General features: G+C 40.2%; 1 protein-coding gene across 3 annotated transcripts; it reads right to left on the bottom strand.

Annotated features, from left to right (window-relative positions):
- Positions 1 to 28,070: 28,070 nt before the first annotated feature.
- Positions 28,071 to 136,056, bottom strand: LOC149837844 (magnesium transporter MRS2-F-like). 3 transcript variants are annotated; one of them, XR_016431921.1, is made up of 7 exons: positions 135,493 to 136,045; positions 130,999 to 131,223; positions 120,761 to 120,889; positions 97,023 to 97,168; positions 58,779 to 58,923; positions 56,541 to 56,622; positions 28,318 to 28,447 (listed from the first exon to the last, which is right to left on the bottom strand). XR_016431921.1 is itself a non-coding variant. In XM_090006219.1 (6 exons), exons 1-6 carry the CDS (start codon positions 135,877 to 135,879, stop codon positions 28,169 to 28,171), a joined length of 1,311 nt encoding a protein of 436 aa, XP_089862345.1. In that variant the 5' UTR covers positions 135,880 to 136,056; the 3' UTR covers positions 28,071 to 28,168. The 3 variants fall into 3 exon arrangements, 2 of the variants coding, with proteins under 2 accessions (XP_089862345.1, XP_089862346.1); XM_090006219.1 differs by lacking the exon at positions 56,541 to 56,622 and having other exon boundaries at positions 28,071 to 28,447; positions 135,493 to 136,056; XM_090006220.1 differs by lacking the exon at positions 56,541 to 56,622 and having other exon boundaries at positions 58,755 to 58,923.
- Between the last annotated feature and the right edge of the window lie 8,123 nt (positions 136,057 to 144,179).

The raw sequence follows: 144,179 nt of genomic DNA, 5'->3' as shown, positions 1-144,179 counted from the left end.
CACACAGAGAGAGAGAGAGAGAGAGAGAGAGAGAGAGAGACCTTGTCACAAGGGTTTTGTTACGCTGGCAGAGACTATCAAGCCCAGTGGCTTAGGTGAAAATCTTTTTGCAGCATCTGTGGTCGCAGAAAACAGAAGCTGCAGCCGCCCTTGCTAGTGTTTTTCACTCCCAGCTTATTTTTATTATCGGATCCATATCCATCACCAAATGCTCGATCTCTCAAGGATAAAGATAAACATGTTAACAATGTTTGACATGTGCATCAAATGCAGCCACAGCGTGAGTAATCTCTCAAGGATAAAGATAAACACGATAACCACATTTGCTAAGGAGATAAAACATATAAGAGAGAGATTAAAGATCTTGGTAAAAAAGAGAGGTTAGAAAAGATAAGAAGCATATCTTATCTTATAAAGAGCCTTTAGGGATCAAAATGTAACATATATAAAACCATGTAAAAACATTAAGGAAGAGTAATGAAGAATCATTTTGTCAGCCCGTGGACGTAGGCACAATTGCTGAACCACGTACATCTCGTGTATTCGTTCCTCTCTCTTCTTACTCTATCATATCCCGTTTCATTTTATCATTAGCCTTGAAATTCATTCATGGTATCAGAGCTAGAACCGTGAGTTTGTACGATTCATCTTAATAGTTGCTACTTTTTCCTCAATGAAATTCTCATATCCAACAACATTGAATGTTGCCAATTTCATGTCACTAAAATTGATACGCATTAACTATCTACTTTGGAAGACGCAATTATTGGGGTTGATAGAAAGTCAAGATCTTCAAAGATTCATTAGCCATGAATCTCACATCCCAAAGTAGTTTTTAATTGATGTCAATGAAACTTGCACTGAAAATCTAGATTTCATCGCGTGGAGGAAATCAGGTCTGCTACTACGTGGTTGGATAACTAGCACCTTATCCGAGAAAGTTTTTAGATTTATTGTTGGGCTTGACGCACAAGTGTGGTCGACCCTTGAAGAGGCATTTGCTATTGACTCTCAAGAGCGTGAATGTTGTATGCTGTAGAAGCTTTAGACATTTCAGAAAGGTAGTATTTCTCTCTCCTAATATATAGCTTCCTTCAAGAATACCTGTGATGAGCTTGCCATTATTGGTAAACCTGTCAATGATAGGAACAAGGTGTTCTTGCTTTTAAACGGTCTTAGACATGAATATGAAGTATTTATCATATCAATGATGAAGCCTCTAGTTCCTACATATAAAAAACTAAATTCCTTACTTCAGTCCCACGAGACTTTTAAAACTCTTCAAACGCCTGATTTGGAACATCGTCCTAATCAAAATGTGGCATTCATAAGTCAGCGTCAAGATAAAAATCAAAACAACAAGAGAGGAGTTTTTCAAAACTGATTTTCGTCTCAAGGCCGAGGTTTCTCTCAAATGAGAAATCAATCATCATACTAAATAAATCAACAATTCCATAATAATCAAAACTGACAAAATAAGCAAGACAATCAACAAAAGAATAAGCATGTAATCTGCCAAATTTGTTTAAAACCAAAACACACTGCCTTAAAGTGTTACCACAGGTTTAATCAAATATACCAAGTTGGCGACATTCCTCAGGCATTGGCAGCCATGTTAGTTTCAGATAATCAAGATCATGCTTTGTTCCCTGACACGGGTGCAAGCTCTCATGTCACAACCAACCCAAGTATGCTTCATAAACTTAATCCCTATTTCAGTCAAGAAAAATAATGGTGGAAAATAAAGAAAAACTCACTATCATGTTGGCTCGGTCGACCTTCAAATAGGTAAAAAAAACTTAGACTTGATAATGTTCTTAGTTGTTCTTGATATGAAGAAAAATTTGCTTTCTGTTAGCCAATTAACAAATGATCATCCCTTTTTTTTTTAGTTCTATAATGGTCAGTTTCTTATAAAGGACAAAGTGACCAAGAGAAAAATATCTTCAGAGCATAGAAGCGATGACCTCTACATCTTTGAACCTATAAAGAAAGAGACTTTCTTTTCAAATAGACAGTGAAATGTGAGCAAGGAAGATTGGCATCGCCGGTTGGGACACCTGAGTATGAAGATAGTTAATTTTTTATAATATAAAAAAATTGATTTTTTTTTTTGAAAATAAAAATAAAACCTTATGTGAAAGTTGCATCATGGCAAAATCAAGTCAACTCCCATTTAATAGTTATAAAGTATCTTGTAGTGAACTATTCGAAGAGATTCATTGCGATATTTAGGGACCAACTCTCAAAGTTTCTCATCAAGGTTTCAAATATTATGCAATTATGGTTGACGACTTCTCCAGATATGTTTGGATATACCCGTTAAAATTGAAATATGATTTCCTTAATCGATTTTATGAGTTTCATAAGTTGATTTCAAACATATTCAATGCCTCTATTAAAATCTTTCATTATGATGGTGGCAGATAATTCATGGGACATGAATTTCAATAATACTTGAGTGACAATGGAATTCATCATAATGTTTCCTGTCCCCACACGCCCAAAAAAAATGAACGTGCGAAAAGGAAACAATGTAGTATTGTTGAACTCGGTTTTGCCATGATGTTTTATACAACTTTACCTAGAAAACTTTGGGTGGAGGCATTTCTCACGACAGTTTGGTTAATTAACTGTTTACCTAACTTGGCATTGAAGATGACATCTTCGTGTGATAGGCTATTTCACAAGAAACCTAAATATGGATACCTTTGTGTTTTCTGGTCAAGGTGCTTTCCGCATTTGCGTGATTATGCTAAGAATAAATTCTTTCTGAGATATCTACCATGTGTGTTTTTAGGCTATAGCGATAACTATAAGGGATATCATTGTCTTCATGTTGATACCGGTCGAGTTTACATTAGTCGTCATGTGATTTTTTATGAAAGTTGCTTACCATTTAAAGATAGTTTATATAATGGTCATGATCTTTCTTGTTGGCAGTAAGTTAAATAAAGCACATCAGTGCCAATTGACAACTGAAATCAAAGCATTGTTCTTGACTCCCTAACAACTACAATGCAGCATATTGCCAATGCAGATCACTCAAAAAATAGTGCTACAGGTCTTAAGCTGGATGAGTCGTAACAGTCGCTGCCCATGGCATCCATCCACATCAATTCCTTTAATAACTCAGCCCCACCCGTCACTCCTCCTCCCTCATCAATCCCTTCTTTTGTTTCCTTTCATTCAGTCGTTCCCTTTAGTAATGTTCATCCTATGTTGACTCACGCCAAGGCCGGTGTTGTCAAACCCAACCCAAAATATTTTTTAGCTGAGTTAGACATCCCTCTTGAGCCCAAAACCGTTAAACTGGCTCTCTCTCACTGTAAAACCTGTGAATTTCTAAGAAACCATTGATGAATAAAAATGAGCATTTGTGTGAAATAATATGATTTTCTGTAATATCCAATGCGATTTCGATGCTTGCGGGTTAATAAAGTGAACCTGATAACGAATACTAGAAATGGGACTTGGATACAGACTTTAGAGAGATCCGAAGATCTGACCCGATTCGCAAAGTTATCTCGAGAAACTAGAATACTTCAAGACTCTGGTGTAAGATCCAAAGTACATTAGATGGAAGCTAATGCGAAGATAAGAAGATTCGAGAAAGCCCACGTGAAAATGAGAAGATCCGTCGAATAGTGAAACATCAAGTGTAAGCTTATATAAATTTATTTCGCTAAAACAAGCAACAAATGATGAAGTGGCATTGTGGTAGGATGCACGGTTGTGTGGAGCCACAACCCTAGTTCTCAACTCACGGTGCGCCTACGTAGAAAGGAAAAATGTTTTTTTTTATAAAATCCGGAACTGAACCAAAAGGGTTAAATGCAATAAAATCAACACACTTTGCAACAAAAATAAAGATAGCACAAGTGGTGGGGTTCGTTGCCCCTTTGGTGGAGGACCATGGTTCAAAATCCCCAGTTCACATGGCTTTTTGCACATGTTGACTTGAATTTCTTTTGAAAAAGGTGAAAATGTGGGGCTAAAAGCTCCTACATTTTTGTCAACCCAAAGAGCAAGAGGTAACGTGGAAAGTGGTAGTAAAGATGCTTTTCTCCTTTTTCCACACTTTTAGGAAAACCCTCACCACAAGTGGAGGAGGGGTACCACCAAAATGAGAAAAAAAGCAATTAAAAAGACAAATGCTTCAAGTAGGATAAAGGCATCAAGGGAAGTCAAAGGAAATAACAAAAAACGTGGGAGATGGGGACAATTTCATGGGTTTCAAAAAAATTTAAACTAACCTACTTTGAAGGAGATGAAGTAGGGGGTGGCTTTGAGGAAATCGTGAACTCAAGATTTTGGCTCCACCATTGGTTTTCTCTCTCTCTCTCTCTCTCCTGGGTGATCAGACCTCCATTGCTGGACGTGTGGACTCCATTGTTAAAGTGGGTGTGTCGCTCCAACGAAAGAATGAAGTTGCAGCCGTGCCATCGCGAGACTCCAAAGAGGTAAGGAGTGTTATCATTTACATGGGGTGTTCGATGACCTGTAGCCAAATACGCTGCAGTACTAATGATGTAATCTGGATGTATCCATCTACACCAGTGGGTGTCGGTCTTATAGTATACTAAGGTCGGCTTGGAACCTCCGATTTGTTTTGGACCATGACGAATGAAGGTTCAGCCACAACATCCATGTGAATCACGCAGAGAGCGCGTCTGCTGCTGCAAGTGCATGCAATCTGTTGCAAATTCATATATATATATATATATATATATATATATATATATATATATATATATATATATATATAAACCGTGTGAGCAGGAAACGGGGGATATTAAGATCGAATGTTCCTTTCACATATATGCATACTTTTGGGTTTTCTAATGTATTTTGATAAGGAACCTAAGAAAAACGATTAAGCAAGTACCTGTATAACAAATGTGTAGTTGAAATAACGTGCTGAAAGATCATGCTAGACATGTTATGTTGTACATGTTAGTATGTTTATATATATTTAGTTCCTCAAATAAGATCGTGAGGTGTAGATATGAGTCTCTTGTCTTTGATGCATGTTTTTGAAATGAATCTAAACATGTTGTTCTACTGTACACACTAGTATGTTTAAACTTGTTACAACATGTACCTTGATCATATAGTTAATGTTAGGGCTGTATAGGAAGCATGTTATTCCATTTCTGGTTATAAGGGAACACATTCATGTGTACTGAAGATGTCTATATGAACAAGCATGAAACATAATTTTTTTTATGAAGCTAGACACCATGCTTACTTGTTTGGGTGCTTATGTAGATGTCACACATACTGATTTGCATATGCCAAAGGACGTTCTTTACTACTTGCAAACATGCAATCGGGTGATGTTAGGAAAAACATAATTTTTTGGGTATGAAAGCAAGTGTACGAGAAATAGTGCAGTAAGACAACATTTGCTAACACCGTTCTTGCTTATTTCTTGAAAGGTTTAGGTAAAAAAAAATGTGTGTGTTGGCAGGGGGTCGATTGATCCCAACCTCACTTGGCTACACCAGGAATAATGGGTCAATGGAGGCCCCTTCCGGTCAGCCCTCCTTGTCCTGCGTCGGTATGGCCCATACAGGCTAGCTGTGATCATTGCAAATTTTTTTTTCCTCTCATGTTCTCTCTCTTTCCTTCTCTTTTCATTTCTAACATTTATTTCCCTTTTGAAGGGGAAATAAAAGATAGAAAAAGAAAAGAGAATGAGAAAAAGAAAGAAAATGACACTTTCTAACTATTTCCTGCAAAATTCAGGTTAGCACAAGATGAAGGATGATATGCAAGTGTAGTGCAGGTGCCTTTAGCGAGATGAAGATGGCAAAGTGTATCATTAACCCGAAAGCATGAAGTGTCTAATGACTAGCAAATGCAAATGCCAATGCATTGCTAATACTTAAACTGGGAAATATTCAGGGGTTAACATATGCAAATGCATTACTAATACACAAATGGTGAAATGTTCAATGGTTAACTACCGCAAATGTATTGCTAACATACAAGCTGGAGATATTCACTAACTTAGCAAATATAAATACATTGCTAATATAGACTGAGAAATATTTAGTTTAGCAAGTGCATCAGCTAACAACATGAATGTGCATCAATGGAGATGTGCTGACAGTATAGCTACAATGTGATGGGAATGCATTGTAGAGGTGTGAGGAAGATGGGATTGAAGATGTGTAACGCCCCAAAATTTCGACTTGTGATTTCGAAAACCTTATCGAAAAACCTTTCAAAGATTTAAAGTTTAATATTTAAAAACAACAGCGGAAGACATTTAGAAAGGGACACAAGTCAACAATCCTGGGTACGTTAGCTGAAAAACCATCATTCACATGTACAACATCTTAAAGGAATTTAAGAAATAAGGCAATCGATTAAAATCTGCAGTTTATTACAAAATGGGTCTTTTATTCCAAAGTTCAATAAATCTAAGAAAAACTCCAAAAAGTCCCAGAGCCGATCCGCCAGCAGAAAGGAAATGAATCTTGATCCACGTTGCACCACGCCATCGGCCGCCAGTGAAGTCCTACTCCTCACCTGCCCATGAAATGGGCCAGTTTCATAACAAACTAGTAGGTGCACGAACAGATAAGTAGAATGAAAATAAAACAGGACATTCATAAGATAGGCAATTATGATATTTAAGCAGTTAAAGCAGTTGTAGTCTATTCTAGCAAATGTAATAAGTGCAAAGAGAAGCAGTGTAAGTCTCAGTCATCTATATCTATTCATGAATATATTATTTAAGTTCTGATATTAACTGGCCTGTGGGTACGCACAGACGCGAAACGTAGAAACAGCCGAGACCAATCCGGGGGTTTATTATGTCAGGTATTTTCATTAACCCGGATGGCTGACTGAATCCGCTCCTAAGGGGACGGTCAGTGACCAAGAGAGTAAATCCCCAAAGGCATTCGTGGCCCAAGGATGCATCCAACTTCTGCAGAAGTGCTTGAGAATTACCACCTAGGATAATTTATGGTAATCCCAATTCCCCTAACTCCGATGACTGGGGAAACCGAGTCTTTTGCCCGTGGGGTGGTTGTTAACAACCTGTCCATCGGAGTCTTTGTACCATCCATCCTCTCCCTTGATGAACCGTGAAGATCGAATGGGTACGACGGGGGTTTCTTAACCGCCGCCCCATCCTACATGCTCTGGTCTATTAGACCCACTCGAGCATCTTGCCTGTGAAGGCGAAAGGTCACCATTTATGTGATCTCAGCATTGTGCCAATTGCACGCATCGAGGTTGCTACAACCTCATTCCCACCATCGTAACCCACATGGGACGTACTTGTCCAAAAGTACGATCGTACCTTCCTAGAGGTACAATTACGATGAGAGGCAACATAATGGTTTATGACTCTTTTGTTTCCTACATGACATGTTTTGTTTTTCTGAGCAATTTGGCCCGTGAAGGCCGATATTATCACATCAAAACCAATAAAGTGTAAATTTCATACTTCAATACACTCCATGATCTTACATAAAATTCATATCGTACCTGCCTTAAGGTTCGATTACAATAGCAATTGCAGTGCATTCTGATTCTATTCACAAAGTCTACCTTAAGTATGCAGTCTCAAAGGAGTAATCATGCAACATAGACAATTATCAGTTAAGTAATCCTACACGTAAACAGGCATGCCAATTAAACAACTTGATGAGTCTACCCAAAGAATTTACATTATGCAATTTCAAAAGAATCACAAAGAGTAAACTTTGACCAGTCAATATTTCTTCATATACACAAGTATGCAAAATAACTATTCTATCTCAGAAGTCTTATTTTATTTTGTTCATACATACTATTCGTGCGACTTTCCCCTACCTCGGGATGTCTTGCAGCTGCGTGCGTCTACGCGTGTAGATGATACGAGGCTCGGGCCGCGGAGCCAGAGCGAGGGTCCGATGCGAGGTCTGCAATAGTGCTATGTTAATAATAATGCGGAGCAAAAGAAGGACAATCCTGTCTATAGGAAAAAGAGAGGCAGCAGAGGTGTGCCCCTGCTGGCCGAAAACAGACAAGCGGCGGGGGAACAAGCCCCTGCCTAAACATAGCGCAGTGGCAGGGGGTCACCCCTGCCGACGGCCACCAAGTGGCAGGGGCTGAGCCCCTGCCAACGGCACACAGTGGCAGGGGCTGAGCCCCTGCCGACAGCAAAGGATGGCAGGGGGCCAGCCCCCTGCCGAAAGCACAGGTCGGCAGGGGCCAACCCCTGCCGTCAGCACGAAGTGGCAGGGGCTGAGCCCCCTGCCGACAACCCAGGTCGGCAAGGGCCAGCCCTGCCGACAGCACCAGACGGCAGGGGGCCCAGCCTCTGCCGAAGGCACAGGTCGGCAGGGGCCAACCCCTGCCGACAGCACGCAGTGGCAGCAAAAAGGGGTGCCGCAGGGGCCACCGGTCCCCTGCCGGCACTCCGGCGATTCGCAGAGGGAGACGGGGACGACAGGGGCCGCGTAGGCCACCTGTCGGGGCCATGGCGACACAGAGAGGCGGTGGGAGGCCGCGGCAGTGGCTGTGAGCCACCTGCCGGCCTCCCGGCAAGGTGACAGGGAGGGGGGTCGCAGGGGCCTCAGGTCCCCTGCCGACACCCCGGCGATCCCCAGCGAGAGAAGGGGACGACAGGGGCTGCGTAAGCCACCTATCGGGGCCCCGATGGTACAGGGAGGCAGTGGGAGGCCTGCGGCAGCGGCTGTGAGCCTGCCGGCCTCCCGGCGAGGTGACAAGGAGGGGGGGTGAGGAAGAAAAGAGGGAGGAGAAGAGAAGAACGGCGTACCTGGGGGTGGTTCCCGGCGTCGGCGGCAGGCGCAGCAGGGAAGGAGACCGGCGCGGGGGAGGAAGCTCGAGAGGGCTGCGAGAGGGAGGCGAGACTCCCCTCGCCCTCTGACCTCTCTCATAAAGGCGAAGGGGGGCACCGGAAGGGGAAACCCCTGGTGGGTTTCCCAAATCCTCCTGCAAGAGAAGGGGGAGAAAGGCGGGGGAGTGCGGCGCTCGGGACCCTGCGTCGGGTTACGCAAAACCCTAACAATAAAAAGGGGCCCGGGTCGGGTCCGGACCCGACCCGGCCCGGGTCCAAACAGTTTTTTTTTTTTTTTAAATGAGATTTTACATCCTACCCCTCTTAAAAGAATTTCGTCCGCGAAATATCTATTACCTTGAAGAATCAAAATACAGGTCAGGATATCTTTCCCTGATATCGTTCTCGGGTTCCCAAGTACATTCGTCAATCCCATGATGTTGCCACCGAACCTTTACAAATGAAATGGTCTTTGATCTAAGCACTTGGTCACGACGGTCGATGATCTCCACTGGTCTTTCTTCGAAAGTCAAGTCCCCTCTAATGTCCACATCATCATAATGAATGATATGCGATGGATCGTGAACATACTTCCTCAACATGGATACGTGAAAAACATTATGGATCTGAGCATACTGCGGAGGTAACGCCACGCGATAAGCTGCTTCTCCAATTCGCTCCAGGATTTTGAACGGTCCGACGTATCTAGGACTCAGCTTTCCCTTCTTCCCGAACCGAAATACGCTCTTCGTCGGAGATACCTTAACAAAAACCATCTCACCAATATCGAAGGTAAGCTCTCGTCGCCGTCTATCTGCATAGCTTTTCTGCCGACTCTGAGCGGTACGGAGTCGTTTTCGAATCATCTACACTTGTTGAGTATAGTGTTGCAAGACTATAGGTGCCTCCAATTTTCGCTCGCCAACCTCGTCCCAGTAAACAGGTGATCGACATGGCCTCCCATACAAAGCTTCGTATGGGGCCATCCCGATGCTCGCATGATAGCTGTTGTTATACGCGAACTCCGCCAAACTGATGTGGGAATCCCACTCTCCCTTCCAGTCCATCATACAGGCTCGAAGCATGTCTTCCAAGGTTTGAATCGTACGCTCCGACTGCCCGTCCGTCTGAGGGTGAAATGCAGTACTAAACTTTAACTTTGTGCCCAACGCCAACTGAAGTTGTCCCCAAAACCTTGAAGTGAATCTAGGATCACGATCGGAGATAATCGAGACTGGAACACCGTGCAATCTCACAATCTCTCTAACATAGAGATCAGCGAGACCATCTAACGATTGATTGAGACGGATAGGTAGAAAGTGAGCCGACTTGGTGAGTCTATCGACGATCACCCAAATCGTGTCATGCTTTCTCCGCGTCCTCGGAAGACCGACTATAAAGTCCATGGTAACATCTTCCCACTTCCATAGAGGGATCTCTATCTGCTGCATGACCCCACCGGGTCTCTGGTGCTCGATCTTGATTTGCTGACACGTTAAACACTTCGAGACATACTCAGCCACGTCTCGCTTCATACCGTTCCACCAATAACTGCGTTGCAGGTCCTTGAACATCTTCGTGCTACCCGAGTGAATTGTGTACCTAGACTTGTGGGCTTCCGCAAGAACTTCATCTCGAAGAACCGGGTCATCAGGAACCCAAAGGCGCTCCCTCAACCATATACTTCCATCCTCCTTCAGACGAAAAGGTGTATCTGCCAATATCGCTTGAGCCTTCAACTTCTCGTAGCGTGCATCCGTTTTCTGTCCATTGATGATCCTTGCAAGCAACTCAGGTTGAGCAACAAGGTGAGATAAGCCGATTGAACCTTGAGTGATTGCGAAAGGTTCCCATGAGGCTAGGTCTTCGACCAACCTCCATCTAGCAAATAAAGCATTAATCGAAACTTCCAGTGCTTTGCGGCTGAGGGCGTCAGCCACGACGTTCGCCTTTCCTAGGTGGTAGGAGAGGGTGAAGTCGTAATCCTTGAGGAATTCAAGCCAACGCCGTTGTCTCATATTCAATTCCTTCTGTGAAAATAGGTACTTAAGGCTCTTATGATCGGTGAATGCTTCAAACTGCTCCCCATACAAGTAATGTCGCCATATCTTCAGTGCGAACACCACCGCAGCTAACTCTAAATCGTGAGTTGGGTAGTTCTTCTTGTGAATTTTAAGTTGTCGAGAAGCGTAAGCGATCACCTTCCCATTCTGCATCAGCACGGCCCCTAGGCCTGACCCAGAGGCATCGGTATAAATCACGAATCCGCCCTTACCAGAAGGTAAGGTCAAAATAGGAGCACTGGTAAGTCGCTCCTTCAACAACTGGAAACTCGCCTCGCACTTCTCGTCCCATAAGAATTTAGTCTCTTTCTTCAGTAACTTTGTCAGGGGTAACGCAATTTTAGAAAAATCCTGAATGAATCTTCTGTAGTAACCCGCTAGTCCAAGGAAACTCCTGATATCACGCGCGTTCTTTGGTTGCTGCCAACCAAGTACAGCCTCCACCTTTGCAGGGTCCACGGACACTCCTTCCTTAGAAATAACGTGTCCCAAAAACATGACTTCCTCGAGCCAGAATTCACATTTAGAGAACTTGGCATACAAACGTTCCTTTCGCAAGGTCTCCAACACAACTGTTAGGTGCTCTCGATGTTGCTCTCGACTTTCTGAGTACACCAAGATGTCGTCGATGAACACGATCACGAAGGTGTCCAAAAATGGCTTGAACACCCTATTCATCAAGTCCATGAAAGCTGCGGGGGCATTGGTCAGTCCGAACGGCATGACTGTGAACTCGTAATGTCCGTATCTCGTCCGAAAGGCCGTCTTAGGAATATCCTCATTCCTAATTCTGAGTTGATGGTATCCGGACCTAAGATCGATTTTCGAGAAAACCTTGGCCTTCTGCAACTGATCGAACAAGTCTTCGATACGCGGCAATGGGTACTTGTTTTTTATTGTGGCCTGGTTGAGCATTCGATAGTCGATACACAACCGCAAGGTCCCGTCCTTCTTCTTCACGAAGAGCACAGGAGCTCCCCAAGGAGAAACGCTGGGGCGAATGAATCCCTGATCCAACAACTCCTGCAACTGCTTCTTCAGCTCCTCAAGCTCAGCTGGCGGCCATCCTGTAGGGTGCTTTGGAGATTGGTGTCGTACCTGGTAGCAATTCAATATTGAATTCTACCTCACGAGACGGTGGAAGTCCCGACAGCTCTTTAGGAAAAACGTCGGGGTAATCGCGAACAACATCTAGCTCACTGATGGGAATGGGCATTGGATCTGACTGGATAACACTAACCAAAAAGGCAGTGCATCCCTTCCGCAAAAAGTTCTGCGCCTTAAGCGCCGAGATCCTCCGGCTTTCTCGAACAGGTCTGGAAATTCTGAATTCCACTCTCGAAGAGCCTGGAGGTGATACAACGATCTTGCCATCACGGCAAAAGATCTTGGCATGATACTTGTGCAACCAATCCATGCCTAGGATGACGTCAAATTCAGTCATCTCCAGCAGGATAGCACAAGCAGGCAAGTGCCGCTCTGCCACAACTACGTCCAATTCAGGTATGAAAGTGGTGCAAACCGTGTTCTTCCCAACGGGGTTATACACGTCTAATGCATTATCAAACGTTTTTACCGCTATATGTTTTACGAATTTTTCTGACACAAACGAGTGCGTAGCACCACAATCAAAGAGTGCAAAAGCTGCTTGATCAGCAACAAGAATGGTACCTTGAACGAGATCCCCTTTGGTCAATTGATCGACTGTGGCTGCATAAACTCGACCCGGCTCTCTGCCGCTGCTTGGTTGTGCTCGCTGTTGTTGCTGATGAGGTGGTCGAGGAGGCTGAGATACGTTGCCGGTTCGCTTGAGGTCATCTGCTGCTTTCTTCCGGCAGTCGCGTATGAAATGGCCCATCTTGCCACAGTACAGGCATCCGCCAGTGTCCCGCGGACAAGATTGTCCCACATGAGGCCTCTTGCATCTGGGGCAGTTATCACTCGACGGTTGCCTGGGTGGTGGAGGGCCATGCTGTCGCTGGCGTTTTGCTAGGGGAAACTGTTTCTTCCCTGCTTCAGTCTTCTCTGGAAAAGGTGGTCGCTGCCCTGGGCCGCCGGGAAAGGTCTTCTTCTGCTCACCACCTGACGCGGTTGACTTCTTGGCTTGCACACTTTTTGAACGCTCCCAATCCTCGTTCAGTAGGGTGGCTGCCGCTACTGCCGCAGAAAAAGTTGCGGGCATACTGGTGAGAACCCTATGCCTGAGTCCTTCCTTCAGTCCGCGAATAAACTTTGGCCCGCTCATGATCATCCTCGAATAGGTGAGGACAATAGCGCTCCAACCGTTGAAATTTGGCGATATATTCGTTCAAACTTAAGCTTCCTTGGCACAGCTCCAGAAATTCCACCTTCTTTTCCCTAGCATGAGGAGGGAAATAGTTTCCGAGAAAAACCCTTCGGAAGGCCTCCCACGGAATCACCTCAGCACCCGAAAACTGCACCTCCCGCGTAGTGTCCCACCATTCGCGAGCATCGTCCTTCAAACGAAAGGACCCGAACATCGTCTTCTTATCATCAGGAACGGACAACACTTGGAACACCCGTTCCACCTCTTTAACCCAACTCTCCGCCAAGTCAGGATCAACCTTGCCCGAGAAAGTAGAAGGGTCCAGCTTTAGAAATTTTTCATATGTCGCCTGGTGCATTCCCAGCAAGGGAACCTGGATCCTGATGGGAGCGACCCTGATTACAAATCACCTCAGCTAAGGAGTTGAGGGTATCCATCATGAATCCCCTCTGTTCACGCAACTCATCGGCCATGCTGTGGCTTGAGTTTCCCGCCATCCTTAAGAAGCAACCAAGATAAAAATCAAAAATACTGAAGACGTACCAGTAGGCATAAGTATAGAAACAAAGGCAATAACATAAATCTTTATTCCGAGAGTCAAATATTTAGAATCCAGCTGTGCTGATACATAAGCAAAAGTTATATTCCGCAGTTATAAATGAGTTCACAGACTCCAACAAAACTGGGTGCGTGCTACCTCCCCTTAGGGACGACTAGAATACTTCCTAAGATATTCCCTTCTATTGCCTGTGCGCCTGAATCTGCGCTTAGGGGTGAAGGGAAGTGGCTCATCGTAGGAGGGCTCCTGCCCGTAAAGAGGCGTCGCCGAAGTATATTCCGGTGAGCCAAGACTATAATCTGAAGAATCCGTCGCAGGTGTATATGTGGGTGATACACCGCCCACTGGGTCTGCCGGAGGTGGCGGTTGCTCGCCGGCAGTCGAAATTGCGATCTTGTCGTCATGCTCAGCCTTGTGGAAGCAAGCATCCATGGTGTAGCCTGTTTCTCCGCAGAAACCACACTCCTCTGTTAACTCAGGGGGAACAAAATCTCCCGATGACTCCTGTGGTGTCTGATGGTGCACCCGAATGTGTGAAGGCACGAAACCACCTTCTCGAGCATGCACTTCAGCCCATGCTGCTGCTAAGGGTATCTGGTAGGCGATCGGTAGTGAGAAGCCTTGCTCATCCGTAAAAATGGGTAGAGGAGGGCGGTTAGCCCAGTAACCAGCCCCGAACATCTCACGTCCGCCCCTCCCCCTTACGGAACGACCACGTACACTACGCGTGCTCCTACCGCGAATACCATTAGAACCAGTAACTGGATTCATATATCCAACGATACTACGAATAAAACAAGAATATCATTTAGTCTAAACATGCTATAAAATATCAAAGATTTACTTACAGCGCGATGAGATGCTCAATAGTCAAGATTCACTTCTTTCTGATCTGGCTTTGATACCAAGTTGTAACGCCCCAAAATTTCGACTTGTGATTTCGAAAACCTTATCGAAAAACCTTTCAAAGATTTAAAGTTTAATATTTAAAAACAACAGGGGAAGACATTTAGAAAGGGACACAAGTCAACAATCTTGGGTACGTTAGCTGAAAAACCATCATTCACATGTACAACATCTTAAAGGAATTTAAGAAATAAGGCAATCGATTAAAATCTGCAGTTTATTACAAAATGGGTCTTTTATTCCAAAGTTCAATAAATCTAAGAAAAACTCCAAAAAGTCCCAGAGCCGATCCGCCAGCAGAAAGGAAATGAATCTTGATCCACGTTGCACCACGCCATCGGCCGCCAGTGAAGTCCTACTCCTCACCTGCCCATGAAATGGGCCAGTTTCATAACAAACTAGTAGGTGCACGAACAGATAAGTAGAATGAAAATAAAACAGGACATTCATAAGATAGGCAATTATGATATTTAAGCAGTTAAAGCAGTTGTAGTCTATTCTAGCAAATGTAATAAGTGCAAAGAGAAGCAGTGTAAGTCTCAGTCATCTTTATCTATTCATGAATATATTATTTAAGTTCTGATATTAACTGGCCTGTGGGTACGCACAGACGCGAAACGTAGAAACAGCCGAGACCAATCCGGGGGTTTATTATGTCAGGTATTTTCATTAACCCGGATGGCTGACTGAATCCGCTCCTAAGGGGACGGTCAGTGACCAAGAGAGTAAATCCCCAAAGGCATTCGTGGCCCAAGGATGCATCCAACTTCTGCAGAAGTGCCTGAGAATTACCACCTAGGATAATTTATGGTAATCCCAATTCCCCTAACTCCGATGACTGGGGAAACCGAGTCTTTTGCCCGTGGGGTGGTTGTTAACAACCTGTCCATCGGAGTCTTTGTACCATCCATCCTCTCCCTTGATGAACCGTGAAGATCGAATGGGTACGACGGGGGTTTCTTAACCGCCGCCCCATCCTACATGCTCTGGTCTATTAGACCCACTCGAGCATCTTGCCTGTGAAGGCGAAAGGTCACCATTTATGTGATCTCAGCATTGTGCCAATTGCACGCATCGAGGTTGCTACAACCTCATTCCCACCATCGTAACCCACATGGGACGTACTTGTCCAAAAGTACGATCGTACCTTCCTAGAGGTACAATTACGATGAAAGGCAACATAATGGTTTATGACTCTTTTGTTTCCTACATGACATGTTTTGCTTTTCTGAGCAATTTGGCCCGTGAAGGCCGATATTATCATATCAAAACCAATAAAGTGTAAATTTCATACTTCAATACACTCCATGATCTTACATAAAATTCATATCGTACCTGCCTTAAGGTTCGATTACAATAGCAATTGCAGTGCATTCTGATTCTATTCACAAAGTCTACCTTAAGTATGCAGTCTCAAAGGAGTAATCATGCAACATAGACAATTATCAGTTAAGTAATCCTACACGTAAACAGGCATGCCAATTAAACTACTTGATGAGTCTACCCAAAGAATTTACATTATGCAATTTCAAAAGAATCACAAAGAGTAAACTTTGACCAGTCAATATTTCTTCAGATACACAAGTATGCAAAATAACTATTCTATCTCAGAAGTCTTATTTTATTTTGTTCATACATACTATTCGTGCGACTTTCCCCTACCTCGGGATGTCTTGCAGCTGCGTGCGTCTACGCGTGTAGATGATACGAGGCTCGGGCCGCGGAGCCAGAGCGAGGGTCCGATGCGAGGTCTGCAATAGTGCTATGTTAATAATAATGCGGAGCAAAAGAAGGACAATCCTGTCTATAGGAAAAAGAGAGGCAGCAGAGGTGTGCCCCTGCTGGCCGAAAACAGACAAGCGGCGGGGGAACAAGCCCCTGCCTAAACATAGCGCAGTGGCAGGGGGTCACCCCTGCCGACGGCCACCAAGTGGCAGGGGCTGAGCCCCTGCCAACGGCACACAGTGGCAGGGGCTGAGCCCCTGCCGACAGCAAAGGTTGGCAGGGGGCCAGCCCCTGCCGGAAGCATAAGGATGGCAGGGGGCCAACCCCTGCCAGAAGCACATGGATGGCAGGGGGCCAGCCCCCTGCCGAAAGCACAGGTCGGCAGGGGCCAACCCCTGCCGTCAGCACGAAGTGGCAGGGGCTGAGCCCCCTGCCGACAACCCAGGTCGGCAAGGGCCAGCCCTGCCGACAGCACCAGACGGCAGGGGGCCCAGCCCCTGCCGAAGGCACAGGTCGGCAGGGGCCAACCCCTGCCGACAGCACGCAGTGGCAGCAAAAAGGGGTGCCGCAGGGGCCACCGGTCCCCTGCCGGCACTCCGGCGATTCGCAGAGGGAGACGGGGACGACAGGGGCCGCGTAGGCCACCTGTCGGGGCCATGGCGACACAGAGAGGCGGTGGGAGGCCGCGGCAGTGGCTGTGAGCCACCTGCCGGCCTCCCGGCAAGGTGACAGGGAGGGGGGTCGCAGGGGGCTCAGGTCCCCTGCCGACACCCCGGCGATCCCCAGCGAGAGAAGGGGACGACAGGGGCTGCGTAAGCCACCTATCGGGGCCCCGATGGTACAGGGAGGCAGTGGGAGGCCTGCGGCAGCGGCTGTGAGCCTGCCGGCCTCCCGGCGAGGTGACAAGGAGGGGGGGTGAGGAAGAAAAGAGGGAGGAGAAGAGAAGAACGGCGTACCTGGGGGTGGTTCCCGGCGTCAGCGGCAGGCGCAGCAGGGAAGGAGACCGGCGCGGGGGAGGAAGCTCGAGAGGGCTGCGAGAGGGAGGCGAGACTCCCCTCGCCCTCCGACCTCTCTCATAAAGGCGAAGGGGGGCACCGGAAGGGGAAACCCCTGGTGGGTTTCCCAAATCCTCCCGCAAGAGAAGGGGGAGAAAGGGGGGGGAGTGCGGCGCTCGGGACCCTACGTCGGGTTACGCAAAACCCTAACAATAAAAAGGGGCCCGGGTCGGGTCCGGACCCGACCCGGCCCGGCCCGGGTCCAAACAGTTTTTTTTTTTTTTTTAAAATGGGATTTTACAAGATGTGTTGTGGAAAGTAATACCGTGAACAACAGCAAGTGAAGCTATGTGGTGGCGCTAATGTAGAAGAAATGGTAATATGCTGGAGGTGTTACTGTGGGACTGTGAAGACATGCAATGGAGTGAGTAGCATGCTTGCTGTGCATTTATAAAGATGCAGGTGCTGAGGTGGATTGTGCTGCGGTAAGGGAGGATGTTGCTGTAAGAAGGTGACAACATTGCTATACTGTGAGGAACAATGCCATTTGCAGTAAAATGCAGGTGGATGGCATGTGCACAGTGAGTGGGAGTTAGGTGGAGGATTATGAAGGCATGGTGCTATAGATAGTGATAGCAGGAAGGGGCTGATACACAGGTGATGTGCAACAGGGGTTAGTGGAGATGCAAAATGTGGCTGGAAGGGGTGGTAACATGTACAGGTGCGGGAATAAAAAAAAAATGCTGGAAGTGGCTGGGGCTTGGGTTAGTAATGGAATATGCACACAGCATGTATGCACACTGCGGGAGATGCAGTGTTGTAGGTGTTTGTGAAAGAGATGCAGGAAGTGTTATAAAATGGCTACAGCAGGGGAAAAAAGGAAAATAGGATTTGGCTGCAGATAAATGAGGAGGGCGAATGCTGGAGACAATGAGTATAGGTGGTGCTGTGTGTATTGAAGTAATAGGAGATATGATTGGTGAAGTGGCAGGGAGAGATGCCTACAGTGGGTGCTATTTTGAAGGTGAGGTATGATACAAAAATGTCTTAACAGGGTACATATACTATTGCAAATGGCACTGTAGCAATGAGTTGATAGGTGATGTTCTAATGTTGTGGAATAGTGACAGAAGGTTAAGATGGGGTGATGTTACAACAGGGGAATGTGAACCATAAATTCAAATAATCAAATCCAAGTAGTAGAGATGTTAATGGTGTGCATAGTGACGGGTGGAAAGTAAGGTGCAATGGTGTAGGGATCATGGAGGCAATGAGAGTGCTGTTATGGCATAGCTACAGGGGTGTTGTGAGTGAGTGATATTTGCTACAGCAGGTGAGCTGTGTAATGGGTGAATGAAGAAGAGTGGTTGAAATGCTATTGTAGGATGAAAAATGCATGGGAAAGGTAGAATGGGTGCTGGAGATGGTAAGGGCCATAGGTGGCTGCGAGGTTGAATTGCAGCAGAGTGTTGTCAAGGGGTATAGTGGTGTGAACAGTGCGTTTTGCAGCAAATAGTGTAGTGAAATGTGCACATGTTGTTGACAAGTTGGGGAGTGTAAGTGTGCTAGGAGAAATAAGGTGTAGGTATATAAATACATGTGTTGTGAAGCACAGGGAGTGTAAATATGGTGGATAAGTGCAAGGGGAAGGTGAGTGGCTGTAAGCACAATTGCAGGTGGGCTGCAAGTGTTGCAGTAAGAGTGATGTGAAAGTGTTGTGGCAGAGACACAGTGAAGGTACTGGAGGTGTTAGTAGGTGGTGATATATGCAGAAAAATAGTGCAGAAAAGGGAAGAATGAAGTGATGAAGATAGACTTACAGGTGGAGATGGTGCTAGAGGTAATAGACAGTTATCCTCTTGTTGTTTGATTGTGGAGCAGGACATCTACTCGGTTTACTGCATACGAAAGTCTCCAGATTTCTGGTAGTCACTTGTTGGCAATCCTGTATTTGGCTCCCTTATCAATGAATTGGGAGGCACTACAGGCCAGGAAGCTCCCTGCGCCTGAAACTTGCCTCACTAGAGGATTATTTTCCTTACGTGGTTGATCAACAAATGACGCATCAAAGCCATGGATGTCATCAACAGGAGTCCAGAAACCAGACGACCGATCAGCGTAAGAAAGATTCAGGCCTGAACAGTGACAACAGGTTCTCAGGACATAATTTTCTGAACAAAGATGCAACAGCCATTTTCTCCTTATCGTGTAGATGTGACTGCATAACCTGCTTCTAGGCATTATTAGATTCATTATCAACAAAAATTCTCTGCAAGGCCATGATCTCTTGACCTTGCAAGATCATTGAAAGTCTATGAACCTGCAACCTCAGATGGGCCTTTTGAACCCAGAAATAGGGAATGGATCTAGAGCAACACGTATAGTGAAGGTGTATTTGGCCATGGTGGATGATGAACAAGTAAGGTGGGGAGTGAGTTAAGCTGTAGACCACGACAGATTATGATATAGATATAACCAAGCATTGCGAATGATTATAATGGGATGCCAAACCGTAATGAGAGGTTGGCAAAATCTTAAGATGAAGCAGGGAAATCAGACGTAACTAAAGATGAAGAACTGAATGAATTTCCTGGCAGGATGGGACTACGCATCTCATTATTCAGTTGTATAACAAGTTCTTTAAATGTAATCCCAGGTAGCTGCTTAAGGATACAACCATTATGATACTCATCACCACCCATAGATGACATGCCTGAATTAAGATTAGGAAGACTTGATTCTTTTTTCACCATCACCTCCAGACATGACCTTTTGTACTCCAACCAAATCTGCTGAACCGATACTTACCTGGCTTTGAGGAAAGCCTCCAACACTTGTGGATGCCTTGGCAGATTGTTCATGTTCATTAGGCAAGCTGGAGAATGTGTTCTGAGAGCTACGTGTGGGTGCAAATGCTAAATGTGCAGGGGATAGGAATAAAACTAGCAGACGCAGAGGTGGCATTGTGATCATACCCAGGCTAAAAAAAATACTGTTCCCGTGAGGTTGAAACCGGTGTAACGGACAAATCAACGATGGAACAAATCAGTGCGTGAAATAGAACCTCTAAATGACGGATTAAAAAAAAATGCAGATGAAAAAGAGGGGCGTCGGTAGATGGGACATTGCAGAGGGCATGAACAAAATGCAGATGCTAATGGATTTACCGATGGCGACATTGCATGATGTTGGGCTCATCAACATACGACGAACTTAAGAAAACATGAATCAGATAGGAGACTGATGATGTTGTGACATAAGTGAGCAAACAAAATCACGATGAAGGTATCTGCTAAACTATACAGGTAAATAGTAAAAGGACAGTATGTTGAATGAAGAGATGATCAAGAGAGTCTAAGATATAAAACATAACGAGAATGATTGCTACATAGTGAACGAGGCGCACCACATGATCAAAATCCAAGGACAAGATAATGCATCTCTGTTATAACAAAGTATAAACATGTATTTATGGTAAAATCGCAGGAATATCATCCCCGGGAACAAGGATTGCCCAGGTGGGCAATCTGCTTGAAACACCATTTCGCAGAAATACAAACCCAAAAGGTACCTATCGTAGAAGAGATTGATGACTTTGACTTGTAAATGAGGCAAATACATTCTCAGAGATCACAGAAATACGTTGCAGGAATATATATCACGAAATGCAGATACAACAGAGAGATGCAAGGCAAAAGAAGATAAGAAATCTAAAGAAGAGGAAAATTTGCAATTACAGAAATAAAATGTTGGAATGGTTCATTTCTTTTACTGTTGCATAAGGAGGTGTTGAAATTGCTACAGGCAACTCAACATCCTCCATGATGTGTCAATGGAGACTAGAGCCAGGAGAAACTGGAAGAGAAATCAGAAGAATCAAAGGGAAAATGTAAAATAAATGTAGAGATGGAATTAAAATTCAAAACTCAGATGAATCGGCGATGCCATTGCGAGGCATCGCCGATCCTCAATACAAAGGGAAAAGAAAAATGATCAAAACAGATTATCAGAGGGGAGTTTCTAAAATAAACAAAAGAAATTGCAATCGAAATGACAAAGAAAGAAAAAAAGAATACAAACCAACAATCGAAGAAAGTGAAGACGAAATGCGAAATAGAAAATGATGAAAGAAAAATTAAAAACAATTAAACAAAATAGAGGGGATTGGCTTGCAATGTATGGCGAAATTGTGGAAAATATAAACCAGCAAATATACAAAAGCGAATGCAGCCAACCGAAGGGCCAAAGTTTTATTGCAAAACGCAAGTTGATATTGCTTATGAGCAGTTCGACATCGCGTACATTGCTTCAACAGAAAAGGAATGGAAAATGAGAAAGAAGATCTAAGACAAGAAAAAGACAGAGGTAGACTCACAGAGAAAACATAACAGTAGAGGATAGTCTGTGGCTTACTGAAGTTCTGAAGGGTGGACAAGGGGCCTTCCCTTCATTCTGCAATGGAAACCTTCTATTGAGAAAGGAGAATCCGAAAGTCAGAAGGATGGAGGGGTGAAGCCCGGTGAGAGATCGGGAGCCTTCGGCCTCTGTTTTATAACAGAAGGCCGTTAGGCCCCTTTTCAAAGAAGATCCTGTAAATTTTGAGTATTTCCAAAATGGTGGTTTTTAAAAAAAAGGGTTTTTGAGAATGAGTCTTTATTTTAAGGAAAAGGTTTTTCAGAAAGAGAAGGCAGGCTACTTTTTTCGAAATTTTGAAGGAAAAACCCGAAAATATAAAAAAAATACAAGGATTTTTAACAAGCGGGACCCCAAATGAGGCTTTTGGAGTATTTTTGCTAAAACCTTTATTTTGAGATATAAGGATTTTTAAAATGAGGCTTTTGTGGAAAATACATAATTTATTTCAGAAAATGAACTAAAAAATGGATCTGAATCCAAGATTTTTAGAAAATATTGGGTTTGGATCTCAAATTATGATTGGATCTAGATAAAACATCCGATAAAATTTCAAAGAATTGATTTTTTTGTTTTTTTGAAGAATAAGAGATACGATATCAGAATTGGATCTGGATATCCGATTTGGATCAGAAATCGGGTCAGATAGAGAAATTGAATCTAGATTCCAGTGAATCTGAAAAATGAATGAAAATTTTGATTAAAGATTGACCCGATTATTCAGAAGATAGAGCCAGGGGCAAAAAGAGAATTTTTTGGATTTTTGGAAAATTTTGGGGTGTTCACACTAGCCAAGTCGACCGGTGTGGGAATTTGAAAAAGTAACTTGCACTCATCTGGAGGCTCGATTTGATTCCAGTCGAGACGGGGCTGTTGCAAACTGACAAAACCAGAACCGGGTGAGCTCGATATGTGTCACCACGACTGGTCAGGACTATACACCGTTTGGGTGGGTCCTGTGTGGGTGGGTGTCAGTGAAGTAGGCCAGAGCAATGACCAGTTTGTGACTGGTGCATCAGCCACTTGATGCCACTCCCAACTGGAGGCTGGTATTGAGGTGATAAACCGGTTTGGGTCATTTCATGGCCACAAAACCCGCTGATCAGTTGGTCAGTATATGCTGGGACGATGGCTATGTGAGTCATACCGATGCATGAATAGCAATTGAGTAAGCACATTGTCTTGAAAAGAATGAAATAGTCTTTGTGCCACGTAGAACGCCTAGTTTCGTGGACGCGTACGCATACTCCATAGCCGAAAATAAACGTTGGAAAATATGGGCTCCGAGTTGAGCCATGATCGGAGTAATGCTACTCAATCGGTGCTTATGACACCCTGACTCAAATGAATATAAAGTGTGTAAATCCTAAGACGGGTTTGGGGATTTGTTGGAAATCCTCTGTGGTGCGATGACTTGCACAAGAAAGTAAACAAAAAAGGAAATGAATACAAAATCATAAAATTTTGTGTGGTTCTGGGTATACCTGAAAGATGGTATATGCTACCGAACCCCTGGTGGTGCGATCAATCTCACATGATTATAAAGAAATGGATAAATAAATCATAAACATAGAACCTTCGAGATTCTAGGTACACCTGAAAGATGGTGTATGTTACCGGATTCTCCGAGCTCTGGGTACACCTGAAAGACAGTGTATGTTACTAGACCCATGGTCTACCTTGGAGAGGGTAGGTGGTACATGCTTCATGGACGTTCTTATTTTCGTGAGAGCTAGGCGTCTCACCAGGTTCTCAGTCCACCGAGTTAGGGAACCAGGACTACCAATGTGTCCTAGGTGGTAGATCCAAGTCTTCTGCAGAAGTGTCAAGGGTGCATCATAATTTTTGTTCTAGCCATTGGGGTGTTCTCTCTCGGTCACAGACTGTCCTCTTTGGATATCCGTACGGCTAGTCATACGGGTCATTAACTAATAGACCCCTGTATGGTCTCGGTCCACTACGAAATATATGCATGTGCGTACCCACAAGATAAGAGTAAGATAAACATTAAATAATTTAAGTTGACTGGAAACTTATTCCTGAAGAATTGTGAACTGTTGATATGATATTTGTAGAACTTATAGAACTACAATTTATGCCAGTATGAATAAATATACCTTTAGTCCAGTTATCTCTCGTACTGTATCATTAAGTAGAAAGCATGTTTATTTTCTTAGAATAATGCAAATTACCTACTAGCTATAACTTTAGATGTTTGCACATATTTGTACACAGAACACTGAGCACCACATATAAATATAATGCTTCTTACGCAGGCAGGGGAGTCTGACCCTTCTGTTTTAAATGTTTTTCAGGTAGCAACTAAATCGGAGCATCGGGGTGTCGTTATGGATAGCCAAGAGATCTCATTTATTTCAGTATTTTATGTTTGAACTCTGATTAGTAGATTTACATTTCTGTTATGAGATGTAATTAATAACATTAATGCTTTAATTAATGAATGGTATGCTTTTAGTACTTCTCTGTTTTATCCTGTAATTCGCCCGATGCTTGAACTTGTCACTTCCGCTAATTTAAAAAAAAATCCAAAATTTTCCGTCCAAATTGTTGGGGTGTTACACTCACCCTGGTTGGCTTCATGTCATGCATGAAGAAATGAATGTTTTTTCCCACACCAAAACTTGGGAACTTGTTCCTAAGAGCCTCGACATGAACATCGTAGGTTGCAAATGGGTTTTCAAGACTAAGCTTCATGCCAACGGCTCCTTATATTGACTTAAAGCTTGCTTAGTCGCCAAGGTCTTTATACAACTTCCTGAAGTCAATTTTATTGAGACCTCACTTGTTATCAAACTCACTACCATTCACATTGTCTTATCCGCTGCCTTAGCTTCTTTTTGGCTCATTCACCAACTTGACATAAAAAATGCCTCCCTTCATGTCTCTCTTGATGCACTAGTTTTCATGGACCAACCACCTGGTTTCCATGGCCCTTTCAAACCCACTCACGTGTGTAAACTTCACCGTGCGTTATATGGGTTGCGCCAATCCTCTCGCACATGGTTTGATCGATTCAATATTTTTTGTTGGGCATGGGTTTCTTTTACAGTGTTGCTGACTTGTCTCTTTTTATATGTTGACACGCTCGTGGGTGGATCTTTTTATTATTATATGTCGATGATATCATTATCACTGAGAGTAATACAACCTTCTTGATCGATGTTATTCAACAGTTGAGTAAAGAGTTTGCCATGACAAATGTTGGGGATCTTCACCATTTTTTGGGAGTTTAATTACAATGGTTTGATGCAGGTCTTTTCCTTGACCAAACTCGCTATGCCTATAAGATTCTCGACAAAGCTCAAATGAAAGATTGTCGCCCCATTTCCACCCCTATGGTCGGCAGACCATCACTGCCACCTGCTTCTCCAACCTATGCAGATGTTCGCTATTACTAGAGCTTAGTTGGGAGCCTCTAGTATCTTACTTTCACTTGGTTAGACATCTCTTACAGTGTTAATTAAGTTTGTCAATATATGCTCCTACTGAGTTCCATTTTCAGCTCGTCAAGCGCATTCTTCGGTACATCAAAGGCATCACCCACTTTGGTATCCGTCTCTCTATGGCTTTTGGGTTGAGAACAGGGACAAGGGGGGGGGTGCATATACCCCCTAACACCCCTCGTTTTGCTCCTGACCCTGACCTCTCCTATGATCCCTCTCTCTCTTCTTTTGGCACCAACAATCGTACATTATTTGCAAAAGTAGCACCATATTTGTGATCTTTGTATAAGAGTGCAAAGATTAGAGACATTCGCAAAAATTTTATGTGAATGTCGCCACATATTTGCAGACTTCCATGAGGATCATTTACGTAAAGAAGATTTGCACGATAGCATGTGAATGTCATACTATATATGCGAAGGTAGTGCCTTATTTTTGAAGATCGACTAGAGTGCGAAGGTCGAGGGCATTCACAAACATTAATATGTGAATATTGCCACACATTTGTGGACCTCTTTGAGGATCAATTACTTAAAAGAGATTCACACGGTAGCTCACGAATGTGGTCTATATGTGCAAATTTGGTACGGTATTTGCAAAGGTACATAAATTTCAGTTACAGGATTATCGCAAATTTGGTTATGTGAACTTGATGAGGTCCGCAATCATCATGTGAATGTACTTTTTAGTGAGAGGTTGTGAGATCAGGATAGATACGTCATGTAAACCTCAAGAGATTTGTGAATTTGGACATGGGGAATATTTTAGAAATTTTGGGGCATTTCGAGAAATATATCATTTTTGTCATACCATACAGTCATTTCCTAAAATACGATATGTAAAAAGTGGTGTTTTCTATTCCTTAGGATCTCTTTTAATTATCTCGTTAACACCCTTTGAAAATCATGGTTGTAGGGTTATTTTTCTTTATCTAAACCTGTAGATGAGTTGATCACAGTTTATTCAGTAAACATGTATTGGCTTAGGAATTTTTCTTGCTCAAATGTATTTTTTAGAGAGAAAAAGGACTGAACGGCTGATATCGCATTAAAACTTGAAGTTTAACAAGTTCAAAGTTTGTCTACTAAAGAACCGTAGTAACTTGGCTTGGAATTTGGCAAAGCTAGCTGTGTTGGGCCATGACAAAATCTGGAAAGATGAAGCTCTAGATTGGTTTCCTTTTGATATATATATATATATATATATATATATATATATATATATATATATATATATATATATATATATATATATATATATATATATATTGCAACTTTTAATGATTTAGTAAATGTCCGCCTAATCCTGCTTGCCTAATCAAGGAAAATGTCTTAATCACCTTTCCGATCATGTCCCACAAATGGGACAAAACTGACCCCAAATGGTTAGTTAACCAAAACAGCCAAACTTCTAACATCCATCATATCAAGCAAGGCAAGAACACCACGAGTTCTACATCTTGGGCCATTAAACATATGAGAGAGAGATATGGCTGGCTGCTGAAGTGATAGGAAATGTTAAAAAGTAACTACCCCTTCTGGAACACAACCTTGTTTGACGTCAGTTCACTGGTTTAGAGCTACTCGCTCATCATCATTTCTAACTTCTAAGTTGGTTGCTCTAAGAGATCTTCATTCCATAAAGTATAATAGCAATTAATCCAGATATGTGGTTAGGACTATTGGACTGAACCCCCATTTCAATTGAGAGAATCCATAGGAGCCATTAGGTATTAAAGCCCTGGAGTTCATTCTCATGTCAATTTTTTCTTAGCCCTGGCCAAAACGAAGAAAATTGATTGCGGTGTTCAAGTCTGTCTGTAGAAGGTTAAGATGAAATTGGCTTTTAAGTTGGACACCAGTTAATTGTTGGCCTATTCAACCTTGTTCCTGTTTCATACATAGCTAGAACTGTAGAAGGTTAAGATAAAATTGGATTTTAAGTCGGACACCAGTTAATTGTTGGCTTCTTCAACCTTGTTCCTGTTTTATATATAGCTAGACCGGACTGTGAAAGTTAAGTTTCCACGTTTTTTGCGGCCGCTCAGACCTAACCTCAAAGATGAGGAATTTTTTGGAAGGACGAATTGTGAATAGTTCAATACCGAGCTATCTTCAAGAGACGCTTCTAACTTGTGACAGAATTCAAGTGTAAAAAATTAGTAAAAGCTCACATTTTTTTGCCAGAAGTTTAGCTAAATTAGCTAAACGTGGGATATGAAGAATTTGGAAATACCACCCCCCGGACTGGCGACCTTTTGTAGAGAGCTAATTTGATCATTACATTAATGTAATCATCTTCAGTTTTGAATACTAGCTGGGTGGTCTAAGTTCAAATCCCATGGGTGTCACCCCCTGCGCAAGCTGAAGCTTGGTGACTCCCTTGGGGCAAGGGTAAGCCCTCAGAGTTTTATGCTGCCAAGACAGCGACCGTAAGTATGGCAGGCAGAGCCAGCACGACTAGGCGCCTATGATCTTGGGGCAGTTTCTCCAAGTAAAAAAAACTTCAGTTTTGAATAAACCAGTAGGGGTCCGCCAAACCCCAGTTTGCCTATCGAAAAAAAGTTTCCAAGTTTATCTGAACCCTTGGGCCCTCTTGAAAATTTTAAATCGTAATAGAGCTTTAGAACTAAATGACAGATGGTCACCCAAATGCTGAAATCATTTGTTTTCTCTGATTTCATGGGACATACAACATGAGCAGCACGCGTTATTCACTGATCTGACCAAGGTACATAATTGTAAATGAAGTATGGATCGAAATAAATGTAAGCAGAATAATGCTTTTTCAATTTTCTGCTACCATGTGCATGTTCCAAAACATTCTTGGAAGTTGACATTGTAAAACAGTAATGAAGGCAGAAATATTTGAAATTTTGAATTAACTGATAGATTTCATGGGTTTCAAAATCAAGTATCTTCTCTGATAGTTCAGCGAGCCACTAGATGAGCTATCCTAGCAGTCCTTTCTTTTTACCCCAGCCCACAGCCATGAAATATAAAACTACAATACCACCAATAGTACCGAGAGTGGTTTGCATGAACTGGGTCATACCAGTTTCAAAAAGGCTGATATGGATATTCATGCCAAATACACCTGCAACAACTACAGCTGCAGTTATTAATAAAGTTGCTGTACTGATCATCACCCCCATCTGCAATAGCTGGTTCTGTTTGTCATCCAACATAATGTTGATGTAGTCCTCGGTATCATCGCCATATTCTCTCAACTATACGTGAAAACATATAATTGGTTTCAGAAATTGTTAAATGTAAATATTTCCATGTGCTAGCAAAAAGAATATGTCAAATAAAATAGTTGCTAGAAAACAATCCAACATCTGCTTGGAAGTACAAATAAATGATTAAATACCAGATAACTTTCATGACAATAAAATAATAAGCTGGTTAGAAGCAGAATATCTCAGCCATGATATTGTTGATGTGTTCCAGACTTCCAGTATACTGCTGCCAAGCTTGCATGCCAAAGAAATCCTTAAAACTTGCCCCATAGATGGTAACACATTTATTAATGCCAATGGTGATGGTTATAGATACTTTACAACAGGATCTAGAAGTCTAAAATCCAGCATAGATGAGAATGACTTGCAGATGGGTGAAAATTCAAGATATTTTCGAAATATATGAAAAAATTTAAACATATCACAATGATACTGCTATGATAACATGATATTTCCAATTGTTTTTACTTTCTTATTCCCTTTTTATATTTAAAGATAATTGTTCTTTATTTTATTTTTTGTTATGTTAAAAGCTTATATATCTTTTATTTACACTTTTGTAAAAACGATACTTATCTAAACAGATTCTTTTGTTATATATTAAGTTATTTTCATTTTTTTTAACTTTAAAAAAAAAATTGTTATATATTTGAAGATAATTGTTCTTTATATATATATATATATATATATATATATATATATATAGGCCTCAACTTATATTGGTAGGAAAAATCTCAGGATATTAAAGGTTTTTTTACAACTTGGGAAAATCTTGGCACTTAAAAAGTTAAAAAATGAAAATAACTTAACATATAACAAAAGAATCTGTTTAGATAAGTACATATATATAAAGAGAGAGAGTAATGAAATATGCTAAATGGATTTTTCCAGTTTTTTGTTTTATTTTTAAATTTTGACTACACATGTAATATCCACCCTTGATTTTATAGGGGTCAGCTCTTGGAGCATCGATTCCAAGACATGGGTACCACCTTGATTAGCAGCTACCACTTAGAAAAGTGGTTAGCTAGAGAGAAGGTGGTAGCTGCTAACCACCGTGCTAACCGGGCTTTTGAAGGGTTTTTCCATGTTTTCCGTAAATCTGACCGTACAAATGCGTTCTACATGCTTGATTTTACAGGAATGGACCGATGAGCATGTAGGTTTTTATAAGGTTCAAAAGAAAAGGCTATCATGCTAGGCATGAATGAAAGGTTGGAGACAACTTTAACACAAGAAAATAGTAAATAAATCATGTAAGCATGATCTAATGATTAGTTCTTGCTTTTGGAGATTAAATCTATGTAAATCCAGAGTCTACCACCGTTAAGTTATGGTGGTTTGATATATATATATATATATATATATATATAGAGAGAGAGAGAGAGAGAGAGTATTGTAATGAAACAAGAGTGCACAATCACAATGCCAACAAAGGGCTACACAAGTGCATAAATATACTATGGTCTCTAATGGATCGATGACAATCTCATAAAAGAGATATACAAAAGCACCAATTTCACAAGAGCACAAAGGCACAAAATCCACAAGAGCACGATAAAGAAATAGATTTTGTATTAACACACAAAATGCTTTAGAAAAAGCATATCTTACATAGAGGGGTGAGGCTCTATTCACATGCATTGAAGGGAGGTTGTCCAACGGTCGTTGGACCGTCTTCCCAACAGTCCATTGAATTTACATAATAAAAAAACAAAAATAAAGAAAACCAAAAAGACTTTACAGTCCCTATCGGATTGTACTAAATTATATATTATTAAATAACCAAAATACCTCTGATATACATATATTGTATAAATATATGTATATTTGTTAGGTATGAATATATACACACTATTTTAACACTCTCCCTCAACCATACAGTAAAATCACCGAAAGTTTGTTAAGAAGATACAAAAATCTTGGTAGAGGAAGAGCTTTAGTGAAGAAGTCTGCAATCTGAAACTCAGACTGAACATATGGTAAAGTAATCGTCTCATTCAAGTATTTTTCTCCAACATAGTGGCAATCCATCTTAATATGTTTCGTTCGCTCATAAAATGTGTGATTGCTGGCTATATATATGAAACTTTTGTTATCACAACATAATTTTGAAGGTTTTGAAACATCAACACCCATATTTGAAAGTAATAATCTCATCCACACAACCTCGGTTGTTGTTGTAGCCATCGCCCTATACTCAGCTTCCGTGGAAGATAAAGACACTTTCTGTTGTTTTTTGTATCGCCAAGAAATGAGAAAATCACCTACAAACACACAAAAACTTGTAGTTGAATGATGGTTATTAGGATCTCCTTCTCAATTAGAATCAGTATAAGCAATGAGATTTAAAGATGATAAAGATGATAAGAATAGCCCTTTAGATATAGTTTTCTTGATGTATCAAACTATTCTTAATACGACACTCATGTGAACTAATGTGGGTGCTTGCTGAAACTAACCTATTGTATGTACTGCATACAAAATGTTTGGCCTGGTAATAGATAGGTACATTAATGATCTGATAAGTTGCTTATAAGAAGTTGGATCATCTAATAAAACTTTGTCTTCAGCTCTCATTTTAGCACTTATCACTTCACGAGTATCAACATATTTTGTGTCTGTGATTCCTGAACGCGCGACAATATCAACATCAAACTTTATTTGAGACAAAATGTACTCTCTTGGCGATTATGCTACTTCAATTCCTAAAAAATATCTTAAAAAACCAAGGTCAATCATATCAAAAGATTTCTTATGCATAATCTTAATTTCTTCAATTTCCTTCTGATCATTCCCAGTGATTCATATCATCAACATACAAAAGCAAAATGATAAGGGAGGTACCTGTAGATCTTACAAAAAGAGCAGTGTCAGTATAGCAGGATTTAAATTCAAGATTCAACACAGCTCCGCTAAACCGATCATACCATGCTTTAGAAGCTTGTGTAAGCCCATATAAAGCTTTTTGAAGACGAAGAACCATTCAATTTTCAATAGTTAGACCAGGGAGAGGATCCATATAACCTTCTTCATTTAAATTTTCATTTAAGAAAGCATTCTTAACATCTAACTGATATATAGGCTATTTTTTAATGGATGCTATTGTAACTAGAACCCTAACTATGGTCATGCAAGCTACTGGATTAAATGTTTTTTCATAATCTATTTCATATTCTTGAAAATATCTTTTTGAAACTAATCTTGCTTTATATCTTTCTAGGGACCCTTCACTCTTTGTTTTGACTTTAAATACCTATCTACATCCTATTGTCTTCTTTCCTTTAGGAAGTTGCTGTCAAGTATGAGTCTTGTGTAATGCATATAATTATATTTTCATAGCTTCTACCCATTTTTTTATGTTTTTAGCTTCTTTGTGGTTAGATGGTTCATGATATGAATGAATTTCTAGATGGCAAGCCCTATAGTTTAGAGAAAAGGATTCATAGGAGACAAACCTATTTGGAGGCCTATGTATCCGTTCAGATCTTTAAAAACTAGATTCTTAAACATTTATTGGTTGATTATACCTTTCAAAAACACATAGATGCTCCCCATTATCTCGTCTGGAGTATTGTAAGAGGTTATAAGTTGGTTTTCTTTATTCACTTGGTCCATTAATAGACTCAAAATTATCAATATCATTATTATCAATAATTTTATTATTTGATTTAGGTTGTAACGACCCCCAACTCATACCCCTTGAAAATGCAGTTTTTTCTTTTTTTACAAAACCATTGCGAAAATCTTCCTAGAAACCCGGGGCCTTTACAGTTCCACTCCCAATTGAATAAAACAACCAACCACAATAGAGCTTACAATTATCATCGATACTAAACCAAACCTTTATTGAACTAATGAGTGATAAGTCTCGAGACAATTGCATAAATGAAATTCAGAGTGCAATAACAACTAAATGAAACACAAAAGAACTAAAAGAAGACTGAGCCACGTTATCCATTTGTGATCTGTCTAGTAGGTGCGTGACACCCGTAACTCCCCCAGAAGCCAATCGCTTCACTGATCACCTGCGGCTGTGAAAAACTATAGAAGTAGGGTATCATAACCGAAATTCGGAACACATGTACTTCTAATTAAACAAGTGAGCTAAAGAACACAGATAAGATTTCATGCAATAGTTCAGAGAAATGCAATTATAACAATTACATAATCCAATTAAGCATTCATGCAACAAGAAACATTTATTAAGCATGAAGGAACATATAAGCAATAACAGAAATCACTATTTAAGCAATACGACCATATGACATATATTAGAGAACAATAATATGCATTCACCAACATTTAACAATTAAGGGAATAAGTAAGTATGCATGATCTAATGCATAGCAGGAATATGCATGATTTATGTGCAATGCATGAACACTTTATTATCTTTCCTTAAAGTTTTTTATTCCATATGCATGCCCTATTAAATACATAAATTTAAGTTCATTTTTTTAATTACCGTTGCCCGCGGATACACCAAACGGGTAAAATTTTTTGAGGTTAAGTAGGGTTCTCAGGATAACTTAGCACACAAGTTGTATTTTATTATTGAGTTCCAAACTTAGCCCTCGACCGAATCACCTTCGGAACATTAGACCTCTACATCTAATGTTAGGACACTAAGAACCTCCACATCTAATAATGTCACTTTCTTGGTATACCAAAACAACAGCTGTGTCGAACACACCACCCCCAAGTAAAGTGGCGGACTCTCCCTAAAACCGTGGCTATAAGAAAGAACCACAATATCAAGTTCAAGGGTAATAAGTAAAGCACACAGAGTTTTTGTATTCTGGGAGTCCTCCAAAACCGAATCTCTAAGATTTTCATTCTTTCGATGGAAGATCTCAGAACGTGTATTACAGTGTTCTTATCCATTATCTTTTTATTTAAAGTCAATTATTGAGTTCTGCAATTCAGCATCCAAAAGCAAAGGCAAAAGCTCGCATCTACCCCTGCAAGAACCATCACGGGACTCCCGCCCGTGAAAACACAAAGAACAGTGGCAATACAATGCAATAAAAACAAATGTAATTTTTGCAATGCATTTAAAATATGTAAAAGAGGAGCAAAACCAAAGCTCAAGGCTCACCAGGCCTACGGTGATTCATTTTGATAATCGATGCATCATATGCCAAAAATCATAGCAACAAGCAATATATGCAATGATGTTAACATGCCTCCAAATGCACATTCGTATATACCAATTTAGTTAATTAACCATGTGCATAAAATATAGCATTCATACGCATGTGCATGAGTCCACACCTTCATATGCATGTGTTCAGTATTCATGTGCACGTTGCTTTTATGTAATCATTCGGCACACATGCCTTCATTCATGATTCATAAGTACATATGGACATTAATGTTAGTTTGAATCATGGATCCGACCCGATCCACCTCGAAATCCAGCGGTGGCATGTTTGTAATTAGTTCTTATTACCTGTGTAAAGTGTATTGTAACACTTATAAATATTAAGTAAAAAGGGAAAACCCTATTGCGCCGACTATTCCTCTCTCTCTTCTCATTCTTTACCTCATCTCTAACATCTGCAGGCTGATATTTCTGATATTTCTGACATGGTATCAGAGCACAAGCACGGAAATCGATCATCTGGAAGGCCTATAAAGACCAGTGCGTGAAAGGACGTAGGCTTTCTCTATTTCTTTTCCTTAAATCTATTTCTGATCTTCTGATTTCACGCAGTTTCACGTATCCCTATTTCACGCAGTTTCACGCATCATCCCAGTTTCACGTATCCCTAATTCTCTGTCTGTTTTTCTCAATCTGATTTCACGCATCCCTATTTCACGCATCCTTATTCATATTTTGATTCCTTCTCTTTTCAAATTCTGTTTCTGGCTCACACGTTACACAACATTGCTGGTTTTCTGTGCACACAACATTGCTATTTCTCTGTGTACACAGCATTGCTATTCCTGGTTCACACGTTACACAACATTGAATTTTTTTTTGAATAACGTGTGTGTGTGAAAATTATTTTCTGGATTACACGTCATTATATTTCTGTGCAATGTGTTGCTGATATCATTTTCAGCACACACAATATTGTTGTTCTTCTTCTCTTAATACACTGTTAAATACAGTTTGTTCTCTCATTCTTCATAAAATCTATGGATTCCAAATTGAACCCTAGTTTTCTTACTTACCTCATGACCCACAAGTTATCACATGATAACTATTTGCTTTAGAAACGCCAAATTGTGCATTTTATTCGCAGTCATGGTCTTTATGGGCATCTAGATGGACGATCGCCCGCTCCACCTACACATATCATGCAGGAAATAACAGGTGAAGACGGGAAGGTGAGTCAACTTCGAAGCACCAATCCAGCTTATGACATATGGGTACAACGAGATCAGACATTAGTTGCTTATATAACCTCCACACTTTCTGATCGTGTTTTACAAACTATCTCTGATGACCAATCCGCTGCCGAGTTGTGGAATGGACTAGCTCATTCTTTTTCTCAGGTTTTCGAATCTCGGGTTTTGCAACTCAAGTGGAAATTCCAATCCATGCGAAAAGAAAACAAATCCATTACAGAGTTCATGGGGGATGTCAGAGTGATTACAGATCAGTTAGCTGCCATCGGAAGTCCTGTATCAGATAAGGATATGGTACAACAGGTATTAGGTAGTCTTGGACCTGAATATCGCATGTTCTGCACGGCACTCCAGGTTGTTTCAGTCCTTCCATGTTTTGATGATCTTCAATCTAAGCTTTTGCAATATGAGGTCAGTTTAAATCAGGAACACGTGTCAGAGGATGCTCATCCTGTGATGATGACACATACGCCTATTCAAACAGGAGTTTCATTTACTCTCCCTCGCCCCAATGAAACATCTATGAACAAAGGAGGATTACTGCCTACACTAGGTGGAGGAGGTATTGGTTCAAGCAGTGTACCACGAGGAGGACGTGTTCCTACTTGTTTTCTATGCAACAAACGGGGACATGTTAAAGCAAACTGCTGGTACAATCCTCAGAACCGGAACAAATCAGGGAGGCCAGATAGTAGGTCAGGGCAGAAGGCCATTCATCAGGTTGCCCGTACTCCTCAGGGACAGGTTCTTCCACAGGACGTACAAAATATCCTTATGACTACTTTCAATCAGATGAACTTGCGCCAAAATGAGGAAGGTATATGGTATATTGATTCAGGGGCAGCAGCACACGTTACTTCTGATGCAGGTAAATTTACTCACTTGACTCCTTACACTGGAAATGACACTATAGTCATAGGAGATGGATCTCACCACCCCATCTCTCACACTGGAAATGTCTCCCTTTCTTTGCCTGAATCTCAATTACCCTTGTCAAATGTCTTACTCACACCTGCTATTCAAAAGAATATTCTATCTGTGTCTAAATTAGTTGATGAAACAAATTCTTTCGTTGAATTTACTCCTTCTGTTTATCTTAAGGATCTTCACACCAAGAAGACGCTCGCTGAAGGTGAATGGCGTGGGAACATGTACGTCTTTGAAGAATCTCATGTGCCTTTGAAGACGTCGTCTTCCGTAGCCATGGCCTCTTCAGCCCCTTCCTTTCCAACATTTTTGAGTCGATCCACAGATCATAGTTCTTCATCTAGAGTCTTGAAACTTAATAAGCCAAACTTATGGCATCTTCGTTTGGGTCATTGTAGTCAAGTCTTTCTTGACAAGTTGTCTGCTAAAGGTCTAATACCCCCAGTCAGTTTAGAGTCAAAATGTCCAAGTTGTCATTTATGCAAAAGTCATGTACTTCCTTTTCATAGTATCAATAAAAGAGCAACAAAGCCTTTTGAAATTATATGCTCAGATGTTTGGGGTCCTGCGCCCACTGCTTCTCTTTCTGGATCTCGATACTATGTACTCTTTCTTGATTCTTACACTCGTTTTAGTTGGATTTACTTCATGAAAAACAAACATGAAGTTTTCAAGTTGTTCAAACAGTTTCATGCACTAGTCCAAAACCAATTCAATACCAATGTTGTATATTTCCAGTGTGATGGGGGAGGAGAATACATATCCTATGATTTTAGTGAATATTTGAAGGAACATGGCATTACACGTAACATTTCTTGCCCTCATACCCCTCAACAAATGGAGTTGCTGAGAGAAAGCACAGGCATATTGTTGAAACAGCCTTGAGCATGATGCATACTGTGGGCATTCCTTTTTCCCTTTGGACCGAGGCTTTCCACACAGCTGTTTACGTTATCAACAGGTTGCCCATGACCATCCTTGAAGATAATTCTCCGTATTTTGTTATTTATAATTGTCATCCATCATATGAAGAACTACATCCTTTTGGCTGTGTATGTTATGTTCATATTGATCATTCATTGAGAAATAAGTTTCAAGACAGAGCTATACAGTGCAAGTTCCTTGGGTATGCAGATAACTATAAGGGATACAGGTGTTATGATCCTCATACAGGCAAAATTCGGGTATCCAGAAATGTTTTTGATGATGAAAATTTTGACACTCTGGGTTTATCTTCCACAGATACACAGGACAATTATGATCCTTGGCTAAGTGACTCACTTTTATATGACTCGTTGCCTCATGAGGATTCATCTTTATTGACAAACAATGAACCCTATACTTTTGATGTGGAACCACATATGGAAGACATTCCTCCTACAACAACATCCTCACGTTTTTCTGGTCTTGTTTATTCTCGTAGAACTCACCCAGTCAATGCTGAGACTCCTCTACGACATTCCACTCGAGTTAGACATCCTATAGATCGCTGGGTAAGTTATAACAATTTCTCTTTGGATTTTCAAACATTTCTAACCAGAGTGTCCAAAGAAACAGAACCTTCCTCCTTTCATGATGCTGTAAATTCTCATGTCTGGGTAGAGGCGATGAATGAGGAAATGGAAGCATTGCATGAATGCAACACATGGAAAATTGTGCCAAGGTCAGATAACAAGAATGTTGTAGGATCCAAATGGGTGTACAAGATCAAGCACAAACCGGATGGCAGTGTTGAGCGCTATAAGGCTCGTCTGGTTGCACGAGGCTTCACACAGCAATATGGGCAGGACTACGATGAAACATTCAGCCCAGTAGTAAAACTGGGCACAGTCAGGATTGTCATTGCGTTGGCATTACAACATGGATGGTCACTCAGTCAACTTGATGTTAAAAATGCTTTTCTGCATGGTGAACTAAAGGAAGAAGTTTACATGGAGCAGCCACCTGGATATAGCATGCATGATTCATCAAATTGGGTATGTAAACTTCGACGCTCTCTTTATGGATTAAAACAAGCTTCTCGATCTTGGTTTGAAAGTTTTTCCACAGAGATCCAGCGTCATGGGTTCAATAAAAGTGTTCTAGACCATTCATTGTTCATCTTCAAAAGTGGTTCAACTATTGTTTGGGTGCTTATATATGTTGATGATATCATTATTACCGGGAGTGATGAGGATCACATATCTTGGGTTAAGTCTATGCTGATGGCTAAATTCAAGATGAAAGACTTGGGGTGCTTGCGATATTTTTTGGGTGTGGAAGTTGATAGTCGACATGAGACTATTACATTGAGCCAACATAAGTACACTATTGATATTCTCCTCGCTACAGGGATGGAGAATTGTAAACCAATTAGCACACCTTGTCTTCTAAATCATAAGTTAAGTGCTAAAGAAGGCACTACTTATCATGATCCTACTTTGTATCGCCGAGTTGTAGGGATGTTACAATACTTAACATTCACTAGGCCTGACATAGCATACTCTGTCAATCAGGTCTCTCAGTTTATGCATGCTCCTACAGATGCACATATGGAAGCGGTAAAAAGAATCCCTCGGTATTTAAAGGGTACGATTGGAGATGGTTTGATGTATAACAAAGACACAGCTTATACGTCAGGACATCGACTATTCACCTACACAGATGCGGACTGGGCTGGTGATCCTGATGAGCGCAGATCAGTCTCAGGGTATTGCATCCTTATCGGCAATAATGTTGTAACATGGAGTAGCAAGAAGCAAAAGGCAGTGGCGCGATCTAGTACTGAAGCCGAGTATCGTGCAATGGCAGCAGGAACAACTGATGTTACGTGGGTGAGACACCTACTGCAAGAATTACAAGAACCAATCTCGTCCTCTATGCTTCTTTGTGATAATCAGAGTGCTATTAATATTGCCTTCAATCCTATTCTTCATTGTCGCACGAAGCATATCGAAATCGATCAACACTTTGTTAGACAAAAGGTGGAAGAAAAAGAAATTGAACCCGCATATGTTAGGACAGATATGCAAGTTGCTGACATTTTTACAAAAGGATTATCCACTCATCAGTTTTGGGCACTCAAAGACAAGTTGAGCATGATCAAAGACCATACTCAACTTGAGGGAGGCTGTTAGTTTGGATCATGGATCCGACCCGATCCACCTCGAGATCCAGCGGTGGCATGTTTGTAATTAGTTCTTATTACCTGTGTAAAGTGTATTGTAACACTTATAAATATTAAGTAAAAAGGGAAAACCCTATTGCGCCGACTATTCCTCTCTCTCTTCTCGTTCTTTACCTCATCTCTAACATCTGCAGGCTGATATTTCTGATATTTCTGACAATTCATGCAGTATTCTACATGCTAAACGCGCATGGGTTCATGTATGTACATGCACTTAGACAGATTTTACAATAGCATAATGCTTAGGCAACGAAGTAGTGATGGGAGTAAAACTGAATATATGGAATGTCGGTTTAGTAAGCAACGAAGTAGTGATGGGAGTGTAGTGAAGCTTGGTGAGCAAGAAATACCGGTGAATGATTATTTCAAATATTTGGGATCCATCATTCAAAAGTATGGAGAAATTGATGGAGATGTAAATCATAGGATAAAGGTTGGGTGGATGAAATGGAAAAGTGCAACTGGAGTGCTGTGCGGTCGTAGAATGCCATTGCGGTTGAAGGGAAAGTTTTATAGGACGACTATTAGACCTGCTTTACTATATGGTACGGAATGTTGGGCTGCCAAAAGATATCATATTCAAAAAATGAGTGTAGCTGAGATGCGGATGCTTAGATGGATGTGTGGAAATACAATAAAAGATAAGATTCAGAACGAGGAGATACGTAAGAAGGTAGGTGTTGCACCCATTGAAAATAAGATGCGAGAGAATCGTTTACGATGGTTTGGACATATTCGGCGAAGGCCTAGTGATGCTCCAGTTAGAAGGTTGGAGAAATGGGAAAATATGTTAGTTAAAAGAGGTCGGGGTAGGCCTAGGAAGACTTGGATGGAGATGATAGGAAAGGATATGAATGCTTTGAACCTCACCGAGGACATGGCATTGGATAGAAATGATTGGAGGAAAAGGATTCATGTGGAAGACCCGAAATGAATTTCTTTTTTGGTTCATATCGCTGACCCCAATTGTTTTGGGATGAAGGCGTAGTTGTTGTTGTTGTTGTTGTTGTATAATGCTTAGGCATGTCACATCCAATCATAGCAATATGAATAGTTTCATTCATAACATTTATTAAAATTCCACATACATGTACATAACGAAATCTGGAAATATTAACATGCATAATAAATATCTAATTCCAGACTCAAATAACACTAAGGGGTTAAATGTACATAAATATTTTTATGTTATTTTTTTTTTCTTAAACAAACTGTTGTACCTGTGCTTCATGCCCAGCCGACTAAGACTCGGCTGGGTTTAAAACTAGGTTTGTACCCAGTTGACTGTCAGTTGGCTGGGGTACTAAAATAAAACAAAACCTTTTTTTTTTGCTTGCTGCCCAGCCTGACAGGCCGGGCCAGCTGAATGGGTTCAGTTGGGCCTGCCGTCTATCAAGAAGTGGCCACACCCGGTCACGCCTGGCCAGCCGAGCTGCACTCGGCTGGCCTGCTACTCCCGGCCTATTGAGCCATATTTTTTTTATTGTTTTGTTTGTAAATTGCACGCGTGTAATCCCGCATAAATTTCATGTATACCCATGCTCTATAAACAAGCCTTATACTTAAGCTAACACTCAGGCATGTCAATATACCATTAAGGCATGGAAAAAATATGTTCATAATCGGATCTAAAAATCTGTATACATGTTCAATTCAATCCCTCAAGTTTAAAAACACACATACTGTGTTAGCTCCATATATAGATAGATAGATATATAGATCCATTTTTTTTCTAAAGGGGGGGGGGGGTTTACACCCAGCCGACCTAGTCGTCTAGGGTTCCAAACAGGCCCAGCTGACCCTGGTGGGCTGGGTTTAGTTTGGGCAGACCCCAGGCCCCAATCCTGCCTAAGGGTTGGACGGTCTGGCCAGTCCCTGCCAGCCCGGGCTAGCCGAGCCAGCCGAACCCATCAGCTGGGCCTAGCAGCTCATGCATAGGCCCAGCCTGGGCCTGTGTATGTGCTGTCAAGGTTGGATAGCCTAAAATCGAGAATCAAACCATTTTTATCTCAGACTTAGCCAAATTTTTTAAAATGACTAAGTACGAAAATACGCAATATTACAACTACATACAGAAAGGATGCACTGCCTTCCTGGTTAGTGTCATCCAATCAAATCCGACGCCTATTCCCATCAGTGAGCTGGATGTGGTTCGCGACTATCCCGACGTATATCCCAAAGAGCTACCAGGACTTCTGCCACCTCGTGAGGTAGAATTCAATATTGAATTGCTACCGGGTACAATGTCATTCTCCAAAGCACCATACAAGATGGCATCAGCTGACCTCGAGGAGCTCAAAAAGTAGTTGCAGGAGCTGATGGATCAGGGGTTCATTCGCCCCAACTAGTATTGTGAAAAGCATTGAGGCGTAGCGAGACACTCCACCAAAAACCGAGGCGAGGAGTAAAGCGTAAGCCTCAAATAATTTTTTTGAAAACTTTAAAAAATTATCTAAAAATATAAATAAATAAAGAAATGCTTTATTAATGAAATAATAACCAATAAGAAATAGAAAATCTCAAATAAGTACTAAAAAATATGAGATTAACATATAAAAGTAATTAAAAACTGATTACATAACTGGAAAATATATGAGATTAACCAAAAAAAGTTAAAATATACTAAGAAACTGATTACATAACTGAAATAACTGGAAAATATATAAGATTAACCTACAAAAGTTAAAATATATGAGATTATTCTAAAAATATGAGATTAGCATATAAAAATAACTAAAAACATGATTACATAACTGGAAAATATATGAGATTAACCAACAAAAGTTAAAATATATGAGATTATTCTAAAAAAATATGAGATTAACATATAAAAGTAACTAAAAACTGATTACATAACTGGAAAATATATGAGATTAACCAACAAAAGTTAAAATATATGAGATTATTCTAAAAAAATATGAGATTAACATATAAAAGTAACTAAAAACTGATTACATAACTGGAAAATATATGAGATTAACCAACAAAAGTTAAAATGTACTAAGAAACTGATTACATAATTGAAATAACTGAAAAATATATGAGATTAACCTACAAAAGTTAAAATATATGAGATTAACATATAAAAGTAACTAAAAAAATGATTACATAACTGGAAAATATATGAGATTAACCAAAAAAAGTTAAAATATACTAAGAAACTGATTACATAACTGAAATAACTAGAAAACATATGAGATTAACCAACAAAAGTTAAAATATATAAGATTATTCTAAAAAATATGAGATTAACATATAAAAGTAACCAAAAACTGATTACATAACTGGAAAATATATGAGATTAACCAACAAAAGTTAAAATATACTAAGAAACTAATTACATAACTTAAATAGCTGGAAAATGTATGAGATTAACCTTAAAAAGTTAAAATATATGAGATTATTCTAAAAAATATGAGATTAACGTATAAAAGTAACTAAAAACTTATTACATAACTGAAAAATATATGAGATTAACCAACAAAAGTTAAAATATATTAAGAAACTAATTACATAACTGAAATAACAGAAAAATATATGAGATTAACCAACAAAAGTTAAAATATAGTAATATACTAAGAAACTGATTACATAACTGAAATAACTGGAAAATATATGAGATTAACCTACAAAAATCTTGTTAATCATGTCTTAGAAATCTTGTTGTAAAAACAAAAAATTGCGCCTCAGGCTTGCGCCTTGAGGCACAGAGGGCCGCGCCTCAAGGCGAGGCGCGCCTTTTGCACCTCAAGGTGCATTTTTGATAACATTGGCCCCAACGTATCTCCCTAGGGAGCTCCAATACTATTCGTGAAGAAGAAGGACAGGTCCATACGGTTGTGCATCGGCTATCGAATGCTCAACCAGACCACGATAAAGAACAAGTACTCGTTGTCGCGCATCGAGGATCTGTTCGATCAGTTACAGAAGGCCAAAGTTTTCTCGAAGATCAACCTTAGGTCTGAGTACTATCAACTCAGAATTAGGGGAAGAGATATTTCTAAGATGGCCTTTCGAACCAGATACGGGCATTATGAGTTCACGGTCATGCCCTTCGGACTTACCAATGCCCCCGCAGCTTTCATGGACTTAATGAATAGGGTGTTCAAGCCATTTTTGGACACCTTCGTGATCATGTTCATCGACGACATCCTGGTGTACTCAAAAAGCCGGGAGCAGCATCGAGAACACCTAATCATCGTGTTGGAGACCCTGCGAAAGGAACGCTTGTATACCAAGCTCTCTAAATATGAATTCTGGTTCAAAAAAGTTATGTTTTTTGAACACGTTATTTCTAAGGAAGGAGTGTTCGTGGACCCAACAAAGGTGGAGGCCGTGCTCAGTTAGCAACAACCGAAGAATGCACGTGATATCAAGAGTTTTCTCGAATTAGCTGGATACTACAAAAGATTTATCCAGGATTTTTCTAAGATTACACTACCACTGAAGAAGTTGTTGAAGAAAGAGGCAAAATTCATTTGGGATGAGAAGTGCGAGGCTAGTTTCCAGTTGCTGAAGGAGCGACTTACCAGTGTTTCGATTTTAGCCTTACCTTCAGGTAAAGGCAGATTCGTGATCTATACCGACGCTTCTGGGTCAGGCTTAGGAGTCGTGCTGATGCAGAATGAGAAAGTGATTGCTTACGCCTCGCAGCAACTCAAAATACATGAGAAGAGCTACCTGACTCATGATTTAGGGTTAGTTGCAGTTGTGTTTGCATTGAAGATATGACGACACTACCCGAAATGTCTGATGTGCCAGCAGATCAAGATTGAGCATCAGAGACTTGATGGGGTCATGCAGTAGATGGAGATCCTACTATGGAAGTGAAAGGATATTACCATGGACTTCATAGTCAGCCTACCGAGGACGCGGAGGAAGCATGACACGATTTGGGTGATCGTCGATAGATTCACCAAATCTGCTCACTTTCTACCTATCCGTCTCAGCCAGTCGCTAGAAAGTCTTGCAGATCTCTATGTTAGAGAGATTATGAGACTACATGGTATTCCAGTCTCGATTATCTTCGATCGTGATCCGAGATTCACTTTGAGGTTTTGGGGGCAGCTTCAGCTAGCATTGGGCACAAAGCTGAAGTTCAGTACTTCATTTCACCCTCAGACTGCATGTATAATGGACTGGAAGGGAGAATGGGATTCTCACATCAGCCTGACGGAGTTCGCATATTACAACAGTTACCACGCTAGCATCGGGATGGCTCCCTACGAAGCTTTGTACGGAAGGCCATGCCGATCACCTGTCTTCTGGGACGAGGTCGGCGAACGAAGGCTGGAGGCACCTATAGTTTTGCAATACTATTCTCAGCAGGTGCAAATGATTCGGGAACGACTTCATACCACTCAGAGTCGGCAGAAGAGCTACGCCGATAGAAGTCGATGAGAGCTTACATTCACGATTAGTGAGATGGTTTTCGTTAAGGTATCCTCGACGAAGAGCGTATTCTGATTCGAGAAAAAGGGGAAGCTAAGTCCTAGATATATCAGACCGTTCGAGATCTTGGAACGAATTGGAGAAGCAGCTTATTGTGTGGCATTACCTCAGTACGCTCAGATCCATGATGTTTTCCACGTGTTCATACTGAGGAAGTACGTGTTAAAATGTATCATTCAACATTTGTAATATTATATATATTTCATATATATAAAGGATAATACATATTCATATATGGTATATATGCATATGTATTATCCTAATTATATATATAAAATATATATTTCTCTATTTATAGGCATATGGGTAGTTTAGACATTTCACAGTTTTACGCATATTCCATTTGGAATATGTTTGTAATTTTATTTTTATTTTTTTTATTTTTCTCTTTTTTGTGGTTTGCGCCACCTAAGGAGGCTCCCCAAAGAGTCGTTGGGGAGCCCCCAACGGTCACAAATGTGACCGTTGGGGGCTCCCAACGACTCATTTGGGAGCCCCCTATGTGGCTCCTCTCTTGTGTTATAAATAGGGGTCTCTCCCTTGTAATTCCTTCACTCCTTGGAGGAGCTTATGCTCCATTGTATAGGGTTTTTACCCTCATCTTCCTTTTTCTTCAATAATATTCAACTTATGACTTTATGTCATATTTACCCCTTTTATGGGTTTATGTATTAGCACATGATGTGCTTGTGTTGTTCCCTTGAGTGGGTATATTCGCACTTAATGTGCATGTGTATGGGTTCATTATCGAACCTAAAGTATTCAAAGTCACTTTCTAACATGGTATCAGAGCCCGATTACGATGGGGTTGTCTCTTGGCGCAACGGAAAGCGTGGTGCTCAAGAAATGGTGAAGTATTCATTGTCCTTCTCTTTTTTCTTAAGTTTTCGGTATGTATCTCTTTTCATTACATATTATGCATTATGAAACTATTTTTTGCATATGTAGTGTTTATAATAGTTGAATCACCTCTTTTCACATTTCGCATGTTCAATTTTTTTAAAAAATATCTCCTTTTAAATTTAGTAAACTTGTTTTTCAAATATATAATTCTTGTTTATATGTTTATCAATTACTCATCACATATAAATAGTAATTTATGTTCTTTCTTAAAATTGTCTTCAATTATGTGGGATTTATGATGATTACATAAGTATTTCATAAATTAACTTTTAAAGATTATATATGATCTCTTGATTAATGATCTTTGTTTAAAAAAAATCTTTTCTCTCATATAAAGTCTAATTGGTTTTGAGTTCCTCTCTTGTTTATGGATTTTAGTGCATTTTTTTGAAAAATCTTGATATAATTCTTGTATAAGAATCTCTCACATCTAAATCTTTGTTATGAATCCTAAGTAGTTATTGTTAATGATAACTATTTATGAGAACTACTAAAGATGTTTCAATGGTTTTGGTTTAGTTAAAGGATTTTGAAAAATTATTTGTGATAAATATGTTGTATGAACCATTGTGTTCATTAGGAAAGATCTTTTAAAAACTTCTCACACTATATAAAATGCATAATGTATCTATTGCATCCTTTGGTATAAAAGATTTCATTAATTTTTTAGTTTTCTTCTAATGATAGAACTTTACAAACATGTTTGTTTGTATTTTTCATATAAAGTTTCAAAACCTCTTGATTGTATCTCTAAGGATGCCTACATTGGCCATAATATGGTCTTCTTTGTCTTAAATTGCATTTATCAAGCATATAATTACATAATTAAAAGCTTGAGAGTCTCAAGCATTTGCTTCCATTTTATGAAATACATGCATTATCGCATGTTTATTATTTATACATTTTTTTGTATTTTGTTCAAGTGTTGTGTGAGTGCTTTTGTGCACTTCTTCTATAAAGTATTTATGCTTGTATGTGTATTGTCTCTTCGTAGACATTTTCACATGGTACTCTTTTCAATAAAGAGATGTTTTTATTGCCTCATTTAGGGCTTGTGTTTATTTTTTATGAACTTATAAGATTGTTTCTTTTATCATTATAAATGCTTCCGCAATATCTTGGTACATGTCCTAAATTTTCACATTTAAGATTATTGCCATTTTACATCTTGGTATACATATAATTGCAAATTATAAAGACTTGATTTGTTTCTTGGAATATTTCAATTCCTTTCTCACACATGACATAGCTTAAATATTTCATGTTGTGTTTATTGAGTCTTTTGATAATGATCATGATTGAACATAATTTTCGTATTTATTATAAGGCATATTGTTGTGATTAATTATGTTCGACCTTTGAATCGGCCCTCTTTTTAAAATCACATATTTGGAAAATGATTTCCCTAAGTGTTCATTGCCTTTTTATGACATTTATTTATATTCATCACATGTTATATGATGCATCGATCTTTTTTGTATGGCCTTATTGTTATATTAGAGATAATTGTTAAGGTGAGTTAAGGGCACCTTGTGTTATGTCATTCTAGATTGTCCACTTGCCATATTATAGATGGTGATTGAGGTGAGTTATGGGCACCTTAGGACTCTAGAATGATTTGGTATATGATCTCTAATTATGAGTGTGCCACTCATTGTTATGTCATTTTAGTTTGTCCACTTACCATATTATAGATGGTGGTTGAGGTGAGTTATGGGCACCTTGGGACTCTAGAATGATTTGGTATATGAGTGTGTCACTCGTTTGATGTTGGCCATTGATCTTTTGGATGCTCTTATTTAAATATAAATGTGATGGATATATGATGTTTGAAACCTTAAAATGTTTTAAGGTATATTAAAATCAAGGTTTTGGGGATTATTGCCCAACCTTTTATTGTTTATGAATCATATGAGTGCATTTGCACATTTATGTTTTGTGCTTTTGTGCACAAGTGTTCTTGGTGTGTGTATATTCACACATTTATTCCAAAATGATATTGTTATGGGTATTCTTTTTGAAGAATATTGTTTCAAGGTTTTATTTATATGTTTGTCATTACAAGTTTTATTGTCTCAAAAGTCTTCTCCTTTTATGCCCCTTATCTAAGTGTCATCATATGTAGACAAGAATTTTATTACACCTTCGTGTGTTGGTAGCCCTTTGTTGGCTTTTGCTCTCTTGGTCTAGTAGCTGAACACACTTGTCTTGAGTGTTATTTTATGTAGACAAGGCACGTTGATTCACACCATGGTGTGTGATTTTAGTCCATGTTGGCGTTTGTGTCCTTGTTCTAGTCGCTGAGATGTATGCTCATGATTGACTTATTTCACTCATTTCAAGTGTCATCTTATGTAGACAAGAGATGTATTGTGTTTTAGCCCATGGTTGACTTGTTACTTTTGTTCTAGTAGCTGAACATACTTGGTTTTGAGTGTATTTTTACGTAGACAAGAGATGCTTTTGGTCCATGTTGGCATGTATTCTCTTGTTCTTGTCGTAGATGCACTCATTTCAAGTATTATTATATGTAGACAAGAGGTTCTTTTGCACACCTTTGTGTGTGTCTTTGGCCTTTAATGACATTATATTTATATTCTTGATCTAGTAGCTTATACACTTGATTTATGGGTTTTGGAGGACTAATGAGGTAGTTGTTTGTAATGGATGAACTATTGTTGAAATTTGCAAAATTTCATTCATGACTTGTGTTTTAAGATATTCAAGTGAATCATATTTTTAATATGCATATTTTAAAATCAAGTGGATTTTTTGGCATTTAATCTATATATTAAGTGCTTATGGTTTTTTGGCCACTTTTGTATGCAAAATGTGTTTTTTGTCAATTGAGTGAGATTTTCCTGAATGGGTAAGATTCTCTAATCAAATAACACTCTTGTGTTTATTTTGTCTAAAGTATGCTTGGAGACTTCGTTTCTCTTGTTTGGCACTTCATTACATGTTTGAAGCATGTTCATTAATGATTCTTTTAAGTATTAATTCAATTCATGATAATATATGCATATGCTCTTTATGGCCTTTTAGGATCTCATTCAATAAAGCATATGTAACTTATGCCTCTTCGTAGGTTTACTGAGGTGTCCCTTAGGGGACCATTGTGTTATTCCCCATTATGGGGTTATGTTTGTCCAATGTTGGACTTTATGAATGCATTATGCATTCTTGCAATTCATTTCCGCATAATTTGCTTCCGCTCACTCTTTAACATGATATTTGATTTTTTGAAACTTTGGTTTTCTAAATTTTATTTTCATGCTAAAGTAATTATCCTATTATGCATAAATTTTGCACATTGTTAGGAATGTTCCATTTTGAGTAAAGTGCAAAAATATTTTTTACATGTTCTTTGTTGTTGTTCATCAGGATCTTGAAGATAAGAGGAAAAGAAGTACCTTGGATAGATCATGGAAGGTGCTCATCGTTAAAGACGTTGGAGGAAGACATTTGCAATGACATTCGTACTGAAGGCTCTTGAAGCCTTAAGATTCTTCCTCTTGCTTTCTTCAATCTTTTCGTTCCCCCACGCAAAGCTTGAGGGGTGTTAAAATGTATCATTCAACATTTGTAATATTATATATATTTTATATATATATAAAGGATAATACATATTCATATATGGTATATATGCATATGTATTATCCTAATTATATATATAAAATATATATTTCTCTATTTATAGGCATAAGGGTAGTTTAGACATTTCACAGTTTTACGCATATTCCATTTGGAATATGTTTGTAATTTTATTTTTATTTTTTTTATTTTTATTTTTTTTGTGGTTTGCACCACCTAGGGAGGCTCCCCAAAGAGTCGTTGGGGAGCCCCCAACAGTCACAAATGTGACCGTTGAGGGCTCCCAACGGCTCCTTTGGGAGCCCCCTATGTGGCTCCTCTCTTGTGTTATAAATAGGGGTCTCCCCCTTGTAATTCCTTCACTCCTTGGAGGAGCTTATGCTCCATTGTATAGGGTTTTTACCCTCTTCTTCCTTTTTCTTCAATAATATTCAACTTATGACTTTATGTCATATTTACCCCTTTTATGGGTTTATGTATTAGCACATGATCTGCTTGTGTTGTTCCCTTGAGTAGGTATATTCGCACTTAATGTGCATGTGTATGGGTTCATTATCGAACCTAAAGTATTCAAAGTCACTTTCTAACAGTACGTTCACGATCCATCACACATCATTCACTACGATGATGTGGACATTCACGGAGACTTGACATTCCAAGAAAGACCGGTAGAGATCATTGGTCGTCGTAACCAAGTGCTGAGATCAAAGACTATTTCTTTTGTGAAGGTTCGGTGGCAGCATCATGAGATTGACAAATGCACTTGGGAACCTGAGAATGATATCAGGAAAAAAAATCTTGACTTATACTTTAAGTCTTGAATGCAATAAAATTGCGTGGACAAAATTCTTTTAAGAGAGGTAGGATGTAAAACCTACGATATATATGTATATATATAACATCCGGACCTGGGTCAGATCCGGAATCGACCCGGACCTGAACCGAGTCCAGGGAAAACCCTAAGGGTTTTCGCTTTAATTTTTTTTTAACGCCTGTGTCCCTCTCCTCGTGTAACCACGGGCCTTCGCTCTTTTCCCCTCTGCTAAAAAGGGAAACCCCTTTGGGGTTTCCCAATTTGCGCCCTCTTGTGCCTTTGAGATCAAGCAAGGGAGAGGAGGAAGCCCTCACCCCTGCGCTCCTCCTCCTCTCCCTCTCGAGTGTGCTCTCTCTCTCTCACTCCCAGCGTGCGACCAAACAACGGCACAGACGACCTCATATCCAACGCCTCTCAGGGGAACCTGACGCCGACGCTCGCCGGTTCTCAGGTAACCCCCTTACCTTCTCTCTCTATTCCACCCTCTCGATTTGTGTTGCCGGAAGGTCGACAGCCCTTGTCGTGCCCTCCTTCTCCCCCTGTCTTCTTTTCCCCCTCTGAATTTTTCTCTGTTGCCAAAGGGCCGGCAGGAGACTAACAACCAATGTTGTGCCCTCCCGCTCTCTTTGTGCCTACGGAAGGTCGGTCGTGCCTTCCCCTCTTTTTTTCGGCGTTGTTGGAAGCCCTGCCCCTTCCCCATCCGACAAGGGCCTCAACCCCTGCCGATTGAACCTTTAGGGCAGGCAGGGCGAGGGCCTGCCTCTATCGATTTTTCGGCAAGGGGCTTCACCCCTGCCGCTTGAGTCATCCATCTAGCAAGGGTTTCACCCTTGCCGCCTGAGATTCTCTGTAGGTAGGGCGAAGCCCTGCCTCACCTTGGTTGGGCAAGGGCTTTTGCCCTGCCACTCGTCTTCTGGCAAGGTCGGCAAGGGCCAAGCCCCTACCGCCTGTGCTTGTCTCAATGGGTTAGCAGGACCAAGGCCTACCGTCCCCTATTCATTTGACAAACCGGCAGGGGCTGAGTCCCCTGTCGTATTCCTTGATCGCAGCAGGCTAGTAGGGGCCAAGCCCCTGCGCCTGTGGTGTCCTGGCGAACCGACAGGGGCAATGCCCCTGCCGCCAATGACTGCTCGCAAGGCAGGGGTTCGACTCTTGCCCCTTGCGTGCTATCCATCAAGGGAGGGTACAACACCCTCCCATTTTGTTTTCCGTGTTAACGGAGGGGTGTTGCCTCCAGCGTGCAGGGAAGGGTCCCTGCCCCTTCCTTGCTGTTTTCACTTTACTAACTTTTTGTCCCTCGTAGATTATGCAACGGATCCCACTTGCGCCTCGTGGCTCGAGCACGTCATCACCTACACTCGTAGGCACTCGCAACGACGCAACCTCCCGAGGTAAGAGAAAGTTGCACGATGACTTTTGATGAATGAAATAAAGTATTAGGATTATGAGATAAAATAATTGATTTTTCATGTATGCGTACATGTAGATATATATGACTTGTGACTGTTTGTCTTTATTTTCCTGAAGTTTACATGTTTTCCTATATTCTAAATGCACAGTCTTGCTCTATAGTAAATTCCTGTTACTGCTTTCTTGTACTTGCTTTCTGTTGACATCGCACCGTAGATACTTAGTTTTGCTAGTACATGGTTGTTCTTTTGTCACCCTCAGGCAAGCCTCACAGGGTGTGAAGGTGCGCGTACGACATTTCACACCTTTTAAAAGGGGTGCAAAATTGAGTACATGCACTGTAGTGTCGAGAAGAGGGCTTTCTTGGTGCAAGGCTCAACTTCTCGAGCACGAAAGCCTACTTTTAAAAGCTAGTGTTCTCTTTGTGAGTTGCTAGATGCAACTATTTGCACCCTGAGTCGGTTACTTGGGAGAGATACTCAGATCCACGACGATCCTGAGACTTGTGTTCTTGTTTTATAGAAACTACGCTTGCTAACTGAAATAACGTATATTATATCTTATGAAACACAGTGTTGGGTTATCTTTCGAGAAACCCATGATCTACCATCATAGCCGGACTCTTAAGACAGGTACGGTATGTACACTACGATGAGTAGTATGAGAGGTCGTTGAGCACCTCGAATTGTGCAATGATCACTCCGTTGAAATAAATAAAGATAATGATGTTCGCCTCCATAGGCCAAACACCCAAAGAGAAATGCATGTCAAGTTGAAACCAAATGAATTGCAATATATAAAAATGTTACCCTCTCATCGTAATCGTACCTTTAGATAGGTACGATCGTACTTTTGGACAAGTACGTCACGCTGGTGTTACGATGTTTGGATGATAAAGTTGTGACAACCTCGAAGCGTGCATATAAAACAATGCTGAGATCACATAAATGGTGACAACTCGCCTTCACAGGAAAAATGCTTGAGTGGGTCTAGCCGACCTGAGCATGTAAAATGAGGCGACGATTAAGAAACCCCCGTCGTGCCCATTCGACTCTCACAGTTCATCAAGAGAGAGGATGGATAGTACAAAAACTACGATGAACAGGTTGTTAACAACCACCCCACGGGCAAAAGACTCGGCTTTCCTAGTCATCGGAGTTAGGGAAAATGGGACTACCATAAATTATCCTAGATGGTAGCTTCCAGGTACTTTTACAGAAGTTGGATGCATCTATGGGCCATGAATGCCTTTGGAGATTTACTCTCTTAGTCACTGACCGTCCCCTTAGGTGCGGACTCAGTCAATCACCCGGGTTAATGAAAAATACTTGACATAATAAACCCCCGGATCGGTCTCGGTTGTTTCTACGTTTCGCGTCTGTCGGTACCCACAAGCCAACTAATATCAGAACTTAAAGAATATTCTGTTCATAATAGTTATAGACTAATGAGATTCATACTGCTTACAATATTACTTATATCTTGGGATGAATATCTATTTCAGTACAGTAGTTCTTTGCATATGTTGCTCATGCTAGAATAGATTTACTTTCTCACATTTCAATTACGCATTTTAATTACTGCTTTTAATAGAATAAATTGTTTATCTTACGAATGTCTTACTTTATTTATTCTTTATTGTTTGTTCATGCACCTACCAGTTTATTATTAAACTGACCCATTTCATAGGTAGGTGACGAGTAAGACCTTACAGACGGCCGATGATGCAATGCAACTTGGCTCGAGATTTTCTTCTTTTTGCTGACATCTTAGCTCTGTGTTTTGAGTTTTCTATAGATTTTTGGATTGTGGAAGAAATGTTCATTTTTGTAATAAACTGCAAGTTCTATTAATAATTTATGGTTTTGTTCCTCGCTTCCCTTGAGTAATTGTTTTATGGGTGATGATGATTTGAAAGCTAGCGTACCCAAAATTTGTCAACTTGTGCTCCTTTCTAAATTGCTTATGCTGTCGATTTTAAAAGTCAAAATCCTAAACTTTGAAAGGTTTTTCATTGATGTTTTTTGAAATCTTTTGGAGCGTTACAATATTAACATATAAAATGCTTTAGAAAAAGCATATCTTACAAAGGGGTGAGGCTTTATTTATAGAGCCTCACATGCATTGAAGGCGTTGGACTGTCTCCTCAACAGTCCATTGAATTTACATAATAAAAAAACAAAAATAAAGAAAACCAAAAAGACGTTACAATCCCTAGTGGACTGTATTAAATTACATATTATTAAATGACCAAAATACCCCTAATATATGTATATTGTATAAATATTCGTATATCAGTTAGGTATGAATATATACACACTATTTTAACAAGTATATCACAATAGTCTGATCACCTAAACCATTCTAAGTTGCTTAGAAAACATATCCACAGGTGTTGGTCTAATCCAGATTATAGATGTATTCTATATAACTTGGTAAAAAACAGGCTTTAGTTAAGATACTTTTTATGTTTAAATATGTTTTTAGAGCAATAAAAGGTCAACAGCTCATATTGTACTAAAACTTAATAATGGAAAAAAATCAAACTTTTTGGTTACATTGATTTGACCCAATGCGTGACTTTTTAGTTAATAAACAATGATAAACGCATTTACAGGTTTGGATTCTGTAATTGTGTTTTTTTGGTGTGTGTGTATATATATATATATATATATATATATATATATATATATATATATATATATATATATAGAGAGAGAGAGAGAGAGAGAGAGAGAGAGAGGAGGTAGCTGCTAACCATATTTCTGGCTAACCAGGCTTTCGAAAGGTTTTTCCATGTTTTCTTAAATCTGACCTTACACGTGTTCTACATATTTGATTTTATAGGAATCAACTCTTGGATCATCCGATTCCGATGATACTCAGGTATGTTTTATAAGGTTAAAAAAATCGAAGGTCTAAGATTTTCATATATATTCAAGGCTTAAAAAATCATGTTTTTAATCGAAAAAACATGATTCAAGTGTTGCTTCCTAGTAAATCGACCGTGCCGAACACATCTGTACAGTCAGATTTAAGTAAAACATGAAAAAATCCTTCAAAACCCCGGTTAGCTAGAAAATTGGTCAGTAGCTACCACCTCTCTCTCTCTCTCTCTCTCTCTATATATATATATATATATATATATATGAAGCAGATTTGCTAAAGTCATTTGTAGGTATAAATGCATCATTTTTATTTTTTTCAGTGTTTTGGTTATTTTTCATGAAATTAACCTTACATATGTGATCTGCATGCTTTTCGTAGTGGGAATCAGATCTAAGATTGTCTTGTTATGACAGGTTTTAATAAGGCTTCAAAAATCAACGACCTACAATGTGCAATACCTTCTTGATCATAAAATTGTTTTTTCATCGAAATAACATTATTCAAAAGTTGATCCCTACTGTTTTGAACATGCTGAATCCATCTATGAGGTCCAATTGAATCAAAACAACATGTGCCATGGTGACCTAGAGGCATTTCTACATACAAATGTTTGTAGCAAACATTTTCCCAAATATATATGTACTATGAAATACAGGATCGAGAGTGGCTTCACTTCTATATATAGGTGAGAGAGAGAGATAATGGAAACATGTGCCTAGAGAATGGCTACTTCATGTAAAAGGGAGAAGGTTAAGACTGCCTCCAATCCACCCCTCCCCAACACCCCAAGAATAGAGAATCACAATTGTTGCACATGTGCATACCATGTCTGTATGGAATTTAACCTATTCATGCATTTTCAAATATAGGGACACATAGATGGTTTATGCATGGCGTATTTAATCTAGGTCATGTTTCCATCTAGCAATTTGGATGTGAAAAGCCTTTTCTTTTTAATATTTTAATATGTAAAGTTCCAAAGGATGTTCGAGAATAAATGAACCATGATAAATCCATCAGACACAAATACACAATATTTTACTCATTGATACCAATTTTCTTGTGTGTGTGTGTGTAAGCCCTGCAGTTAAAGCGTACATGAAGAAATTTCTAGCCTATTAGAACCAAGATAACCCCTGTAAAAAGCATAGCATGAAACAACATAGACTGCAAAATTTGCTAATTCCAAATTGTCAGCTAATAGAGGGAATTGCTTGGCTTTAACATGTACATGCCACTCAACCTAATAAATCGAAGGCCAAGATGGAATAATATGTTTGGACTTCGGAGCTAAATGGTATTTTTCTATATAAAATTGACATCTAGACCACAACATTTGATCTACAAGGACACTTCTTGGAAACACCCATAAGGAAGAGCATGGCTTCTGGAAGTTGGACTTCCTCAAGTATAATGATGTGGGAAAAGGATAATACGTAGGTCATCAGACCAGGGACACCTAATAGTAGGGCTTCTTTGACCTGTGGTCCTATTTATTGAAAAAATCACATTCAAAATCAAGTAATTGGAAAAAGAGGGCAAATTAATTGATAATTTGACACAAAGAAATATTAAAGTAGAGAAGAGATCACAATAACCAGAAATTATTTGAACACAGAAAGCACTGTTAGCAATTATAATATACCAAATGAAGTACCAGAACCAAGCTATCAAGAGAGCTTGCCAAACGTTGAAATAATAAAAAACAAGGATAATGTAGCAAATCTGATAGACCATGTCAGCTGCTATGGTACTCAGATGATACCACTTAAGAGAAAAAAAGGGAGGCTTACAGGAAAAAATCATTCCTTCTTCAAAAGCAATCATGATACAACTAAATTCAATAGAATAATGCAAAAATTAATATGCAACACCATACAGAAACGAACTGATCTAAAACCACCAAGTAGAATATAACCTAACAATATGAACAAATACAGCCTATGTCATATGGGTACGGGTGCAGGTGCGGGGGTGCGGCAAAAATATAAAAAATTATATATATATATATATATATATATATATATATATATATATATATATATATATATATATATATATATATATATATATAGTCCAAAAGTTGAACATAAATGACCCTGGTGCGTTGACTGCACCTAGGGTCAGGTTGACCGCATCGGGTGCGGGTGCGGCACCTAGTTGGAGAATCCCTGTGACATATAGGGCAAAACAAATTTCTTGGCGATTTTTTTTTAAGTCCGAAAATTGGACCAAAATGACCCTGGGTGCATTGACCGCACCCAGGGTCGGGTTGACCGCACCCGATGCCACACCCGCACCCGCGTCGCGTCAACGCGGGTGCGGCACCCTGCTAGCCGAATCCCTGTGACATAGAATACAGCTAACTAGCATTTGCACTTATCGCTAATCAAACAGCAACCACCAAAACTTCTGTAAATTTCCAGCCAAAATCCAAGCCACACCACAAGGTATTAGAACAGAGTTCAAAAACAGTCAGAAAAACAAATAGGAGATATTAAAGCAACAGTAAAATGCAAAACTAAATATCAAGATTTTGCAAAATCCTGCACAAGGTCTCTACTCACCTAGATCATGAATACAAAGTACAGAGAACATCCAAAAAGTTCCTCAGATAATTCATTCCAGTGAGCACGCGCACGTGTGTGTCTGCATGTGTTTAAGTGAGTGAAAAACATGCTGTAGAAAGTGACTGAAAAAGTGGAATTTTCTGGATGATCGGCATAAAACCCATGGTATTTGCACATTTCAAGCACCCTTTCCAGAAATTTGGCCAAAAAGAAAAAAGATCAAATTTCTCAGCAAGGAAACTATAGATCACAATTGAAGTGTCAAAATAGAACAATCAAAGTTGCAAAGTTGATGTTCAAAAGCAAATCATATCAATTCCTTTTCATATTTTCTTTTGGCAAATTCTGAAGTTTGCTTAAATGAGGATGTCAGCAGTTAACATTGATATAGATATAAGCAGATGGAGGCACAAACTCCATGCTCAAACAATCATATACCTTGAGGTCTCATATCATACAAAAAGCATAAGAATGGACATGCAACAGAGAAGCAGCAATTAGGTTAAAGTGTGTATCAACTGGGTCCCTAGTACAGTCTGGATTTGTGTAACACACATACTCGTGTATATGTAAAGTACATATCATAGTCACCTATATCGTTCAAGGTATTTTCTCAGTGAGGGTATTTCTCATAGATTTTCAAAAGATGGAAAATCTTGGGAGTTTAAAAATATTGAATATATATACATAAGAAAAAAGATAAGAAAATAAGTCTTTCATTATTTTTCTTGCAAAAATATAAAGAAATAAGTTTTAGAAGGTTTTAAAATATAAAAGAAACAAAAAATAGAAAATGTATGCTTAAAATACTAAAAAATGAGTTTTTCCCAAAAATATCATGATAATATCACAATATTTTAAGTATTGGTAATATTTTGAAAATATCGTGATAAATTGCAGACGATATCGCTGATACTATCGCGATATTTTCAAAATATCGGCGACATAGGTGGCACTGTTACATACATAGTCACATACATACATTATGTATGTACACACACGCATGCATATACATATGTGTATGCATGCTACTACATGCATATACATACATATACATATGCATATTTATAATTATATATATAATCATTTATTTATTCCTATTCATTTTCTCTCATGCAGATGTGCACACCATATCAATGATTGTGATCTCATTCATTCATGCATTTTCAAGTAAATTGGACTATATAGATAGTTTTAGCATGGATCATTGAATATGAATCAGGTTTTTCATCTAACAATTTGGATATAGTTACATTTTAGCAGCCCGGCCTTTCATATTTATCCCAATCCAAAAGTATGCTAATATTTAAACTTATTGCTTCAAAATCTGATCCAAAGAAATGAACCATGATAAATCCATCTACGTGGTCAGGTTTACATAAGCCTGGTGTGGATGCACAAATACACCTGTGCACTACTTGTTCCCAATTTTCTTAAAATTGTCACTTTTACAGTCCATGACTCCATGTCCATCTTGTATTCTGTTCCCACATCTGTATCCATGTAAAATAGATTTTGCTAAAGGAAAAGGAAAACAAGGTGCCTATTCATAATAAACTACACACTAAAAAATTGCAAATGATATAAATGTACCCAAAGTAAAATATAATAAGACAAAGAAGAGCAACAAAAAGAAAATTGCTCACCTATGAATAGACAAGTGTAGAACTACATACACCAACAAATAACATTCATTTTCCTCATGGAATTCTTACTGATATATATTTTAATCATTGACAAAAGGATTTCATACATTACTAGGATATTCTCTTGTTTCTTGGACTGAAAAACCCCCAAAAAAGTGTGCTTCTTTTCTATTGAAGCATACCATAAATCATGGCATTTCCCAATGTTGCAGTTCATAAAGTCACCTAAAAACGTTTTTCTCTACCTGCATCTATTAGTCTCATTATGTTTCAACAGTAATATTTTGAGAGCACCATATCTTTGCAATTGATGCACTCAGATCTTCACTTGGATGAACTTTTCATGGGGCCTTCCTTTTTCTAGATTTTTAGCTGTTCCTCCATAAACTATTCATGATCCAACACAAATTTGTCAGGAATGTAAAAACAATGTACTTTTATGTTTCATACACTGATTACAGTTTAGATATTTATGTCTTTGATCATATATTGTATTAGTTGATTATAGAATAGCTAAGAAACATTCAGGAAACAAATAGATAGACCAGTTAAAAAAATCAGTCACCATTAGTAACTAGACAGTCTCTACCGTTGACAATTTGTTTAAGATGCCATCTATTTGCACGAAGTAGGCTTCCAAGAGCATCTCTAAATCTTCAAAGTGAAGTTTAGTAACACTTGAGATTTCATTGATATTTTTCATCCTCTTGTTGATGGTGTTAAGATCTTCATCCCTGCAGTCACAAAGATAATAATGCAAAGCAGGTCATTCAACAAGTGAAAGACTAATTTTTAGTGGATCTACTGAAACCATGTGTAATGCTTTACCATCATTGTTTCAAAAGTTCCCAGGAAATGGAACGCTGTTTACAAGTTTTTTTCTGGTTAACATTCATTCTCAGCACTTTTGATTAAGAATGGATGCAATTATTCACTTTAATACATTTATGAATGACCCATTGAAACTATGGTGATTAAATGATGTGCTCATTTTCTCATATAGCTAATCACACATAATGAAACATATAACATGGGGGAGAATAAATTATCATTCGTTTCTTGATGAACCTTAGTGTAAATACAAGTATAATGACATTCAGTTCAGGTAATAATTTCTTGCACACTTTGAGAACATAAACCGCACATGGCTGATTCTAAAGGCATTTGAAACCGGTTCAGGGCCTCAAGCCTAGCAGCGAACAAAACTAAACACAAACTGGTTATGTTCAACTCCCAGGTAGAAGTAGAGTTGGCAGCTGTCGTTTTGAGATGCAAAAAGGAGAATTGCCTATTAAATACCAGGGCATGCAGCTATTTAGAGGGCTTCCAGGCAAATCCCTTTGGAGGGACATGGAAACAAAGTGCAATGGAAAGCCCAATCATACGCAATGTATTATTCATTGTTAGCAGAATGAGCTACCCTTATCAAACAGGTTTTAGGGAGCTTACAATCATTCCTAATGATTCTTTTTAAGATGCCAGCAAGGACGGAAAAGAGATTCTCAAAGATGCTAAAGGACTTCCTACGGAAGAATGTCCCAAACAGCAAAGGTCTCATGGTGTGGAAGAATGTTACCCAACCAAAGTAGAGAGCAAAGCTGGGTATCCCAAACCTCAAGCAGATGAACAAAGCTTTATTGGGCAAGTGGTGGTGGAGACTTAATACTAAAGATGGACCTTAGAGGAAGCTTTTAGCGACAAAATACAGACTCATTGATCAGGTGTGGAGATGGGCCTCATAACAAATGGAGAGGGTCAAGGTGTATAAACTGTAGAGGTCTCATCTCAGTTTTTGAGGATTTCAAGGCTAATTCAGGTATTCATGTGGGATACCTATTAATTTGTATATCAATACATATATAATGTATATAATATATACATTATATATGTATACTATGTCACAGGAATTCGGCCAACCAGGTGTCGTGCCCGCGTCGACGCGACACGATGTGGGTGCGGCACCCGGTGCGATCAACCCGACCCTGAGTGTGGTCAACGCACCCAGTGTCATAAATGTCCAAATTTTTTACTTAAAAAAAAGAGCCCGATGAAAAGGGGATGAGAGGAGGATTAGGGCAAAAAAACTTTGCCCTCTCCTCCAGACTCCGATATTGCGACCCGTCTCCCAACCCCGACGCTGACGACAATTACAAGCTACCACCATCCAACGACGCCTCCTCTCCATTTCCAACCTAGGTACACATTCTATCTCTCTCTCTCTCTCTCTCTCTCTCTCTCTCTCTCTCTCTCTCTCTCTCTTCTCAGCTACCTCTCTGTCTCTCTCAATCTCTTTCCAATTTCCCTTTTTCCTTTGTTACTGTGTACCTTTCTCTCTCTCTCAACTTAATCTCTTTCCCCACCTCTCTCTCTCCCAGTCTCATTCTCACGAATATTTTAGAAAATATCAGTATATTAACATATATAAACATATCGTATAAACAATAAGCAAAAGTATTTTTATTGTGTTAATACCAGGTTAAAGATGTGATATTTAAAAATAGATAATATTTTAAAAATAATCAATAGCATTTTTTGTTATAATATTGTCATTTGAAAATATCACTAGTTTATCACAATATTTTCAAATTGTGGGTGATATTTTCATTAGTGTTACGGTTGTTACCTGTTAAAACTTAAAAATTATATATATATATATATATATACCCTCCCGCACCCAAGTTTTTTTAAAGTGCCGCATCGTCGCACCTGCACCCACACCCATGTGACATAGTATCTATATGTGTATTGATATACATATATATATACTTATATTTATAGATTTATATAAGATATTTATGCATTTTTTTCTTTTTATTTTGTATTTGTAATAGGTCATGCCCATTAGGGGCATTTTTGTCTTTTTATTTTTTAATTTTATATTTGTAATATGTCATGCCCATTAGGGGCATTTTTTGTATGTTTTTTTTTTTGAATTCTTCTAGCCAATGGACTAGCCCTCTGGATTCTCCTCTCTTCTATATATATGGGAGCTCTCCCATATATCTAGTATGCTTTCCTTAAGCTTTTTATTCATAAAAATTGTGGAAACTTGAATGAGGTGCACCAGAACCGAGGCAGAAAAAAGGAGAGAGAGAGAGAGGTCGGCTGAGAGAGAGAACTCGTTAATTCACCTTAGGGCTAATCTGTAATAACCCGAGTAAAAAAAAATTGTTTGGATCCGGGCCGGATCCGGACCCGGATCCGGACCCGGATCCGGACCCGGATCCGACCCGGGTGATAAGTCGGCTGCGTGCTTTTAAAAGCACGCAGCGACGAAGGGGGGAGGTTCTCGAAACCTCCTTCCCCCTCTCGTCTCTCGGTCTCTCTCCCCCGACCGACTCCCATCTCTCTGCTCTTTCCCCTCGACCCTCTCTCGTTGGAACTCACCGCCAGAGCCGACCACCTTCGGCATCCACGACCGTCGCCGGAGACCCCCTCCGCCGCCGCCGTCGACTGCCTTTGTTCCCTCCGACGTTGCCATCGTTGACGCCGACGACTTCCAGGTACGCTCCTTCTCATGTTTTCTCTCCTCTCCTCCTTTTCTTCTCCTTTTCAGTCGGCAGGCCGGCAAGGGCGACACCCCCCCTACCGCCTGTGTCTGACTGGTTGGCGGGGGCTTTTGCCCCTGCCTCTCGCCTTTTGAAGAGCCAGCAGGGGGCGCCCCCCCCCTCCCCCCCCCCACTGCCGCTTGTTTTTACTCGGTGAGCAGGGGTTTCCAACCCCTGCCCCTCTCTCCCTCTTTCTCTAAGTTCACTGGAAGGCCGACAGGAGGCCAGTGGGCCCTGCCATGCCTTCCCCTACCTCTCTCTTTCTCGTTCTGGGTCTAACAAGAGGGTGGTGTCGAGCACCCCTCCTGGTCTGTCTCCTCTTCGGAGGGACGACAGGGGCGAGGCCCTGTCATCAGCCGCTCCAACAGGCCGGCAGGAACCAAGTCCCTGCCGCCCCCGCTCACTTTTTCGGCAGGCGGCAGGGCTGCCGCCTGCGTCGCTTCCTCTCAGATAGAGGGCTCCCGAGGGAGGGCTCTCGGGTGTCCCTTGTGCTATGGTTGGCAAGGTGGCAGGGCCCCCTGCCTGCCTCTTGTTCAGGCAGGTCGGCAGGGGCCGAACCCCTGCCACCTCCTTTCTTAGGGTTCTGGGTAGGTTGGCAAGGGTCGAGCCCTTGCCACCTCCCTGAGTTCGGGAACGATGGCAGGGGCTTAGCCCTTCCGTCGTCTCCCTCTCTTTTTCTTGATTGGGTGGGTAGGGGTCGAGCCCCTGCCACCTCCCTATGTCCGAATAGGTCGGTAGGGGCCAACCCCTGTCGTTTCCCTGCGTTTTGGTTGGCGGGGAGTGGTCGAGCCCCTCCCTACTTGTTTATTGCGTAGGGAAGGGGTCGGCTCCCTCCCTATTTCCGTGTTTCGCTGGGAAGGGGCTGAGACCCCCCCTTCCTCTCTCTATTGTTCAGGGGAGGGCCGAGCCCTCCCTGTGTTCTGTTTCTGCTTGGTAAACAGGGGCTCATCCCCTGTCTTTGTTTCTCTTTGCAGGACAGAACAGGGTCGTCGCCGCTGTCCTTTTGCAGAGATGGCAGAGGACTGAGTCCCCTAGCCCTCTTTGCATATTCGGCAGGCAGGGGCGAAGCCGCCCCCTGCCTCCCCCTTAGTGGCTTGCAGGGAAGGGCCTCGCCTGCTTGCTCTCTAGGCAGGCAGGGCGAAGCCTCCCTCGTTGTCTTCTTCAGGCAGGGGTGCAACCCCCTGCCTCCCTGCTTCTTGCACTTATGGCAGGTGCACAAAGGCACGATGCCCCTGCCTCTGCTTCCCTTACGTCAGGACGGCGACAGTGCCCCTGACCTTCTATTTTTGGTATTAGCTTGCTAAGATCGTTACTTTTGCAGCTCGTGCGACGGATCCTGCTCGCGCTCCGCGACCCGAGCCATCCATCGCTTATACTCGCAGGCGCCAGCAAGCTTCCAACTCTCAAAGGTAGGGGAAGATTGCACGGAAGACTTGGATAATTGAATTAAGTTCAATTAACTAAAAAAAGACCATTAAATGAATATATATATATATAGAAATATATATATTTATACGAGTACGCATTTAACTCAAGGACACGGTTTCGCGATCCTTGTCCTTTACTTTGCTGTTGCGCATCGCACAAAGGTTTTGCGTTGCACTCCTGCTTAGTCTTTACTTTGCCGTTACGCATCGCGCAAAGGTTTTGCGTTGCACTCCGGCTTAGTCTTTACTTTGTCGTTGCGCATCGCGCAAAGGTTTTGCGTTGCACTCCTGCTTAGTCTTTACTTTGTCGTTGCACATCGCGCAAGGGTTCTGCATTGCACTCCTGCTTAGTCTTTACTTTGCCGTTGCGTATCGCGCAAAGGTTTTGCGTTGCACTCCTGCTTACAGTCTTTACTTGCCGTCGCGCGTTGTGCCGAGGTTTTGCGTTGCACTTCTGCTTACCGTCTTTACCTTGTCATTGCGTTTTGCGTCTAGGCTCTTGCTTTTGCATGTGTTGTTACTACCTTGCTATTGCAGATGACGCTCAGGTTCTCGCTCATTGCATACGCGTTTGAGGAATCCTCATGGAGGATGCAAGAGACATTTATCACTCCCTCTTGCGACAAGAGTTCAGTTGGGAGCTGACGATACACCTTCGTCTAAGGAGAGGGATACCTCGCAAGGATCCTAGCTCTTCGTGTGCGTAGTCCTGCAGAGTCAACTTGAGATTTTAGGGAGCTGCGCAAAAGCATCAATGACTGCCCCAAATCGAAGCATTTGGAAGGATGTGATTGGCTGGTTTTGTTCGCCATTTTGGCATATCTCGGGTGATCCCGAATTGGGGTTCGAGCGAACTTCTTAGCGGGTGTTCTGTTGAGAAACCCGTATCCCGTCTATCGAGGTCAGTATCGAGTCATGCGAGACATGTAGATACCCCGATAGCGGATGAGATTCGAGATAATCATATGCATAATGTTGGCACAAGGTAATGCTGTTTCAAAAGATAAAATAAAGTTGATAAACATTACATTTTTGTGAAACACTCCTGTTGGGGCTTCTATTGAGGAGCTATACCGCTTCATCCTAGAGTACTTGTAGTCGTGCACGACACGTCTAGTACTGCGATGATCGGATGAGACGGTCGTGCGACCTCGAACAGTGCTAAATGCACAATGTTGTAATCACATAAATGGCCTCGCTTTCGCCTTCACAGGCAAGATGCTCGAGTGATTTAAAGACCACAACATAGGATGGGTCGTTAGTTAAGCAACCCCTAACGCACCCATTCACTTCTGGTTGTTCTGTCAAGGGAGAGGACAGAGCGGTACAAAAGTCCAATGGACAGGTTGTTAACAACCACCCCACGGGCAGATGATCTGGCCTCCCCAATCATTGGAGTTAGGGGAAAGGGGCTACAATAGTTAGCTCAACACTTCTGCAGAAGTTGGATGCATCCGTGGCACTACTTTTCAGCCTCTGGGGAATCCTCTCTCGGCTAAAGCCGTCCCCTTTGGAGCGAACTCAACTAGCTATTCGGGTTATTGAAAATACATAGAATAACAGATGCCCGAACTAGTCTCAGTTGTTTCTATGTTTTGTCTGCGCGTACCCGCAGGCCAGTAATATCGAAATATAAAGTTTGTTCACACTGGTCGATTGTTTGCTTGCTTGCTTACTCGGTAGTTTAGTATGCTACTCGTTGAGTTGTACCCGCTTGTCGAGGCGTTACTCTAGTTGTTAAACTGCTTACGCAGTTCTTTGCTAAGTAACATCTAGCTTCTCATACTAGTTAAATGCTTATAATAATAGCATTATGCCACTTGCTACATATTAGCATGTGACTTGCTTTATCCCTTGGTCGAACGGTTTGGTGCTTATTGTAGCGTAGCACTTGTTGGCTTGCATCTCTTATGATTGATGTGATTGCATATAGCGCGTAATCTACGAACTGGTGGTAACTAGGATTGATGTGGCCGCTTGTCTTATAAGCTGCTTACATATTGTGATATAATTGCTGTCGTATGATTGCTTATGAATGGCTTGTGATGTAATGGTTGATGCCTTACGATTAATTTAATTACTTGCTGATGGACTGAGCCATTTGATGGTAATTGTATGTCTTACGAGCATTGTTATGAGTGCTTGTCTTATTCAGTTGTTTTGTTTGGCTGTCGGATAGAGTTAGTTACTCTTCGCCTATAGAATCAGCTGGATTGCCATATCTGCATGTTTTCGTGTGTTTTGTTTTACTATGTGAAGTGATACAATGTATATTGCTAATATACATGCTTGTGCCCATATTGTGGCTACTGACCCCAAAAACGGTCAATCGTTCAGAGCAATCGATTGTATAGATGCATGTATCACTGAGTATGGTGTCTGTTGATGACCTGATCTCCAAAGGATTATCTGCGAGGGCGGAATTCCTTGCGAGGTTATACATTTCCCAGACCAGGTGATCCAGCGTTGATCTTGTTGATTGTAATAGTGGCTATCGACCCTGAGAGCGGTCATTTCTGTTGATGCGTGTATCGCAATGATTTTCATTGGATATGACATTTGTTGGGAACCGGCTTCCCAAAGGTTTCCTTGTGAGGTTGTACATTTCCCAGATCGGGTAATCCGGCTAGAGCGGTAGAATCTCTGTGAGGATGTACACTGTCCACGAACGGGTAGCCGTAAAGACGGTGAACTCCTGTGAGGAAGTGTATGGTCCAAGACCAGGTATACCCTCTAGAGAGGTAATTCCTTGTTAGGTCGTATATCTCCCGGACCCAGCGATCCGACGTGGATCTTGTGTTTTTGCTTACCATAAAAAGTTATGGTGAGCTGTGATGCTCTTCTGAGATTGTTTGAGATAGCCAGTTATAAATTTATAGCTTTGGTTTCCTGTTTTAGCATGATTACATGCAGGACTCAGATGTGAGAATCAGATCATTAGCGATTTGAGTTAGTGATAATGTTTTGGACCTTCTACGGAAGGGTGGGCTTTTCTGAGAAAGTATGACGCCTTAGTGAGTCATAACCAGCGACAGTTGGCTGCGTAAGGCTTTGAGAGATGAAAATACATTAAGGTTGTTCAGGACAAAGCGTTTGTTAGAAGTCGTGAGAGCGACAAACGATGTCTTGATACTGATTCAATGCAGAGACCTCCTTCTAGGAACGAGAACAAGCTAGTTGCGTGGTGGTTCACAGCCTACGATCAATTGAATCATATGCTGCGTTTGTCAGTTGCACTGCTTACTTGCTTTGAACTGCTTACGCGCTTGCACTGCTGACTCGCTTGCACTACTGACTCGCTTGCACTACTTATTCGCTTGTACTACTTACGCGTTTGCACTATTCACCTGCTTGCATTGCTTACCTGTTTAATTGCATATCTGCCGCGTAACCTACTGAATTAAAGGTACATAATTCAGTTTCATGTAGTCTCTCTTGTGCACCTACTAGTTTTTCACGAAATTAACTCATTTTATGAGTACAGGTGATGATTAGGTACACTACGGGCGATGGCGCGATTGCAAGATGGCTTCAAGACTTCTTTTTCTTGCTCTTAGCTCGCGTCCTGGACGTTTTGGGTTTGTAACAGATTTTCCTTGGGATATCCGAATCTTATGAGTTTTGGTTCTTTTAGCTAACGTGCCCAAAGTTGTCAACTGGACTTATGATTTAACAAAGAATAGTCTTCCGTTGATTTCATAAACAAACTCTGAAGGAAAGAGAATTTTCTTAGTCTCTTGCCTGTTTTATGAAAGGTTCGCAAGTTTGAAATTTTGGGGCGTTACATAATCTCCTCTAAGTTAAATAGAGAGAAGCCAATAAAAGAAATTACATACAAGTCCCTCCTTAATTATGAAATATCAAATAACCTACTTTTTAATAAAGCTTAAGCTTAAAAACTCAATAGGACAATTAGTCTCAACACTCCCCCTCAAGCTGGAGCATAGATATCAATCATGCTCAGCTTGTCACAACATTTTGAGAAATTTGGTCTAGCAAAAGGCTTTGTAAACATATCTGCAACTTGGTCCTCCAACTTTAGATATTTGGTAGCGATATGACCAGCTTGAACCATATCTCTTACGTAGTGACAATCAACCTCAATATGTTTTGTCCTCTCATGAAAGACAGGATTGTTCGCTATATATGTGGCTGCCTTGTTATCACACATCATTGTCATGGGAGAGGAAATCTTCACCTGAAGATCATTTAGTACAGTACAAACCCACATTAATTCAGCAGCAGTTTGGGCCATAGCCCTATATTCTGATTCTGCACTTGACCTAGCAACCACATTTTGCTTCTTACTTCTCCATGAAATTAGGTTATCTCCGATAAACACACAGAATCCTGTGGTAGATTTTCTATCCACTACAGATATTGCATAGTCAGCATCAGAGTAAGCCACTATTTCCAGGGTTCCACCTTTCTTGAATAATAACCCTTTTCCAGAAAAAGATTTTAAGTACCTGAGAATCATTATTGTTGCATTCCAGTGTACTTCAGTTGGTTTGTCCATAAATTGGCTAACTTTGCTTATTGCTAAAGCAATATCAGGTCTAGTCTAGGTAACATATAGTAGCTTCCCTACCAGTGAGCGATAGCTTTTGCTATCAACAGGTTTCGACCCTTCTTCAAACAACTGAACTTTATAGTCCATGGGAATATTTGTTGGTTTAGCTCCCAACATTCCAATTTCTTTTAATAGGTCAAGAACATACTTTCGTTGAGACAGAACCATCCCTTCACGGCGCCTGGCAACTTCTATTCCCAAAAAATATCTAAGTGAACCAAGGTCTTTTATAATAAAATGTTTTTGAAGATAAGCCTTTGTAGCTTCAATATCTTTCATATCATCTCCTGTAAGAATGATGTCATCCACATATACCACCATAACAACTATACCTGAATTAGTTTTCTTAATAAATAATGTATGGTCTGCCGCCGGCCTATTAAAGCCAAAACTTGACATCACTTCAAACAACTTTTGAAACCATGCACACGGACTTTGTTTCAAACCATATATCGCCTTTCTTAATCTACACACCTTCTAACACTCCCCCTCAACCTCGAATCCAGGAGGTTGTTCCATGTATACTGTCTCAATCAGATCCCCATATAGAAATGCATTTTTCACATCTAATTGACACAAACTCTATCCATGGTGAACAACTACTGAGATAACAAGGCGAATGGTACCCATCCGTGCAACAGGAGAAAAAGTTTCAAAGAAGTCAATACCATAAGTCTGAGTATACCCTTTGGCTACTAATCTGGCCTTGTACCTTTCAATAGAACCATCTGATTTATATTTTATTGTATATACCCATTTGCATCCAACAATGTCAACATCCACTGGGCAATCAACTAGATCCCATGTATGTTGAGACAATAAGGCATCCATTTCTTCTTGCATGGCCAGCTTCCACCTGTTATTGAGCTCTGCCTGTTGATAGTTCAGAGGAATAGTTTCAGCAGATAAGGCTGAAACAAAAACTTTCATCTGATTTCCAATTCTGGCATCGAACACAAAATGAGATATGGGATATAAGGTACATTGTCGTGTCCCCTTCCGTAGAGCGATTGGCCTGTTATTATCATCATAAAGATCACTGTTGTCAGTAGTACTTACCTCAAGAGAAGAAGAAGATGAAGGCATGGGAGGGGTTGGAGCTCTATGCACATATACCAATAGAGGATTATGAAATCGTGGAGATAAAGGTTGGTTTGGTAATGGGGGCGCAAATTCCAAAGGAAAAGGAGGTACAGGAAGTAGAAATAACTTAGTTGGATCAACTTGCATATGAGTACAGGTACTAGAGTAATATGGAATGAATTCCAAGAAAGATACATCCGCACTGACATACTCTCGCCGAGAAATTGGATCATAACATCGATATCCCTTTTGATTTTTGGGATAACCTATAAACATGCATTTTGTAGCATGAGCAATTAATTTATCATGGTCAGGTCCAAGTTTGTGCACAAAACAAACGCATCCAAATATTTTAGGTGAGAAAGAGAAGAGTGGGGCATTTGGATTTAGGATATGTAGTGGAATTTGATCTCCCACGGAAGATGAAGGCATGCGGTTGATCAGATAACAAGCAGTGACAACAGCATCACCCCAATATGACGCAGGAACATTTGATTGAATCATAAGGGTACGTGCGACATCAAGAAGGTGCCTGTGTTTTCGTTCAGCCACACCATTTTGTCGAGAGAAATAGGCACAAGTAGTTTGGGGTAGAATGCCATAGTCTTGATAAAATTGCAACAAGACTTGTTTTGAACTCAAGAGCATTATCAGTGCGAACTGCGAACAATCTTGACAACAGATTCAAACTGAGTTTTTATTTCAAGAATTAAGGATTTGATAATACTTGGAACTTCAAATCTTTCTTTTATTAAAAACACCCATGACAGCTTCGAGAAATCATCAACAATAACAAGATAATAACGACACTGAGTCCTATTAGGAATCTTACTAAGACCCCATACATCTGCATGAAGAAGTTCAAAAACCTTATGACTAGACTGACTCTGACTAGAAGAGAACGAACTACGATGATGCTTGCCCATCTGACATGCTTCACACTGAAATGATGTAGTAGAAGGAATTTGAGGGAAGACATAACGAAGCTTTGACAATGAAGGATGACCAAGATGACGATGCCACTGAACAGGGCTGGATGAGTGTTCTACTGCAGCATAAACATTGCCCACTGGATGATGTAGGTAGTAGACTCCATTTTCTTCATAGCATCCACCAATCTTCTTCCCCGTCAGCAAATCCTGAAAATGACAACCCATCGGGTCAAATATAACTCTACAGTTTAGTTCTTTGGTAAGACAGCTAACAGAGAGTAAACTTTGAGGAAATGAGGGAGCATGAAGAACATTTTTCAATTGAAAGGAGGAGGATATAAAAATATTTCCCTGACCAACAACTGGTGAGGAACTCCCATCTGCTAATGAGACTCCTCGATGAACAGTAATATCCTTTAGATTTGAAAAGAAAAGCGAATTCCCACACAAATGTCTGGATGCACCAAAGTCAATAATCCACCTACTATCATTCAGATGAAGATGATTCCCTATTGAGTAGGCCACACCAGCTACAGGAGAAGAGGAGCTTGAGGGACGAAGTGCTATCAGCTCATCATATTCTGATCGACTAAGGGCGATATTATCACTTGCAGAAGTATTGTCATTTGCATTTGCTACCTCTAGTGTAGTAACATTAGCTTTTGGAACATTATGCCTTGACGAAGAAGGAATTGGATGGCCATGCTTATCCCAACAACGATCTTCTAAATATCCAGATTTTGCACAGAAGGTACATTGAAGTTTTCCTCTGCCTCCAATACCTCTTGCACGACCTCGTCTAGGGGTGGCAATCGTGTCGGGTTGGCGGGTCGACCCGACGGGTTGGCGGGTCAGCATACCTCAACCCGAACCCGACCCGTTTATTAAACGGGTCGGCTGTGGCAAACACGAACCCGACCTGTTTAATAAACGGGTAACCCGACACGACTCCCCAACCCATTTAATAAATGGGTTGGGTCGGGTAAACGGGTTCTCAGGTTGGCGGGTCGGGTTGGTGGGTCGACGGGTCAGGTTGGCGGGCCGGGTTGGCGGGTTGGCAGACGGGTTGGCAGGTCGGGTTGGCGGGTTGACCCACCCGCCTAACCCGTTTATTAAACGGGTCAGCCGGGTTGGCGGGTTGGCATACCCCCAACCCGAACCCGACCTGTTTAATAAACGGGTTACGCGGGTCGACCCGTTTATTAAACGGGTTGGCTTAAGCCCAACCCGAACCCGCCTAAGAGTCGGGTTGGCGGGTCGTGTCAGGTTTTTCCACCCCTAACCTCGTCCTGTAATATTCTGAATATTTCCACGTCCATAACCAGATGAGACAGCTAGAGCAGATGACTGAGACACAGGGTGAGATTGTGGAAGAGAAATCACAAGTCTACTCAGACAATTGTATGCATCTGCAAGAGTAGGAATATCGGATCCAGTCAGCATTTGTACTTTTGCAACAGAGAATTCTGAAGACAAACCTGTGAGAAATCGAGCTACCATAGTCTGTTCTTGATGATCCTTTAGCTGCGAGCAGCACAGAGGCCTGTGGGCATTGAGTCTTTCAAACGCTGCTTTGACAGAGGCATAATACTGAGCCAAGGTCTGATCTCCTTGATGCAAATTATATATCTCCTGTTCGACTTGCAGGATACGACTCACATTAGTTTCTTGAGAGTATGTATCTCGAAGATTGTCCCACATCTGTTTTGTTGTATTATAGTAAATTAGACCATCTGCAATATGAGGTTCGACACTATTCATGATCCATGACATAACGATGTCATTATCTTCGCTCCAAGTAGCGTATTTTTTCACCTTTTCATTCGGTTCATTTTCCAACAAAATATGTTTTCTACGATGTCCAGATACCGACATCATAAAAGTTCTGGACCACCTGGCATAGTTAGTTTCATTCAATCTCACAAAAGAACCATACGAGAAGGGATTTGCAAAAGCCTTATACTCCCCAATATACTCATTTTTGGAATCAAATTTCGAAGTTTCACCCATACTGAATAGTACTAACAGGGTATGGGAGATATTTGATGCTATTGCAGCTGCCAAAAAAAAATCAGATTCACTCTCTTGAACAACGTGTTTTATGATCACACGTCAGCCAAGTCCACGACTACACAAGGCTGCCACACCAGAAATAAATTCACGACAGGCTACAACTGACACAGAAAACAGTGTGTTTCACGATCACGCGTCAGCCAATTCCACGACCACACCTGACTATTCAACCCATGGGAAAAACAACTCAGAAGCATAGATCTGAGAAAGCCAGAATAGCATCAAACACGACAACTTGTTCATGGTCTGATTTTAGCAGTTGCACTCAACACATAAATCCCACGACAGCCAAAAAAAACTTTCCACGAAACAAGAAATCACGTCTGCTGCTTTCACGTCACAGAAATAAAAAAAATATTAACATGCTGCTTCCACGGCACAAAAGTTACGCCTGTTGAAAAAAAAACTACTTCCACGAAATAGGAATCACGATTGCTGCTTCCACGACACAAAAATTTAAAAAAAACTTAACATGCTGCTTCCACGGCACAGAAATCACGCCTGTAAAAAAACTCCTTCCATGAAACAGAAAATCACGCCTGCTCTGCCGTAACACCCAACTTGGTTGCATTCGATCTGTAGATCTGATTACAGATCTGTGTCATGACCTTAGTCAGACATCAGATCTATGATCAGATCTATGCAATTAGATAAATAAAAATAACCACACCTGTTTACGATTTGGTGTAGGTCGATCACGTTTTCAGGCTCCCAAGATCCATTGCTCTGATACCATGTGGAAACTTGAATGAGGTGCACTAGAACCGAGGCAGAAGAAAGGAGAGAGAGAGGGAGAGAGAGAGAGAGAGGTCGGCTGAGAGAGAGAACTCGTTAATTCACCTTAGGGCTAATCTCCTCTAAGTTAAATAGAGAGAAGCCAATAAAAGAAATTACATACAAGTCCCTCCTTAATTATGAAATATCAAATAACCTACTTTTTAATAAAGCTTAAGCTTAAAAACTCAATAGGACAATTAGTCTCAACAAAAATTATTTATTTTTTATTTGCTTCTTAGCCCTTTAGTGGCTTGTGTTGGTGTATTTCTTGTGCTGTTTGTATTTGTCCTTTTTATGGCTCTTGCGTATTGCCCATTGTGGCATTCTATTTACGCACATCTTTCTTTGTTTTGCACTCTTATGTGTTGTGCACGTACCTATTGTGTTTCATTACAATACAGTAATCTAATTTTTCTGGGAAGATATATGGCTCAATGAGGAAGCATTGTGTGACAGATTTTCAATGCTTTCCAAAATTGCAGATCTTCAGATTGCACACTGACATAGTGCTGTCTCAGAAGGAAGGGTGGCCTGTAACATTTTTTTAAAGGCCTCAAGGGTTCGAAGTTGAGAGCTAGTTGCATCTCATGAAGGCGCTGCTTTTGTCGTGCCTAATGGATCAGAAGGATCGCCACTGCTGAACAATTGCCAGAGATAGAATCTTCTCTCCTTTCTATTTGGCAAGTTTGAGTGCAAGTATGGATATTCTTCCAAAATATGCCATTTGGGCTTACGGACCATCACCTACAGCAAAGGTGTTCACGTGGGTTCTCCTATCATGGAGAATTCATATGCTCGACATATTAAAGAAATTTGGTATCCATTTGGCAAATCTATGTGAGATATGTGTCTGAGCAGAGGAAACTGTAACGCCCCAAAATTTCAACTTGTAAATTTTGAAAACATTTAGAGACAAGCTTTCATATTTCAGGGTTTGGTTTTAAAGACTTCAGCGAAAACAAATTTTTTTTAGAAAGGAAAACAAGTTGACAATTCTGGGCACGTTAGCTTACAAACCAACCTTATCCACAAAGAATAGCCAGGACGCTAGCAGAAAGAGGGTGATCTCGAGTCATGTTGCATCGCGTCATCGACTGTCTGTAAAGTCATATTTTTCACATGCCCATGAAATTGGTCAATTTCATAACAAACTGGTAGGTGCACAAATAGACAATGTAGAATAAATACATAAGGACATCACAAGATAAACAATTTATTTCATTAAAAACAGTAATAGCATTTGTAATTGCGAGAAATTAAATCTGAGCAACATATGCAAAGAACATCTAAACTAAATGAAATAGACAACACAAGATAAAAGCAACATTACGTGCAGTTAATTAGCACAGTTAGCTAATTAATATAAGTAAAGAACTACATAAGTAATTTAACTAACAAGTTTAACTAACAAGTGTAATGCCACAACAGGCATGAACAATTCAACTAGCAATGACAACGAGTTACTTCATGTTTCGATATTAGCTGGCCTTGCGGGTACGCAAAAGGCACGAATCGTAGAAACAACGGAGACTAGTTTGAGGGTCTATTATGCCATGTATTTTTAATACCCCGAATAACTAATTGAGTCCGCTCCTAAAGGGATGGTCGGTGACCAAGAGAGAATTCCCCAAAGGCCACTCGTTCCAATAGATGCATCCAACTTCTGCAGAAGTGCCTGAAAGCTAGCTTTTGTAGCTCTTTTTCCCTAACTCTGATGACTAGGGAAGCCGAGTCTTTTGCCCGAAATAGCCATTAATGGCCTATCTATTAGAGTTTTTGTACTTTCTCATCCTCTCTTTTGACGGGAGTCAGCGGTTCGAATGGATGCATCAGGTGTTAGTTAACTAAAGACCCATTCTTCATGCTCTGGTCTTTCAACCAACTCGAGCATCTTGCATGTGAAGGCGAATCATCACCATTTATGTGATCTTAATATTGTGTTATTTGCATGTTTCGAGGTTGCCATAACCCCATCATCCAATCATCGTAACACAAATCAGACATACCTGTCCAAAGATACGGTCGTAACGATCCAAAGGTACAACTACGATGAAATGGTAACATTTACTATATTGCAATTCATTTAATTCAAACTTGACATGCATTGTTTATTTATTTCAATAAAGTGCCTATTGCATAGCTCGAGGTGCTCAATGACCTCTCATACTGCTTATTGTAGTGAATATATCGTACCTGTAAAAAAAAAGGTTCAACGATGTGTTTCTCGAAGGATAACCGCACACAATATTCCGTATGACTTAAAAGCAGTAATATACTTGGCATGCTCAATCACTACGAAACAGAAAATCTCAGATCGTCGTGGATCCAATCATTCCTTCCGAGTAACCGACTCAAGGTATAATTAGTTGCATCTAGCAACACAGAGATGGAACATAAGCTTTATAAACAAGATTTTGTGCTCGAGAAGTCGAAGCTTGCACAAGGAAGATCCTCTTCTCGAATTTGTAGCGCCGGTACACAATTTTGCACCTTTCCAAAGAGCGTGAAATGTGGTCCGCGTACCTGCACGCACTGCGAGGCTTGACTGAGGGCGACAACTAGTTTAGAAATGTAATAGCCAATCTAATCACATGCAGTGTAGCAACAACAAGAAGCAAGTGAAGGAAATTAACGACAGGAACTAACTGCAGAACTAAATAAGCATGCAAAATATGTCGGCTACATGAAGCATATGATTTCAGGGATATAAAGACAAGCAAGGAACAGTAAATCATTTGTCATAATCTCAATTTTCAAAATCTTTATTTAATTCATCCAAAGTCCTAGTGCGACTTTCCCCTACCTCGGGAGGTTGCGACGTTGCGTGCGCCTACGAGTGTAGGTGATGCGAAGCTCGGGCCGTAGAGCACGAGTGGGATCCATCGTGCAAACTGCAAACAATTAAAAGTGCTTATTAAAATACAGGAAACATTGATCGAGTTGGGGTCGACCCCGCGTAGTGGAAGCAAGGGGCAGCATGCATGGGCTCAGCAATCCTGGCCGAGCCCAGTCCTGTCCGGTTAACCCAAAGGTCGGGGTTAAGCTGACAACAACCCAAAATATAACATACCTTAGGGTTTTAAACTTGCAACGTCCCAACACATGGTGACGTTCACTAACAGCTCCTACCAACAAGCGAAGACCCATTTGGTCCTACCGAAAAGGGAAATCGCCCCTGTCTGCCGGCCGGAAAAGGGAGGCGACAGGAGTGTGCCCTTGCCTGCTGAAATTAGAGCCCCTGCCTGCCGAAAATAGAGGGGCGGCAGGGGGCGAGCCCCTGCTTGCCCAGAACTGAGAGGCAGCAGGGGCATCCCCTACCTGCCCAGAATTGAGAGGCGACAGAGGGCAAGCCCCTACCTGCCGAAACTCCACGAGGCGGCAGGCGGCGATCCCCTGCCTGCCAGCAACAGAAAGAGAGAGAGAAAGATGGAAGGCGCAGCAAGGGGCCGCCGGCCTCCTGCCGGCGAACAAAAAGAGAGAGGGGAGACGCGGCAGGGGGTCGTTGGCCATCTGCTGGCCTCCCGACGAACGTAGAGAGAGAGGGGAGGCGTGACAGGGGGCCGTCGGCCTCCTACCGTCCTCCCGACGATTGCAGAGATGGAGGGGAGGCACAGTAGGGGGCCGCCAACCTCCTGTCGGCCTCCCGACGTACACAAAGAGAAGAGGGGAGGCACGACAGGGGGCCGTCGGCCTCCTACCGGCCATCCGGCAACCCAAAAAAGAGGAAGACGAAGAAAAAGAAGTCAAATTAAAGGAGAAGAAGAATACCTCGGGAGAGGCGAGGGAGCGGCGTCGACCGACATCATCGGTGTCGCCGCACGCAGAGAGCACGAGAAGAAGTAGAAAGAAGAAGACAAAGGGCTTACCTGTGAGGGGGCCGACGGTCATCGCATCGGGCTCGTTCGCACGCCGAGAGTGAGGGGGGAAGGATGAGAGAGAGGAGACTCGAGAGGGAGGGGAGGAGGAGCGCAGGGAGGTGAGGGCATCCCCTCCCCTTGCGTGCTCTTAAAGGCATGGGGGGCGTCGAATCGGGAAACCCCAAAGGGGTTTCCCTTTTTACCAGAGGGGGGGGGGGGCAATGCGGAGGCCCGCGGATGCGAGTGGGGAGAAAAGAAAAGGCTTTAAAATTCTAGCCCCTTGCGCTGCGGGTATTAACCCCAGTGGGTCCGGGTCGGATCCAAATCCGACCCGAGTCTGAATATATATATATATATATATATATATATATATAAGGCGGGTTTTACATCCTACCCCTCTTAAAAGAATTTCATCCGCGAAATATCCTTCAAGGGTAAACCTGTAGGGATTATAGTCTAAGTTAATCGGTGTTAACGAGGATACACAACCTGCGAGTGTGATTCTTAAGCTCATTAAAACGATCAAGACATAATGAGTTTCTGAGAAAGGTCTTGGGCTAATGATTCGATTGAACAAAATTCATGCGTGATTTTATTGATAACTTTTGCCTAACAAAATTCGCATTGAATCACAAAAAGTCTTAGCCTAAGACTATCAGAGTTTCTAATCGCTATCCTCTATTTGTTCGGTCATGATGACATAGACATGGCCAAACCCTTCATTTTGTAGTTGCTACTGCTGACCTTCAACTGTGATTCGTTGTTGCCAATTTGTTGCCTTCTTGCAACAATTTCGAGCATAATGCCCTATCTTACCGCAATATAGACAACCTCCAGTGATGTAAGTGGCACTTTTATTGTCACAGCACATCTTTGAAGGTGTAGAGAGGATTATGCCCATATCACTGAGGAGACTTATAAGCCACACAAGCTCTATGGTTGTAGTGGTCATTGCACGATATTCCACTTTTGTTGAGGACAACGATAGTTTATGTTGCTTCTTGCATCTCCAGAAAATCATAGTCACCTAAGAATACACAGAAACCAGTAGTTGAGACTCTATCATTGGGATTTCCTCCCCAATCAGCATCAGTATAAGCAATTAAATCAAGTGATGAAGAAGAGGAAAGAAAAACTCCCTTTGTTATAGTATTTTTAATGTATCTGATGATTCTTAAGACTGCACTCATGTGCAGGGTTGTAGGTGCATGTTGAAACTGACTGACTGAGTGAACTGCATGAGCTATGTTTGGCCGAGTGATGGATAAGTATGTCAGCGACCCAACGAGTTGGCGGTAGGGAGTGGGATCTTTGAGAAGAGTTTCATCTTCCAACCTCAACTTTGCATTGATAACTTCAGGGGTTTCTATTTTCTTGTCATCTGAAATGCCAGACTTTGAACAAATGTCAGCAGCAAGTTTCATCTGAGAGAGAATATACCCTCGTGGAGAGTATGCTATTTCAATACCTAAAAAATATCTTAAGAAGCCAAGATCAGACATGTCAAAATTTTCTTTTAAAACTTTCTTAATATCATTAATTCCTTGCTCATCACTTCTAGTGATGATCATATCAACATAAAGCAGTAGAATAACTACTGAGGACCCTGCATTTTTCACAAACAAAGCAGTGTCAGTATAACATGAACGAAAGTTTAAACTTGTCATTACATTGCTAAAACTATCATGCCAAGTCTTTGGAGTTTGTTTCAATCCATATAATGCTTTGTTAAGTTTGAGAATTTTATATTTACCAATACATACTCATGATGGAGGTTCCATGTAGACCTCTTCATGTAATTCACCATTTAGGAATGTATTCTTAACATCTAATTGATAAATAGGCCATTTTTTAACTTAAGCAACCGCAATAAGAGTCCTAAAACTAGTCATTCTAGCTACGAGAGCGAAAGTTCTTTTATAGTCAATGTTGTATTCTTGGGTGTATCCTTAAGCTACCAACCGAGCTTTATAGCGTTATAATGACCCATTACTTTTAGTTTTGATTTTGAAGACCCATCTACATCCAATAGATTTCTTTCTAGTAGGTAATGAGGTTAATTTTCAAGTTTTTGCCTTTCTAAGGGCACTAAGTTATAAGTTCATGGCTTCAATGTAAAACCCGAAAATTTTGATTATAAAATTTTCCAAATTATGCAATTTGGGCCTAGATCCACATTACGGATCTAGGACCCATAAAGGGGGGTAATTAGGATTTATTTATTTGAAACCTCGATTTAATGATAATAATAGATAAATAAAAATTTTAAATTTTAAAAATTTAATTTAATTCGAGGATCCACAGTTGGATCCATTCGGATCCAACTTGTGGATCCATTCTGACTTGGGGCTGGGTTGCGGGTCTCAGGTTCGGACCCGAGCCCCACCCCATATGTTCTGCCCTGTTAAATGAAAAGGGAAACCCGATAAGGGTTGCCCGATAAAACCCTAACACAAAAACAGAAAGGGGGGGGCGCAGGGGGGTTACGCAGAGCGTAACGACCCCGCGCCCATCTCGGCAAAGAAGGGGGGGCCTGAGGCCGATAAAGGAAGGTAGTGGAGAGGGGATCTCGCCCTCTTCACTCAGCCTCGTCTCTCTCCCATCTCTCTCTCTCTCTCTCTCTCTCTCTCTCTCTCTCTCTCTCTCTCTCTCTCTCTCTCTCTCTCTCTCTCTCTCTCTCTCTCTCTCGGTCTGTGTGCGTGCACCGGAGGCAGGGAGGTCGCCGGCAAAACTTCGGCCACCAACAATCACGGCAGCAGTGAGGAGCGCCAGCCACGACTGTCTTTGATCGTCGGGAAATCCATCAGATACAGGTACGAGTTGGGGTTCTCGGCTGCCGGAAAACCTCAGATGGTAAGGTATTGTGTTGGTTGCGACCCAGATTTGGGGGTTTTTAGTGTATAACCCTAACCGAAGGGGGGTGGCTGTTATGGCTTCAAAAACCCCCAAATCAGGCCGATAGGGGAGGGGAAAAGAGGGATCGGCTGAGGTAGAGGATGGCCCCAACCGTGCAGGTCACTGAGTTGACTCAGCGAGTCTTAAAACCCTGCTCTAGATCACCCACATGGTTGATGCCCGACGGTTGGCTCATGTAGAATAAATTGATAGGTATAATTGAATGAACTGATGTCCTTAAGGATGGATCCATAGTTAGATATATTTTGTGTTGTCATCTCTTGCATATGAAGACCAATCACATGTGTTGTACTCTACATCATTGGTGTTTACAGTTTTTTTTTATATACAATGTAAGTTTAGGATTTAGTTTATGATCTCTGTTTTTCAACATATTGGATAAAAATCAAATCCTGTTACATATATTCCAGGTTACAGTGATGTCCTGTTAAGTATATAACAGAAAATAAAATTCTGTTTTGAAATAGTCTGGGTTTATTTATCAAAGGAAACTGTTTAGCTAAGTCTTGGTGAAGGTAGTTGCTTTTGATTCTTGTAATTTGAACTAAGTTCCTATATTACCTTTGTTTCAGATTTAATATGTGAGACTTACTTGTTCCCGTATATGAACTAGCAAAATAATTGATTTCAGTTCTGTGTTAGTTGATTAGTTGTGATGACAGAAACTTATTGGTGTCAAGTTCAAGCCCAACATTTGTTGAGTTTAAGTTACTTATGATTTTAGTAAAATAGGTTCTTATTCGAGCTTGCGGTTCAGGTGAACCATGGTGGTGCCATGTAAATACGAGTTATATTCTTATTAGAGAAATGTGTCGTAATGGAGCAATATATATATATCTATATATATATAAGTACATTTCCTTTCCATTTGTACAAGATATGTACATATGCTGTTTTAAAATTTTTGTCACAGGTTCTCTTAACTTATATACTTAACACTTCCTTTTGGGTAGGCATGTATTGGCACTCATAATGGTTGGTTCTTTGTTAATCATACTCATCATGATAGGTTGATAGAAATGCTCATGCATGAAAAATTTTGCATGATATTGAAATTTGGGTGGTACCCTGCCCAGCCCAGCCGAATGGTGTTGGACTATATTTTTACAAAGGAAAGTATGATAAATGTCATTTCCTTAATTGTCTATGCTTGTGGACAAATGACAAGTCGATGGAATCCTTGTTCATGTATAGGGTAGCTCATATGGAAGCTTAGCCTAGCACTTTAATTTTTCAGAATACTAGCTAATCATGTTAGACCTGGCTCTTTGCATACATGGGAATGAAAATGCTAATAGGCTTAGACTTGATTTGATATGCTTGACATGATATCGTTGTCTAGTTGTTTTCATGGGCATGAGCAATCATGAAACTAATGCTTTATTTCTTGAATTTACATGCATGGGTGTTCACATGATATAATAAAATTAATCAAGGAATGACAACGTACATTTTCAATATGTGATGTAGATAACACACACATATTGAAAATGCATATGAATGCATTATGACATGCGTATGTTTGGGTTTATGATTTACATAAGTGCACATGTTTTTAGCACTTTGGCTTAGTGTTATAAATAAAACACTACTTTTGTTTTGTGATGTGATGCCTCGATGGCCTAAATGGACCATCATCGGCCTAGAGAGCCGTGGGTTGGGTTTTCTTTTATATATGTTTTTTTGCTACATCACTTAAACCACATAAGATGGTTTGGCACTTTACTACACTGTTCTAGTGGTGTATACGGGCTGGAGTCCCGAATGGGTCCCTGCAAGGGAGGATGCGGGGTTTTCACTTTACTTTTGCATATGTGTGGCAAACTTAAAGAAATGGACTTAATTAAAAATATAATGAATAAGAACAGTGTAATATACATTTTGGGATATCTCATCTGGAGTATGAGAATCTTAGATATCCAATCTTGGGGAGACTGTGAGGATACAAAAACTCTGTGTGCGTTGTTGCCCATGAACCCGATATTGAGGTTTTTCTCCTGGCCACAGTTTTAGGGAGAGCCCGCCACTTTACCCGGGAGTGGTGTGTTAGTCACAGCTGTCAGTTTATGGTACCAAGGAAGTGGCACTTGTGAGCGTGAGGTGTCCCTTGTGTCCCCGACATTAGATGTGGAGGTCTAATGTTCTGATGGATGGTGTTGTTTCCTGATATCGGTCGAGGGCTAAGTTGGAACTCAGTATTAAAATACAAATTGTGTGTTAAGCTACCCTGGGAACCTACTTGACCTCGGGGGTTGTACCCGTTTGGTGTATCCGCGGGCCACGGTAATTAAAAAGTGGAACTGTGAGGACCCCGGATCTCTGGGAAGGTTTCCGCAACTCTTAGAAAAAAAAAATCATTCCGCATTTTTAAAGGGTATGGATTGGGGTCGTTACATTCAACCCACTGGGGAATATTTTTTGCTTCATTATAATGAGATGGTTCATGAAAAGAGTGTAACGCAATTAGACACGCCGTATATTTTTGTGTTAAAGACTCATAGGAAACAAACCTATTAGGAGGATTAGAGATTCAACCGGATCTTCTTAAAGAGGTTTCTACTATGTTGGAACCTTGAGAGAATTTTTCTAAGGCACTTATGGGAGCTTGTTGACCACACCTAACATAGGTTTGAATTTGTCTACTTTCAATGACATCACTTTCATTTTCAACATTGTTAAGAGGAATATCCTCTTGGTCATTCAACAAAGCATTAAAAATTACCTCTTCTTGAGGAGTCACATCTTCTTGAGGAAGAAGATCAAACAAGAAAGCATATTCGCTTTCATCAATATCTTTTGTTTTCTCAAAACCATTTTCATTTTCTAGGAAGGTTACATCTTTAGAAACATATAGTTTGTTGCTTTTGAGGTCAAAGCATCTAAAACCTTTTTTATTTTCTCCATATTCTAAGAAAACACATTCAATAGCTTTAAAAGATAATTTATCTCTTTTATGTGAAAAAACAAAGCATTTGCACCCAAAAATTCTTAATCTATTAAAATTGGGTGTTCTTTCAAATAGTTTTTCATATGAAGATGTATTTTGTAAGGATGAAGATATCATTCTATTTATCAAGTTGATGTTAAAGCGGCTTCGGCCCCAATAGCTTTTTGGAATTTTTTTGAAAATAAGAAGTGTCCTAGTGGTTTCCAAAATGTGTCTATGTTTTCTGTCGGCTAGACCATTTTGTTGAGGAGTTCTAGGACAAGATTTTTTATGACAAAATCCATTTGATTCTAAATAATTTTGAAATTCATTCGATAGGTACTCTCCACCCGAATTGGATCTAAGAGTAGAGATATTACTTAAAAATTGATTTTTGACTATCATATGAAATTTCTTAAAAAAGGCAAAGAGATCGGATTTTAGGTTGAGAAAATAAATCCATACATATCTAGTGTAGTCATCAATGAATGTAACATAATAAAAGTATCTTCCTTTCGATATGATCGGAGAAGGGCCCCATACGTCCGAATGAACTAACTCAAATGGCCTCTTGGACACAAAGGTTCTATTTGAAAAATGAGTAGATTTCATTTTCCCAAAAATGCAACTCTTGCAAACAAATTGTTTCTCATTACAAAAAAAAAAAAATCAAAGGGAAAGGAGTACATTTTTTAGAAACTTGGATGTCCAAGTCTTTAGTGCCAAGTTTCAATATTTTTATCTTCGACATGGTTACAAAAAGAGTTTGGTAAAATTTTCAAGTTGCTCATGTAATAGAGATTTCCCCTCCTATGGTCCTGCCCAATCTGCTTCCCGGACCAGAGATCCTGTATAGAGCAACCCTTAGTTGAGAAGAAGATTTCACATCCATGATCACATAATAGAGAAACAGAGAGAAGGTTTAAATTAAGTTGAGGTATCACCCTCACATTTGGCACAAAGAAATCTTTGGAAAAAACTTAACGTTCCAAACTTTTGACTTGTAAAGATGTACCATTAGCGGTTGAAACGTAAGAGGTTTTTGAGTTATTATATAAGTCGGATAGCCCATTATCAAGAGGTGTCATATGAAAGGATGCTCTAGAATCACGGATCCAAAAGGACATACCTAGAGGAGAAGAGGAAGCGATGGCGGCACCCAAAGTTGATGGTGATTTGAGTAGAATTTGAAGTGCCTCCGATAGTTGAGCAAGAGAGAAGGAATCCTTCCCTTTGATGGGCCCCTCCTTCTTTTGAGTAGTTCTTCAACGGAAGCAACTTTACTTTTAGGAGCTTCATTTAGCTTACGACAATTAGGTCTTATGTGACCCGGTTCTTGGCAATGATGGCAAATAGCTTTTCTATAGTTGTCATTATAGTTATTTTGCCTTCCAAAGTGTAGAGGCTTGTAAGCTTTCACATGATTGTCGGGTTTAGACACGGCCAAAACTTTATCTCCTCCTTTAATCATGTCAAGACGAGTTTTTTCTTGGCATATCTCGGCTATGGCCTCTTCTAACGGAAGAGGCTTAGATCTATGAAGTAGAGAAGATCTAACTTGTTCATATTCAGGCCTAAACCCATGTAAAAATTGAAAAAAGTGTTCTTTTTCTATTTGTTCTCTCCATAGTTCAACATCTTCACTAGAAACCCATTTTAGTTCTAGTAGAGATAGCTCATCCCATAAGGGTCCAAGGGTGCTAAAGTAATCTCTTACACCCATTTCCCCTTGCTTAATGGTACGAATTTTCTCTTGGAAGAAGAATTGTCTAGCAAGGTCCTTTTGAGTATACATACCTTTCATAAAGAACCATGCTTCGTTTGCCATTCGAAATTTTCCAATGTTGGCGCAAATTTTGAGCTCCACATTGTTCATGAACCATGCAAGAATCTTTGCATGTTTGCTTTCCCAATCTTCAACTTTAGATTGGTGATCTTCAATGACCTTCATGCGAGCATTTCCTTCAAGTGTTTTTTCTTGATCATCGTCCATCTTTGTGAGTTGGAGTTGTGGTTTCGGAATAGTGCCCATAACATATCCCCAAAGCTTTTTATCCTTAGGTTGTTCTCCATGGCAGTGGCCCACATCATGTAGTTGGTACCATTAAGTTTGAAGGAGAGATCGATCTTTTGTTCTCCTTCCATTACAACTCAAGAAAGGATGACAAACCAAGAAAGAGAAATACAATATGCAAACTATAACTAATCAACTAGCTATAGCAAGAATCAAGAGCATAAACCTGGCTCTTATACCATGTAATAAAATACGCGAAAATAAACACAATGTCCTATAATGGACATTCACACATAGAATGCAAAGATCAAGTCCACAATGGACATACACAAAAGCCAACAATGGCTTGCAAACATAAAAATGTTATAAAAGCAAGAAAAAAAAGCCTTACAATGCAAAGGGGTCGACCCTTTTATTTATAGGCAAGAGAGTGAAAGAGAGCGGGAGAAAAAGGGAGGAGTGGGCATTGGAGGGCCCAACAAGGAGTCGTTGGGGGTCCAACGACTCTTGATTGGGACCCCCAATGCAACATGCATTTAATGCATATACAATGAAAATAAAAAAAATAAAAATAAAAATAATAAAGGGAAAATAAAAAGAAGAAAATAGTGAAAAGACTAAAATGCCCCTATTGGGCAGAATTACAGAAATACCCTTGGTCGGGTGTGTATATATATATATATATATATATATATATATATATATATATATATATATTTTAACAATTGCATATGCACGCCCATGTCTTCCAATAATCTTCTCAACCACATAATTTCAGATGTTGTGGTGGCCATGACACGACACTCAGCTTTGGTCAACGACAACAACACCTACTGGTTGCATTTCCAGGACACCAATGAGTTATCTACAAACACACATAAACCTATAGTTGAGCATCTATCATTAGGATCTCCTCCTCAGTCAAAGTCAATATAATCAATTAATTCGAGTGAAGAGGAGGAAGACAAAACAATCCCCTTAGAAACAGAACTTTGCAAATATCGAATGATATATATAATAGACTCATGTGCATAATAGTAGGGGAATGCTGGAATTGACTGGTTGTATGGACTGCATGTGAGATATCAGGTTTGCTAATTGTCAAGTATATGAGGGCTTCAATCATTTGGCGGTAAGGAGTAGGATTATCCACAGGTGTGCCATCATCTATCTTCATTTATGCATTTATCACTTCAAGAGTGTCCATCATTTTCTCATCTGTAATTCAAAACATGTTTATAATGTGAGAAGTAAACTTGGATTGAGTTAGAAAATAGCCACGAGCGGAATATACAACCTCAATCCCTAAAAAAGTATCTAAGAAAGTCTAAATCAGTCATTTCAAAGTTTTGTTTTAAAATATTCTTAATAAAATTAACTCCATGTTTGCCTCTTTTAGTGATGATCATGTCATCAACATAAAGAAGAAGGATAACAATACTTGCATCAGATCTCTTAATAAGCATAGCAGTGTTAGTATAGCAGGAAGTAAAACCTAGTTTAACAATAAAATAACTAAAATGATTGTACCAAGCTTTAGGCGCCTGTTTCAAACTATAAAATATTTTTCTTAAGTGAAGCAACTTTCCAACAAGAACCTCATATCCAGGTGGTGGGTCCATATAAACTTCTTCCTTCAATTCACCATTGATGAAGGGCATTCTTAACATCCAACATCTAATGGTAGCTATAACTATAAGTGTTCTGGTAGAAGTCATCCTAGCTACTAGAGCAAAGGTTTCATCATAATCTATACCATATTCCTGAGAGTATCCCTTAGCCACTAGTCTAGCCTTATGTCTATATAAAGTTTCATCACTCTTGGTTTTAATTTTAAACACCCATCTACAACCTATTATCTTCTTTCCATGAGAAAGACTTCTTCTATCTCAGATTTTTTATTTTTCTAAGGCTTATATTTCATCATTCATAGCACTCATCCATTCAGGACAATTTTTTGCCTGGTCGTATGAAGAAGGTTCAAAGTAAGAAAATATCTTAGCTAGATAAGCTCTATATTAAGGAACAAAGTTTTTATAGGATACAAATCTATCTGAAGGCCTATGTATTCTAGCGGATTTCCTAAGAGTGCTTGGTTCTTTGTTAGAATACTGTTATAAGGCATTCGAATGTCTATCACCGGTTCTTCTTTCATATTGGATAACTAGAGGTCCACCATTAGTGTCATTAGACTCACTATACCGAATGTTGGATCGAGGTTCATCATTAACAACATCATTGTTTAATATATCATCATTACATTTGAGAAATAATTCAAGAAAAGAGTAATCAATATTTTCTTTAATAGGCATATTTAAATCTGTAATATTGCGTATTTTCACACTTAGCCATTTCGGGATTTTTTCAAAAATTTGGCTAAGTCTGGGAGAAAAATCATTTGAACCTCAATTTTGAATCGATGTTTTTGAGTTTGGGTTTGACCCAGGTCTCATCAACTAGGTCTAAACGAGCCAATTGAAACGTGAGAAAAAGTTTTATTTTTGACCTTTAAATTCAAGCAAAATTCAGGTTATTTTCGGGCAAAATTCGGAATTTGATATTCGTGTTATATGTCGTTGGATGCATCTCAAAATTTTGAGCGCAACGATATTTATTTTTCTTGATTCGGGCTACAGTTGAGCCAAAAATCGTGTTATTTTAAAAATTGAGCAGTTTGTCGGGTTGAATTCGGACTTGGATCGGACCGAACCTGATGGATTTGATCCAAATTAATATGAATTTGGACCCTATCCAAGACCCATATTAATCTGGGTTTGATCCAGTTCAAAACCCATTTGGATTTTGGAGATGGATTTGGATCTTGGATCCGGATCCAGACCCAAATCCATGCCTAACGATTTTTCCAACTTTAAATTCATCTAACACCTTTACATTGGAGTTTAATTATGTTAAGAAGCCTCCCACATTATTTTGGTAATTTTTTAAAACTTTCAAAAATTTATTTGTAATTTAATATTAAATAAATAAATAATTTAATGTAATTCCAAAATTTGTATTTTTATGTTTGTTTAGGACTCTTGCAAGAGACCTTAACCATCTCTAGAAACATCTAGGAAGGTTGAGGGACTTAAGAGTCCCTTTTTAAACCAAGTTTTGAAAAGTCAAACTTGAAGAGTTTTAAAAAAATTGGAAACAAAAGAGAGAAAGAGTCATAATAAAGGAGAGATAAAGTGAGGAAAATAGAGGAAAAAGGAAGAGGAGGAGTTTGGGCCATCTCCAACCATTTACCCACGTTTTTCAATATCTACCATCGTTTTCTTTATCTCAGATTCATGGTACAGGTTCTTCTCTTGTTTACGATGAGAAAAAGACCATGAATTTGTATTTCATGCAATATTTTCGATAAAAATCCATGAGAGAGAGTAAACTTACTATTTACTCCAAGATCCATGGTTAAAATTAATGTATTGGCATTGTTTGTGTGTGTGTGTGCTGATATATATATATATATATATATATATATATATATATATATATATATATATATATATATATATATATATATATATATATATATATAAGGTGTCAATGCTCCAAAACAAAATTTCTGTACTAGTGGATGCACATGTTAAAAACAGATATTTTGTTTTGGTTCTTGCTCATGAAGGACCCACTTATATCATTACATGATCCATGTCAAATTTGTTATTATGGATGCACACGAAATCTTGAACGCAGGAATCCATATATGTATGTTTTTCTTTTATTGTAATGCAAATCTGTTAGTGCATGCATGATCAAGTGTATTTGAGCATACACATAAGCACTTAAAGCTTTAAACCCTGTTTACGTATAGGCACATATGACAGCAACTTTATCAAAAAAAAAAATCTGGGTTGAGTGGTTCGGCAGGAACCGACCTGGGTCCTGCTCAGCTTAGCCGAGTGGCTAGGCTGGTGCAGGCCTAGCAGACCTGCCAGGCCAGCCACTCGACCTGGGCTGGTGGTTTCCCGAACAAAAAAAAAAACAGGTTTTAAAACAGTGGGGCACATCTGACCTACAGTGGGCTGAGCCATGGGCGTCAGCCCCCAGCCGACTGGGTCGGCTGGGCAGAGTAACTGACCCAGCCGACTGAGTCGGCTGGGTGGGGTTTGGCTGCGTGCCAGACCCAGCCGACCAGTCGGCTGGGTCATGTGTTCTAAAAAAAAATATGTGACGAAACATGTGTTGTGGATTTTGAATTTTTAAAAGTTTTGCAAGGGTAGGTATTCTAAACACATGTTAAGGATACATACAGGTTTCATAATCGACTGTATGCTAAATGTGTGCATAAGTGAGAGTTGAATTAGCTCATGAAACTTGCAGTTATACTTGAAATTTTTTCCAGATTTACTATCCATAATATATTCAGCCTTTGCATATAAAGAATAATATGTTTTACTTTCCGGTATTAGATACGCTATGTTGAATCAAAGCATTATTGCAAGACCCCATCCTATGCATGTGTATACCTTAATTTGATGTGTTTGGCAATTGCGCCATTACTTGAATATTTACATGTTTAATTAAAATGCGTATTTCATGAAAGCTTGCATGCAACATGAAACATTTGAATTAAGGCATGCATTGGTTATGAATGTGTGTATTGAATGGAAACATGCATTGAACTTGAATACAACACTCATGCACATCTCAAAAAGGGTTTTGCATACATGAGTGTGTGTTGGAAAGCCTGTGGAATGAATGCATATTGGCATGTGAATAATGATTTTTGCTTATGAATGGGTCATATGGGTTGTGTGAGCCTTGAGCATGTGTTACTCTTTGTTTTAGTTGTTAAATGCATTGGAAAAATCAAATGTGATATTATTGTTCTTATTGCACTATTCCATGATGTCACGGGCTGTAGTCCCGTAAAGAGCTTGGCATGTTGATTTGCAAGCTTATGTTATTAATTCTGCATGTTGATTTGCAAATGTAAAAAAGATGAATTAATAACAAGATAAAAGAAAGCAAAGAACAATGAAATTTATGTTTCCTTGATGTCCCTTCTTTAGTGTGGGTGTAAAACCCGAAATTTTTTGCTACCAAATTTTTTGTTTATATTACAAAATATTTTAAAATATGCAAATTGGGCCTAGATCCACATTTCGGATCTAGGACCCATAAAGGGGTAATTAGGAATACATGATATCAACCATGATTTAATAACATTAATAATAATAAATAGATAAAATTTTAATTATAAAATTAATTTGAGGATCCACAGTTGGATCCATTTGGATCCAACTTGTGGGTCCATATCATTTAGGGTCGGGTTACGGGTCTCGGGTCCAGACCCGAGCCGCACCCTCTGTAAAAAAAAAACTTTTTAAAGAAAAGGGGCAACCCGATAAGGGTTGCCCGATAAAGTTGTAACAGAAAAAGAAAGGGGGGCAGGGGGGGGGGGGTTACGCAAGGCGTAACCAACCCCGCGCCTCTCGGCAGAGGAGGGGGTCTGGGCCGATAAAAGGAGGAGTGGAGAGAGGGCTTTGCCCTCTTCTCTTGAGCTCTCCCTCTTCCCCCGTCTCTCTCTCTCTCTCTCTCTCTCTCAGTGTGCGCACGCCGGAGGGAGGTCTTGTCGCCGGCGAGCTTTGGCCACCAGCAACCACCAAAGGTCACGGCAGCAGTGAGGAGCGTCAGCCGCGGTCCTGCTTTCGCGTCCCCAGCCTCCGATCGCAGGAAAATTCTTCAAAAAAGGTACGGGTCTTCGTTGAATCTTGGTGAGGGATCGAACAGGGGTTCGATTTCGAGTAAGGGTTTGAGATGAGAAGCCACGGAAGTCTGTTAGATGGCTACCTTCTGGGTTTTCAAGAATCGATGGGGTTATTTTGGTCTAACCCTAACCCATAAAATACCTAAATCAGGCCGATAAGGGGGGGAAAAGAGGGGTCGGCTGAGGTAGTGGATGGCCCAGCCATGGAGGTCCCGAGTTCCTTATAGGGATACCCCAGATTTGGGGGTTTCTCAGTTAGGAAACGAGAAACCCCATGGTACCTATTGAATTCATGCGAAGAACCCCAAATCTTCAATTAGAGGGATTTCAGTTTTAGGTTAACAGGTAAGGGAATGTAGAGGCTTTTTAGGTTTTAGATTTCTTTACTGAAAAAGGGGATTTCCTCCTGGTCTCAGCTTCCTGACAGGGGGGGTTTCGTTTGACTTAACACCTGCCAGGTTAAACAACCTTTTAAGTTAATAGGATGTTAGAAAAAAAAAAAAAGGGAAATGGTGGATTTCGGATTTTCCCTAACAGAAGGGTTTTGTTCATGTGATGAACCTATACATACATATATATATATATATATATATATGAAGGGGGTATCTCAATTGGGTCGAATTTGTAGTTCTTGTGAAAGCAGTCACTATTTATTTACTTATGTATTTATGGCATACTGTCTCTTTACGTTTGATCTGATAAAGGACTGAATTTGTCCCTTTCCTTGCGGATATGCTTCTCAGTGTAAAATTTAAGTAGCTATGTTATGATCTGACATGCTTTGCATTGACTGATGTTCAAAAAATCAAGATTTTTCCTTCTGTTAATCGAATTTCAGAATGTAGGAATAAATAACAAGTAAATACAATACATAATATAGTTAGACAATGAAATTAAACCAGAATGTTCTACCTGTCATACATAGTTGTGGACCTGTCCATCTGAAATCAACATTTGTGGCTGTTGAACCACGTTTTAAATGGATATTTCATTGTATTCTATATAATTCTAGTGAAAACTCTCGTTATTTAATGTTAGATGCATGATTTGACTAAGGTATATTCATTTAGTTATCATGTGAATAGCTTATGGGGTTATATGCTTTTTAATATGTTGTTCAATATGTGGTGGCATCGAGAGTATTACTGGCATTATAAAAACTGTATTTTTCTCTCCTGAAAATCTATGGCATTTCAGTATGATGGGTTGATATGCAGTCGGTTGGACTGAATGGACTGAATAAATTGAATGGACTGAATGAACTGAATGGACACATAAAACTGAATTTAATACATACTGTGACTTGCCTCGTTGTCTCTAGCTGAACATTATATTCTTGTTCAGAATTCTACGAGTGATTTAAAGGTTGGTATATTGGTTGCCATGGATGTTTATGATTTCAATTGACTGATATGAATCAGGTTTAATGAAAATATGTTCCAGAATTTATAAATATTGTGTATGTTTTAAATTCTGATATGAATAAAGGAAAGTCTTGAAACCTACACACACCTATCTATGGGTTAAGAATATGCTGGAATGTTAGTTAGAAGAAGGTCATGTAACTGTTATTGTTATGGTACTCATGAGTGTGAGCATGATTCGGTTATTGATGTTTCTTCTTGAGCATGTATGCTTGATGGATATGTGAAAGTTTACATGTACACTCACGCACTCAAAAGAAATGTGCATTGGTTAATACACGTATATGATGTAGTTACCACACATAATGAAAATGCATATGATTGAGTAATTACATGCATATGGTTGGGTTATGTTTGCATGAGTACACATGCTTTTGGCACTTTGGCCTAGTGTTATGAATGAAACACTATTTTGGTTTTGTTATGGGATGCATCGATGGCCTAAATGGACCATCATCGGCCTGGAGAGCCGTGGGTTTGGTTTTCTTTCACATATGTTTTTAACTGCATCACTTAAACCACATAAGATGGTTTGGCACATTACTACACTGTTCTAGTTGATTTTACGGGCTAGAGTTCCGTAAGGGTCCCCGCAAGGGAGGATGCGGGTTTTCATTTTACTTTTTCATATGGTGTTACAAACTTAAAAAGTTAACTGTAATAAAAAAATAAAATAAATAAGAACAGTGTAATATACATTCTGGGATATCTCATCTGGAGTATGAGAATCTTAGAGATCCGGTCTTGGGGAGACTGTGAGGATACAAAAACTCTGTGTGCTGTAATTTTGTCCCCTGAACCCGATATTGAGGTTCTTTCTCCTGGCCACGGTTTTAGGGAGAGTCCGCCACTTTACCCGGGAGTGGTGTGTTTGACACAGCTGTTGTTTATGGTACCAAGGAAGTGGCACTTGTGGGCGTGGGGTGTCCCTTGTGTCCCCGACATTAGACGTGGAGGTCTAATGTTCCGAAGGTGATTCGGTTGAGGGCTAAGTTGGAACCCAGTAATAAAATACAAATTGTGTGTTAAGCTACCCTGATAACCTACTTGACCTCGAGGATTGTACCCGTTTGGTGTATCCGCGGGCAACGGTAATTAAAAAGAGGAACTTAAAGTTGTGTGCATTTAATATGGCATGCATATGGAAAGATGGAACTTAAATGAAAGATAACAGAAGAAATCATGCATTGCACATAATCATGCATTTTCCTGTTATGCATTAGATCATGCATGTTTGAATCATTCTCTATATCATGACATGATTTGGTGGTAGTATATGATTTACTTCTTGAAATCATGCTGCAAGGTTTGGTTATTTAGTTCTTGATATATGGTACTGTTTTACTGTTCTTGACTGGTGAGCATATGTAATTGTTGGTAGGTATGGAAATTTGAATGCTGCAAATTTTATAACTGCATTCACTCAAATTATTGCATGAAATCTTATCCATGTTCTTTGTCTCACCTGGTTTCTTTAGAAGTAGTTGTGCACAGAATTTCGGTTCTGACACCCTACTTTGTTGGTTTTTCACAGAAAATGGTGAACAGTGAAGTTGGACATGCATCTGGCGATGGATGAGAGTCATACTTGAGCTTGACTGCTTCAGCAGGGGACATAGTGGCTCTTTCTTCAATCCTTCTTGTTTTTTTTCAGTTGTTACTTTACTTTCAGTTGCATAAAACATTGTCTCTACAATTTACTCTTATTCATAAATAAATGAAATTGCTTTGGTTCTTATAGATGATGGTTGCAACTTCGTTTGTGGTGTTTGGGCTATCCAGTTGGAATTGGAACTGTGAGGACCCAGGTCTCTGAGAAGTTTTCCGCATTGAAAAAATAAAATTATTCCGCATTTTTAAAGGGTATGGATTGGGGTCGTTACAGTGGAAATCTTGGATATTGCGATTTTGGGAAAACCGTGAGGATACTAAAACTCTGTGTGCATTGTTGTTGCCCCTGAACCCGATATTGAGATCCTTCTCTTAGCCACGGTTTTATAGAGAGTCTGTCACTTTGCCTGAGAGTGGTGTGTAGACAAAGTTGTTGTTTTGGTATATCAAGAAAAGTGGCACTTGTAAATGATGATGTTCCTGGTGTCCTCGACATTAGATGTTAATTTCTAATGTTCCGATAGATGGTGCTATTTTCTGATATCGATCGAGAACTAACTTTGAAATCCAGTAATAAAATACAAATTGTGTGCTAAGTTACCTTGGAAAGATAATAAATTATGCATGCATTGCATTGAAATCATGCATATTCCTGCTATGCATTAGATCATGTATATTTACTTGTTCCCTTAACTGTGATATATTGATGAATGCATGATGTTGTTCCTTAATGCATGTTAAATGTCTTTAATGCTTAGATTATGATCTTTGTTGTTATTAAATGTTTTCTCATGCTTAATCAATATTCTCTATTGCATAAATGATTATTTGAATTATGAATGTGATATATTTATGTCCCTCTAAAATATTGCATGAATCTTATTTATGTTTTTTTTACTTATTTGAATCATTAGAGGGACCTGTACGCAGGATTCTTTGGATTCTGACACCTTACTTTTTGTGTTTTTCGCAGCCTCAGATGCCTAGTGGGGTGACCTGCTTCTGAGAAGAGTCACGAGGGGACCACACGACTACATGGCAGATTCTTTGAACGACGGCTCTTTCATTTTGCTTTTTTTACTTTTAATTAATTATGTCCCAAACTCTTTACATTTGAATAAATGAAGTTTGGTTTGATCATGGTTTAGTATGAAAGATGAGTATAAGATCCCTTGTAGTGGTGGTTGTGTTTTACATTTGAATACTCTTTACATTTGAATAAATGAAGTCTCTGAGATTGTTTATGCACTTGCTTTAAAAAAAATCGCATTTTTTAAGGGGTATGAGTTGAGGTCGTTACAAAATAAAAGAAATTTTATTGTTTTATAAAGGTAACATTCCTTGATATATAGAGTTTATCATGTTTAAAATCATATCTAAATTTTTTTTTGGGTATTCTCATAACCAAGAAAAATACAAGGAATGGCTCTTGGTGAAAGTTTGTCATTTTTATTTGTAAAGACACAACATTTACACCCCAATGTCCTTAGTCTGAAATAGTCAGGGTTAGTTGTATAAAGTTTTTCATAGGGAGAAATATTTTAAAGTTTAATTAAAGGAAGTCTGTTTATGAGATAAACAGAAGTAAGCCCAAAAGTATTTTGGAACATGTTTAGATATAAGCAAGGTTCTAATGGTTTCCACTTGTCTAGGCCTTCGTTGGCATTGTAATTATGTGCTCTTGTTTCATTATAGATTCTTCACACATGCTTTCCATAAATAGGGATAACACTTTTGCATGTCTCATTTTTCATGCCTTAATGGCCCCTTTTGTAATCCAAGAGAGCCTTCTCCCTCACATTTCCCTTAAGGAGTTCTTTCTTTGGCAACACCATCTTCTCCACAAATAGATTTAGTGAGAATAGGTTGAGGTTTCTATAGGGAACCATCAACATATTCTTATAAATCTTTGCCAATCAAGATCCTCTTAATAGCGGTAGCCCATATATTATAGTTTTTTTCATCAAATTTGACGAAAACAACCGTAACCACTTCATTTTCAGCCATTGCACCAAGAAATGATAGAAAATAAGATGTAGAGAGAGAAGAGAAAGAGAAGGGACAATGAAGGTGGAGGCATGCTTCCCGAGGCAATGAAGTTCATGATCTCTCGTTCCTCCTTCACGTATTCTTGAGTGGATTCTCCTTAACTTCAAATGTACCTCTCGCTCTGATACCATGTAATGAAATGAGCAAGGTAATACAAGAGTCTCTTATGGGCTAAAAAAAACACAATAGCAATTATCAGATACCTCTTATGGGTCAATACAAGATAACAATCATATAAGCTACATAGGGGCCAAACAACAAACATAAAAATATAGGATCTTATAGAGAGAGAAGGGCTTGAAAAAGCATTACATACAAGAGGGGATTCATCCCTTATTTATACACAAAAGAGAGGAACTAGAGCCATTGAGAATGCTCCCAACGGCTAGAAATATAACAGTTGGGAGCACTACCAACAGCTCTATTTCAAGGGCATTATAAGGTTTATAATGCCCTTGATAAAAAGAATAAAATCCAAAAATAAGAAAGAAATATAGTTGTTGGAAGCACTCCCAACAGTTCTATTTCAAGGGCATTATAAGATCTATAATGCCCTTGATAAAAAGAATAAAATCCAAAAATAAGATAACCCTAAAGTGCCCCTAATGAACACAACTATTTACATTAGGTGAAACGACTAAAATACCCCTAATGGGTTTTACTTATTAAATCAAGAAATATATACATATATTAATATGTGTATATATATGTGCATACAGAACACTATAAGCACACACACACACACACACACACACACACACACACATATATATATATATATATATATATATATATATATATATATATATATATATATATATATATATATACTTTAACAATTACAAGGTTCCACTATAAGAAGAAAAAAATGAAAATATTCGGCCATGCTCAACCTTCTACATGTGGATACATACCCTGAGTCAGTCAAGGCTAGATGACCAGGACCACCAGGTGTTCTTCCTTCTTGCTTCAACCACACTAGAAAAGTATAGGGATGATGGACAAACATATAATAGCACAACTGATCAAGAACCTAAGGTTAGGGGCAAACTTGAGCTGAGTTCCATGTCTAAAAGGTTGACATCCCCCATCAAAGCCTATTGATTGCAATATAAAAAAATGACAATACAACTATTTTTTTGGTAAAACAGACACATGCCAGCACCACACACAATGAGAGAAATATGCATTGCACCTTAGTCCAATCTTTTGTGTACTTACGTTTCTTATGAGGGACATTTTAGTTTTTTATTGCTCCCAACATGTTCTCATTGCAGAATTTGGAGTACTTGCACTTATACAGTTTAAGAATTAATGTTCCAATCTATTACTCATGACATGGAATCGGAATGTAGGGTTTCTCCATGACCACATAGCAGGAAGCATAACATGGCACCACTATACGAACACATGTTCCCATGTAAAGTTCTATAATATAAACACTTTATTTAATAATACTTTCTTTAATGAGCCTAAGCTAGTCAAACTAGTCAAATCCATTGTATGCTTAAACTCAGTTCGTTTACCAAACAAGATGCAAATCACACTCACAATCAACATTTTTATTAAATAAACAAGTATGAGCTACACCCTTATGGAGCCCAAGCCACTCTTGATTTAGCCAAACATCAAAATGTAGATCTAGACGAATGAAATCCATAAAGATCGCCAACCAAAGAACAAAACTTCCAGTGAAAAATAACTCCAATTTAAAGGAAATATTGACAAATAAAGATAAAAAAATCAACGTGCTCCAAAATAGTGTTTTTCCATGTCATCTCTGAATTATAGCCTAAAGATAGATATTTATTCAATTCAAATATGAGAACCTTCGAAAAAATTCATTAATATGAAAAGATTTTGTCAACTGCACACGTCACATAGAAGTGATTGCAATAGACACTTGCCTTTCATCATCTAGAGAATGTTCATCATTTTCAAAATCAACATTTGAGGAGGTCTCACCCACTTCTTGATGAAGAAGCTTATCAGTCAGATACATCTCAGCCATATGTGTATCATCATCCAGTAAATGCTCAAGCTCGTCCCTAACCTAATTAAACATGAAAAGCAATTTCCACACATGCAAATAGTTGTCTCGTAGAGCAAAAAAGAGATGTCTTTTTGCATAAAGAAGAAAACTGTATGCCATAAATTCATCAAGTCAACAGTATTTTTTGGAGAATGAATGTCAGTACCATCTGAATAATTTACTATAAGAAAATGCACTTCATTAGTCTCATTACAATCCAAAATTATGTAAAAGAGGTTGCACGTGTTACATAGTGAAAATGACTTTATTATTTACATATGCTTTTCAGACATTATCAAAGATGCATCAACCTAAAATAACTAAGGTTGCTTCTGCATCCATACTACTTGAACCAAAGAACCAACTTTTGAGTTTAAGCACCTATCCACTTAATATCTCCAAAATAGCAGCGAAAAGGATTATGAACCCTATGACAGTGCCTAATTATCACAGACTCTGCATAATTTTAAAGAATGCATTACCTACTAAATATAAAGTATAAACCAATAACATAACTTGGTTTACTTTTCTCCATCTAAATAAACATCATGCAGAGGCTAGTGTTGGATCAGCAGCCACGCATGTAAAACCTTGTCAAATCCAATGGAAGACCATGTAGATCGGAGAAGTTTTGATGATGATGATGAAATTAGTGTCTTTCGTGCTTGTGATTGCTGCATATACAAATATATCCATAAAAAAGTTAATTTCAAGTTGACCTCTAGCTTCAGTGGAATTTTTTATCTTTCATGCTGCTCAAGTGTAATACCTGTGGATTTTATCATATAAATAAACTTGAAATTTATCTCCATAAGCTAGTACAAGGATAATTCTATCATTTTATTTGTATCTCTGATTTGGATCCTCCATTTCATAGTCATATTTGATATTGGATCCAGGACGAATGGTGTGGATCCGCGAAGTTTGAATTGAAATTTTAATGTGAAATTTTCTATATCGGGCCTACAACACTTTAGTGGGATTTGTATAGCTTATGCAATGTTTGGATCCACATTATTTCATTTGGATCCTGGACATCGGAGGTTTAAATATTGTAGGGATCCAATTAAAATTCTTACGTTTGGATTCATCATGAATTGTTTGGATCCATGCATATTAATTTGGATCCATGATTCAAAATCATAGTAAGAAGAAAACTTTGGATCATTGGACCCAGATTTCTTAAAGGGTTTTATGAGCACGACGGATCTTGGGCCATAATAAGTTAGTTGAGATCCATGATAATGTACTTGGGTCCAAAGAAATCGAGTTTGGGTTTATATTCAAAAATTTAAATATTAATACTTTAAAACTTTTAAAAGAAGATCCAAATCTGTGGATGGATTTGGATAAGCCCAAAATTTTGGAACCCAAAAAGATAAATGGGTCGCGGGTCACGGTTGATCCAAATTCGCACGTACATGTGTGTTAAATGAAAGGTTAAAAAAAATGGTTCACGTTAAAAACGATACTGTTAAGGTTAAGAGGTGAAGTATGTTAAAAAAAATCGTGAGAAAAGGGGGAGGCTTCAATAGGGAACCCTAATCAAAACTTTTAAGGGGGAGTGGCGTTAAACCCTTGTCACGCAGAACGTGGAGAGGAGGGGGAAACCGACCCCCATGACCCCTCTACTTCCCCATTCTCTCCAACCGACACTCTCCCTCTTCTTAATGTGCATCCTCCCTCCCACTCGTTACTTCTTCTCTTCCGTTTCCACTCATTAACTCTCTATTTGGCGCATGATTTGGGGAAAGGCGCACTGCACCAAATCCACTGTAGCAAGGGGTGGAATCAGGGAAAAAGCTTAAAAAGAGGTAGGTTTTTCCTATGGTTTCTGCAGAGTGCTTGTCTCAAGCCTGATATAAGGTACTCCTCAGCCCATTCGAGTAGGTTTAACCTATACAAGGGCAGAATCTTGGTTCTGCAAGCGTGCTCTACACAATTTTTTTTCTGGTTTAGCACGTATTGATTTTTAAGAAAGCCGGTATTGAAGCTTTATTTTTGTCTAAATGCAAATCTGTGCACATGTGAACCGACACTCAGAGAGGTTTTTAATTAGATTTTGTTGTTCGTTGAGACGACCTAGGGTGTTGTCTATCAGATGGCTTGACGAATTCAGTCTTATTAGAGTAATTCGTTTGCTGGAAAAAAATGTTTCATATATGCTGAATGTTGTACTGTAACGCCCCAAATTTCAAACTTGCGAACCTTTTCAGAAAATAGGCAAGAGACTAGAAATATCTCTTTCCTTCAGAGTTTGTTTATAAAATCAGCGGAAGACTATTCTTTTGTTAAATTCAGAAAGGCAAGTTGTCAACTTTGGGCGCGTTAGCTAAAAGAACCAAAACGCACAAACCATGCTACTTGCAAGACACTTGGAAAAGCCACTTCCATTAAAAGAAGTTTTCAAATAGTACAAAATTCGGATATCCGAAGGAAAAACCGTTACAAAACACAAACGTCCAGGACGCGAGCTAAGAGTAGGAAGAAGAAAGTCTTGAAGCCATCTTGCCATCGCGCCATCGTCCGTGGTGTACCTAATCATCACCTATACCCATAGAATGGGTTAGTTTCGCGAAAAACTAGTAGGTGCACAAGAGAGACTACAGGAAACTGAATTATGTACATTTAATTCAGTTTGCTAAGCAGTTTAAAGCAGATATGCAGTTAAACAGGTAAGCAGTGCAAACGGGTAAGTAGTGCAAGCGAGTAAGCAGTGCAAACGCGTAAGTAGTGCAAGCGAGTAAGTAGTGCAAGCGCGTAAGTAGCGCAACTGTCAAAATATAGCAAGACGATTCATTTGATCGTACGCTGTGAACTACCACGCAACACACAAGTCTCACGACCCAACAACCAGTGTGAACAAACTTTATGTTTCGATATTACTGGCATGCGGGTACGCGCAGGCAAAACGTAGAAACAACTGAGACTAGTGTGGGCGTCTGTTATTCTATGTATTTTCAATAACCCGAATAGATAGTTGAGTTCGCTCCTAAAGAGACGAATTTAGCCGAGAGAGCATTCCCCAAAGGCAGATAAGCAGTGTCACGGATGCATCCAACTTCTGCAGAAGTGTTGAGCTAACTATTGTAGCCCCTTTCCCCTAACTCCAATGACTGGGGAGGCCGGATCATTGCCCGTGGGGTGGTTGTTAACAACCTGTCCATTGAAGTTTTGTACCGCTCTATCATCTCCCTTTACAGACAACAAGAAGCGAATGGGTGCATTAGGGGTTGCTTAACTAACGACTCATTTTATGCTGTGGTCTTTAAACCACTCGAGCATCTTGCCTGTGAAGGTGAATCAATCACCATTTAAGTGATTACAGCATTGTGCATTTAGCACTATTCGAAGTCGCACGACCGTCTCATCCGATTATCGCAGTACTAGCGTGTAGTGCACAACTACAAGTACTCTAGGATGAAAGGGGTATAGCTCATCAATAGGAGCCTCAACAGGAGTTTTTCACAAAGATGTAATGTTTATCAAACTTTACTTTTGACATTCTTTATCTTTTGAAATAGCTAGCAGCTTGTGCCAACATTTGGCATGCGATTTTCCAGAACTCATCCGCTATCGGGGTATCTACATGCCTCACATGACTCGATACCGGCCTCGATAGACGGGATACGGGTTTCTCAACAGAACTCCCGCTAAGAAGTTCGCTCGAACCCCAAATCGTCTACAGGACTGCGTACTCGAAGAACCTGAATCCCTGCTAGGGATCCCTCTCTTTCGACGATGATGAATCGCTAAGCTCCTGACTCAACTCTTGTTGTAAGAGGGAGAGCAGTAAATATCTCTTGCATCCTCCACGAGGATGCCTCAAAAGCGTATACAATGAGCGAAAACCTAAGTGTCATCTGCAATAGCAAGGCAGTAACAACACATATGCAAAAGCAAGAGCCTGGGCGCAAAGCGCGACGGCAAAGTAAAGACTGTAAACAGAAGTGCAACGAAAGGCCTTGACGCAATGCGCGACGGCAAGTAAAGACTGTAAGTAGGAGTGCAACGAAAGGCCTCGACACAATGCGCGACAGCAAGTAAAAACATGACAGAAAGTAAAGGACAAGGATTGCGAAACTGCGTCCTTGAGTTAAGTGCATACTCGTATAAATATATATATTTGTATATATATATTTATTTAATGGTCACTTTTAGTTTAATTGAACTTAATTCAATTATCCAAGTCCTCTGTGCAATCTTCCCCTACCTCAGAGAGTTGCAAGCTTGCTGACGTCTGCGGGTGTAAACGATTGATGGCTCGGGTCGCAGAGCGCGAGCGGAATCCGTCGTAACTGCAAATATGTGATATTAACATGCAACCAAGACAAAAGCAAAAACAAGGAGAAGGTTCAACTTCTCCGATACATAGGGCTGGGGCAGGGCCGAACGACTCTTGCCACCAAAAGAATAGGTGCAAGGGCCATCGGCCCCTGCTGGTTATTTAAAAAGGCAGGGGCCCGTGCTGGAAATTTAAAAAGGGCCTGCTGGAAAAGTACAAAGGGCAGGGGCCTTCGACCCCTCTGGAATAGTAAAAGGGGCAAGGGCCGCCCCTGCTGGAATAGTAAAAAGGGGCAGGGGCCAATGGCCCCTGCCAAGAAAATGAGCAGAGAGAGAGAGAGGTGCAGTGGCCAACAACCCCCCTGCGGTTATGTCACATGGGTGCGGGCGCGGGTGCGGGTGCGGGTGCGAGTGCGGGGATTCGGCACTTCCAAAAAACCCGGGTGCGGGGGTGCGGCAGGGGCAAAAATGTAATATATATATATATAAGGGAGTCGGGGGATTCCCCCGACGCGGGTTTTTTCAAATTTCATTTTATATACAGCTGCACCCACCCATCTTGTCAGGAGAACAGTGAATACTAATAGCCAACAAGGCTACCACCATCATTATCATTTATTATGGAGAGAGAAAATCCTTTACGAAAAAGAAGGATTAGGAGCAGCAGCTGCTGTCAGCAGATGTCTATCATTTATTATGGAGAGAGAAAATCCTTTACGAAAAAAAGGATTAGGAGCAGCAGCTGCTGTCAGCATATGAAAAAGAAGGATTAGGAGCAGCACCTGCTGTCAGCAGAATTTTTTTTTTTTAAATTTCGCAGCCCATTTCATAAGGCAATTTTTTTTTTAAAAAAAATCCAAAAAAAAAATGAACCTAAATGATCCTGGGTGCGATCAACGCACCCAGGATCGGGTTGACCGCACCCGGTGCAGCACTCGCACCCGCGTCGAGTCGCGTCGACGCGGGTGCGGCACCCTGCTAGCCGAATCCCTGTGACATAGCCCTGCGGCTTTTGGGAGAGGAGGCAGGGGACAAAGGCCCCTGTCGGTTTGCTTAACAGGGAAACGGGATAGGGGCCTTTGGCCCCTGTCGGTTTCTTAGAGGAACAGGGAGCGGAGCCCCCCTGTCAACCAGAGGTGACGGCAGGGGGCTTCGACCACCTGTCGACCAACCAAGGACAGTGGCAGGGGAGAGAGAGGCCCCCTGCCGGCAAAACAGGAGGGACAGGGAGAGCGGAGCCCCCTGTCGACGAGCCAAACGAGAAGGAAGAGAGGGAGAAAGGAGAGAAAACAGGAGAAAAAGAGAGAAGCCATACCTGGTGGTCGGAGTCGCCGGTGACGGTGGTTCGTCGATGGTCGCCTGCGTCGCTCCCGATAGTAGGAGAGCCGAGAGAGATGCAGGGAGGAGACGAGAGAGAATCGGGGGGCGAAGAGTGCAGAGAGTGACGAGAGAGAGTCGGTGAGGGAGAGAGTCGAGGGAGTGTGAGGGTGAGAGAGAAGAGACGAGAGAGCAAAGAGGGGAAATGGAGGTTTAGACAACCTCCCCCCCTTTGCCTCGCTGTCTTTAAGAGACAGCGAGGGAGGCGGTGCCTCAGTTGGGTCTGGATCGAGTCTGGGTCCGGATCCGACCCGAATCCAAAGTCATTTAAAAAAAAATTGAGTTTTACATCCTACCCTCCTTAAAAATAATTTCGTCCGCGAAATTTCTATTGCATATATTGGTCAAAATACAAATCAAGGTATTTTTCCCTAATATCAGACTCAGGCTCCCATGTACATTCATTTGTTCCATGGTGTTGCCAACGTACTTTTACAAGAGAAATCGTTTTCGATCTGAACACTTGGTCTCGACGATCAACGACTGCCACAGGTCTTTCCTCGAACGTCAAGTCTTTTTGGATGTCCACATCATCGTAATGAATGATGTGCGATGGGTCGTGAACGTATCTTCTCAACATAGATACGTGGAAGACGTTGTGGATCTGAGCGTACTAAGGAGGCAGCGCAACACGGTAAGCCGCCTCACCGATCCGATCCAGGATCTCAAAAGGTCTGACGAATCGGGGACTCAGCTTTTCCTTCTTCCCGAACCGAAAAATGCTCTTTGTAGGATATACCTTAACAAAAACCATATCTCCCGTTGAGAACACGAGCTCTCTACGTCGACGATCGGTGTAACACTTTTGTCGACTTTGCGCGGTACGCAGACGTTCCCTGATCATCTGCACTTGCTGAGTATAGTGTTGTAGCACTATTGGTGAACCCTGCGTCCGTTCACAAACCTCGTCCCAGTAGACAAGTGATCGACAAGGCTTCCCGTACAAGGCTTCATACGGGGCCATACCGATGCTCGCATGATAACTGTTATTGTACGCAAATTCTGCCAATCCGGTACGAGAGTCTCATTTTTCCTTCCAGTCCATCATGCAAGCTCGCAGCATGTCCTCCAAAGTTTGAATCGTGCGTTCAGATTGTCCGTCGGTCTGAGGGTGGAAGGCAGTGCTGAATTTCAGTTTCGTGCCCAGGGTCAACTGCAACTGCCCCCAAAACCTGGAGGTGAACCTCGGGTCACGATCGGAGATGATTGACACAGGAACACTGTGCAATCTCACAATCTCCCTGACATAGAGGTATGCCAAGTTGTTCAATGACTGACTGAGCCGTATAGGGAGGAAATGCGCTGATTCAGTGAGTCAATCCACGATCACCCAAATCGCATCGTGTTTCCTCTGCATCCTCGGCAAACCGACGATGAAGTCCATCGTGATATCCTCCCACTTCCATTGTGGAATCTCCATCTGTTGCATCACTCCGCCTGGTCGATGGTGCTCGATCTTAACCTGTTGGCAAGTCAAGCACTTTGAAACGTACTAGGCTACGTCTCGCTTCATTCTGCTCCACCAATACCTGCGCTGCAAATCTTTGAACATCTTCGTGCCGACCGAGTGAATCGTGTACTTGGACTTGTGGGCTTCTGCGAGAATCTCATCTCTCAAAATAGGATCTTCTGGCACCCAGAGACGATCCTTATGCCATACACTTCCTTCCTCACACAGACGGAAGGAGGTATCGGCCCGCTGCGCTAGAGCCTTCAGCTTTTCGTATTGCGCATCGATCTTTTGACTGACAAAGATCTTTGACAATAGCTCAGGTTGAGCTATCATGCTGGAAAGACTGATCAAATATTGAGTGACCGCAAATGGTTCCCACGATATCAGATCCTCGATCAGTTTCCACCCAACGAATAACATGTTAACAGAAACGCTGGGAGACTTGCGGCTCAGAGCGTCGGCCACGATGTTTGTCTTTCCTGGGTGGTAGGACAAGGTAAAGTCGTAATCCTTGAGGAATTCCAGCTAACGTCGCTGCCTCATATTCAGCTCCTTCTGCGATAACAAAAATTTTAGGCTCTTGTGATCTATAAAAGCCTCAAACCGCTCTCCGTACAAATAGTGTTGTCATATCTTCAATGCGAAGACCACCGCTGTTAACTCCAAATCATGAGTCGGATAATTCTTCTCATGTATTTTAAGTTGGCACGATGCATAGGCGATCACTCTATCATTCTGCATTAAAACGCAACCCAAGCCTGTCCCGAAAGCGTCGGTGTAAATTACGAAGTCGCCTTGACCCAAAGGTAAGGCTAGAATAGGAGCAGTCGTAAGAGGTTCCTTCAACATCTAAAAATTGCTCTCGCACTTGTCGTCCCACACGAACTTAGCTTCTTTCTTCAGGAGCTTCATCATGGGTAGAGAGATCTTAGAAAAGTCCTGGATAAATCTTCGGTAATACCTAGCTAATCCAAGAAAACTCTGGATGTCACGAACATTCCTCGGTTGCTGCCAACTGAGTACAGCCTCTACCTTCGCGGGATCCACGAATACACCTTTCTTGGAGATAATATGTCCCAAAAACATGATCTCCTCAAACCAAAACTCGCACTTAGAGTACTTAGCGAACAAACGCTCCTTTCGCAAGGTTTCGAGAATAACTCTCAAGTGCTTACGATGTTGCGCCCAACTGTCTGAATACACCAGGATGTCGTCGATCAACACGTTCACGAAGGTGTCCAAGAAGGGTTTGAACACCCTATTCATGAGATCCATAAACGTTGCGTTAGTGAGTCCGAAGGGCATGACCGTAAATTCATAATGCCCATACCTGGTCCGGAAGGCCGCCTTGGAGATATCATCTCTCTTAATTCTGAGCTGATGATACCCAGATCTAAGGTCAATCTTTGAGAAGATCTTGGCCCTCTGCAACTGGTCGAACAGATCCTCGATGCGTGGCAACGGGTACTTATTCTTTACTGTTGCCTGGTTGAGCATCTGATAATCGATGCACAACCGCAATGATCCGTCCTTCTTATTCACGAACAAGACAGGAGCTCCCAGGGCGAGACGCTGGGGCGGATGAATCCCTGATCCATCAACTCCTGCAACTGCTTTTTGAGCTCTTCGAGCTCGGATGGCGCCATCCGATATAGAGACTTAGAAATTGGTGTAGTACCCGGCAACAACTCAATGCTGAACTGCACCTCACGAGCTGGAGGAAGGCCTAGCAATTCCTTAAGAAAGACGTCTGAAAAATCTTGAACAACCTCCAAGTCTCCCATCAAGACTCGCGTCGGCTCGGACTGGATGACACTGACCAAAAAGGCAGTGCATCCCTTCCTCAGGTAGCTTTGCGCCTTTAGCGACAAAATCAACTTGCTCGCCCGAACGGGTTTCACGATCTTGAATTCCACCTTGGGCATTCCTGGTGGAGATAAAACAATCATGCTATCTTTGCAGAAAATCTTGGCATGATACTTGTGCAGTCAATCCATGCCTAGGATGACATTAAATTCCGTCATCACTAGCCGGATAGCACAAGCCGGTAAATGTTGATCTGCCAAGACTACGTCCAACTCTGGTACGTAGGCCGCACAAATGGTGTTTTTCCCAATCGGGTTATACACTTCAAGGGTATTACGCAAGGGTTTTACAGGTATGTGCAAAAACTCAGCAAAATTTACTGAAATAAAAGAGTGTGTGGCGCCACAATCAAAAAGCACAAAAGTCGCTTGGTTAGCGACAAAAAGGGTACCTTGCACTAAATCGCCTTTGGTCAACTGCTCAGCCTTGGCAGTGTAGACGCGTCCCGACGCCCTCCTCTGACCGCTCGATTGCGGTTGTGGCGACTGATACTCTGTCACTGCTATGGTGGCCGAGGGAGCAGAGGTGCTCCGTTGTTCGGCCTGGAGTCATCAACCGCCTTTTTGCGGCAATCGCAGGCGTAGTGGCCTATCTTGCCACAATACAGGCATCCGCCTGTCTCGAGCGGGCACGCCTGCCCATAGTGAGATCGTCGGCATCCGGAGCATACATTGCCAGTCTGCTGCCTGGCTGGAGGGTTGCCCTGAGGTCGTTGACGCTTCGAAGGAGGATACTGTTTCTTTCCTCCTTCGCTCTTTATAGGAAGGAACGGTTGTTTGCCTGGGCCGTCGGAAGGTGTCTTCGACTCACCACCCGCAGCGGGTGGCTTCCTGCTCTGAGTACTCTTAGAGCGCTCCCAAGCTCCACTCAAGAGGGCGGCGGCAGCAACTGCCACAGAGAAGGTCGAGGGCATGTTGGTTAGGACCCGATACATGAGCCCCTCCTTCAGTCCCCGAATAAACTTTCATGCCTGCTCGCGATCATCAGCGAAAAGATTGTGGTAGTAGAGTTCTAAGCTCTGGAATTTGGCGATATAATCCGTCAAACTCGAATTGCCCTGGCTGAGCTCCAAGAACTCCACCTTCTTCTCCCTCGCATGAGGCGGGAAGTAGTTTTCCAAGAAAGCCTTTCTGAAAGCTTTCCAAGGAATTGGTGAAATTCTCGAAAACTGCACACCCCGGGCCATGTCCCACCAACTGTGGACATTGTCCTTCAGCCTGAAGGTCCCGAATAACGTCTTCTTGTCGTCAGGGACTGACAAGATCTCGAACGCTCGCTCCACCTCCTTCACCCAGTTATCGGTCATGTCTGAGTCGGGCTTGCCGTCGAAGGTCGGGGGGTCAAGCTTCAAAATTTTCTCATACGTCACTGCGGTATGCGGGCTCGACTCAGGAACGGGCGTTGGTTCCCTTTGGAAACGAATCTGGTCTCGCATAGCCGTTGCCAAGGAACTTAGGGAATCCATCACGAATCCCCGTTAATCTGACCATTCGTCAGCAGACACTTCATTCGAGTTCCTTACCATCCTTGAAGTAAACAAGGAATACCAAAAATTTGAAATTTCAGGAAGCTCGTAATAAAAGCCAAAAACATAAGTATTATTCATGCTTAACATGAGCAGTTTACAAAAACCCAACAATGTTGTACATAAACAGAACGTGTCAAGCCACTTAGCTTAACAAGGCAAAAATACACCTACTAAGCAAGAGGAAAGGTATACTCACAGCGCAATGTGGATGCTCAATGGTCAAGAATCTTTGTTTCCCTTAGCTCTGATACCAAGTTGTAACACCCCAAATTTCAAAAATGGGGACCTTTTCAGAAAACAGGCAAGAGACTAGAAATATCTCTTTCCTTAAGAGTTTGTTTATAAAATCAACGGAAGACTATTCTTTTGTTAAATTCAGAAAGACAAGCTGACAACTTTGGGCGCGTTAGCAAAAAGAACCAAAACGCACAAACCATGCTACTTGCAAGACACTTAGAAAAGCCACTTCCATTAAAAGAAGTTTTCAAATAGTACAAAATTTGGATATCCCAAGGAAAATCTGTTACAAAACCCAAACGTCCAGGACGCGAGCTAAGAGCAAGAAGAAGAAAGTCTTGAAGTCATCTTGCCATCGAGCCATCGCCCGTGGTGTACCTAATCATCACTTGTACCCATAGAATGGGTTAGTTTCGCGAAAAACTAGTAGGTGCACAAGAGAGACTACAGAAAACTGAATTATGTACATTTAATTCAGTGCTAAGCAGTTTAAAGTAGATATGCAGTTAAACATGTAAGCAGTGCAAACGGGTAAGTAGTGCAAGCGAGTAAGCAGTGCAAACGGGTAAGTAGAGCAAGCGAGTAAGCAGTGCAAACGCGTAAGTAGTGCAAGCAAGTAAGTAGTGCAAGCGTGTAAGTAGTGCAAGCGAGTAAGTAGTGCAAGCGAGTAAGTAGTGCAAGCGAGTAAGTAGTGCAAGCGCGTAAGTAGCGCAACTGTCAAAATATAGCAAGACGATTCATTTGATCGTACGCTGTGAACTACCATGCAACAAACACGTCTCACGACCCAACAACCAGTGTGAACAAACTTTATGTTTCGATATTACTGGCATGCGGGTACGCGCAGGCAAAATGTAGAAACAACTGAGACTAGTGCGGGCGTCTGTTATTCTATGTATTTTCAATAACCCGAATAGATAGTTGAGTTCGCTCCTAAAGAGACGACTTTAGCCGAGAGAGCATTCCCCAAAGGCAGATAAGCAGTGCTACGGATGCATCCAACTTCTGCAGAAGTGTTGAGCTAACTATTGTAGCCCCCTTCCCCTAACTCCAATGACTGGGGAGGCCGGATCATTGCCCGTGGGGTGGTTGTTAACAACCTGTCCATTGAAGTTTTGTACCGCTCTATCATCTCCCTTTACAGACAACAAGAAGCGAATGGGTGCATTAGGGGTTGCTTAACTAACGACTCATTCTATGTTGTGGTCTTTAAACCACTCGAGCATCTTGCCTGTGAAGGCGAATCAATCACCATTTAAGTGATTACAGCATTGTGCATTTAGCACTATTCGAAGTCGCATGACCGTCTCATCCGATCATCGCAGTACTAGCGTGTAGTGCACAACTACAAGTACTCTAGGTTGAAAGGGGTATAGCTCATCAATAAGAGCCTCAACATGAGTTTTTCACAAAGATGTAATGTTTATCAAACTTTACTTTTGACATTCTTTATCTTTTGAAACAGCTAGCAGCTTGTGCCAACATTTGGCATGCGATTTTCTAGAATCTCATCCGCTATCTGGGTATCTACATGCCTCACATGACTCGATACCGGCCTCAATAGACGAGATACGGGTTTCTCAACAGAACTCCCGCTAAGAAGTTCGCTCGAACCCCAAATCGTCTGCAGGACTGAAAAGAAGACATTATTATCTTCATTGTATGTCTGACCCGATCCATTTGTATAATGGATCGGGTCCAGATCCAGATCATGTATTGTAAATTATTATTTTGTAAAAGGGTATTTTCGCACCCTAATGTTTACACTTTATGTTAAATAGAATGAGAGGGCAGTCACGATGAACTGAACCCTCCTTTCAACTGGAATTTTCTCTCTCCCTCTCTTCTCTTCTCTCACCGTAGATTAGGGTTTCATTCTTTCATGGTATCAGAGCAGGGCGTGGATCTGCGTGAATCTGCGTGAAGAAAGCAAGGCGTGGATCTGCGTGAATCTGCATGAAGAAAGCACAGCGTGTGCATCAGCGTGGATCTGCATCAACGTGGATCTGCATCAGCTATCTGCGTGAATCTGGGTGTGAATACCCAGCGTAAATACCCAATGAAGAATGTCTGGTCGTGAATCAGCGTGATTTCAGCGTGGATCTGCATCAGCGTGATTTCAGTGTGGATCTGCATCAGCGTGGATCTGCATAGCTATCTGCGTGAATCTGGGTGTGAATACCCAGCGTGAATACCAGCCTTTGTCACCAATCAGCGTGAATCAGCGTGAATACCCAGCGTGATTCTGGAACCTTCATCTGTGTGTTTCTGTCAACAAAATCTGTGTCTAATAAAATCAGGTTCCCTCTTTCCTTTGTGAAAATTCGATCATCTCTCTATCCGTGGTTAATTTCTGTCGTTCTCTTGTTGTTTTTCCTACAGTTCTGTGATTTGTGATTTAAAGAAATCACTGCCCATCTACCCCTCTTGATCTGTGATTTCCTCCTGCTGTTTTCCTTACTGATTTTCCCTGCATTGAATATGTGTTTTCCTGCTACCTGCTAATCCCTGTCAATCTGTAATTTTCTTTCTTCTACTTTGCATCTTTTGTTGAATCTAAAGAGAACTGTCTGCTAGCAGCCATCTGTCTTTCCTAATCTGAAGAAGTTAGCTGAGTTCTTTGTTTTACCTAAGTGTCAGTTCAAATGGAATTCACTCACGGGCAATCATGCTTGTCCTCAAGTTTTCTTGGTCAACTAGTTTCTGAAAAATTGAATAACTGCAATTTCTTAACCTGGAAAAGACAGATTATTCCGTTTATAAAGAGTCAGGACCTCTCTGGTCACTTGGATGGATCAGTCCCATCGCCTCCAGAATTTCTTTCGCAAGAAAAGGCAGACGATAAAGGAGAACAATCTGTTATTCTTCACAAGAATCCAGAATATGTTGCTTGGATAAAGAGAGATCAATCGCTAGTGGCATACATCACTTCAACTCTTTCACAGGAAGTCCTTATTGCTCTTCCTGATGATTGTTCGGCAAAGGAACTGTGGGATATGTTAGTTCAAACATATTCACAAATTTCTGAGGCAAGAATCATGTTTCTTAAGCGAGAATTTCAAATGCTGAAGAAAGATTCCATGTCTATTATGGAATACCTGAATAAAATGAAAGGCATCACAGATCAGTTGGCAGTTGTTGGGTGTCTTGTCAGTGAAAAAGATAAAGTACAACAAACCTTGAGTGGATTGGGACCAGACTATCATGTTATGACGACAACCTTACTATGTCTACCAGAACTTCCAAAGTTTGAAGATCTTCGTGCAAAATTATTGCAATATGAGATGAATCTAAAAGGTTCCTCTGAAACCTCCAATGGGAATTCCGAGACACAAGATGTGCTGGCTATGGGAATGAGTTATGGTCGAGGTAGAGGAAGTTCCTTTCGAGGAAAAGGAGGCCAAGGGAGAAATAACTATGGAGGTCGTGGCATTCTTTCAACACCCAATGTCCAGGGACAACGACCCATTCCCACATGTTTCCTATGCAACAAGAAAGGGCGCACATTAAAGCGAATTGTTGGTTTAATCCCCAAAACAAAGGGAAAGCTCCACAAGCAGAGGCAAAAAGGGATGGAGAAGTAAAAGAGTTACTGTTGGCAGCTTTGGCAGGATTAAATATGAAGCAAAATGACAAAGGAATTTGGTATGTCGACTCCGGTGCAGCTACTCATGTTACAGGTGATGTAGGTAAGCTCTTGACTCTTACACCTTATGTTGGAAAGAATAGCATAGTCACAGGAGATGGATCCCATCATGCCATCTCACACACTGGAAATGCCGTTATACACATGTCAAAATCCTCTCTTAAACTTCCAAGTGTCATCCATGCCCCTAATATTCAAAAGAACATTGTTTTTGTCTCAAAACTTGTTGATGATGCTAATGCTTCAGTCGAATTTACTCCCTCTTCTGTTTATGTCAAGGATCTTCGCACGAGGAGGATATTCGCTGAAGGACAACGATGGGGCAACATGTACATCTTCCAAGAAGATCCTTCCTTCATTCATTCCAACTATTCATCCTTGAAGCCTCAGCAACGTCAAGTCTTTGATTCTGATTTTATATTTAATGTTTCTGAAAGTAATAAGCCAAGACTTTGGCATAGTTGTCTTGGCCATTGTGGTCGTCATTTCATTGAAAAACTTGTCATGAATAATCTTATTCCTAAGTCCAGTCTGAGTTCAGAAGTCGTTGATACAAAATGTTCTAGCTGTCATCTATGTAAGAGTCATGTTTTACCTTTTGCTTCCATTAATAAAAGAGCTTCAAGGCCGTTTGAGGTCATTTATTCAGATGTCTGGGGTCCTGCTCCAATCACTTCTTTTTCTGGCAGTAAATACTATCTTATTTTCATTGATAGTTACTCACGTTACACTTGGATATTCTTTATGAAGCACAAATCAGAAGTTTTTGGATTGTTCCAGAAATTTCACTCTTTTGTTCAAAATCATTTCTCTATCAACATTCTTAATTTCCAGTGTGATGGAGGAGGTGAATTCTCCTCGAGTGATTTTGTTAATTTTATTCAACATAATGGGATAAAGAGAAGAGTGTCTTGCCCTCATACACCTCAACAAAATGGGATTGCTGAGAGGAAGCATCGACATATTGTTGAGACTGCGATGAGCATGATGCACGGGAGCAATCTCCCATTATCATTATAGACTGAGGCTTTCCACTCCACAGTTCATGTGATAAATCGCTTACCCATGAATATCTTAGAGAATAAGTCACCATACTTCTCGCTTTTTGGCATACAACCTGATTATCATGAATTACGTGTGTTTGGGTCTGTTTGTTATGTGCACATTGATAGCTCTCTCAGGCACAAGTTCCAAGATAAGGCTTTGAAATGCAGGTTTATAGGATATGCAGAAGATTACAAAGGGTACAGGTGCTATGATCCCCTGAGTAAGCGTGTCAAAATATCAAGGAATGTTATTTTCGATGAAATGAACTTTGCCGATCAGGATACTAATTCAACTATGGTAGATACTGATAACTCAAGCTCCAGCATTGAGGTATACTACCCATGGTTAAATTCAGAACTCTTCTCCAACGGTACAGTAGACTGTCCAGAAAATTGCAGTCAAAATGAGCCACATGAGGATTCAGCCAATGAGACTCAAATGAAGGAAACTGTCACATATGACTTGGAGCCAACAAGGTATAAGGGAATTGTGTACACTCGGCGAGAGAAAGAGCCCTCATTCATTCCTTGTACGAACACGGATCCATCTGGAGATATCAGAAGATCTTCACGGATTCGACATCCGCTTGACAGGTGGGTAAGTTATAAAAAATTTTCAATGGATTTTCAGTTATTCTTGACATCCATAAGTAAAGAGGATGAGCCTCTTATGTTCTATCAAGCTGCGAGCTCTAGAAGATGGGTAGAAGCAATGAATGAAGAAATGGAGGCCTTACATGAATGTGGTACATGGGAGATTGTGCCTAGACCACTGAACAGAAATGTCGTTGGGTCAAAATGGGTGTACAAGATAAAATATAAACCAGATGGGAGCATCGAAAGGTACAAGGCTCGACTTGTAGCCAAGGGATTCACACAAGAGGAAGGCCAAGACTTTGATGAAACTTTTAGTCCTGTTGTTAAGATGGGGACTATTCGTATTGTGTTGAGTCTAGCCATTAAACATGGATGGACATTGAGTCAGCTGGATGTAAAAAATGCTTTTCTGCACGGGGATTTAAAAGAAGAGGTCTACATGGAACAACCCACTGGGTATGCAGAACGAGACGCCAAAAAATATGTATGCAAATTAAAGAGAGCACTCTATGGTTTGAAACAAGCTTCTCGTTCCTGGTTCGACAGTTTTTCTCTAGAAATACAACGGCATGGCTTTACTAGGTCTCATCTGGATTACTCATTATTCATTCACAATGAACAAGGAGTTACTACTCTTCTGTTGATATATGTAGATGATATCATCATCACAGGGAATTGTAAAAGCCACATTGAGCAGGTGAAGAAGTTATTAAATCAGAGATTTAAGATGAAAGATTTGGGAGAGCTGCGATATTTTCTTGGGGTAGAAGTTGATAATAAGAATGATACACTTACCCTTACTCAACACAAATATACGCTGGACATTCTCGGCAGAGCAGGCATGACAGATTGTAAGCCGTTAACAACTCCAAGTGTCATTCATCAGAAATTGAGTTCGCAAGAAGGGGATATATATGGAGATCCCACTAAGTATCGCAGTTTAGTTGGCATGTTGCAATACCTGACTTTTACTAGACCTGACATAGTATATTCGGTTAATCAGGTATCCCAGTTTATGCATGAACCTCGTGTGTCACATATGGAGGCAGTCAAACGTATACTTCGCTACCTAAAGGGTACAGTGGGTGATGGGCTGGTATACAAAGGCAAGGAAGAATTAGATCCAGGTGGGGGCCATGAGATTATTACTTATGCTGATGCTGATTGGGCGGGGGATCCAGACGAACGACGATCAGTATCTGGTTATTGCAGCTTCATTGGGCCAAACTTGGTATCCTGGAGCAGTAGAAAACAAAAGGTGGTTGCTAGATCGAGCACTGAGGCCGAATACAGATCAATGGCCACTGCCACGGCCGAGGGTACATGGATAAGACATCTTCTGACTGAAATGGGAGAGTCGATTGCTCGATCACTGTTGCTGTGTGACAATCAAAGTGCCATCAACATGTCATTCAATCCCATTCACCATAGTCGAGCAAAGCACATTGAAATAGATCAATATTTTATCAGGAAAAAGGTTGAAGACAAAGAGATTGAGCCCATGTATGTGTCAACAAAAGAACAAGTTGCTGATATCCTCACTAAAGGGTTAACAAAGGATAGATTTTGGTTTTTGAAGAACAAGTTGTTCATGGTCCAACACCATGCACAACTTGAGGGAGGCTGAAAAGAAGACATTATTATCTTCATTGTATGTCTGACCCGATCCATTTGTATAATGGATCGGGTCCAGATCCAGTTCATGTATTGTAAATTATTATTTTGTAAAAGGGTATTTTCGTACCCTAATGTTTACACTTTATGTTAAATAGAATGAGAGGGCAGTCACAATGAACTGAACCCTCCTTTCAACTGGAATTTTCTCTCTCCCTCTCTTCTCTTCTCTCACCGTAGATTAGGGTTTCATTCTTTCAAGGACTGCGTACTCGAAGAACCCGAATCACTGCTAGGGATCTCTCTCCTTCGACGATGATGAATCGCTAAGCTCCTGACTCAACTCTTGTCGCAAGAGGGAGAGCAGTAAATGTCTCTTGCATCCTCCACGAGGATGCCTCTAAAGCGTATGCAATGAGCGAAAACCTGGGCGTCATCTGCAATAGCAAGGCAGTAACAACACATATGCAAAAGCAAGAGCCTGGGCGCAAAGCGCGACGGCAAAGTAAAGACTGTAAACAGGAGTGCAACGAAAGGCCTCGACGCAATGCACGACGGCAAGTAAAGACTGTAAGCATGAGTGCAACGAAAGGCCTCGACGCAATGCGCGACGGCAAGTAAAGACTGTAAGTAGGAGTGCAACGAAAGGCCTCGACGCAATGCGCGTCAGCAAGTAAAGACATGACAGAAAGTAAAGGACAAGGATTGTGAAACTGCGTCCTTGAGTTAAGTGCATACTCGTATAAATATATATATATATATATATATATTTATATATATATATATATATATATTTATTTATTGGTCGCTTTTAGTTTAATTGAACTTAATTCAATTATCCATGTCCTCCATGCAATCTTCCCCTACTTCGGAGAGTTGCAAGCTTGCTGGCGTCTGTGGGTGTAAACGATTGACGGCTCGGATCGCGGAGCATGAGCGGAATCCGTCGTAACTGCAAATATGCGATATTAACATGCAACCAAGACAAAAGCAAAAACAAGGATAAGACTCAACTTCTCCGATACATAGGGTTGGGCAAGGCCGAACGACTCTTGCCGCCAAAAGAACAGGTGCAGGGGCCATCGGGCCCTGCTGAAAATTTAAAAGTGCAGGGGGCCATCGGTCCCTACTGGAAAAGTACAAAAGGCAGGGGCCGATGGCCCCTGTTGGAAAGGTTCAAAGGGCAGGGGCCGATGGCCCCTGCTGGAACAGTAAAAGGGGCAGGGGCCTTCGACCCCTGCTGGAATAGTAAAAGGGGCAGGGGTCGATGGCCCCTGCCAGGAAAATAAGCAGAGAGAGAGAGAGGCGCAGGGGCCAACAACCCCCCTACGGCTTTTGGGAAAGGAGGCAGGGGCCAAAGGCCCCTGTCAGTTTGCTTAACAGGGAAACGAGACAGGGGCCAACGATTTCTTAGAGGAACAGAGAGCGGAGCCCCCCTGTCAACCAGAGGTGACGGCAGGGGGCTTCGACCCCCTATCAACCAACCAAGGACAGTGGCAGGGGAGAGAGAGACCCCCTGCCGGCAAAACAGGAGGGACAGGGGGAGCGGAGCCCCTTGTCGACGAGCCAAACGAGAAGGAAGAGAGGGGGAGAGGAGAAAAAGAGAGAAGTCGTACCTGGTGGTCGCCGACGGCGGTGGTGCCGGAGGGAGTCGCCGGTGGCGGTGGTTCATCGACGGTCGCCTGCGTCGCTCCCGACAGTAGGAGAGCCGAGAGAGATGCACGGAGGAGACGAGAGAGAATCGGGGGGCGCAGAGAGCGACGAGAGAGAGTCGGTGAGGGAGAGAGTCGAGGGAGCATGAGGGTGAGAGAGAAGAGACGAGAGAGCAAAGAGGGGAAAGGGAGGTTTCGAGAACCTCCCCCCCTTTGCCTCGCTGTCTTTAAGAGACAGCAAGGGAGGGGTGCCTCAGTTGGGTTCGGGTCGAGTCCGGATCCGACCCGAATCCAAAGTCATTTAAATTTTTTTTTTGAGTTTTACATGTACCATCTGAAATTCCTGCTCATATGAAACATTCAATGATGAATCCTATGTTTACTATCTGGAAGTGCGTTCTGAAATTTTTATAAAGGAGTTTTCCCTACTGTTGTATTTTCTTTCTCTGCAATTTTCAGTATAACCTAAGCGGTGTGTGTTGTTATACATATAGATTAGTCTGTAAAGTCCTTCTTGTAGCATATACTTAGACTTATTATGGATACATGAAAAATCCGGTTCCATGAAATATTGATGGTTCATGTGGGTGAATTTTTTGAAATTTTTCCAAGAATCTAGTTGTGATTAGCCCTATTAATGGATATCAAATAGTGATAGTTACAGTAGGTGGGTAAATTGCATATTCTATTCCTTGCAAACGAATGCAAATTGCAGATATGAAGGTTTACTTTTGTAAATTCTTAAACTCATGTCAATGAATGTAAATCGCATGTTCTGAAATTTTGATACTCAGACTGTGGCATGATCTGATTGGTTTCCCTGCCTAAAGTAGCACAGGTTCTAAATTTCTTTTAGCACTCAGATTGGCTGAATATAAGGTGTTAAGTATGTTCTGATTAATTTCCCTGTTAAAATATCGTGGATTTTGATATTTGAATGATCAAATTATGACATGTTCGGAGTAGGATTCCATGGTTACACTACCACATGTTCTGAAATGTTAATACTCAGATCATAGCGTATGCAAAAAAAAAATGGGTTTGCACATGTTGTGTATAAGAATGTACGGGATATACAGTAGGTTAATTCAATGATAATAAGTATGTGTTGATAACTTTAGTTGTTAATATATATAGTTGGGTTCTGAATATTTAGTCGCACATGTCAGCATGCCTATATTCTCTGCATCTTCCTACTTGGACTCGAACAGCAATTGGTTCTGAAATAGTGACTGAGCCTGCGATATTTCTACCTATTAAGTTGCATATTCTCTTATGTTTAAATGCCTATGAAGCTGAATATTTTCTGATGTTCAAATGCCTATTAAGCTGTATATATTATGTGAATGTGTTTGGAGAAATGTATATAATTGTACTACCAAATCTCTGAGATTACACTGCGTGCTCTCTAAAGGAAACAAACGGGGGCTCTGCTTGTTTGGTAAGAGTTGTCAGTGCACGTCACCATGTGTTGGGACGTTGCAAGTTTAAAACCTAATGGGATGATGTGGCAGCTTGCCATTAAAAAAAAAAGAAATGATGATCTCTTAACCGAGCTACGGGTCGGTTTACGACACATAAGTGTCAAGCCAGGGTGTTGAAAGTCACGCATTTATTTCGAAATTATAAGGTGAATTCACATGTAAATTGGAATATATAACTAATTTTGCATGACTGGTTTAAAGGTACTGGGGCATTCGTGTTTGACGGTTTAAAGGTACTGGAACACTCTGGGTGGGTTTGCTCAAGTAAATTGATAAAATTGTTAGCATATCTAGTAGGGTATGCAGGGTTGGGAATCTACTACTACGGTAGTATGATTCAAAATATTGGGAAAACTCTAGTGTCATTAAGCGATTGGGTTCAGGTCAGGGAAGACTGATAAATCAGGTAATAAACTTAATAAAATAAGTAATTCACTCAGATTCGAGCCTACCTTGGAGAGGGTAGGGGGACACGTGTTTGTAGCTTCGAGCGACAATGGCTCGTTGGTCTACAGTCCTCAGAGTTAGGGGACCCGGACTACCAATTTTTTCGTAGGTGGTAGCTCCATGTTCTTCTGCAGAAGTTAGGGATGCATCTTGTTGTTTGGGCCTTTGGAAGGTTCTCTCGGTTACTTAACCGCTCCCTTAGGATTTCATTTTTAGTTTCAGTTAGACGTTCGGGTTAATAAAACACCAAGCATAATAGACCCCCAAATGTTATCTTCTGTTACGGTTGCCTTGGCCTACGAGTACCCGCGGGATAATTCAAGAAAAACTTAATTTAAACATTTTGTGTGTATCACTCAGACAAAATATTGTGAAATTATGTATGTGATTAGTTATTTAAAAACATATGATTAGTTAATTGAGCATGTGATGAATGATTTAAACCTGTGATTATTTATTTGATCATGTGATTATTCATGTTATACTAGTTCGCTAGTTAGCATTGTGATGTAAAATAGATTAGTTTTCTATCACTTGGTTATTCATGTCATGCTTAGTATCATGCGTTATTGTCCATCGTTATTCAATCACATTGCATACTTGGTACATCTGCAAAATCATATTATTCTCCTACGCAAACTGGTTGTAGTCTGACACAAATTATTTTACAATTTTTCAGGAAAAGAGTAAAAGATAAAGAGCGGTTGTGGGATGGTGTGAGGATCAGGATATATGATCTATTGTGTTCCCGGGATGTTAAAATTTAATTTAGTTATTGTTAATTATGTCATTCAGTTATTCTGAACTCTGATCTTATGTTTCAAACTTTTATTAGAAATAGAATGATTGTTAGTTATTTTGATGATTCCTATGATATGCCTGAAATGTTTAACCTGGTTAATTTGAATATTTTTGTTGTTATAAAAAAAATCCTAAAAATTTGGGTTAAATTTCGGGGCGTTACATCAAGAATTGTGATTCCTCAAATAACTAAAGAAATACACGCTATTTGCTGCAAAGCACGGAGCAAGATGTGCAACTGATGATAACCCAGATACTCATTATTAGCAGATTCACTATTTGACTTTTTAAGAGTATCATCCCAGTTTTCCTTGGTACCACATATACACATGATCTTACCATGTTATGTGCCCTTTCCTATAGTTGTGCAACTTGGTCTTTCAAACAATGTGCACTTAATATGGTACAATAGTCATCAATTCCTCCAGATGAGTTCATGGTTTTCATCCATCCCCATAAAATGGGCTGTACAATTGATAGAGGTACTTACCTCTTCAGTTGAAAGGTTCAAGACTCGGTTTTGAGTCTTTATAAATGTGATGTAAATCAACCTATGTCATCCTATGGGACCGACAGGATTAAGAAATTTATGTTATGGCTCATTCTGAATTTGAGTTTGATTCATATGTCCTCTCTATCTCTAAATTGAGTTGACTCATGGATTTACTTGGCTGTGTAATGCAAAGTCATCCATCCTGACCCAATCTATGTTCAGCCAACTTTGAAACAGCAAAGAGCAAAGTATGATAAAATCAAATAACAAATTGAAAACAAGCCAGTAAGGCAATAGTTTAGGTAATATTAGGTTATCAATCTCCACATATTCATTAGTACATTGAAACAATTGAGGATATGTAGAATGCAATATGTTCTGATCATAAAAAGTATATCACATCAAATTTCCAATATGCATACTAATCTCCCAAGAAGAAAAGTGTGGCCAAAGCAACTCCAAGAGAAATCCTCACTTGAAAAGAAATTTTAACATATTCAATGTAGATATACAAGTGACAAAATATTCTAATATTTCTTGATAACTTGAAAAATGGAGAAATAAATATCACTAAGATTTAGATGTCTTGAAGAGTTCCTCCAGCAAGAATGATCTAATCGCTAAGCAGAATGAATTCTCACATCCAAAAGATGCCCACTATCATCTAGAAGCTTCCACAGGTTTATGTATTCCATATTTCTAACATAGATTTTTTCATCAAAAACATTTGTGGCAATATAAATTAGTGATCAACATGTTATCATGTTTCCTACAGTTTATTTTATGAAGATCATAAGACTGCTAGTGAGATCCTTCCACGCCACTGTACTTACTAGTGACAGGAAACTGCTGACCTTACAGCCAGTTGGTTGTTACGGTGAAAAAAGAATGCATGATTTTCAATTTTTTTCTTTTGCATTATAGACAATCTAAAATTTTTCACCTGAAATTAAGGCCCTGAAACTTTTCACCAGTATGGAGCATTAGAGAACCTAGTCAAGATTCCAATAATTCTGGTACTAGTGTTTCATGTGTTCATCATGGATTTTACAAAACTAGTCATGACCTTATAAGGAAATCAACCTTACCTTCTGTACACGTCCAGATATAGCAACTAAACGGCTTTTAATCTGTCTAACTCGCTCCAAATTAAGTGTGCTGATTTTAGAGGTCAACTCATCCAATACTGGATATGCTTCCTGCTCAAGTGTGGAAGTCTGACACACAAAAATAAAATAAGTGCAATTCACAGGCATATACAGATAATTACAAAATTAAATTGTAGAAAAAGAATTAGCTGGAAGATCTCTAAGTAGTAAAATACCCAAAAAAAAAATAACATGCAACTGAACGAATGCAGTAAGCAAGAGTTTGAATACAAACTTCAGTGACATAAATCTAAGAATTAAATTCAAGGGAAAAAATCGAACGGAACATACTTATGAAGGCATCAACATTATTAGCATCAGGGGCAATATTGTCTTATCACATCTTAGCAGTCCCATGCCTATGGTCCCACATTTTACTGTCTTTTATATGCATAGTTCATTGTTTGAATTAGTCATGTAATGTTCATTATTATATGTTTTGTTCTTTGTGTCAAGCTTATGTGGCATTGTTGTAATTGTCTGAGTTGTGTTGACTTTGTTGTACCGACCAATTAAGACTTCTCTTATTAATAAAAGAAGAAAGAGTGTGCATCCCCCACACTAGAGAGATTCCTTCCTCCTTTCCTTCCTCAAATTATTAAGGCTAACATGCTCCAAAAGATTATCCCTTTTGATATGGAAAAAGAAAATGACAACCAAATTTAAGGAATTGAAATCTGCGATAGGGAAGAAACTGTTAAAATGTAATCTCATATTTGTATAAATATATATATTTATATGTATAGAGATACATTTACATATATACCACGTATATATGCAAATATATCTCTATATATATAAATATATATAGCAATTCTTGTAAAACCCGACAAGGGTATTTTCATCTTTTTTTTTGCACATATTCCAATAGGAATATGTTGCACTTTTATTCTTTTATTTCTTTTTTCTTTTTTCTTTTTTCTTTTTTCTTTTTTCTTATTTCTTTTTTCTTTTTTCTTTTTTTGTCAAACCTTGGGGGGGCCAATATAGTCGTTGGGCCCCTCCAACTAATATGTTGGAGGCCCCTCCAAGGCCTCCTTTGGTTCCTTATAAATAGGGGTATTTCCCCTTGTTGTATGCAAGCTTGTGAGCTCAAGCTCTTTCCACATTTTCAATATAATTCTTTTTTGTGCGCTCAAGCTTGTGAGGTTGATCCAGCCAAGGTGGAGGGCGTGTTGTCTTGGGGGCAGCCGAAGACGGTGACGGACATCAGGAGTTTCTTGGGACTGAATGGTTACTAACGTCGATTCATCCAGGACTTCTCACGTATAGCTACCCTGATGACTCGGTTGTTGCATAAAGGAGTGAAGTTTGAGTGGTCACCTCGATGCGAGGATAGTTTTTAGGAGCTGAAGAGAAGGTTGACCACGACACCGGTTTTGACGTTATATTCCGAGACGGGTGGTTTCGTTGTGTACGGCGATGCTTCGGGGACCGGACTGGGTTGTGTTCTTATGCAGTATGAAAAGGTCATCGTGTATGTTTCTCGACAACTGAAGGTGCATGAAAAGAATTATCTCACGCATGACTTGGAGTTAGCGACAGTGATCTTCGCGTTGAATATCTGACACCACTACCTTTATGGAGAGCAGTTTGAGGTCTTGTCCGATCACAAGAGCCTCAAGTACATATTCACTTAGAGGGATTTGAATTTGAGGCAGCGTAGGTGGTTGGAGTTCCTTAAGGACTACGACTTCTCCATCGCTTACCATCCTAGTAAGGTGAATATGATGGCAAATGCGCTTAGTAGAAAGGCGTCGGTCACAGCAGCTAACCTGATTGGACGCAGTTGAGATCTGGTCGAAGAGTTCGTCAGATGGCAGCCTTTTGCTTATGACCCCGAACACATCCTTTGTGTTGGGATGTAGGCACGACCAGAGATCATAGATCGGATTGAGGAGCATCAGTCACACGATCTGGACTTTGAGAAGTTATGTGTGAGTGCCCAAAAGCCAGAGATGCAGTTTTGTCGCGTGGAGGACGGGACCATCATGTTCGGAGACAGATGGTGGGTCCCAAAGGCGTTGCGGGAGGAGCTGATGAGCGAAGCCCACAGGTCCAGATATTTCGTTCACCCAGGATCCATCAAGATGTTGAAAGATCTTCGTAGAACCTATTGGTGAAATAGGATGAAGGGGTACATCGCTGAGTTCATGTCCTGGTGTCCCACCTGTCAGCAGATGAAGATCAAGCACCAGAGACTTAGTGGACTTTTGTAGTCACTTGAGATCCCAAAGTGGAAGTGGGACGATATTTCGATGGATTTCATCGCAGGGTTGCCGAAGACCCGACGACAGCGCGATGTCATCTGGGTGATAGTGGATCGCTGGACGAAGAGTGCCCACTTTCTCCCGATCAGAATCAGACAGAGTTTGAAAAGTTTGGCCGATCTCTATGTGGATGAGATCGTTAGACTTCACGGGGTGCCGCGTTCGATAGTGTCAGATCGAGATCCGTATTTCACGTCTCGATTCTGGTGCCAGCTTCAAAAAGCCCTTGGCACTACCTTAAAGTTCAGTACCGCTTTTCATCCACAGACGGACCGGCAGTTAGAGCGTACGATCCAGATGCTCGAGGATATGTTGAGAGCGTGTGCTTTGGATTGGGCAAGTAATTGGGACAAGCATGTGAAGCTTGCAGAGTTTTCATACAACAATAGCTTTCATGCCAGCATCGGTATTAGATCTCCTGTGTGCTGGGATGAGGTTGGAATGAGAGCAGTGGAGTCTCTAGATATCATCCAGCAGTATGCAAACCAGGTCCGTTTGATCTGACAAAGGTTGGTCGCAGAGCAGACAGAAGAGCTATGTCGATCAGCGGCGTAGAGAGCTCAGTTTTGAGGTAGGCGATCAAGTGTTTGTTCGGATCTTGCCTACGAAGAGTGTCTTCTGGTTCGAAAAGAAAGAAAAGTTGAGTCCTCGGTATGTCAGACCCTTTGAGTTTCTTGGTCGAGTTGGGGACACCGCGTACCGAGTAGCACTTCCTCCTCAATTTTCGCAGATCCACGATATATTATATGTCTCGATGTTGAGGAAGTATGTACCTGACCCCTCACATGTGATTCACTATGAAGTGATCGAGGTACAGTCGGACTTGACGACAGATGAGAGACTTGTTGAGATTGTGAATTGTCAAGAGAAGATGTTGCGGAGTAGGACAATTTCGTTCGTAAAGGTGCACTGGCAGCATCACAGACTGGATGAGTGCACATGAGAGCCTGAGGCGGATATGCGCCAACACTACCCACACTTATTCGATATGTTCTAATTTCATGGACGAAATTCTTTTAAGGGATAGGGATGTAATATCGCGTGTTTTCGTACTTAGTCATTTTATAAGATTTTTGAAAATTTGGCTTAAATCTAGGAGAAAAATCGTTTGAGCCCCGATTTTAGATCGATGTTTTTGAGTCTGGGCATGACCCAGGTCTCATTGACAAGGTCGAGGCGGGTCAATCGAAGGGTAAGAAAGAGTTTTATTTTCGACCTTTAAATTCAAGCAAAATTCAGGTTATGTTCAGGCAAAGTTCAGAATTTGATATTCGTGTAATATGTCGTTGGATGTGTCTCGGTATGTCGAGCGCAACGGTATGTTACTTTTTCGAATTCGAGTTCTGGTTGGCCTGAAAATCGAGTTTTTTAAAAAAGGAGCAATTTTTCGATTTTGATTCGGATTTGGATCGAACTAGATCCGATGGATTTGATCGAAATTAATATGGATCTGGACTCTATCCAAGACCCATATTAATCTAGATTTGGTCCAGTCAAAAATCTATTTAGATTTTTTGAAATAGATTTGGGTCTTGGATCCAGATCCGGATCCAAATCCATGCCCAACGTTTTTCTGGCATTAAATTTAATAAAAAACTTTAATTTTGAGTTAAATAAGGTTAATAAGACTCCTAAAGTAATTAAACTAACTTTAGAAATTCAAAAATATTTAATTAATCATTAATTAATTATTAATTAAATTTTATTAATTCTGAAAATTAAATTTATGGCTGATTAGGAGTTCTTAAAAGAGTCCTTGTACTTACCTAAGAAGACTTAAGAGGAATTAAGGACTTTTAAAAGAATTGAAAAGTTTTAAAAAAAGTCAACAGAGGAGTTTTAAAATTTTGGAAACAAGAGAAAAGAGTTTCAAAATTTTGGAAACTCTCCTTCTCCAGTCCATTTAGAGAGGGTTGAAGAAGGCGGGGGGGGGTGTCACCTCCCTCTCTCTATATTTAAGAGAGAAAAAAAGAAAGGAAAGAAAAAGAAAGAAAGAGGGAAAGAGGAAAAGAAAGAGAAGGAAGGGAAAAGAGAGGAAGAAGGAGGAGCCCTCTTCTCCAACCGTACGATATTTTTCACCAGTGGTTTTCTTTGTTCTTTCAATTTTTGCAAAGGTACGGGTCTCCTCTCTTGAATCAAGTGAGGTATTGATTACGGGTGAGATTTTCATGCAATATCTTGTTGGAAATCCATATTATATGTGGAAATATGGATGGAAACCCTTGTATGCATGGAAGAGGATTCATGGATCCTCTTTCATAGATACATTGATGGTTCTTTCCACTCGTTTTTCAATTTAAAATTTTGTACATGTTTATTTCTGTGCTAAAACAGAATTTTAAGTAACATATATATGTTTATTTAAAGTTTATTCTTAATAGAAATCGATTCTCTATGGATAGATCATGTTATAGATTAATGTTGATAGATATAAAAAGGTGTTGAATCAATGTATATATTCGTAATTATGAATATGTATGCATGTTCATATGAATCGGTTGTTGTTTCCCACGCTTTACATACATGTATTATTAAGTTAAGAAACCCATGGTCATTCATGCTTAAATGAAAGTGTGTTGCAAGAAATATTCTGAATTTGATGATTATTGGTTTAGTAAGCTGGACCGTGAAAGCATGGGCAAATGAAAATCTACTTATGTGTATTCCTCCTTTGAAGTTGGTGATTATGAACCATTTGTGCATGAGATGACACATGCACACACCTGTTGAAACATTAAAACAAATAAGTTTATATGGTCTGGGCCAACTGGCTGCCAGGCTATGGCAGCTAGGGGTGGCAATCGGGTAGGCCCGGCGGGTTGGTGAGTCAGCATACCTCAACCCAAACCCGACCCGTTTAATAAACGGGTCGGCTGTGGCAAACACAAACCCGACTCGTTTATTAAACGGGTAACCTGACACGACCCGCCAACCCGTTTAATAAACGGGTTGGGTCGGGTAAACAGGTTGGCGGGTCGGGTTGGCAGGTTGGCGGGCGGGTTGGCAGGTCGGGTTGGCGGGCGGGTTGGGTAAACGGGTTGACCCGCCCGCCTAACCCATTTATTAAACGGGTCAGCCGGGTTGGCGGGTTGGCATACCCCTAACACGAACCCGACCCGTTTAATAAACGGGTTAGGCGGGTCGACCCGTTTATTAAACGGGTTAGTTTAAGCCAAACTCGAACCCGCCTAAGAGGCGGGTTGGCGGGTCGTGTCAGGTTTTGCCACCCCTAATGGCAGCATGTCCACAGGCTCGGTTGGACCTGTGTAGTGACTGTTAGGCCGGCTGGGCTGGAGCAGAACCCCAACCGACTGGGTACAGTGCTTTTATCAGAGAGAAAAAAAAAAGTTTTAAAATTGGTTGGGTCCCAGCCGATCTGCAGTAGACTAAGCCTTGGGTAGTCAGCCCCTGCCGACTGAGTCGGTTGGGCTGGGAAACTGACCCAGTCGATTGGGTCGGCTGGGTGGGTTTGGCTGCGTGCCAGACCCAGTCGACTGGGTCATGTATATTCAAAAAAAAAAGAAAAAGGTGGGTGCTAAATTTTGTTTTACAAAAAAAATGTGTGTTAGATATTTTAAATTTTCAGAACTTTTGTTAAGAGTGTGTATTTTAAATACATGTTAAGACTGGGGGTTTTCATATGTTATGACTGGTAATACAGGGGCAAACAGGGTGTCAATTTAAGGTCTGGATTCAAGTGCATGCACAATGTGGATGTATTCAGTTATGTGATTAATTCCCAGACTTGTTATTAGACTTGGTTGTATGCATATTAAAGAATACAAATTTCACTTGCTTGCACTCTTGTATATCATGCATAGTTGAAGTGGTAATACACAAGAATTCTTATGTGTACATGCACTCTGGAAAACAACGCGTTTTGCATATGAGTAATCGCATAAATGCTCACATGCTTAAACTAGATATTGTATGCTGAGTTAAAGCGTGGATATAAGGTTGTTCTCTTATGCATGAGCATACGTGAAATTTATACGTTGTTGCATAAAAATGATTACATGATTATTCACATGTTTTAATTGAAATGACTAATGATTGAAATCATGCTTTGGACATGAATATGGGTATTGAAGGAAAGCATGCAATTAATACAAAGTTGTGAACTCATGCACATGCATATGGATATCACTGTTTCATGCACATGGTCAAAATTGCATGTATGAATATGCATTTGGAAAGCATGTGATTTATTTCATATATGACATATTATTATGATTTTTTGCGTATGATGCATCGATGATCGAAATGAATCATCGTGGGCCTGGTGAGCCTCGAGCTTTGGTTTGCTCCTTTATTTATTTTACATGCATTGCAAAAATCATATTATTGTTGTTGCACTATATTGAATTGTTTTATGCTTTTCCGCGGGCGATGGTCTCGTGATGGTTCTCGTAGGAGAATATGCGAGTTTATGCCTTTGCCTTTGCATGCTGATTTGCAAACTAAATAATTGGCCTTTAATAACAAGATAAAGAAAAATAACAGTGTAATATACGTTCTGAGATCTCTCATCGTTAGAATGAGAATCTTAGAGTTTCAGTTTTGAGAGACCACGAGAATACAAAAACTCTGTGTACTTTATTGATTACCCCGAACCTTATATTAAAGTTTTTTATCCTGACCACGGTTTTAGGGAGAGTCCGTCACTTGACCTAGGGGGTGTATAGACACAGTTGTTGTTTTGGTATACCAAGAAAGTGACACTATTGGATGTGGAGGTCCTTAGTGTCCCGGCATTACATGTGGAGGTTTAATGTTCCGAAGGTGATTCGGTCGAGGGCTAAGTTTAGAACCCAGTAATAAAATACAACTTGTGCGCTAAATTACTCTGAGAACCCTATTTAACCTTGATAAATTTTACCTATTTAGTATATCCGTAAGCAGCGGTAATAAAAAGAGAAACTTGAATTGCGTGCAATCTAATAGGGACATGCATATAATAAGAGAACCTGATCAAAGATAATAAAGTATTCATACATATGCACATATATCATGCATGCATTTTTCTGTTATGCATTAGATCATGAATATTTACTTGCTTTTCTACTTGCCTGGTATGATTGAATGCATGGTGTTATATCTTGTTGTATGTTAAATGTTCTAAATGCTTATCTAAACCATGTTCTTATTGCAATAGTATTCCTCTAAATTATTGCATGAATTTTTATATGTATTCTTTATGTTTACTTATTTCATTAGAGGGATTCGTACACAGATTTTCTCGGATATTTGACACCCCTACTTTTGTGATTTTCGCAGCCGTAGGGGATCAGTGAAGTGACTCACTTCTAGAAGAGCTACGAGTGTTATACGTTTGCTAGACAACTTCACAGATGGACAGTGTGGCTCTGCTTTCTTTACTCTTTCTTTACATTCAATTGTCTATGTACTCTGATTTTCTTATGCAATTGTATCATGACTATTATTTCTTAATTAATAAAAATTTGGTTTGCTATGGTTTGGATGATAAGTGTAAGATCATTTTTTGTTGGTTGAGTTATCTAATTGTGAGTAGAACTGTAAAGGCCCTGGGTCTCTGAAAATATTTTCGCAATGGTTAAAAAAAAATTCTGCACTTTTTCTTGGGTATGAGTTGGGATCGTTACAATATATATATTTTTTTATATTTTTTGCGGCAACCCCACACCCAAGTTTTTTTAAAGTGCCGCACCCCCACACCCGCACTCGCACCCGCACCCGCACCCGCACCCATGTGACATAGTATCTGGTTAATTTTATTTAAGTTATGTATCATACATAATATGAACCTAGCATTTATTCTAGAATTTGTGTATTATATTAATATATTTTGATTCATAACAATCTCTAACAGTACTTTAGTTTAAATCAGATTTCAGCATTTTTTATATTTAAAAACTTAACACAATTATTGATCTTAGGACTTTACCATTGTTTCTTCCAACAATGCATGTAATTGTCAAAAAATGAAACAAAATAATCAATACATAACAATGGAAGTACGTAGAACAAAAGCACAAGATTACTAAATCTTTTTTTTATGAATTTATAAATTTTAGTTACCTCGCATGTTACAGATTTATCACTCATATAAAGCATCAACCTGAAATTCAATTTCTTCTGTTTCTAAACAACAGTATGTATTAGGTATAGGATACTAGAAGTCTTCAGACATCATTACCAGAGCAAGGATTACATAAGATGGTATGACATTTATGTTTTTAGTTTTTAAGAGTAATGACCATTAGTACAGTTGGGAGCTGCTGAGAATGGCGTTGTAATTGGTGCAAGTTTCCCTCATGGAGAAGAAAAATCTTTGATCCCTTTCATGAGAAGGTTTCATGGATGTTAAAAATTGAGAATATCCCCATGTACCAGTTCACAATGTTTATGCTCTATTGCATCTGCAAAAGCAAAGGCTTAAGGATGACAAAAACTACAGGTGGCTATATTCTTATGTCTTCCAACTCCTTGCTAGTGGCCATGGAATTAGGCAGATAAAGAACAAAGGACAAGTTATATGGGTGCTTCCAGACATAAAAACTCAAGGGAAGGCCTCTTGTTTGAGATCATATTGCTGGACTGAAAACCTAGAATGGATAAATGCAGCAAGTCGTAATTCATGTGGATGTCTTCTTTCTTCATGAAAGGGGATATTTCATAAGTTAAAAAATTGAGTGATTTCCTTAATTCCTTTAAATTTGAATTTTAAGCCTCTAGAATAGGGTGCTGCTAGTTGCAAATGTAGATTACCCAAGGTTGCCAGACTAGGAAGCGGAAGCGGGAAACGATACGGGAAGCAGAAGCGAGAAGCGATGTATTTTAAAATGTATAGGAAGCGGAAAGCGAGGAATGAAAATATATATATAAGAATTGAATGAGAATCAAAATGAAACACAAATAAAAACTAAAATAAAAGTGAAAAATATTAAATTTCATGTTTTTTAATGCAAAAAATAAATTTTTAACAAAATCTAAAAATAATGACTACCAATTTAGAGAAAGGACATGGAAGTGAGTGAGAAAAGTGAGAAAACACATAAAAAACAAAAAAAAATTGAGTAAGAGAACATATAAGAAGAATAGATGAAGCGTGTAGAAAGCATATGAGAAGCGTGGGAGAATCGAGGTTCTCATCAAGTTTCGGAAGCGAGGAGTATCGCGCTTCCAAAGCGAGTTTCCGGGAAGCGAGCTTCCCACCTATCTAAGAAGCTTCTGGTAACTCTGAGATTACCTTTTGCCAAACTATCTTTTTTCAACTTCAAATGGCAGCAGCAAGCCTGTGGCTTGATTTTTAAGTTCTATAGCCACCAGCTTATCACATTTCATTTCACAACTTCCTATATTTTTTGAATGAAATAAGTGTTAAATTATTTGAGTCATGTTTATTAATTTAGTTAAAATTTTCTAACAATGTTTCTTCATCTATTTTGGTTTTAGAACTTCCCTATTAGATAGATCTGGATTAAATCACAAGAACTTCCACTTTAAATGAAAAGCTTGCATACAGGTATAGTGATTTTGCACCAAACAAATTAGCTTTGTGGGCATTGTGAACCATGTTTATCTAGAGGTAAAGTGTTCCATTTTACTCAACATGCCTCTGGATCTCATCTGGCGCTAACATGGGCTAGTTTACTCATTTTAGCATACCTTCAACAGTCAAATACGTAGAGAAGTATTATTCATGATCTTACCTAGTAACACCATACTAGCAAAAAGGAATCAATGAACCAATGTTGCTAGGAAAAGTAACAGGACTTAAAATATAAAGCATACTTATTGCCATAATCCAATAAAAGATAAATGGCAGCCATAGTAATGCACAATAGTTGAAAGCACTTCCAAAGAGTCCTGTAAAATTTGTTCAGGAAAATACCAGACTATCATAAATAATGCCAATAAGCGTACCTCAGATTCAAGGCACCTGCAAAGAGATTCAAGACAAACTTCTAGCACTCTGAACTCAAAAGGCAACATCATACTGGTCATATCACCAGAAGTTTTGGGGACTTGTAGCCTGCTTGGGTTTCTCATCCTAGGAGAACTGGTTAAGATAGAGTCAGCAACAGTTCTAGCAGAACTTAACATGTCCTTGTCCATGGGGTCCATGTTTGCACCCGTACTCTCAATTCCCTTGAGAAAGAAAATGAAATTCTTAAGACATCCAAGTTATTAATTCAGAAAGTGTGTTTTACTTTATTACACTGAATACAAACCTACCAGTAAACTTGCTAAAGAAAGAAAAGAGGCCCTATTTGAAGATAAGAATTCATCTAAGATCAGACCCCTTGATATCATGTAAATCCTTTTTATATAATATTTACTTATGACATAGTTAATTATTCTGGAAAATAGATAACATTAAACAACCTTAACATCACTGCAATTAAAGGAAGTATGTCACAAAGTAAATGAAAAGGTAATAGAACCGCAACTTTATTGCATATATGCAAACAGAAACAGATGGTGAGTTAGCACGGAAGAATTACTTTTAAAAATCTTCCCACAGCATGTAAGTTGATTTTCTGAAACCCATGCTTTTATCAACTGAATTGTACAAGTGCTGAAAATTGTTTAAGTACCTCTGAAAGTGAAAATAGTAAATGCCCTAGCGCTGTTACATGGGTATGGGTACAGGTGCGGGTCCGGAGGGTACGATACGGCATTTTCAAAAAATGCAGGTACGAGGACAGCTATATATAATTATATATAGTGTGGGTCCAATGTAAGATCCATATAATAGTTATAGATCCAATGCAAATTTTAGTAAAAAAAAGACAGTTTTTAGTAAAAAAATAATTTTATTGATGTTTTTAATAAATGTGAGGAGCAGACTGATATATATGATAAAGAAAAGGGTTAACTGGTATTTTTAATAAAAAAAGGTATAATGTAAAAAATTAAAAAGAAAGTGGGTATAAAAAAAGAAGACGAAGAGGGGGGCATTTATCCCACCGCCTCTCTCTCTCTCTCTCTCTCTCTCTCTCTCTCTCTCTGAAACCGAAGGAGGAGAAGAAAAAGGCGGAAGAGGTACACATCTCTCTCTCACCTTCTTCTTTCTTCTTTCTTCTTTCTTCTTTCTTCTTTCTTCTTTCTTCTTTCTCTCTCACCTTCTTCTTCCTTCTTTCTTTCTCTTTCGTCCTCCTCTTCTTCATCTTCTTCTCTCTCACCTTTTTTTTTCTCCTCTTCTTCTCTCTCTCAACAAGATAGAGAGAGAAAGGGGGGAAACGAGATGGGGAAGATGAGAGCACGAGAGAGGGAGACAAAGAGGGGGAGTGAGGCAAAGAGGGGGTTAGGGTACGGGGAGAGAGCCTAGAGAGAGAGAGAGAAGGTTTTCATCGGGCCAGGTTAAAAAAAAAACTGAATGGGTCAGGTCTTTGTTGGACCTGACCCAGTGCAGTGCGGGACCCAGCGTACCCGCACTGCACACGGTGGCGGTACCCGTGTCGACATGGGTACAGCACCCTTTAAGGCGTGTCTATGTTACTTAGCTCTAGCGTTGTACTTCAAACTTGTAACAGAATAAAATTCTGCAATTGCTTAAACATTATGAAGATGACTAAGTTGAATCAATAGACAAAAAAATGGACAAATCCATGGCAGATACTAGTGAAAAGAAATTGAAACTGATAAGTGTTTTCCTCTAGTAATGAATTATTTAAAGCAAAACAGCATCATTCTCTTATAAAATCAAGACAACAGGATGGCATACTTTCACATAAACAGGATTAATACTTCTGCTGTAGTATACGCTAGCACTAGCACTTGAAACTTTGACCCTGTGTTCAAGAAAACAATTGAATTGGGCTTATTAACTCTCAAAGGTACTAGGAAAATATAAAAACATGTTTTCCTGATATAATGTATTAATGTGTGACATAGTCCATAGTCCAAAACTCTTATATGTCATGGTCTCTTTGAAGAAAAAGAAGAAGAAGAAGAAGAAACTTTTATATGTAATCAGTTACAGATTCCAGTTATGTAATCTCAGTTTTTTAGTTACTCTTATTAATCAGTTTCAGTTTCTTAGTTGAAGAAGGAGAAGAAGAAGATACTTTTATATGTAATCAGTTACAGATTCCAGTTATGTAATCTCAGTTTCTTAGTTACTTTTATTAATCAGTTTCAGTTTCTTAATTACTTTTATATGTTATCTTTATTAGTTTCTTTATTTATTTACTTTTTATTAGTTCCTTTACTTTTTATATGTTAATCTCATATATTTTTAACTTTTATAGGTTAATCTCATATTATGTAATCAGTTACAGATTCCAGTTATGTAATCAGTTTCTTAGTTACTTTTATTAATCAATTTCAGTTTCTTAGTTACTTTTATGTTATATTTATTAGTTTCTTTATTTATTTACTTTTTATATGTTAATCTCATATATTTTAACTTTTATAGGTTAATCTCATATTTTTTAGTACTTATTTGAGATTTTCTATTGCTTATTGGTTGTTGCTTTATAGGACATTATATTTTTCAACTATATAATTAGTTTTCCAGTTATGTAATCAGTTTCTTAGTTACTTTTATATGTTAATGTCATATTTTTTAGTACTTATTTGAGATTTTCTATTTCTTATTGGTTGTTACTTCATCAATAAAGCATTTCTTTATTTATTTGTATTTTTAGATATTTTTTTAGAATTTTTTAAAAGTTTTCAAAAAAAAATTGAGGCTTACGCTTTACGCCTCGCCTCAGTTTTTGGTGGAGCACCTCGCTACACCTCAACACTTTTCACAACACTGCCTCACACAAAACCATCTCAAACACTAGCTTCCAATCTACCCATGAGAACAAATAACACCTACAAACAACGCAAGTTAAAGGTACCCTACAATGATTATGCCTACATCTTAGTTGATTATGTTTGGGATCGACGTAGTACCTGTGTGACTTCTTATTGGTGGCAGGATGGTTTCCCCAACCTTTAGGGTGCATTTGATAGCAGGGGGAACTTCTCACGCAGAGAACTTTCCCCCGCTTTTGAGGTGGGACCCACACACCAATCAAACAGGATATAAGTTTTCCCCATATTTCGAAGAGAACTTTCTCCAAAAAATGGGGGGACTTCCTAAAGTTTACCCCAAAAAAATTAGGCATCGAGCTCAAGTCGCCGCCGGTCACCCTCATTTCTGGAAGATCAGTGAGACCTCTCTCTCCTCTCTCAGAGAGAGAGAGAGACTGTTGTAGTCATGGTTATAGTCACCTTTCTACCAATCTGATGGGGTTTTGATTAGGGGAAGCTCTGTTTCAGTTTTTTTAATACTTTTGAATAAACATTAATGGTTCATTTGGTCATTAACCATAAGCATGTTGTTGGTGAAGAAACATTGATCTGGCTTTGGTTTTTATTATGTTATCCATGGAAGCATTGATATGTTTTGATTTTTATCTTTGTTATGCATGTGCATTTCTTGTTTTTCCTATTTTGCAATCAAACACAAGAAGAAGAAGAAAAAAAAGTTCACCCACATTTTCCAGTTGCAAACAGAGGATAAATTAACCATGTGACAAAAACTATAGGAATTTTTATCAAGGAAAAAAAAAATCTCCAAGGGGGTTTTTGTCTCCAGCAATCAAATGCATCCTTAGAGACTGGGACTTATTTTATGAGTTCTCATACAGCATTCTGTCATGATGTTATGTAACTAAATTTTAATCACCCCCTTACTTGGCGTAACCTGAGGCCATTATCAGAGTTTGAAAATATTGGACTTTGTAAAAGAGCCCAACGGATCCAACCAAATCCAAGCTCAGTGGCCTAGAAAATTTTGGCTCCAATGGAGTTCCGAGTTAAAGCATACAGACGCATCCGAATTTGCTCAAAACCTGAATGGTAGGTGATACATGTTGCTACTGTTTCAGAGTTGCGTTTGGATTAGATGCACTGTGGACTCAAGAATTATAGTTCCAGCGGAGATGACAATCACAGTTGGGATTGACTTATCATCTGAAATTTATTTCCTACAAAACGTTAAGAAAAAAGTCACTAAATTATGTGTTGAACTCCAATCCAAATGGGCCAGAGTTCAAAACCCCGGACTTTCGATTATGAAAAAAAAAAAAAAGAGGGAAAGATTATCTAAAAAAATCGACACATATAGATTCAAACAGATATCCAAGTTGAGTGAGTCAATGGTCAAGTAATTCAAACTTCAATGAACTACCAAATCAAAATACAGCGCAAACTGTCTGGGATAACGATCACAAACACGCTCGCCAATCACTATTGGATAACGAACACGCTCCCCTATTACTAATAACAGTTCTACATCTTTTCTGTTTCATTTTGTAGTTCAAAATTGAAATATACACTACCCAGAAGGACTAATCAGTCAAGAAGGCTTCTAGAATGAAAGAGAGAAAAGGGGGAAACGGAAAATGAGAAAAATACCCCTGGAGGCGGCGGCGGGGAAGAACGCAAGTTCGAGACGCGGGATTGAAGATCTCGAACAAAGGGGGCAACCAGAGGATCCTTCGAATTGATCAGCAGAACCTCCGTGGCCGTGATAATCGCCTTGATGTGCTCGAGGTTAACGACGATTGCCCTGTCCCTGGCAAGGATCCTCGACGGGTAAGAGAGCAGAGGGTCGAGGATGCGGAGGTCTCGGGTGGGGAGGCCGGTTCGGCGCATGATCGGGTGCTTCCCGAACTCTTCAAGCTTCGATCGCCCTGACGAATCGATGACGAGCCATACCCTGATTCCTGAGCTCCTCTTCTTGGCAGAGGCGGCCGCAGGCCAGCCGCGATCGTCCATCGGCGCTGTTTTTGCGCTCCTCATGGTGGCCCTGCCCTCCTTCTTTCCGTGTGAACGTTTGGTGGTTACTTCTGATCCTGACGGAGGTTGGTTCGCAGGATGGGTAACTGAAGTGGAGGAAGAGATGGAGATGTCAACTCAGCAAATCGGAGGCTTCAACTGACTGTGGGATGCAGTCGTTACGTGGGTGCGTCTTGGCTCGGTTCAGGGGATGGTGGGAAGGGAATTTGATTTAAAAAGGGAATGACGGCGATGAGGTAATCACTTACGCGACTCGGCGCGCCGCGCTACCCAGCTCAAAGTGCGATGCTCTTTTTTTATTTTTTAAACAGGAGCGGATGCACGTTTGAAGCCCACGGTATTCGCGCCCATCAAAACTAGAGCCAGGATCATGTGCAATCACATTCCATGCTTTCTCCCGCCCTGCTCTGTCCCCGTCCTCGATCCCCGCCTTGCCCGTCCTTGATCCCTGTTCCGCTCCATCCCGCCTCGCTCCGTTTGAACCGACTATAAAGGATATGAAACAGAGATGGAAGTTAAAATTAAAACCCGTGCTTGCAATGTGATTTTGATCCACTGCCATCCTTAGTAACACTAAATGGAATGGACGGTGATCAGTTGCATGCTATGTGATTTCACCTGATACCATCGGCCCAAAACTAAGGAAGGCAGATCGGGCACACTTTTGGTTTGCTTTTGCGACATCTTTTGTTGGGTCCCAAAACTGACCGACCTCAGTAATTTTTTGGAGATTTTTTGTTAATTTTTACACTTTTCTTTATTGAATGGTAAATCAAAATTTTTAAATTTTGGTAGGAACTGTGTTATAGGGTTTGTAGGATTTAAAAAAAAATTAAGTATAAAAAAAATAAACTTGCACGCCCAAGGGTCTCATCGACCCTGTAGAGTTGAAATTCAAGACTTAAAATAAAACTTACCAAATTTTAAGGCAAGATTTGAACCTTATTTTTCAAAACAAGATTTCATAAGGGAGGGTGTCACTCCCTACAGAGTCCAATTTGAAAAAGGAGTTGAACCAAGAAGGAAAGAAACACTACAAGAAAAACTTTAATTAGCTAAAAAAATTTACGACAAATTACCTAGAAAAAATTATTCGTCGCTAACATTTGAATTATTTACAGAATTAGTGATGAAAAAAATTTCATCAATAATCCGTCACGAATTAGTGACGGATTCACGACGAAATAATTTTGTCTCAAACTCTGTCACAACTTCACGACGGCTCAGCAATAGAAAATTTTTGTCCCTACTCCATCGCATATTTGCGACGGTGTTTGCGACAGAATTTTGCCGTCGCAAATCCGTCGCTAAATTTTCCGTAAATCCCTAATGTGAGCCCCTTTTCCCTTTCTGTTTCATCAGTCGTCCGTCCGTCGCCTGTCTGCCTCCCGTCGCCCGCCCTTCGCCCCTTGCCAAGCGACCTCCTGTCGCCCGCCCGGCCGACGACCTCCCGTCACCCGCTCGACCAATGCCCGTCGACCTCCTGTCGCCCATCCAATGCCCATCGACCTCCTGACAACCTTCTCTCTCTTTCCCCTCTCGTTCTCTCTCTCGTTACTCCCCCTCTCGGTTTTGCGGTAAGCCCAGTCTGCAGGTAACCCTCCCCTTTTCCCCTATGGTGTAGTCGCCCCCTTCACCTTATGGTTGTTGGAGGGCCGACAGAGGCCCGACAGCCTCTGTCGGGCCCTCCCCACCCCTATGTAGTTGGCGGGGGCTGGCAGAGGCCCCGATCGCCTCTGTCAGGCCCTTCCCTTGTCCTTGATCTCTTCGATAGGATAGAGGGCACCACCTCTATCCTCTTTTTCTTTGGCATGACAGGGGGCTTCGCCCCTGTTTTTTCACATGCCGACAGAGGGGCCCTATCCTTTTGACTTTGCTGATAGGGGGGGGGGCTGTCCTCTTGACTTTGCCGACAGGGGCCCCCCTGTCCGCTGCCGGAGAATGATCTGCAGGGGGAGAAGCCCCTTGCTCTTTTGTTTTCCCTGGCAGTGGGTGGCTTTGCCCCCCCTGTCCTCGATAATTTTGACAGAGTGCGAAGCCCCCCTGCCCCTTGTCTTTTTTGCCCGACAGGGGGAGGATCCCCCTGCCGGGAAATTTTGCCTCGACAGGGAGCGAGACTCCCCTGCCTCATGATTGATACGGTATGAGGCGAGACCTCCCTGCCTTGACCTTACTGCCCGGCAGGGGCAGCGCCCCTATCTGTCTCGCTTTCACCAGAGGGTTACGTCTCCCTGTTTGGGCTCGTTCCGACAGGGGGCATCACCCTTCTTGTTATTGGGTAATAAACATCATTTTAACACAATGTCTCTTGCAGATTTCTCAACGGATCCTGCTTGTGCCCTGCGACCCGTGATGAGTAAGTGACAAAAGCAATGCAAATCGGGTAAATACCCATGGTTAGTAAATGATGCATGTGCATCACAGGTTATTTAATTTCTTGGATACAACACTTTTCTGTTCACGTTCATTTAGTTTCATTTAGTTGTGGATATCTAGGACTGCTTTGATGGAGTTCGGAGATCATGCTGAGCATGATTTTAATGTATGAAAATAGAAGTGTTCTTATTTTTTGAGTTTGGATTCCATGCTAGTCATGGTAGTAGTTAGCGGGATATTGGAGTGTGTTTGCTGCAGGTACATGTTTGACATTATTTTGATATGAATGATTTGATTGTATTGCAATGTTTGATGTGATTGTATCCATGCTTACATGAAGTTACTTTCAATTTGATTATGACTTTCATGTGAAATTGTATTATAAAAACATGCTTCAAATGAATATATTGTGTTATAAATGAGTTTGCACTTGAAAATGAATGATAAGTTATCAATGTTTCAAACATGTTTCAAATGAAAGGTTTTGCACATGAAAATATTAAGTTATCAATGCATGCATCATAGTTCTTATGATTGTAAAAAGCAAAATTCAGTGTCACTCTCAACTACTGAAGTGGAATATATAGCGGCTAATTTAACATGTTCACAAGTACTATGGATGAAGCAAACCTTAAGAGATTTTGGTTTGAATTACTCCATAACAATAATTTATTGTAGTAACACTAGTGCTATAAATCTTTCAAAAAATCATGTTCAACACTCAAGAACTAAGCATATTGAAGTGAGATCATTTTTTACGAGATCATGTTTTAAAAGATGATATTTTTTTAGATTTTATACCCATAAATACACAACATGCCGACATCTTTACTAAACCACCCAAAAACGAAGATTTTATGAGAATTAGAAGAGAACTAGGCATTTGCTCATTATTAGACTTATAATTTATTTTTGTCATCTTTGTTTTACTTGAAAAATTTTAAAATTGAACTTTTCAGTCGACTGACGTTTAACAATTAGTCGACCGATAGTTGGTTATTTTTTTTTGGAGGGACCCGATAACTTATATGTTTTAAGTTATGTTCCCTGAAACCTGTTCGTGTGTTTCTTTCTCCTCTGCAGCAGCCGAGCCCTCTTTCCCTTTTCTCTACCGCCTCTTCCCCTCTTCTAAGAAACCTTCGTGAATCGGTGCCCCTTTTTTTCACTCGTCGGACCATCTCTGTAGCACCGGAGAACCTCTGTAGCGCTGAATAATATCTACAGTGTTGGATGTCGCCAATGCAATGTTGAATTCCTCACAGCGTCCCATCCTTCACTGCGGCAACGCCATCTTCTGTAGGTTCCATCTTCTTTGTCTCCTCTTTCTTGACGATGATGCCTCATTAGAAAACTGCTTCCGAACATGCTTCCTCTTTCTCATCCACACCCACAGCCAAGGCTCAGCATAGATTCTCTCTTAACCTCCTTAGAAATCCTCTTCTTTATGACACATTTGGCTCTATTTTTGCCATTCTCATCTTACCCGGTAAAAGTGTTCTTTTTCACGTTTATTCAAGATATGATCTCGAGGCATTGTTTACAGGGATTTCACATCTTTTTTATGCTTCTTCCGATCGTGATTATTATCTTTTATTGATCCATTTGTTTTACACAAATTTGAAAATAGATCACGATATCAGTTTTCTTTCCTCTCTTGTTAGAGATGTTGAAACCGAGTTTGATTCCAAACTCCTTGGACGGGTTCTTGATGTTCCAACTTTGAGAACTTTTTTCAATTTCATTGACCTTAATGATGAAAATATTTTTAAACAAATTCTACTTCGAGGCACTCCTCATTGTCCTCCTTTCAAAAATACAAACCTTCAACCTCGTGCTCGAATTACAGGAAGAATTCTTGCTCATAATGTCTTCCCCAAAACAGGATCTTTTGATTATTTTTCAACTGATCTTTCTATTGCTCTATATATCTTATTTGAAAATATATCTGTAAATTGGGCACACGTCTTTTTTACTACATTATGGAAACAAAAAAATTTTCTTCTGTATGGGTGTATCCTTATCTGAATCTTCAAATATTTCAAAGTGCCTCTAAATAATGAAAAGTTTGTTTCTCGAAAGGAAATCTTTGATGAAACTGTTTTTAAATGAATGAAACTTTCTTATCTAGTACCTTTATCTTCTGGATCTCCTATATCTCCTGAACCATCACCATCTCCTATATCGCCTCCATCTCAAGGCAAAAGAAAAAAATTCTCTACTGATAAAGATGATAAAATTCTAAAACGCATTTAAGCTTTGGAACTTCAACAACATACATTTCGTGAGGATGTTACTCAACAACTTTCGTCTATTCAGTCTGATATAGCTGAAATCAATGAGATATCAAGCAATACTTCTCTTGAACTTTGTTTACTGATATTGCTTTGATAACATTTTTTTGGGTTGTAATATTTTGAACTTGTATCTGCATTCTTTTTTATACTTTGATTCCACTTACTTCTTTTGATCATGACAAAGGAGGAGAAGAAAAATAATATGCATGAGAAGAAAAATAATATGTGTTAACAATGTTGATATTATGCTAACTTCTTATGTTTTGACATCATATTGATAGGGGGAGTAAGTTTTCTATATGTTTATCAATGCTCTATCTGTGATTAGTTTGTCATCATTAAAAAGGAGGAGATTGTTAAGACAAGAAAGTTGTACACCTACAAGATTTTGATGATGAACAACTGGAACAACTGAATTTCAGCTAAGGCAATAAAGAAAGATGAAAAAATTGAAGAATTCGTTGAAAAATCTGTGAAGACAAGTGTGCAAATGTAAATCTCTTTAAAAGTCTTAGATTCTTGTAAGAGCCTTACTTTGATTGCATATCTTACTTGCATTTCACCTAAAAATACTTAAGAAAAACTTTTCTAAAAGAACTCTTGGCAAAAATCATTTTAGAAAGCTCTTTACCCATATTTTTAGGTTTATCAGTCGACCATTAGACTTATCAGTCGACTAATTTTTTGTGCTAATTTTTCAAAGCAAAATATCAACTTTCTGATTAGTCGACTAATGGACTCTTAGTCAATCGACCAGAATGTTCGGTTTCTGAAAAATTTAGCAGGAGTCAACTGAAAGTTTTTTTCAGTCTACTGATGATTTTTATCAGTCGACTAACTTTTTTTTAGTCGACTAAGTTTCAAAAACCAGAATTTAAATTTGTTCGGCTATACACAGTAGTCGACTGACTTTAACTATCAGTCTGCTAATATTTGATTTTAGTCGACTAATAACTATTTCAGTCGATTAATATAGCCATTTCTGAAACTTTTAAAAGGTGCATCTTTTCAATTTTTCAAACAATTTGACTGTTCAAAACTGACTGTTTTGACACCCTTTTGTACCTCCAATGTATGAAATTCTTTAGTTATAAATAAGAGTGTGATCTATACTCAAAATGATCGAATTGAATCGAATTACATTAATTTGAAAGATCAAATTCTTTGTTTTTCACTCCTATTCATTCAAGTATTCATTTTCTCACTCACAGAGTAATTTCACTCTAGCTTTTCACTCCAATTCTTTATGTGAGTTAGTGAAATTGTGAGTTGAGTATTTCAGTAGCCTTAGAAGTCTATTCCACTCCATTTGCATTCATAAGAAAGGCTCGTAGGTTGATTGTAAGTTGGTTATTTTAATTTTTTCTGTAAAAGGACAGAGTCTCTTTGGTTTAAAGGAGAAGTTTGCTTTCAGCAAGGTTGTTGTTGAAAGTGAGACCGATTTTGGTCTTTTTGATCTTATGGTGTGTGAACACCCCAAATTTTTCAAAGCTTTGTAAAAATGACCCTTTTGCCCCTAACCCCATTTTCTGAGAAAATCAAAGCAGTTTCAAAGTTCATTCTTCAGATCGTCTGAATTAAATTCCATATTGGTATATTTAAGGTTAATTTCGGATCCGAATCCAGGACTTTGAATCCATATTTCCTCAAAAAACCGGATCTAAACCCATTTCTGAAAAAATTTTCTCAAAATGGCTTTAAAATTCTCAGAAAAACTTCCTTTTGTAAATATTTTTACAAAAAACACAAAAAAAAAAATAGTTTTAAATCTTTGATTTTATTCTAAAAATACAAATATATATATATATATATATATATATATATATATAACCAAAAAATTGAGAAAAACTACAAAGAAAATGGATGATTTTCAAGCTTTTTGAAGCCATTTTTACCAAAAACCTCATTCCTTAACCATTTTTTTAGAAATTTCTTAAAAGGGGAACCACCTTTTTGAAATATCAAAAAGTTGCAACGGACTCCTTCCGCGCATGCTCTCTCTTGATTCACCACCGTCGATCTTCAACAATCGCCATGGTTCTTCACCTTCCATCCACAGCGGACTCCTTCTCGAACCCTCCATTCCCTCTTTAAAAGAAGGCACCGACTCCATCCTAGGGGGATCGATCATCTCTTTCTCTTCTGAAGCATACATTTTCTTTCTTGCAAAACACCGATCAACCACCGAGTTTTCTTTGAAATCCTCCATTACAGTCCATGATTCAATCAGCTAAGTTCATCAAGAACTCTTCAGAATCGTCATATTCCTTCCGTCTGAGGTTTCCCCTGCAAAAACAAGAAGAAGAAGCTCTCCATAAGGCGTCTTCCCTGCAGTCGCCTGTGAGAAGGTCAATCCTTAACACCTCTGGTAAGGACAATACCCCTCCTCTTCTTCATTCCTTCTTAATTAATTCCCCTTCTTCTACTTTCTTTTTTTTACATAAACCTCATTTAAATTCTCCTTTCCATTTATTTGCCCCATTGACGCACCGTGGGTTTTGTCTGAGTTGCCTTTAGCAACCCCGACATATCCCTGTGCAACAGAAATGGGATAGAAGTATCCCAACATCAACTTAGATTTCCTTTCATTCTTTGTGTTTTGATTATAATACGTATTGCTTCCCTGTCTACTGATCTATCGATGATCAGTCACATGTCATTCCCCCATTAAATGGAGGATCAACTCAGGCCAAGTGATCAGAAATCTGGATTCAATCAGAAATTTGAATCAGATTTCCAAATCAGATCCAGATTTTATGGATTATGTCGGATTCTTATTGAATATTTGAAGGTTTGGTTGCCAAACTAAAGGAGAGATCGATGATCGAAGAACTTAGAAGATGAAATCTAGATTTTGGAGCATGCATCCGCAAGCTTGTCTTCTCTTAGTTCCTGAAGGTGGGAGAAATTTCTTTGATGATGGAAAGTTTAAAGGATTTTAATAAAGCTCCGATCTATAGCTAATCATGAAAATCCTGTAAGGTCACTAAGGGTTGCTGTCAGTTTCAGTGATCATTGGATATTGCTGATATTAACAATCGATCCACAGAACCAATATGTCTCATTAGTTTCTTCCTGTAATTTTTTTTCTTTTTTCTCTTCTCTTTTTTTGTTGTTTATACGTGATCTCTGGTTATAATATGCATTTTATTGCCAATATTTGCCTTCTTATCCTTCCCCTGTATTCGTGTATCTCTATTTCTCTCTGATTCTTACCAGCCACTATTAGGAAATGTTTTGCTCAATCATAAGGGTTTTCACTTGATCGATTGTAGAACACCCATCATGTAAGTTGCCCATCCATATTAATATTATTGCAGTCATTTTGTATTAAATGATACTTTCTGTGTTATGCAGTGCCTATCAGGGTGTTACTTTACATTGTACCAATCTCGCACCCCTTTTTCTTTCTTCTTTGTTATTATTATTTAACATATCTGTTTGAATAATTTGATTCTATCATTTTGTACACTTAACGATAAGAATTGATGACCATTCATTATAAATCTTTTTTTTTTACCTCATCTTTGATGTTTACCCATATGCCCTGTGAGTGCTTGTAAAAACCTCATGTTTCTACAGAGCATGTCATCCAAACTAAAGATGGAAGCCTTCATATATAATCATGCTCTA

The sequence above is a fragment of the Nuphar pumila genome, chromosome 5 (genome assembly GCF_984573655.1).
Source record: "Nuphar pumila chromosome 5, dmNupPumi1.hap1.1, whole genome shotgun sequence".
NCBI classification, from domain to species: Eukaryota; Viridiplantae; Streptophyta; class Magnoliopsida; order Nymphaeales; family Nymphaeaceae; genus Nuphar; species Nuphar pumila.
This window is presented reverse-complemented; position numbering and strand designations above follow the sequence as displayed.

What these genes read in the sequence shown, in the direction of transcription:
- LOC149837844 (XM_090006219.1), bottom strand. Translation starts at nt 135,879, where the DNA reads ATGAGGAGCGCAAAAACAGCGCCGATGGACGATCGCGGCTGGCCTGCG. An exon ending in TATCTGGACGTGTACAGAAG is followed by an intron (nt 97,169 to 120,760) that starts GTAAGGTTGATT and finishes ATGTTTAATTAG; the next exon opens with GTTAGGGACGAGCTTGAGCA. An exon ending in TCTTAAACAAATTGTCAACG is followed by an intron (nt 28,448 to 58,778) that starts GTAGAGACTGTC and finishes TTTCACGTATAG; the next exon opens with TTGAGAGAATATGGCGATGA.